This window comes from Oncorhynchus keta, chromosome 21, assembly GCF_023373465.1.
Source record: "Oncorhynchus keta strain PuntledgeMale-10-30-2019 chromosome 21, Oket_V2, whole genome shotgun sequence".
NCBI classification, from domain to species: Eukaryota; Metazoa; Chordata; class Actinopteri; order Salmoniformes; family Salmonidae; genus Oncorhynchus; species Oncorhynchus keta.
In genome coordinates, this window is record NC_068441.1 from 10,499,341 (window position 1) to 10,643,519 (window position 144,179).

The window sequence follows — 144,179 nt, forward strand, 5'->3', positions numbered from 1 at the left end:
CACAGCATTCTGCAGTGATATACCATCTCATCTGGTTTGCGCTTAGTGGGACTATCATTTATTTTTCAACAGGACAATGACTCAAAACACCTCCAGGCTGTGTAAAGCCTATTTGACCAAGAAGGAAAGTGATGGAGTGCTGCCTCAGATGACTTGGCCTCCACAATCACCGGACCAATTGAGATGGTTTGAGTTGGACCACAGGGTGAAAGAAAAGCAGCCAAGAAGTGCTCAGCATATGTGGGAACTCCTTCAAGACTGTTGGAAAAGCATTTCAGGTGAAGCTGGTTGAGAGAATGCCAAGAGAGTGCAAAGCTGTCATCAAGGCAAAGGGTGGCTTCTTTGAAGAATTGAAATATAAAATATTTTTTGATTAACACTTTGGTTACTACATGATTCCATATGTGTTATTTTATAGTTGTGATGTTTTCACTATTATTCTACAATGTAGAAAATAGTAAAAAATAAAGAAAAACCCTTGAATGAGCAGGTGTGTCCAAACTTTTGACTGTTTATGTATATATACAGCATATATGTTCTCGTAGGTGTCAGAGACACACATAAGCAATAGACTGGGGAGCAATAACTTTGATCTCTGATCAACAAAAAATGAAGTAGCAAATTTGATTTGACTTCCTGCCTTTCATTGAAAATAATTGCTCAAACTTTTCTTTAATACATACTTCCATAGAACGTGCAGGTGAACACAGAAGCATAGTCCCTTGACAACAAATGCATTAATACACTGTATAATTAAAGTGTGTATAATAGCTACTGTTTGCTGACAATAACATCACTGTCTTGCTGGATCAAGGAAGGAGCCACCCTCTGCACAGATGGCTGGTACTAATATGATCTAGGCTCTGCCTTGTTGACCCTGGCCATGTGTTATTTGACTGTCTGGACAGGGTATTGACTGTTGTCAAAGTCTATAGGCTTTTAACTTACAGGTACGCACATGCACTTTATAGAGGACACCAAGCGAAGAATCACAGTTTCGGCAGCAAGTAGAATATTGCTCAACTTACGGTGATTACAGAGAACTCTTGCAGTACCTCGTTATTGACTACTGAAAAGGACAAAAAGACCGACTACTATTATGTTTTTGTTATTGTTATGAATATCTTGAGAATAATTAAACGTATGAATAAATAGATAAATAAACATATACATACAGTATGTTTGCAAAAATATGAAAGATGTTTTTAACACAATTGCACAAAAAAAGCTGGAGGGGGGAAAAAATGGCTTTTACAGGTGGTGCTTTACACAGTCACAATCTAATGTTATACAACTGTGAAAAGAATATCATGATTGATCCTTGTAGGCTAAATTATATTTATTTACAAATGGATCTACGTACTTTAGGATGTATAAGAATAAATAAGCCAGAAGAACTGTTAAACCAGAAACGGAATTTAAAAAAAAAAGAGGACATTTTATAGAAGTTGATCTAATCGCATAGGATGGATGAAGATATGTTATGACTGAGGCCTGCCGTGAAATTCATAAAGATGAGCTACAAAATGAATTCTAGATGCATAGAAACTACTGTGTAACAAACACAACTCATTTAATATATCGTACATTTACAGTAGTGGCACTTGATGTATGATATGAATAGTTAGTTTATTTGAACAATAAATTAGCATCAAAAGTGCCCTCCACTTAGCCTCAGCCTAACAAACAGAAAGACCTTAATGTTTTGCAGGATTACCACGTTCTTTCCACCAAGTGCTTATCATTTTGAAATTAACAGCAAAAGTTAAGAATGCATGCCATTTTGACTACTTCTACAAAGGTCTCTATATACAGAATCTTTACACTGACAGCCACGTGGTGCCTTCCTAAGCAGAAAGCTGGCGAGGGAAAGGGATTGGGGGATACCTAGTCAGTTGGTAAACTGAATGCATTCAACTGAAATATGTCTTTCGCATTTAACCCAGCATGTTGTGGATGCTGCCTTTCACTTACACTGGGCCTGCTGCATCCCCCAGTAAACATAATTGCTGCAGCACAGACAAAACTACTGATGTTTGTATACAACATATAACAAAGAGAGCAATGTTCACCCCCGAAAAAGAGATCAAACAGGATCTTTCCATGTGTAGAGAGGGGTGTAAAGGAGGAATGCTACAGATCATTATGTAAAATCAACAATACAAGAGCAAAGCCAAGCTGTTCATTACCTTATTGTATGCCATGATAATGCATTGGAATACTGTGAGAGTAGGACTGGGTAAAAATGTTCCCAAAGCAGGTTTGGTACAATTACATATTTCCATATGCTTTAAAGGGGAGAGTTCAGAGGAAAATATGTAGTTGTTAGCTGCGCTGTATTAGACACAAAAAGCCCCTGTAAGGCCAGAGGGATGTTTCAAAAACACAGAATACATGTAGCCAGATCAATTCAACACTCAGGAAAGATAGGACAAAGGCTCTGTGAGATGTTACTCATGCTGCAAGTGAGAGAGATAAGTCAGTGTCACCATGCTAGTGTGAAGGAGGTCATAGGAGGGAGTTCACCGTCTAAACCTGCCCATCGTCAACTTCAGTTGCTGGTTGGAGGGGAGTCGGGGACTCTCCGTTACACAGTGACAACGGATCAACCTCCTCCGGGGCTTCAACTGGGGCCTCCACTGGGCTGGCCTCCTCAGGGGCCAGGGGTGGAGCTGTGACCTCTGCTGCACCATGGGGAGTGGCATCACACGCCACGGCCTCCATGCCAGCAGGGGGCTCTATGACAGCAGCAGGTTCCCCCTCGGGGGCTGCAGCAGCGGGAGCTGTAGAGGGGTCACTGAGAGCCTGGGGGTCTGCTGGAGCTGGGGAGGATTCTCCTGCTGCAGAGCTGGTTACTACTGCTGGGATGGTTGCCCCCGAGTCAGCACTCTGTTCTGGAGCTCTCAGTCGCTTCATGATGGTCGTAACCCGCACCGCTTTCTGTGGGAGGCAGTCGCAGAACACACTCAACTCAAGGCACCTAGTTACCATACATTTTAAAGCTATTACAGAACATGTAGCCAATTCTAAAGCCTCATACTTGCACTGTCGCCAATCATTTATCCCATTTCAAATCCTCAAGACCCATAAAACATATATAGCAAATGTGTGATCGATAGTGTAATGAAACAGGCAGGGAGCAGGCCTCGAACCCTCGACCGTCTAGCCCGAAGTCCAGCGCTCTATCGACTGTGAAGGTAAAGCATGCTCGAGCGGCAGAGTCGATACCCGCGCTTATAAACCCGGGGTCGTAACAATGGTTCCCTCCCATCTCTCCTTTAGTGATGAAGAACTGGAACAGATAAAAAGAGAGGCTTTACCTTCCACTTAGCTTTAGCAAAGTTCTTCTCTATCTGTGCGCAGACATTATCCTTAATATTCTTATTTGAGGCTGCATTTCCAGAGATCCTGAGGAGATAAAGGGGGAAAGGGAACTTCACTATAATGGGCCTTTGTAATCTTCTCTTGACGTACAGTATAAGTGACAGCTCAGCAGATGGGGGTGAATAATACTAATAAAACAACATCAGCGGCAACCTGTTTAAATGTACGTATTTATAAGAACACTCAGACACATCATACTTACCACGGACACATCATACTTACCACGGACACATCATACGGACTCCTCAATCAACTAGATTAAATCGGGTTCATTTTCACTTCACATCTGGTATATCTCCTTAGTACTGCGGCCTTGTGGTATATCCCTATAGTAGGCTACTGTGTTAATGTGTATTTCCATACCACTCATGGTTGATGGCCTCCTGAGCAGTCAGCCTCTGATCCTGGTCTACCTCCATCATACGGGCGACCAGGCCTTTTGCTGCAACACAATAAAAGCAATATCTCAACAAACAGCAGTTACAGTTGAACTCGGAAGTTTACATACACTTAGGTTGGAGTCATTAAAACTTGTTTTTCAACAACTTCACAAACTTCATGTTAACAAAGTATAGTTTTGTCAAGTGGGTTAGGACATCTACTACATGACACAAGTAATTTTTCCAACAATTGTTTACAGACAGATTATTTCACATATAATTCACTGTATCACAATTCCAGTGGGTCAGAAGTTTACATACACTAAGTTAACTGTGCCTTTAAACAGCTTGGAAAATTCCAGAAAATGATGTCATGGCTTTAGAAGTTTCTGATATGATAATTGGCATCATTTGAATCAATTAGAGGTGTACCTGTGGATGTATTTCAAGGCCTACCTTCAAACGCAGTGCCTCTTTGCTTGACATCATGGGAAAATTAAAAGAAATCAGCCAAGACCTCAGAAAAAAAATGTAGACCTCCACAAGTCTGGTTCATCCTTGGGAGCAATTTCCAAATGCCAGAAGGTACCGTGTTCATTTGTACAAACAATAGTACGCAAGTATAACACCATGGGACCACGCACCCATCATACCGCTCAGGAAGGAGACGCGTTCTGTCTCCTAGATTTGGGCATTTTGTAATGAGCCTCCTCAGCCCAGAGGAGAGGCCTCAGCCCAGAGGACCAGAGCCCGTGGTCTGTCCAGATTTTCCATGGTACTCTTTCCAGTGGGGTCGTTCTGTCTCCTAGATTTGAACTGTCAAACATAGACTGCCCACCTACTCACGCCCTGGAATACTAACTAAATACAAAAACACAGAAAATGGTTTGAAAAGTGCAAATCAATCCCAGAACAACAGCAAAGGATCTTGTGAAGATGCTGTAGGAAACAGGTACAAAAGTACCTATATCCACAGTAAAACGAGTCCTCTATCGACATAACCTGAAAGGCCACTCAGCAAGGAAGAAGCCACTGTTCCAAAACCGCCATAAAATAAACAGACTACGGTTTGCAACTGCACATGGGGACAAAGATCGTACTTTTTGGAGAAATGTCCTCTGGTCTGATAAAACAAAAATAGAACTGTTTGGCCATAATGACCATCGTTATGTTTGGAGGAAAAAGGGGGAGGCTTGCAAGCTGAAGAACCCAATCCCAACCGTGAAGCACGGAGGTGGCAGCATCATGTTGTGGGGGTGGGTGCTTGACTCAGTTACCTGACTCAGTTACACCAGCTCTGTCAGGAGGAATGGGCCAAAATTCACCCAACTTATTGTGGGAAGCTTCTGGAAGGCTACCCAAAATGTTTGACCCAAGTTAAACAATTTAAAGGCAATGCTACCAAATACTAATTGAGTGTATGTAAACTTCTGACCCACTGGGAATGTGATGAAAGAAATAAAAGCTGAAATAAATAATTCTCTCAACTATTATTTTGACATTTCACATTCTTTAAGTAAAGTGGTGATCCTAACTGACCTAAGACAGGGAATTTTTACTAGGATTAAATGTCAGGAATTTCAATGTATTTGGCTAAGGTGCATGTAAACTTCTGACTTCAACTGTAATACTCCTGATGGAATCAGAAAACAAACAGGATATGCTTTTGAACGTGAAAAAGTGAACAGATAAAATCCTCCCTTTTTGAATTTCTATTTACCCAGTAAGCTGTTGTTTATAGTCTCCTGTGTCTCTACTTCATCTTAAAAGTACCTGACTCTGAGATGTCGTCCCAGTACGGAGAATCAAACTCATAGTCCCCCGCCAAGATCTTCCTGAACAGGTTCTTGTCGTGGTTTTCATAATCATCATCATCGGTTTCCTCATAGAAAGGAGGGTTGCCTGAAAGCCTGAGGGCCACAAAACAAAAGGAGCTCTTTATCAGCTTGTATTGTAATACCATGTGCACAAATGTCATGTAAAGATTTGATGTATTGCAGTAGGTAATACCCTATAAATAAATAAGATATCCGTACTGCTTTTGAGCATACCATGTGGAGTAGAGTGAAGATGGTCTCTTTCAGTAAAGTACAGGCACCATTCATGTTGTCCATCTGTATAATTCCAAATCTCCCATCCTATAAGTAGACTATCAACCCACCCCTCTTGCAGTAGTATACAGTGGTTCTTCCTTTAAAAGTTGCGTCATACTGCAGCACACCTTTTGGGCTACTGCAGAATTCTATGGCACATTATTTAATTGTCAGCCATTGTTACCATTAATACTAGTTAGTGCTAGTTTGACTACCAGAGGGCATCTTTCAGAAGCATTTGATAGCCTTCAATATTGGCTGTACTAGAGAATTTAAAACCTTTTTTTGTAAGAACATAGTATATGGGATTGATTTTAATAAATTAAACTTAATTCATTTGATTAATATTATGGTGTTTCTATTCCAAGAAAACCCCTCAGGGTTTCCCTTAGGAAGGACCGGAAAATATGGTGATGTACAACGTGACAGTAGGCTACAGTACTAAGAGCATAACATGTATGTAGGTGCTGAGGCTATATGACTGCGCCATCAAATTGATTATTTAGCAGACATCACTTGCTTATATTCAGTCAACACATATCTTAAGAATATCATGGGATATAAATGAACATTTTCATTTCTCTTAGAATAAAAACCTTAGTGTAAGAAGTTTTATACTGTTGCAAAAAAAGTATTGTATTTTTCAGGGTGTGCATGTGCAGCACAGAGGAATAGCAATTCTTACAATATTGTTCTAAATCAATCATCTTCTTCATCTTCATCATTCAGTTAATTGAAATTCAATTTTGAAGTCGTGCACAATTATCAGTTTCTATTTGGTTTATGTCACCCATTCATTGTCAGTTTAGCGCCTTGGGACCCAAAAGCATAATCAGTGCTCTAACTCCCCCTTGTGCTGGTCTGGAGCAATGAAGCAGTGACGCAGGGTACCGTACCAAACCACAAATTACCTCTAAATCCTGCAGCGTAATCTCAAAACTTTTAATTGAGCAACCGCTGTATATGGGCCCATGGCTTCCTATGCTGATAATCAAACCACTCACAGTATGTACATGATGACACCCAGGGCCCAGCAGTCCACTGGCCTGCCATATCTCTGTCTCCCAACCACTTCTGGTGCTGCAGGGACACAAACACAGTTAAAGATTATCTCTTTATATCAGTAACAAAACAATACAATATACAGAAAGCTCTCTATTGAATGTTTTGTTGATGTTCTTCTCACATATGCTTTCCTGCGCTCCCATAAACTGCTTCCCAAAACCAACTCTCGAAGATACCCACTGCTCCCTCTCCCAGGCAGCCCGTGCTCACCCTTAACCGGGTACTAATCCCTCCCCCGCTCCTTCCCCAGTCCTTACCAAGGTACTCTGGGGTTCCACAGGGGTCTTTGATGAGCCCGGTCTCCAGCTTTGCCAGGTGGAAGTCACTGATCACTATTTTAGAGTGCTTCAGGCGGTTGAAGTACACCAAATTCTCCAGCTGAGAAAAGGAACAGGGCGATAGCCGACGTTTGCCCAAGTTTTGAGTAATCTCATTCAGTAATCTCATTCAAAACTTACACAGACTTAGAGCAGACTTCATAATTGTTAAATATTGAAGCAGTCAAACTCTTACTTTAGCATCACACAAGTGTCTAAAAAGGACAGTCCAATTTTCTTTGTTCAAACAAAGCAAGACCAGTGTGGTGTCAATCTGATCAAGGACATTTGCATATACATTTGCATTATAAATGTGCCTTTTCAGAAAAGTTTGCCTAAAAACACAGTCCAAGTCAAAAGTTTGGACACACCTGCTCATTCAAGGGTTTTTCTTTATTTTTACTATTTTCCACATTGTATAACAATAGTGAAGACATCAAAACTATGAAATAACACATATGGAAAAATGTAGTAACCAAAAATGTGTAAAACAATCTAAATATATTTTATATTTGACATTCTCATTTTTGGTCAAATAGCCCTTACACAGTCTGGAGGTGTGTTGAGTCAATGTCCTGTTGAAAAATAAATGATAGTCGCACGAAGTGTAAACCAGATGGGATGGTATATCGCTGCAGAATGCTGTGGTAGCCATGTAGGTTAAGTCTGCCTTGAATTCTAAATAAATCACTGACAGTGTCACCAGCAAAGTACACCCACACCATCACACCTCCTCCTCTTCCATACTTCACAGTGGGAACCACACATGCGGAGATCATCTGTTCACCTTCTCTGCGTCTCACAAAGACACAGCGGTTGGAACCAAAAATCTCATATTTGGACACATCAGACCAAAGGACAGATTTCCACCTGCCTAATGTCCATTGCTCATGTTTTTTACCCCAAGCAAGTCTCTTCTTATTATTGGTGTCCTTTAGTAGGGGTTTCTTTGCAGCAATTCCACTATGAAGGTCTGATTCTGTCTAATCCTGATCCGTTTCACCTGTCTTTGTGTTTGTCTCCACCCCCCTCCAGGTGTAGCCCATCTTCCTGATTATCCACAGTGTATTTACAGTGGCTTGCAAAAATATTCACCCCCTTGGTATTTTTCCTATTTTGTTGCCTTACAACCTGGAATTCCCCTTAAACCACTAGAGTGTTGTTTTAGCAGTATGCTTATGGTCATTGTCCTGCTGGAAGGTGAACCTCCGTCCCAGTCTCAAATCTCTGGAAGACTGAAACAGGTTTCCCTCAAGAATTTCCCTGCATTTAGCGCCATCCATCATTCCTTCAAATTCTTACCAGTTTCCCAGTCCCTGCCGATGAAAAACATGGTGTTCTCAGGGTGATGAGAGGGGTTGGGTTTGCGCCAGACATAGCGTTTTCCTTGATGGCCAAAAAGTTACATTTTAGTCTCATCTGACCAGAGTACCTTCTTCCATATGTTTGGGGAGTCTCCCACATGCCTTTCTTTAAGCAATGGATTTTTCTGGCCACTCTTCTGTAAAGCCCAGCTCTGTGGAGTGTACAGCTTAAGGTGGTCCTATGGACAGATACTCCAATCTCCACTGTGGAGCTTTGCAGCTCCTTCAGGGCTATTTTTGGTCTCTTTGTTGCCTCTCTGATTAATGCCCTCCTTGCCTGGTCCATGGGTTTTGGTGGGTGGCCCTCTCTTGGAAGGTTTGTTGTGGTGCCATATTCTTAACATTTTTAATAATGGATTTAATGGTGCTCCATGGGATGTTCAAAGTTTTTGATATTTTTTTATAACCAACCCTGATCTGTATTTCTCCACAACTTTGTCCCTGGACTGTTTGGAGAGCTCCTTGGTCTTCATGGTGCCCCTTGATTAGTGGTGTTGCAGACTCTGGGGCCTTTCAGAACAGGTATAGATGTACTGAGATCATGTGAGACTTAAATTGCACACAGGTGGACTTGATTTAACTAATTGTGACTTCTGAAGGTAATTGGTTGCACCAGATCTTATTTAGGGGCTTCGTAGCAAAGGGGTTGAATACATATACACGCACCACTTTTCCATTTTGTATTATTAAGAATTGAAGTTATTTTTTAAATTTCACTTCACCAATTTAGACTATTTTGTGTATGTCCATTACAAGGAATACAAATACATTTAAATTACAGGTTGTAATGCAACAAAATTGGAAAAACGACAAGGGGGATGAATACATTTGCAAGGCACTGTATACCTGTGTTCTCTGTTTGTCTATTGTCAGTTCGTCTTGTCTTGTCAGGTCTTACCACAGTGTTTTCCCATCTCGTTGCTTTCTCAAGTTCTGTTTCCTAGTTTCCCCAGTTCTGACCATTCTGCCTGCCCTGACACCGAGCCTGCCTGCCCTTCTGTACCTGTCTGACTCTGACCTGTTTACAAACCTCTGCCTGTCCTGACTCCGAGCCTGGTTGCATTTATTTGGGCTGCAATCTGAGGTGCAGTTAATTGCTGGTAACTCTAATGAACTTATCCTCTGCAGCAGAGGTAACTCTGTGTCTTCCTTTCCTGTGGCGGTCCTCATGAGACCCAGTTTCATCATAGTGCTTGATGGTTTTTGTGGCTGCAATTGAAAAAACGTTCAAAGTTCTTGAAATTTTCCTGGATTGACTGACTGCTTATTGCTTATTTGAGCTGTTCTTGCCATAATATGAACTTGGTATTTTACCAAATAGGGCTATATTCTGTATACCACCCCTACCTTGTCACAATACAACTGATTGGCTCAAAAGCATAAGAAGGAAAGACATTCCACAAATTCTATTTTAACAAGGCACACCTGTTAATAATTTAAATGCATTCCAGAGAATGCCAAGCATGTAAAAGCTGTCATCAAGGCAAAGGGTGACTACTTTGAAGATTTTCAAATATAAAATATTTTGATTTGTTTAACACTTTTTGGTTACTACATAATTCCATATGTGTCATTTCATAGTTTTGATGTCTTCACTATTGTGTTACAATGTAGAAAATTGTAAAAAAAAATAATAATCTGTGCCACACCTCAGTCCAGGATTTTTATATATATACTTCGACCCAATTAAACAAGTCAAAAATGTATTTAAAATAACCAGTGGCGTTTAAAATAAGCAGTGGGCTTAGTACCTTGAGGTTCCTGTGGACAATGTGCAGGGAGTGAAGATAGGCCACGGCCTCCAACACCTGACGGACCACATTACTGGTGTCGCGCTCTGAATAGTAGCCCTGGTCCAGGATCCAATCAAATACCTCTCTGCCAGTAGCACTGTGGGGAGAAAGTGAGTGGCATGAAGCAGAAGCATGGTGCTGACCTACAGTAGATGCTTTCAGCCTGACTGTCTCTGGTTCAAATAATTCACAGATCCTTTTTAACAATACAACTTTATTTGATGTCTCTGACACGGAGACACATTGGGGAAAAATATGTTTGCATTACTATGCAATTACCATAGAAATGACACCTTGCCAAGGGCGAAGACATCAACATTTGACAAAATTACAGAGTCACCAAACATGCTTAATGTGATGATGTCTGATGGTTTACCTCATTATCAGAATAAAAGACCCACAAATCAATGCAATCATGGAGGATATGAGTACCGTATATTTTGTGAATCAGTCATATAGACCCCAAAACAGATTTAGAGTTTTATACACTGCTGGAAAGAGATGATTAGCTTCAAAACAATGTAGAACGTGTGTACCAACTGTTCAAATTGAGCACAGCATAGCTACAACAGAGATCAGCTGTTTAGAGAAAATCACCCCCAAAGTTTGTTGTTGGTTTTCCAATTGCAATCTGCACATCACAATGCAAGTCCCACTGTATAAAACATATGATTTGGCATCACTTGTAGCTGGTTTGCTACTCATTTAACAGTTTGACAAGATAGTGTATTACTAGCTAGATAATATGTTTAAAAATGAGTTTGTGGTTGTATTTGCCAGCTAAACAGCTAGTCAGCTAGCTTGTCAGTTGTCTGTTAGCTAGCCATTGACTCATTTTCAAAGGTGGATCTTCTTCTCCTCTGAGGCTTTCAAAGTGTACTGAAACTATGATTTCAACATTCAAATTCATTGGGTTGGCTCGAAAACATGTTGTTCTATTGAATTCTGTTTTAATCCAACAACAGGCTATGCCAATATTTACGAAATGTGCAAGTTTTATGCTAATGCTCTAGCACGACTGATTATGATAGAGCATGTCACATTTAATGTTTCTATGGTAATGTGTCAAATCCCCAAGAACACAGTCTAATGAAAAAAATGGAGCATGCAGAAATGAATCATATCTGAATACCAAATGAAGGCTGCAGAAGGGTAGTTCAGAGCTGTGCTCATATTTACAGGGCCTTAGGCTACCACAGCTCATTCCCTATAAGTGCATAATCAACACATAGACCCCTGCTGCCACAAAAACAGGGGCGCAATCTCAACCAATCAGATGACTCAACTCACAGTTCAAGAAAGAGGAAGTACTCTTTTCTGGTCTTATAGAAATCCACCAGCTGAAGAATATTGGGGTGCTTCACCCTGGAGAGAGCAGGCCACAGGGGGAGAGAGGAGAGTTAGAAGGAGTGTACAGATGGAGAGAAATGGGAGTGCCTTCATTGAGATACACATTACGGTATAATAATGCTCATGAATAAAACACAATAACAGTCAACCATGCCAAGAGGAACAGCAACCATGTGCAGGAAAAAAAATGCAGCAATAAACATAATCAATTTAATTCAAAAAGGACTGAGACCTGCATGCTTAAACATCTGAATTGATTAGGACATTTATGTGCAATCACGACCACGCGGCAGAACAGCATGGCATGTTTGACCGTGACCACGATAACGACTGCACCGGCTAAGAAACTTCATGGTGAGTTTTGTCAGCGAGGCTAAGAGCAATGAAGAGTTTAACGCTTCACATAATGTGTTAGACAACATGGAAACAATTGGCCGTATGTAGTCTGTGTGCTGCTGGCTTTCAATGGTGCTTCAGGGGATTGGACTGATGGAATGGTATCTTTTCCAGTCACTGAAAGTAATGGCTGCCAACCACAAGAAGATTGATCAAATCCTTCAGTTCCAGAGCTTGAAGAAACCAATTGAAATAGCGAACCCTATGAAGGTCATGCTTTTGTGTATCGGGAGAAAATACTATTACTAGTATTAGATAACCCTTCAAGAAATGACACTTTCATCTTCTATTAAGTGCATTGGCTTTTTCATCTGTATTCTTTGAGTTCCCTACTGCCTGCAACAAATTGTTTGATAAGGCTCAGGTTATGCTAATGTTTACTGGAGAGGGAGGCAATGAAAGGGAGTCTGCCACAACCTGATGATGAATAAGAAGCCTAATGTGAGAAGAATATTTGAGGATTAACAAAGTTGGAGTAAATATTGCTACCCAGTGTGATCATTCAGTGGAATGTAGTTTGCTTTACTTTTCATCAAAATGCTGCAGACATATTTTGTTTTCTTTGTTATTCGCTCTAATGGATGTCTGCAAATTCACATAGGCCACTAGAATAATACACCATCTCGTATGAAACAAAAATAATTTACAAAGAATAGTTTTGTGAACGCAGATGCAAAATGACAGAAAGCAGAGTTTAAAGTTCATAACAAAAACTCACATCTTTAAAATAAGGATCTCGTTTTTTGCAGCCTTCCGAACTTTCCTTCCATCCTTTTTCAGGAACTTTTTACAAGTAAACATTTTCAGTGTATTTTTGTCCTTGGCCCTGAAGATCTCACAGAACTCCTCTCTGAAAAGGAAATGCACAAACCCACACATTTATAAAGATCAACAGTACAGTTAATGGATTTCTAAATTAATTTTGTAAAGCCATTTATTACAATTTCATAATTATTGGCCATGGTAACAGCATCCCAAGGTGGACTTGAATAAAGCATTTGTCTGTATTTAAGTCTTTTTTTTAAAGTGAGCTAATTTTCTAATTATCTGGTTCCATATTGCTCAAAGAAAAACACAGACTAGAGGGCTGATATTGGGTTAACTATATTTCCTGTTTGTTCAGACAGGTGGACTACTAAGAACATACTTACGATTTAACAATCTGTCCCAGGTCATATTTATCTGTCACCTCTGAGGGATTGTTGTAATCCTTCTTTTCCCCGAGCGTCAAACAGCCAAATGGCATGGCCAATCCTGCCCTGAGGGAGAGCGAGAGAACGACCTGGTATCATGTAATGTCACACACTATTAGCCATTAGTGTACATTATTACACACCACATCAAACAGAATCCCTCAATAACGAAACATTGCACTGCACTGGTGGCGAGAAAGTCTTTCCAGAGTAAAGGGACTAATAAACAGCCAACGCCAGCTGATGCTATCACTGTTGAGCCGATTGTTTCACTTGACTACCGTAACAAGCCTTTGATAATCCTGTATTAACAAACACCCCTTTGATGGGCTGCAGAGCGTGATGTGAGGAGCTGCTAGGGGACTTAACTTTAAAAACAGATCTCATTTACAGCATGCAACTGTGTCAGTCAGCACCAGGGTTCTTTTGAGCAGTCTGAACAGGGGATCCGGATGCTAATGGAGGCAGAGCAGGAGAAGAGAAACACTAATGCAATTGTGCTCACTCAGTGAGGCTGCCAGTGTGCCACAGCAACAAGTGAAGCATTTCCAATTAGGAAAGAGGAGCGAGCGATTATGAGCAGAGCATCCGAAAACACAAATTAAAGCACTTTATGAGCTCCGCATCACACTTACGGATCTAATTTCAGTGCTGCTTTTCTCTCTCTCTAACCACACTGAGTGAAACTGAAGAAAACCTAACTAAGTTTACTGCTGAGAATCAAGATTTTATGGCAAGCTTAATTGGCATGCTATTTTTATGTTTGTTGGGTAGTTTGTATACTTTCTGAAAGACAGGACCATAGAGTCTAAAGACCAGATGGTAACACAACTTTTTCAGGACGCTGTCTTTCAAAGATAATTTGTAAAAATCCAAATAACTTACCAGATCTTCATTGTAAAGGGTTTAAACACTGTTTCTCATGCTTGTTCAATGAACCACAAACAATTAATGAACATGCACCTGTGGAACGGTCGTTAAGACACTAACAGCTTACAGACAGCAGGCAATTAAGGTCACAGTTTGAAACCAAAGAGGCCATTCTTCTGACTCTGAAAAACACCAAAAGAAAGATGCCCAGGGTCCCTGCTCATCTGCGTGAACGTGCCTTAGGCATGCTGCAAGGAGGCATGAGGACTGCAGATGTGGCCAGGGCAATAAATTGCAATGTCCGTACTGTGAGACGCCTAAGACAGCGCTACAGGGAGACAGGACAGACAGCTGAACGTCCTCGCAGTGGCAGACCACGTGTAACAACACCTGCACAGGATTGGTACATCCGAACATCACATCTGCGGGACAGGTACAGGATGGCAACAACAACTGCCCGAGTTACATCAAGAACGCATAATCCCTCCATCAGTGCTCAGACTGTCCTCAATAGGCTGAGAGAGGCTGGACTGAGGACTTGTAGGCCTGTTGTCTGGTGAGGACCCGCCTTACATCACCAGCAATAACGTCGCCTAAGGGCACAAACCCACCGTAGCTGGACCAGACGGGACTAGCAAAAAGTGCTCTTCACTGATGAGTCACGGTTTTGTCTCACCAGGGGTGATGGTCGGATTCGCGTTTATCATCGAAGGAATGAGAGTTACACCGAGGCCTGTACTCTGGAGCGGGATCGATTTGGAGGTGGAGGGTCCATCATGGTCTGGGGCAGTGTGTCACAGCATCATCGAACTGAGCTTGTTGTCATTGCAGGCAATCTCAATGCTATGCGCTACAGGGAAGACATCCTCCTCCCTCATGTGATACCTTCCTGCAGACTCATCCTGACATAAACCTCCAGCATGACAATGCCACAAGCCATACTGCTCGTTCTGTGCGTGATTTCCTGTAAGACAGGAATGTCAGTGTTCTGCCATGGCCAGCGAAGAGCCCGGATCTCAATCCCATTGAGCACGTCTAGGACCTGTTGGATCGGAGGGTGAGGGCAGGGGCCATTCCCCCCAGAAATGTCCGGGAACTTGCAGGTGCCTTGGTGGAAGAGTGGGGTAACATCTCACTGCAAGAACTGACAAATATGGTGCAGTCCATGAGGAGGAGATGCACTGCAGTACTTAATGCAGCTGGTGGCCACACCAGATACTGACTGTTACTTTTGATTTTGACACCCCTTTGTTCAGGGACTTGTTCAATTGATGTCTCAGTTGTTGAATCTTGTTATGTTCATACAAATATTTACACATGTTAAATTTTCTGAAAATAAACGCTGTTGATAGTGAGAGGACGTTTATTTTTTTGCTGAGTTTAGTTGTTTTAAGAGTCTGCAATAATGGGACGTTCATTCTTTCCTCTAATAGTGATCCTACAGTATGCAGTCATGAAAAGAAAGGAGTGTATGGACACATTTTGACATAGTTCCAATGCAGCAACTTTTCGACCAATGTGACTCTTCTCCGCAGCCTCTGCAGTCATCCCAGCTTTGAAGTGGTCAGTTTGGAGAGAATCTGGATAAGTGAATGACTTAATAGCTCTATTTATAGTCTCTCCCATTGTCTGAAATATATTACATTGTGTTCGATGTTAGAAGGCCCAATAGATAACATCTCATACCTTTGAATATGGAAAATTTGAATACAATTACCTTGGATAATCTATCCCTATATTTCCCTGATCTGTCTGACATGGTTGTATGGTACACCAGGAGTGAATGTCTCTATGCACACATATTTTCTGTGAGAGAGAGAGAGAGAGAGAGAGAGAGAGAGAGAGAGAGAGAGAGAGAGAGAGAGAGAGAGAGAGAGAGAGAGAGAGAGAGAGAGAGAGAGAGAGAGAGAGAGAGAGAGAGAGAGAGAGAGAGAGAGAGAGAGAGAGAGAGAGAGAGAGAGAGAGAGAGAGAGAGAGAGAGAGAGAGAGAGAGAGAGAGAGAGAGAGAGAGAGCTGTTCAAAAGAACCCTGTGAACCCTCTGACTGGAAAGTCCATCAGAGACATCTAAAATGCAGAGAGGAAACAGTGCTCTCTCTGAGATATGTTTTTCATTTGAGGAGAGAGCCTGTGTTGTGTAGTGCAGGTGAGGCAAAGCGTTGACCTTTCTCAGCTCAATCTCTCACTCCGTTAGAGAAAGAGACTCCAACAGGAGCATCATTTAAATGAGAGCAGAACTGGTCTGGCAGGCCACGCCATTAACAAATGCATCAGGAAAAAATATATTCTACTAATGCACATACAAGACAATAAAAGGAACATGTTCATTCCCCAAGTGGCAATAACAGCCAGAGACAAAAAAAATTATAGAGAAAGAATGAGACAGACAGAGAGAGAAAGAAGAGTGAGATTAAATAAAAGCCTGTCTGTTACGGTTCTATTTTTTTATAGCTCTGATTAGTTCTATTGGATGCTGCCAAGGTCAAATTCAGGTCCATTAAAGTAACACATCTAATCAAACATGAATAATAAAAATGGAAGTGATTTCAGATAAGATTTTTACTCTCAGTCACTCTGAAGTCACTCAACACACAGGTTCTTCTTTCATATCTAACTGCAAACGCAAAACTATTTCCATTAGAGAAAAAAATACATAGTACTTATTCTTAGAATCTCTGAAAAAAGGCTAAGAATGAACCTAAAGCACCCAAAGCTGCTTCCTTTTTATATTGATTAATTCACATAGAAGCCAGAGGCACAAAGCAGAGGTATGAAATATGCAATGACGCAATGTAATAGCACATTTGGATTGACCACCATCAGCATTATCAGCATTATCTTCCTGTGTTCCTACCTTAATCTTCCAACGGGGAGAAGCGATCGATTGCCTGAGACACTTTACAGCACTCTGCAGTGTGACCCTCACCCAGACAGCAGCCCTGCAAGGGGGGCTTTCTATATCTCTGATGTTTTTCTGCAGACACAGCAAAGAATTATGGGAAGGAAAATTGATAACGATAAAGAACAAGGGTTGTTAGAAACAGCATGCCTTTTCCAATGAGGCAAGATGATGAGCAAATTAGAATTTTTCTCCTGCCCATTGAAATCAATGTGAAACTCTCTTACTTCATGTTTCGGGATAAAGCTGAATTAAGTTTAACACACGGTACTGCAGTAGGGGATTGCTTTACAACCCAGACAAGTGGTATCTGTCTGGGTAGGTAAACTTTTACTTACAGGAGAGAACAGCCTTCCTGCCTAATCCAACCATGACATTTTCAGTTTTTTTCCAGTATTTTATTAGGATCCCTATTAGCTGCTGCAAAAGCAGCAAAGTGTGTGAAATTGGTGCAGTGTTGTCTGTGCTCTCTCTCTCTCTTTCCTCCCTCTTTCTTGCAACACATTCCCGCCATTCTAAGACGAACATTCTTGACATTAATTTCTTTCATCCGTCCTAAACCCTGGGGATTGCTGTAGGGTCAGGACGACTCAGATATTGCTTTCCCTCCCTGGAATTGAGTGACTATGATTCGGTCAATATGGAGGGGCAGGACAACAACCGTATGGACTAAAGAAAGACTGCTGTCAGAAGGTCGCTGATGTTCTAATATTTGCCATTTACTGTCTCGCACTCTGATGAGAGAGAGGGTCACCGAAAATAAAGACTATGAGGACATGTTATTACTCCACTTCAACCTAACATGGAACCCAAACCGGCTGCACGCGTGCGCGCCATCGTGCGCCATCGTGCATACATTTATTTTGTCCCCTACACCAAACGCGATCACGACATGCAGGTTAAAATATTAAAACAAACTCTGAACCAATTACATTAATTTGGGGACAGGTCGAAAAGCATTAAACATTTATGGCAATTTAGCTAGTTAGCATCCACTTGCTAGCTAATTTGTCCTATTTAGCTAGCTTGCTGTTGCTAGCTAATTTGTCCTGGGATATAAACATTGAGTTGTTATTTTACCTGAAATTTACCTGAAAGGTTATCTGCTCCGACAATTAATCCACACATAGAATGGTCAACCGAATCTTTCCTAGTCATCTCTCCTTTTTGGCTTTTTCTTCTCTTGACTTTATATTGCGATTGGCAACTTTCATAAATTAGGTGCATTACCGCCACTTACCTCATTTGTCTTTCAGTCACCCACGTGGGTATAACCAATGAGGAGATGGCACGTGGGTGCCTGCTTCTATAAACCAATGAGGAGATGGGAGAGGCAGGACTTGCAGTGCAATTTGCGTCACAAATAGAACTGACTTCTATTTTAGCCCTTGGCAACGCAGATGCTCGTTGGTACGCGAGCAGTGTGGGTGCAATAATTTAATAATATAGATTTCTAAATATATTTTGCAATGCTCGCGTGTAGTCAGCCTGTAAACATGACATTGAAATACATGCTCTGATGGTGTGAGTGACTTTGAAAAGTATTTGCAAAACTGATGTGATTGTTCTAGTATTAGCAACTTGAAATACTATGAAGATGGCAGAAAATAACCAATCAAGCATTAAGTGGAGTGGAGTATAGCGCAAATTGAAGAGAGCCTACTGTATTCTCTTGAATTGGCCTTTTAGATTAACGAGTAACGTGATAATTGCAGGAAAATTGCCACTGTGGAGACAGGTTAGAGAATAGTGTTTTGCTTTCTTAGTGTGAGGCTTGAGAGTGTGATGGAGTGGAGAGGGGAGGGGAACCAGGCTAGGGGCTGGCTGGCTTGCTGGCTGGTTAAGTGTGGGCTGAATGTCAGTGCTGTCAGAGGCAATGCAGGCCCAGCCAAAGATCACCCCTGGCAAACAAATTAAATGCTGCATCTAGCCATAAAGAAGTAAACCAAAAGGGCACCATATCTTCTGATTCACATCTACGACATCTTCCGGATGGCTCTTTATGCTCCCTGAGATGTTTTGTGTGTTAGTCATAATCCTTGTGGCCTGAATAAGTGCACTGCTAGCAATAGAGTATGGCAACAAAACAATCAATTACAGAACTTTAACGGTACACATCGTGGACAATATCCATAAAGTACAATCTTTCCATACAGTAGTACATTTTTTCCAAAGCCTATTTCTCTAGCCATGTATACCATATGAGGTAGGGGCCTCGCCCACCTTCCCTGCAACCTTACTGGAGACAGAAAAGATGCAAGCGTTTCTTAAACACCTTCTAATTCCTATCACAATGTCTAAACGAAATGAAAGTTGCCCATCCAATTCAGTGAAATCAAATGTATTTTAACCAAAGGCAATACAAAAGTGAATTATTGCATTTGCAACCATTACACTGTGAAAGGTAAAGCTGCCTTGCATGCAGATATGCTAATGAACGTTATCCATCCTGGATGTATAACAGAAAAAAGTCCTAAAAAGGTCAAGGATGTCTCCAATTCAAGGTGAACATTGAATCAGCATTGAACAGCTTCAATGTGCCTTGCCATACATTCTGTAACTCTATTGGAGGAATGCAACACAATTCTTCCACGAGAAATTCCATAATTTAGTGTTTTGTTGATGGTGGTGGAAAAAACACTGTCTCAGGCGCCGCTCTAGAATCTCCCATAAGTGTTCAATTGGGTTGAGATCTGGTGACTGATACACATACACACACACATTCACACACACACACACACACACACACACACACACACACACACACACACACACACACACACACACACACACTCACACACATTCACACTCATACACATTCACACACATTCACACACACACACACACACACACACACACACACACACACACACACACACACACACACACACACACACACACACACACACACACACACACACACACACACCTGAGTTTCCGTTAGGAAAATGTGGGGCCGGACATTTGACCGGCAGCATTTTAATTCACAAGACATTTAAGAAATTTACCGGAACCATATCCATTGGTTGTGTAACCTGATTAGGGAATCCACCCACGGTTCTCAGAATGACAGAAATCACATTTCGTTTATGGTAATTCATCTTAAAAGAACATGCAACTCGGATGCAACGGCGTGCATCATTTTTACTGAATTAAGATGAGCAATTTGAAGACGGTAGAGTACAGCCTTCCTGCCTAATCCCACCATTACATTTTTAGGTATTTTATTAGGATCCCCATTAGATGTTGCAAAAGCAGCAGCTGCACTTCCTGGTGGTTAACACAAAACATGAGATAATACAGAACATGAATAGAAAATAACAGCTCGAGGACAGAACTACATACATTTCTTAAGTTTCATATCAACGCATAAACACAAACTAACTAGGTCACATAGGGGAGAGGTGCTGTGCAGTCAGGTGTTGCATTGTCTGTTTTTTGAAACCAGGTTTTCTGATTATTTGAGCAATATGAGATGGAACCAAGTTCAATGCAATAATGGCTCTATATAATACTGTACGCTTTCTTGACTTTTATCTGTATTGGGGACTGTGAAAAGACCCCTGGTGGCATGTCTGGTGGGGTAAGTGTGTGTGTCAGAGCTGTGTGTAAGTAGACTATGCAGACATTTTGGAATTTTCAACACATTAACGTTTCTTATAAAAAGAAGTGATGCTGTCAGTCTCTCCTTAACTACTAACCAAGAGAGACTGGCATGCATAGTATTTATATCATCCCTCTGATTACAATGAAGAGCAAGACGTGCTGCTCTGTTCTGGGCCAGCTGCAGCTTAACTAGGTCTTTCCTTGTAGCACTGGGCCACACGACTAGATAATAATCAAGATTAGACTAAACTAGAGCCTGCAGAACTTGCTTTTTGGAGTGTGGTGTCAAAAAAGCAAAGCATCTCTTTATTACGGACAGACCTCTCCCCATCTTTACAATGCGCCACGCGTCCCTAAGGATAGGGGAAGCTTTCCTGCAAGTAAAATGAATTAAATTGCCAAAATGACATAGCCTAACTAGCTAACTCCTGTCTATAGAGAAACAAATATATCATTCACAATAGGCTACTACACCAGAAAGCATGATTTGGCCACAGAGGATTGATCATTAGCTTCTTTAAAAAAAGTGGATTGTCTTAAATTGCATAGTTTGGCAGAGCACGCTGCAAATACCAAATAGATGATTGTTGAGTTGCGAGTGTCAGTGAAAAGCAGAGCAACCCATAACTGCAATATTTAAAAATACAATGGCTGAAAAACAGTTTGGTAAACAAATGGCAATTGCTGTAAAAAGAAGACAATGAAAAGACTCCAATCTGTCTTTTAGTTATCAAGATTCTCAACAGTGGAGAACATCGGTCATATCCCCAGTAAGTGTGCATATTCACTGTCTTTATCATTGGGTCAGTGACACTTGTTTGTTTTTGGACAATTTCCTCCTCCAGGTTAGATGGACATCATATTGTATTTGTGTCTCCCTTTTTTGTAGGCCGATTATATGGATCAGATAACGTTGTTTTAATTTATCTGTTTGTCAGTGTCAGCAGAGTAACCTACCCTGTCATTTTTGTCATATTAAAAAAGATTCTGCTAATGTCCCCAGTCATATAACATTATGATTATCCAATCTAATCATCACATTAGGAACAGTAGGTTATTTTACATAAGTCTGCAAATGCAAGGATGCATGGAATACGTTATTATAAAGGTGCATTTTCATGGTTCTAAATGAGCTTCCCTGAACTTGAAACCCACGCGCCGCCGATGTAAGAATAATTGCCCACATTTGCAATCCTCCATAGTAGACAGTTGAAAGTTGTAGGATGATGTAGGATGATAGATCCCAAAATCATACAACCAGTAGGCTGAGACTACATGTCAAAAACATAAAAATGCAATGAGGCAGTAGGCTTCGAGCTAATGTTAGTTCCATAATGCAAATAGCGGGAAAACACCATTGTGAGCGGTTTCCTGTGAGAGATTAAAATATCCATTACAAATATGCAACAACTAGCATGAGTTGCTGATATGACTAGGATTGTGCCTGTGGCTACTCAACAATGAAAGAAAGTTGATATGAAAACCAATAGAACATAAAATAAAAATGCTACTGTTTTCAATGGCATATGATTTTGGTTAGGCTACTTTGAAGCAAAGACATGCCTCATAATATGCAGTAAGACATTCAGATTTCAAAAAATCTAAATGCATTCTGCCTCCAGCTCATTTCAAAGTGGTGTGTGAATGGCGAATGGGAAGCACGCTTCAATTACCAGTTAAGAAATAAAAATAGTAGCTATTTTTAAACGTAGCCATTGTTTTAAAAAATATTGAATTGAATTGTTACGCAATGATTGGGCTTATTAAAGCACATGTTTCATCCTGCAGCAACAAACAGCTGTTTGAGCTGTATCAGCAGCCCTCACAGTACATCGACTGGTATTTCAATCAATTAATAGGCTAAAATGCATTATTTTGCAATTGGATTAATTTTCTCCTCCTTGACAATTGGCCAGCGTCAATTTTATTTTCCGGCTTTTCATATTTTTTGGGGGGCCAAAAGCCGGCTATTACCAGCTAACGGAAACCCTGACACACACACACTTTAAACACCCTATGCTCCTTTGAGACCCACTCTAACATCCCTCAAAGTCACTGAGATCTCTTCTTCGAGCCATGGTAGCCAAAATAATGGCCAATTGGGAATTTTCATACATGACCTTAAGCATGATAGGATGTTAATTGCTTCATTAACTCAGGAACCACACCTGTGTGGAAGCACCTGCTTTCAATATACTATCTATCCCTCATTTTCTCAAATGTTTTTGGCACTTAACTCCATCCCATCATTGTTTTCTGAATAATTGTTTTGAACGAAAGTGAACATAACTATAAAACAAAGCAAGTAAAGTGGTAAACATTGAAGCCTTTATATGGGTTACGGGGGAAAACGAGCCCTTATACATTGGTTAAGGGTTATTTCCTAGTGTGTACAAATCATTACTTCAGTCAAGTAGTGAATACTGAGACATTGCTTCCTTGAAAAAGCTCGCTGGGAAAGAACAACATTCTGCATATGAACTAACTCAGTACAATCTTTGACATTTTTGCATGTTGCATTGATATTTTTGTTCAGTATATTTTGAAGAAAAAAAACTTTTACTGCACAGTTCCGCTGGCTCTTAGCCTACTAATGAAAGTTGCAATGCAGCATATTAGAATTGCTGTTTCAACCATTGCATTCCAGGGAGGGATGTTGAGTTGAGAGAGAAGAAAGAGTATAACAAGGAAAAAGGAGCAGGATAACAACCCCGGATTGGGAATAAACGGGTTGAAGGGAATAGGCATCAATCACCAGGGTAAAGGAAGGAGGATTAGAATGAAGACTGAGGGAGAGATGGAGGGAGAGGAGAGAGGGACAGTCAGATGAATTATTGATGTCTGCCGGTCTGGGCCTGTAGTGGTTGACGTCTCTTGTATATGAGAATCGATGTGTCCCGCGGCATTTGCTCAACAGTCGGCTCAAGAAGGCAGGCAGTTCTCTCCCTCTCTCTCTCTTTGTGTCATAATTACCATCCCTCGCTCTGTCTCTCTCTATCCACTCCTAGCTCAGATTGTGCGTCTTTCTGCCCACTGTCTGTCTGTCTGCACCTCACACAGACGACCTCTCCGATGAATACATTACATCTTCATTTGCTCACCAGACAGTGCCTGTCAAGGACCATTGGTGACTGACGGTTTTGCAAAGCAGCCAAATATACTTTAATTCCTGGAGCTGATTCAAAAGCCATGACCCAATGTTAAGCTTTTCCCCGTACAGCTGCTTTGTATCCGGTCAGACAAACATGTCACAGCTACGCTGTAGTCATATATTTTCACAGATTCTTCCAATTCATAGACTTCTATATCTGTGTGACTAGTTTTCTTTTCAGTGAATCTCCAATTTCATTAATAGAAGATATCTCCTGCAGCCATTCCTCCTATGTACACCCTCTTCACTCACCCTGTGTCACCTCTATTACCGTAACTTTAGTCCTGCTAGGAGTCCATGACTATTCATCTACATTGAACTGAAGACTACAGATGGGGTCCCCAACTGGCGGCCTGCATTGGTCTGTGGGTGATTTTATTTGCCCCCCCCCCCCAAGATTTCTGAGCAAAAGAAATACAACCTTGTTTGTATCCTTTTTTAAATGTTAGACATACAAGACTGTAATAACACCAGCAAATCAGCTCCAAGTGATATTAATTTTGGAGATCTGTTACAAAATATTCCCACGCATAATAGAGAGATATACGTGATCGGAAATAAATGAAAGCAAGGTTTTAAATTACTATGTTTTAGTCAAAAAATAAATCTGTTTGGGCATCTTGCAGTCAATTTACACTCTACAAGTGATTTGTATTTATGTTCCGGCCCCATGACCATCTGGGTCTGACCAATAGATTACATGAAGAGGCTACTACAGCAATGCAAGGGCTTCATCTTTTTATGTGGAATACAGTTGAAGTCGGCAGTTTACATACACTACGGGCGACCAGGCCGTTTGCTGCAACACAATAAAAGCAATATCTCAACAAACAGCAGTTACAGTTGAAGTCGGAAGTTTACATACACTTAGGTTGGAGTCATTAAAACTCGTTTTTCAACCACTCCACAAATTTCTTGTAAACAAACTATAGTTTTGGCAAGTCGGGTAGGACATCTACTTTGTGCATGACACAAGTAATTTTTCCAACAATTATTTACAGACATTTAGTTCACTTATAATTCAATGTATCACAATTCCAGTGGGTCAGAAGTTTACATACACTAAGTTTACTGTGCCTTTAAACAGTTTGGAAAATTCCAGAAAATTATGTCATGGCTTTAGAAGCTTCTGATAGGCTAATTGACATCATTTGAGTCAATTGGAGGTGTACCTGTGGATATATTTCAAGGCCTACCTTCAACCTCAGTGCCTCTTTGCTTGACATCATGGGAAAATCAAAAGAAATCAGCCTAGAGCTCAGAAAAACATTTGTAGACCTCCACAAGTCTGGTTCATCCTTGGGAGCAATTTCCAAACGCCTGAAGGTACCACGTATATCTGTACAAAAAATTGTACGCAAGTATAAACACCATGGGACCACGCAGCCATCATACCACTCAGGAAGGAGAAGCGTTCTGTCTCCTAGGGATGAACGTACTTTGTTGCGAAAAGTGCAAATCAATCCCAGAACAATAACCAAAGACCTTGTGAAGATGCTGGAGGAAACAGGTACAAAAGTATCTATATCCATAGTAAAACAAGTCCTATCTCGACATAACCTGAAAGGACGCTCAGCAAGGAAAAAGACACTGCTCCGAAACCGCCATAAAAAAGCCAGACTACGGTTTGCAACTGCACATGGGGACAAAGATCATGCATTTTGGAGAAATGTCCTCTGAAACAAAAATAGAACTATTTGGCCATAATGACCATCGTTATGTTTGGAGGAAAAAGGGGGAGGCTTGCAAGCCGAAGAACACCATCCCAACCGTGAAGCACAGGGATGGCAGCATCATGTTGTGGCGGTGCTTTGCTGCAGGAGGGACTGGTGCACTTCACACTTCATCATGAGGTAGGAAGATTATGTGGATATATTGAGGCAGTATCTCAAGACATCAGTCAGGTAGTTAAAGCTTGCTCGCAAATGGGTCTTCCAAATGGACAATGACCCCAAGCACACTTCCAAAGTTGTGGCAAAATGGCTGAAGGACAACAAAGTCAATGTATTGAAGTGGCCATCACAAAGCCCTGACCTCAATCCTACAGAAATAAAAAATTGAAATAAAAAATTCTCTCTACTATTATTCTGACATTTCACATTCTTAAAATAAAGTGGTGATCCTAACTGACCTAAAACAGAGAATTTGTGCTAGGATTAAATGTCAGGAATTGTGAAAAACTGAGTTTAAATGTTAAGTTGTATGTAAACTTTCGACTTCAACCGTAGCCCTGTCCACTTTGCTAGTGCTACAGTGTCTGAATGACATCGAAGCCCATCATGACGTATGTTCTAAACCACGTCAAACCTTCTCAGGTCTGAGAGACTGCCACTGATGCTGATGCTCCTCTGTGCCTTTGCATGTCAGGGGGAAGACAGAGACACAGAGAGAACAAAATTAGAGGGTAAAATAAGAGGGCTTCTCTATCAATTATTCCCGTTTCTCTCAAATGCAGCTTGCTGACTAGTTATGAGCAGGTCGTGAACGATTCTTTCTTTTTGAACAACTCTTTTTACTGACTGGAGAGTCATCATTTGTTTTTCTGAGAGAATCGTTAATTTTAGTCGCTAGTTTGACCTGCTGGCTGGCTGCCATAATTCTACAGCAGCGTTAATACGCTCAGAGCGGCTCCGGAGACGTGCTCCGACCACACGTGCTCCGTGTCATATATGCACGCAGAAAAAAATGGATCATGCTGGAGGCAGCATAAAGAAGAGAAATACATGTTTAGAACTGATAATTGATCGCATGGTGCAAGAATGAATGTAATTAACTGATTATTGAATATTAAGATGTACACAGCTTTGTAGAACCAAAAGATCCACACAAATAGGGATGCACATTTTGGGGAATATTCAGACGTGGAAACTTTGTGGGAATTAACAGGAATATATGGGAATTAACGGGAATATATGGGAATTAACGGGAATATGTGCAAATGAATATTAATACCATTTAAATGTAGATGTTTTTTGCATTGGATATACAGTGTATTTACCATATCATATGGAGACAGAAACATAAACTTTTTACATAAACCTTTTAAGTAGACATAATTGCAAATGATTAAATCCTTCCAATAGAAATAAAACAAATATTTAGTTACGAATTTAACTTTAATTAAATGAGTTGCCACTTCACATGGGATGATTTCACTAAACAATAAACGGGAATATTGAATGATCCATCGCATCTCCCCAAAACGTTTCAACATAGATCAGTAAAATGAATGTAGAAACTAAAGCTTGGTTGTCTTCCTCTCAAGCTTCCATGTCTTCTCCCTGGACCTCCTCAATGTCCACCTCTGGAACATCAAACTCTGAGGCCTCATCTTCACTGTCACTTTCCAACCTGGTTGAGGATGGCTCGTTGTTAGGCTCAAAAAGCCTCTAATTTGCCCGGATGGCCATACATTTTTCAACCTTTGCACTGGTCAGCCTGTTGCGTGCTGTGCTGTGTGTGTTCTCAAACAAGGACGAGTTGCACTCTGAGATGGCTGATGTTGGTGGGATTTGGAGGATGATGGAGGCAACAGGGGAAAGAGCCTCAGATCTACCAGTTGGCTGATGAGATATGTTAGCACGACTGGCATATTGAATCTCCATCTCAAAGCCCTTGCTTGGAAGTGTACTTCGCCGGACTGCCAAGAACCTTGCCCTCATCCAGACCAAGGTGGCAAGACACAGTAGTGATGACACCATAGGCGGTGTTGATCAAAATCAAATCAAATCAAATCAAATGTTATTTGTCACATACACATGGTTAGCAGATGTTAATGCGAGTGTAGCGAAATGCTTGTGCTTCTAGTTCCGACAATGCAGTGATAACCAACAAGTAATCTAACTAACAATTTCAAAACTACTGTCTTATACACAGTGCACCAGACAAGATCCTCATGCCAGCATAGTTGGGGATCAGCATGTACACTTCGGCGTGTATGGGCTTCAGGCAGAAGTCTTCACGCTTTTTGATGTATTTCAGAATGGAAGTTTCCTCTGCTTGGAGCAACAGTGAAGTGGGCAGGGCAGTACAGATTTATTCTCTTACATCTGCAAGCAGAGTCTGAACATCAGACAGGATGGCATTGTCTCCCTCAATCTGTGCAATGGCTACTGCTATAGGTTTCAGGAGTGTCAGGCTGCTTACCACTCTCTCCCAAAAAACATCATCCAGGTGCATCCTCTTGATGGGGCTGTCCATGTCGGCAGACTGTGATATGGCCATTTGTTGGAGAGACTCCTTTCCCTCCAGGAGACTGTACAACATGATAAAAACACCACCCAAACGGGTGTTGCTGGGCAGCTTCAATGTGGCGCTCTTATTCTTCTCACTTTGCTTCGTAAGGTAGATTGCTACTATAACTTGATGACCCTTCACATACCTACCATTTCCTTGGCTCTCTTGTAGAGTGTATCCATTGTTTTCAGTGCCATGATGTCCTTGAGGAGAAGATGCAATGCATGAGCAGCACAGCCAATGGGCGTGATGTGAGGGTAGGATTCCTCCACTTTAGACCAAGCAGCCTTCATGTTCGTAGCATTGCCTGTCACCAGTGCAAATACCTTCTTTGGTCCAAGGTCATGGATGAATGCCTTCAGCTCATCTGCAATGTAGAGACTGTTGTGTCTGTTGTCCCTTGTGTCTGTGCTCTTGTAAAATACTGGTTGAGAGGTGGAGATGATGTAGTTAATTATTACTTGCCCAAGAATCCTTCTAGACCTATCGGCTGCCTTCGATACTGTGAACCATCAGATCCTCCTCTCCACCCTCTCCGAGTTGGGCATCTCCGGCGCGGCCCACGCTTGGATTGTGTCCTACCTGACAGGTCGCTCCTACCAGGTGGCGTGGCGAGAATCTGTCTCCTCACCACGCGCTCTCACCACTGGTGTCCCCCAGGGCTCTGTTCTAGGCCCTCTCCTATTCTCGCTATACACCAAGTCACTTGGCTCTGTCATAACCTCACATGGTCTCTCCTATCATTGCTATGCAGACGACACACAATTAATCTTCTCCTTTCCTCCTTCTGATGACCAGGTGGTGAATCGCATCTCTGCATGTCTGGCAGACATATCAGTGTGGATGACGGATCACCACCTCAAGCTGAACCTCGGCAAGACGGAGCTGCTCTTCCTCCCGGGGAAGGACTGCCCGTTCCATGATCTCGCCATCACGGTTGACAACTCCATTGTGTCCTCCTCCCAGAGCGCTAAGAACCTTGGCGTGATCCTGGACAACACCCTGTCGTTCTCAACTAACATCAAGGCGGTGGCCCGTTCCTGTAGGTTCATGCTCTACAACATCCGCAGAGTACGACCCTGCCTCACACAGGAAGCGGCGCAGGTCCTAATCCAGGCACTTGTCATCTCCCGTCTGGATTACTGCAACTCGCTGTTGGCTGGGCTCCTGCCTGTGCCATTAAACCCCTACAACTCATCCAGAACGCCGCAGCCCATCTGGTGTTCAACCTTCCCAAGTTCTCTCACGTCACCCCGCTCCTCCGCTCTCTCCACTGGCTTCCAGTTGAAGCTCGCATCCGCTACAAGACCATGGTGCTTGCCTACGGAGCTGTGAGGGGAACGGCACCTCAGTACCTCCAGGCTCTGATCAGGCCCTACACCCAAACAAGGGCACTGCGTTCATCCACCTCTGGCCTGCTCGCCTCCCTACCACTGAGGAAGTACAGTTCCCGCTCAGCCCAGTCAAAACTGTTCGCTGCTCTGGCCCCCAATGGTGGAACAAACTCCCTCACGACGCCAGGACAGCGGAGTCAATCACCACCTTCCGGAGACACCTGAAACCCCACCTCTTTAAGGAATACCTAGGATAGGATAAAGTAATCCTTCTCACCCCCCCCCCTTAAAAGATTTAGATGCACTATTGTAAAGTGGCTGTTCCACTGGATGTCATAAGGTGAATGCACCAATTTGTAAGTCGCTCTGGATAAGAGCGTCTGCTAAATGAGTTAAATGTAAATGTAAATGTAAGAACATTCGACCACCCATCAGAAATTATTGCAATACAGACTGCTTTCTCTATGATTTGCTTGACCTTCACTTGAACTCTACATCGAGCAAATGAGTAGATATAGCATGTCTGGTTGGAGGGGTGTATGCTGGGCGAAGAACATTCAGAAATCTCTTCCAATACACATTGCTTGTGAGCATCAGAGGTGAATCAGTTGCATACACAGGATTGAGCAAGACATTCATCAGCATTTCTCTGACTACGTTCCTCCATTGAGTCAAAAAAACTTCTGATTCCAGGAGGACCATGAGCTGTTGCTATCGATAAGGTGTCTGATTCATAATTTTCACCTCGAATAGAAGTAAAGGGACTTTGGTCAGAGGTTGCTTGTCGTGAACGCTGAGAGAACTTTAAGCACTTGGCTAGATGATTCTGCATCTTTGTTGCATTCTTCATATATGATTTGGCACAGTATTTGCAAATGTACACAGCTTTTCCTTCTACATTACCTGCAGTGAAATGTCTCCACACATCAGATAGTGTCCGTTGACATTGAGTCAAAATATTTGTTATTTTCACTGAACAAGTAGAAAAGATCAGATTCAGTAAAAAGAGACGAAAAAAAGAGACAACTTCCCTTCACTATCACTGACAGCTCCTCGAAGCCTGTGTGCAATATACTGCTGCTTCTTACAGTTTCCTCAATGCAGTTTTGCCACAGCAGCATTGTCAGTCATTCCCTCTGAGCTGTGCTGCCTTCTCAACCCTCCCAACTGTCCAGGCTGGTCTCATAGACTAGACGTAACATACAAAAATCCAGGACACTCAAATTAGTATGATATGTTGTGTTTGATATGGTTACATAAGACAGAACATTATTTAAGGCTAAACTAAAGGAAGGAGGGTGGGTGGGTGGACCTAAAATGTGAATGTCTAGCGACAGAAAGGTTGCATGTTATACTCTCATCACGGACAAATTGAGCATTTTAGTTAATTAGCAACTTTGCAACTACTTATAATTGTTTTGCTACGTAGAATGTCAGCTAACACTTTGGGGGGGCAGGTAGCCTAGTGGTTAGAGTGTTGGGCCAGTAACCATAACTAACTAATGTTAGCCACCTAGCTAATGTTAGCCCCCACCCCCCAAAAACATTGAATTTGTAACATATCATATGACTTGTCATTTGTTACAGTCAAAGCCAGAGGCATTAATCTGACTATTCTTGTTTCATAACAGAGATAACCAGAGATCTATGTATGCCAGCAGCTCCTCTCTGCATCCTGTAAGCTGCCAGGGTGAACAGAAGAAATCCCTTTTTGCCACCCTCTCCTTTTTAACCATGGCAGAGCCCTGGTAATACAGTCACAGAGAGACAGTGAATGTGAGACACTACGGGAGTGTTATATTCAGTGTTGGTAGCTGATCCATCAATATGTTTTAACCTATATATTCACTACATTACCAAAGGTATGTGGACACCTGCCTGTCTAACATCTCAATCCAAAATCATGGGCATTAATATGGAATTGGTCCCCCCTTTGCTGCTATAACAGCATCCACTCTTCTGGAAAGGCTTTCCATAAGATGTTGGGACATTGCTGCGGGGACTTGCTTCCTTTCATTTGGGCAGGTAGCGTTCTCCTGGAATCCACCAAACCCAGATTTGTCTGTAGGACTGCCATTCATCACTCCAGAGAACTTGTTTCCACTGCTAGAGTCCAATGGTGGCGAGCTTGACACCACTCCAGCCGATGCTTGGCATTGCGCATGGTCAGCATGTTAGTTAGGCTTGTGTGTGGCTGCTTGGCCATGGTAACCCATTTCATGGAATTCCTGACAAACAGTTATTGTGCTGGCATTGTTTCCTGAGGAAGTTTCAAAATCAGTGGTGAGTGTTGCAACCGAGGACAGATGATTTGTACGTTCTGCATGCATCAAGACACACAGCTGTCCCGTTCTGCGAGCTTGTTTGGCCTACCACTTCGCGGCTGAGCCATTGTTGCTCTTAAACGTTTCTATTTTATAATAACAGCACTTACTGTTAACTATGTCACCTCTAACAGGGCAGAAATATGACAAACTGAGTTGTTGGAAAGGTGCAATGTTGAAAGTCACTGAGCTCTTCAGTAAGGCCATTCTACTGCCAATGTTTGTTTATGGAGATTGAATGGCTGTGTGCTCGGTTTTATACCCCTGTCAAAAATTAGTGTGGCTGCAGTAGCCAAATTCACTAATTTGAAGGGGTGTCCACATACTTTTGTATATATAATCTATATATGATTCAAACTCACAATGATCTTGATATCAGAAATGTAAAATGTACATGTGTAACAGTATAACTTTAGACCGTTCCCTCGCCCATACCCGGGCGCGAACCAGGGACCCTCTGCACACATCAACAACAGTCACCCACGAAGCATCGTTACCACAAAAACCGCGGCCCTTGCAGAGCAAGGGGAACTACTACTTCAAGGTTACAGAGCAAGTGACGTCACCGATTGAAACGCTATTTAGCACGCACCGCTAACTAAGCTAGCTGTTTCACATCCGTTACACATGCAAGTTAATTCCTGCAAAACATGTACAGATTAGGGATGCACGATATATCGGTGAACATATCGGAATCGGCCAATATTAGCTAAAAATGCCAACATCAGCATCGCCCGATATCTAGCTTAACTCCGATGTTAAAAACCGATGTCAAAGCTACCGTGCATACCTATATAACGTAGATACATGACGTAATGACGGCACGTAAAATGTTGCGCTAGATGCGCAACACAGCATTCCTCTCCTAGCCCACACAATGTCTGCTGTGTGGATCGTGCAGTCAACAAGTCATTTGAAAGAGAAAGAACATTTCAGCGAGACAACTCAAAGGCAAGATAATGGAATTCATTGCCCTTGACACTAAACCGTTCTCTGTCGTGGGTGATGTTGGCTTTCGCCGACTGGTCAAGCACACTACCAAGTGCGCTATTTTTCAGATGTTGCCCTACCGGAGTTACACAGTAATAGCGTCACTGCTATTAGCTTCATGACATACATACTATGGAACGCCATTTGGGTCTTTGCATGTCACAAAAGATACAGTAGCACTGTGAAAGTTGTACAAAAAAGTCTGCAAACAAGCAAACTTGGGCCACAAACAATGTGTTTACAATACCGCGTTGGTAATAAAGCATCATTTGTTTGACTGCAACTTCTGGGGTAGCTAGCTTTAGCTTGGTACCTAGCTAGCACCAATACAACCAGCCTGAAAACAATGACCAGTAGAAACTGCAGTCATTTTCATTATTCTTAGCAATGATTTAGGAATCCTTGTGAGTAAGTAAGTATTAGCTAGGTTGCCATTTGTTGTTCGCCCATTGAAATTGAACTTCAGTTCATGAAAAGAAATAGCTAGTCAGCAACTTAACCCTGTTGCCCAAAGCTAACGTTATAAGGAGCCAGCTAGCTTCCTCTGGCTATTGAGGCTCGACCGGACCGGGTTATGTGTTGTGAAGCTAGCCACAATAAGGATTAGGCAATAGTGGACTTTGCGGTTTGCCTTCAAAATAAAAGTATGTCATCGACAGTGATGCAAATGAATACAAATAATAGAATTATGCCATACTTTTATTTTGAAGGCTAACCGCAAAGGCCACTATTGTGGTTAATCCTTATTGAGGCTAGCTTCACATAGATGGGTCTGACTACCGTTAATCAAATAAGAACTGTCTTATAAATTAGGGTTATTTTAGATGATGTCACCTAGTGACGCCTCTTGCACTGAGATGCAGTGCCTTAGACCGCTGCGTCCATGTGCGTGTGTTAACTATTTAACTGTACTAGAATGCTTAAAAGGCTGCTAAAATTTTAAATATTGGTTATCGGTATCGTTTTTCTGGTAAGGAAAATATCGGATATCGGTATCGGCCAAAAATGCCATATCGGTACATCACTAGTATAGATCATTGTATTAGTTGGTAGCAAAGGTTGTAGGTTATACCTCAGGTAATCTAGACTGTACTCAGCCCATGTCACGATGAGAGATGCTAGACAATATTCTACATTATAAACTGGGTGGTATATCAGATCGTACACCACGGGCATGACAGATTTTTTTTTTTACTGCTACGTTGGTAACCAGTTTATAACAGCAATAAGGCACCTCGGAGGTTTGTGGTATATGGCCAATATACCACGGCTAAGGACTGTATCCAGGCAGTCTGTGTTGCGCCATATACCACACCCTCGTGCCTTATTGCTTAATTATAAACTGAGTGGTTTGTGCCCTGAATGCTGATTGTCTGAAAGCCGTGATATATCAGACCGCATACCACAGGTACAGTATGACAAAACATTCATTTTTACTGCTCTAATTACATTGGTAACCAGTTTATAATAGCAATAAGGCACCTCGGGAGTTTGTTGTATTTTGGCATTATATCAATATACAGGCACTCCGCATAGCATCGTGCTTAAGAACAGCCCTTAGCTGTGGTATATTGGCCATATACCACACCCCCCTGTGTATTATTAATTAAATAGAGCATGTTAGAGTACAATGTAGATCTGTTTTTGTCTGTAGAGACAATACTTCCTACGGAACAGTGTGTGTGTGTGGCAATACTATGAGTGAGCGCATGCATGCACATGTGCATTTAAGTGTGAAGTGTATCCTGCACGTGCACGTGTATGTGTCTTTTCAGATCTGCATAGGAAACTAATACCTTGTCTAAATTTAGCTGCATATGTGTGGCTGTCCGAGGTTATTTAGTAGTACTGTGTCAACTCTACAGTGCAGTGGAAGATGAAAGGGTGTGGGTGTGTGTACATATCAATGTGAGGTGATGGTAGTGCATTTTGGACACCTAATTACATTAAAAATCACAGTTCTCTTCTGAAGGAGCTCAATATCACACCAAATTATTCATGATGAAGGGTGGCCCGTGGAGGCTGAGCGATTAACGAGCATGACTGGTATAACTCAGGCCCTCGACAGAGATATCTGACTCTCCAGCAAAAAAAACAGATATACTGCTCTCCTGTGGCTACGCTTTTACTACGCTTGACAAACTTGGAGGAAGTGTACATTCACACGTATGCACACACATGCACATTGTATGCACACACACACACATCTTCACACACACACCCACACAAAAGCTTTTTGCTTGCTAACTTGTAACTGTTTCTTCTTTCTGAAACATAATCAAATTAATTTACACAGGATGTTAGCAGTAATGTAGTGGCTTCTGGGGAGACATTCTGAAATGGCAGCAATATACACTACACTACAATATACACTATACAAAAGTATGTGGACTTCCCCTTCAAACTTGTGGGTTCGGCTATTTCAGCCACACCCGTTAGTGACAGGTGTATAAAATCAAACACAGCCATGCAATCTCCATAAACAAAAAACATCGGCAGTAGAATGGTCAGTACTGATGAGCTCGGTGAATTTCAACAACTCAGTTCATCAAATTGCTTTCCTGCTAGAACTACCCCTATAAGTGGAAACGTCAGGACAAGAACTGTTCGTTGGGAGCTTCATAAATTGGGTTTCCTTGACCGAGCAGCCGCACACATGCCTAAGATGACCATTTTCAATGCAAAGCGTCAACTGGAGTGGTGTAAAGCTCGCCGCCATTGGTCTCTGAAGCATTGGAAACGCGTTCTGTGGAGTGATGAATCACGCTTCACCATTTGGCAGTCTGACGGACTTAATACGGGTTTTGGCGGGTGCCAGGAGAACGCTACCTGCCCCAATGCATAGTGCCAACTGTAAAGTTTAGAGGAGGAATAACGATCTGGGATTGTTTTTCATGGTTCGGGCTAGGCCCCTTAGTTCCAGTGAAGGGAAATGTTAACGCAACAGCATTCAATGACATTGTAGACCAGCGTCTCTTAAAGTCGCGACCCAAAGACGTACATTTATAATCAATTACTGGAATTGATTTGGCCCAAGTACAACTGCTAACTCGGTTCAGTGCGCTCTCTGCTTTGCAGCGGTCCCTGCTCAAGTTTGGCAGCTGCGCGAGTGGGAGAGGTAGAGATGCCTATGTGCATCGCCGTTTATCGGATCTATTTTCTGCAGTTTTCTTGAAGATCACTCCGCGACCCACACACTGCAGCGATGTCGTTCAAACCGCTGTCATGAAATGGACTCTTACCAGCCACTAGTTCTGACTGAGCTCAATCGTCATGAAACGCAAATACAGCGATGACTTCTTTGTCTCTTACAAACTTTGAGAAATAATGAGGAGCGCCCACAATGTGTTTTGTGGGGGGAAGCGCTTAGTAATGAGCCTCTCAAAACGAACAAATTAATAAAACGACACGTCCTGATCAAACATCCAGGCACAACATGACGGTAAACACAGGGAGTCCTTTCAGAACAGGGCAGAATGCTTCAGGAAACAGTGCTTCAGTAAACAGTGCTTCAACAGTGGAACAGTATGTCAACCAGCAAGGCATTGTCATTTTATAACAGATGATAAGCAGAAGTCAGGGTGTACTATTTCATTGGAGTAGATGTGAGTTTCTCTTTCAAACAATCCCCTGGCCTTGTAACGTTAGCCCAAGCAACCTAACTGGCTACTGATAGTGCAACCCTAAGAAACAGTACAGATGAAGATGAAAAATTCAGGTCTACTGTACATTTTACTGTAGAAATTATTGTTGAAAACAAGTCTAGGTTAGAACTGTTGCTGTTACAAGACATATTTTTTATTCTGAACTGGAATAAACTGATTGAAGCAAGATGCTTTTTGAGGCAAACACTTTAACAGTTCTGGGTTGCTCATCTGCAGCAGGAAGCGGTCTCCTGCCTGACTGAGAAAGCAGTAGATGTTCTGATCCAGTTTGGCACCATATACCTATGCAAGTTAGGGTTCTCAAGTACAGGAACAGTGTTAGTGCTGAGCACGGTTAAAAACTGAGCCCAGAATAGACATGCTTGTTGAAAACTTCAACCAGCCTCACTCCTCATTAGGGCTGTGTGTATGTGTGTGTTTTCTGTTATACATCAGTATGATGTGATCAATCCGTTTATTCCAGTTCATAATGAAATTATTTATTGTATTTTAACAGCAACAGTTGCTGTTTTTAATGGGGAAAAATAAATATGAAAATATATTTATGGGTATTCCACTGTCGAATTGTTTTTGTCTATATTGCTTTTTTTTAGGCATAAGGGCAATGAAATGTATCGATATTTACGTATAGTTGCATATTTTCCTAAGCTTGGGTCCCAGGAAAACACAGAATTTCTCATTTGGGTCCCAGGCTGAAAAAGTTTAGGAGCACCTGTTGTAGACAATTCTGTGCTTCCAACTTCGTGGCAACAGTTTGGGGAAGGCCCTTTCAAGTTTCAGCATGACAATGCCCCTGTGCAAAAAGCGAGGCCCGTACAGAAATGGTTTGTCGGGATCGTGTGGAAGAACTTGACTGGCCTGCACAGAGCCCTGACCTCAACCCCATCGAAAACCTTTGGGATGAATTGGAAGGTTGCTGAGGGGAAGAAGGCTCATAATAATGGCCGGAAGGGAGTAAATGGAATGGTATTAAAAATGTTTTTCATTTGTTTGATAGCATTCCATTCACTCTATTCCAGCCATTCTACTCCATTCCAGCCATTATTATGAGCCATACTCCCCTCAGCAGCCTCCACTGATTGGAACGCTGATTGCGTTCATCAGTGCCAGAACTCACTAGCCCAACATCAGTGCCCGAACTCACTAATGCTCTTGTGGCTGACTCTAAACATTCCAACATCTAGTGGAAAGCCTTCCCAGAAGAGTGGAGGCTGTTATAGCGGCGAAGGGAGGACCAACTCCATATTAATACTTTTGGCCATGTAGTGTATGTCTCTAGTTTTTGGGAGACGAGTGCATTCATTGGTTGGACCCCCTCCTCTCTCCCCCTCCAAACAGAGCCACTTGCACATCTAAACTCATGAGATTGCTATTCCTCAATGCTGCTTCAGCTACACACTTTAATTGTCTCACATAAATTTGACATTACATGTCTCGTGCCACGGATAAATAATAGCAGACTCAGTTTAAATGTGGGCTCCACACTAATTGAAGGTCCTTCAAAGTGCTGACTACAGTGGTGAGAGTGCAAAATAGAGACACATTTAGTGCAGTCAATTCAAGAAAGCACATTATGAAAAAAAGATGCCAAGCGAGGAAGGATGCTTCCCATTGAAGTGGTAGGGATGAACCACTATTGCTGAACTGATGGTAATAGGCGGCAGGGTAGCCTAGTGGTTAGAGTGTTGGACTAGTAACTGGAAGGTTGTAAGTTCAAAGCCCTGAGCTGACAAGGTACAAATCTGTTGTTCTGCCCCTGAACAGTAATTGAAAATAAGAATTTGTTCTTAACTGACTTGCCTGGTAAAATAAATACTGTACTGTTGTTGAACCTACTGGAATCGCAGTTTTTGAATTTACTAAAATGTGGCCCTAAATACATATTTTTCCATTTACAAAGCAGTGCATTGAGTTAGTCATACTATGCCTTGATTCTTTTAATTTCACCTTTATTTAACCAGTTAGGCTAGTTGAGAACAAGTTCTCATTTGCAACTGCGACCTGGCCAAGATAAAGCATAGCAGTGTAAACAGACTACACAGAGTTACACATGGAGTAAAACAATAAACAAGTCAATAACACAGTAGAAAAAAAGAGAGTCTATATACATTGTGTGCAAAAAGCATGAGGAGGTAGGCAAATAATTACAATTTTGCAGATTAACATTGGAGTGATAAAGGATCAGATGGTCATGTACAGGTAGAGATATTGGTGTGCAAAAGAGCAGAAAAGTACATAAATATAAACAGTATGGGGATGAGGTAGACTATGTACAGCTGCAGCGATCGGTTAGCTGCTCAGATAGCAGATGTTTGAAGTTGGTGAGGGAGATAAAAGTCTCCAACTTCGTTCCAGTCACAGGCAGCAGAGAACTGGAATGAAAGGCGGCCAAATGAGGTGTTGGCTTTAGGGATGATCAGTGAGATACACCTGCTGGAGCGTGTGCTACGGGTGGGTGTTGCCATCGTGACCAGTGAACTGAGATAAGGCGGAGTTTTACCTAGCATGGACTTGTAGATGACCTGGAGCCAGTGGGTCTGGCGACGAATATGTAGCGAGGGCCAACCGACTAGAGCATACAGGTCGCAGTGGTGGGTGGTATAAGGTGCTTTAGTAACAAAACGGATGGCACTGTGATAAACTGCATCCAGTTTGCTGAGTAGAGTATTGGAAGCTATTTTGTAGATGACATCGCCGAAGTCGAGGATCGGTAGGATAGTCAGTTTTACTAGGGTAAGTTTGGCGGCGTGAGTGAAGGAGGCTTTGTTGCGGAATAGAAAGCCGACTCTAGATTTGATTTTAGATTGGAGATGTTTGATATGAGTCTGGAAGGAGAGTTTACAGTCTAGCCAGACACCTAGGTACTTATAGATGTCCACATATTCTAAGTCGGAACCATCCAGGGTGGTGATGCTAGTCGGGCGTGTGGGTGCAGGCAGCGAACGGTTGAAAAGCATGCATTTGGTTTTACTAGCTTTTAAGAGCAGTTGGAGGCCACGGAAGGAGTGTTGTATGGCATTGAAGCTCGTTTGGAGGTTAGATAGCACAGTGTCCAAGGACGGGCCGGAAGCAAGAGCAACATCATTGGTATATACAGAGAAAAGAGTCGGCCCGAGAATTGAACCCTGTGGCACCCTCATAGAGACTGCCAGAGGACCGGACTGCATGCCCTCCGATTTGACACTGAACTCTGTCTGCAAAGTAGTTGGTGAACCAGGCAAGGTAGTCATTAGAAAAACCGAGGCTACTGAGTCTGCCGATAAGAATATGGTGATTGACAGAGTCGAAAGCCTTGGCAAGGTCGATGAAGACGGCTGCACAGTACTGTCTTTTATCGATGGCGGTTATGATATCGTTTAGTACCTTGAGCGTGGTTGAGGTGCACCCGTGACCGGCTCGGAAACCAGATTGCACAGCGGAGAAGGTACCGTGGGATTCGAGATGGTCAGTGACCTGTTTGTTGACTTGGCTTTCGAAGACCTTAGATAGGCAGGGCAGGATGGATATAGGTCTGTAACAGTTTGGGTCCAGGGTGTCTCCCCTTTGAAGAGGGGGATGACTGCGGCAGCTTTCCAATCCTTGGGGATCTCAGACGATATGAAAGAGAGGTTGAACAGGCTGGTAATAGGGGTTGCAACAATGGCGGCGGATAGTTTCAGAAATAGAGGGTCCAGATTGTCAAGCCCAGCTGATTTGTTTACGGGTCCAGGTTTTGCAGCTCTTTCAGAACATCTGCTATCTGGATTTGGGTAAAGGAGAACCTGGAGAGGCTTGGGCGAGTAGCTGCGGGGGGCGGAGCTGTTGGCCGAGGTTGGAGTAGCCGGAGGAAGGCATGGCCAGCCGTTGAGAAATGCTTGTTGAAGTTTACGATAATCATGGATTTATCGGTTGGTCAGGATGACGTCTATGAGGGTGCCCTTGTTTACAGATTTAGGGTTGTACCTGGTGGGTTCCTTGATGATTTGTGTGAGATTGAGGGCATCTAGCTTAGATTGTAGGACCGCCGGGGTGTTAAGCATATCCCAGTTTAGGTCAGCTAACAGAAGAAACTCTGAAGCTAGATGGGGGGCGATCAATTCACAAATGGTGTCCAGGGCACAGCTGGGAGCTGAGGGGGGTCGGTAGCAGGCGGCAACAGTGAGAGACTTATTTCTGGAGAGAGTAATTTTTAAAATTAGTAGTTCGAACTGTTTGGGTATGGACCTGGAAAGTATGACATTACTTTGCAGGCTATCTCTGCAGTAGACTGCAACTCCTCCCCCTTTGGCAGTTCTATCTTGACGGAAAATGTTATAGTTGTGTATGGAAATCTCAGAATTTTTGGTGGCCTTCCTGAACCAGGATTCAGACACGGCAAGGACATCAGGGTTAGCAGAGTGTGCTAAAGCAGTGAGTAAAACAAACTTAGGGAAGAGGCTTCTGATGTTGGCATGCATGAAACCAAGGCTTTTTCGATCACAGAAGTGAACAAATGAGGGTGCCTGGGGACATGCAGGGCCTGGGTTTACCTCCACATCACCCGCGGAACAGAGGAGGAGTAGTATGAGGGTGCAGCTAAAGGCTATCAAAACTGATCGCCTAGAGCGTTGGGGACAATGAATAAAATTAGCAGATTTCTGGGCATGGTAGAATATATTCAGGGCATAATGCGCAGACAGGGTATGGTGGGGTGCGGGTACAGCGGAGGTAAGCCCAGGCACTGGGTGATGATAAGAGAGGTTGTATCTCTGGACATGCTGGTTGTAATGGGTGAGGTCACCGCATGTGTGGGAGGTGGGACAAAGGAGGTACCAGGGGTATGAAGAGTGGAACTAGGGTAAACTAAAACATTGTAAACTAAAACAATGATAACTAACCTGAACAACAAGGCATATTGACATTTGAGAGAGACATACAGCGAGGCATACAGTAATCGCAGGTTTTGTTTGGGAGAGCTAGCTAAAACAGTAGGCGAGACAACAACAGCTAATCAGCTAGTACAACAACAGCAGGTAAAATGGCATTGACTCGGCAGAGAGGGTCGGATTAACTACACACAGAGCCTGAGTGCGGCTGGGGCCGACAGATAAAAACATAAACAAACAGAATGGAGTACCGTGATTAAGGGACAGTCCAGCAGGCATCAGTTATGTAGCCAAGTGATCAGTGTCCAGCAGGCATCAGCTATGTAGCCAAGTGATCACAGTGTCCAGGGGGCAGCGGTAGATGGGAAAGGGAAGCTAGATTGGCGAGTATTATCCAGGCTAAAAACAAACTGGCTGGCTGCGCAGAAGGTAAAAGCCGCTAGCACTGGCTAACAATGACTAAATAGCTTGTAGCTAGTTCGCTGGTTAGCTTCTGGAGGTTCCTGAATGTGTTCTAATAATTTAAAATAATAGCGATTCCGTATCACATTGGGTGAGGCAGGTTACCGGAAGGTATAATTGAATTAAAAATCGAAAAGAGATTGAAAATAAATATGGGTCCAGTGAGTGGTTGGGCTGGCTGGGGACATGGCGATTCATACAGTTAGCAGGCCTGTGCTAACAAGCTAACAGTTAGTAGGCCGGGGCTAAACAAGCTAGCAGTTAGCAGACCGGGGCTAAACAAGCTAGCAGATAGCACAAAAGTCACTGTAACATACAGCTAGCTATTAATGCTATTAGGCATTCTAAGTGAGTGTGGCCATAGGACAAAAGAACTGGCTCTATGGATACAAAGAACAAAGAGATTTAAAACTTCAACAATGTTATGAAAACACTGTAACCATCTGTACTGTTCAGATAACTTTACATACATAGTCTTACACACTCTCCCTCCCTCCCACACCTACTTTCTCTCACTTACTCCCGCTCTCACACACATCCTCTCTCACACACACACACACACACACACACACACACACACACACACACACACACACACACACACACACACACACACACACACACACACACACACACACACACACACACACACACACACACACACACACACACACACACATCACATTCTTGCATATATACATGCTACCTTTGACACAGCTCTTTGCGAAGCCTATTCCTTTCCAGTTCTTCTTGTGCCATCCAAATTTGTGCATAGCCTAGTCAGTGGTCAAGTTATTAGGTACCCCATTCATAGATGCTATCTGCTTTAGCGCCTATTGACGATAGTATCTTCCGACTGGGGGAGTTTTGTTCAGCGCCCCGATGCTTGTTCTAACATTAACACGCATCGCTTGTGGTACAGTTTTGGAAACATAAGAAACGTAACTTTCAAATCAGCGAGACATTATTTTCAAAAACAAAAGGTTAAATTACTACACACCTTCATATGGTTCGGGTTAGTGTTCCCATGGTGCCATATCTCTATGTTACATTAACGGAAGACAGAAGGTTGCCACCTGTGCTAATTAGCTATCTAGCGTGCTCCGAACACCTGTGTTTTTTTGTGTTTTTTAAATTTCACCTTTATTTAACCAGGTAGGCTAGTTGAGAACAAGTTCTCATTTGCAACTGCGACCTGGCCAAGATAAAGCATAGCAGTTCGACACATACAAACACAGAGTTACACATGGAATGAACAAAACATACAGTCAATAATACAGTAGAAAAAAATAAAAAAGGTCTATATACAGTGAGTGCAAATAAGGTCAAATAAGGGAGTTAAGGCAATAAATAGGCCATGGTGGCGCAGTAATTACAATATGGGAATTAAACACTGGAATGGTAGATGTGAAAAATATGGATGTGCAAGTAGAGATACTGTGGTGCAAAAGTTACAAAATAAATAAATACAGTATGGGAATGAGGTATATAGATGGGCTGTATACAGATGGACTATGAACAGGTGCAGTGATCTGTGAGCTGCTCTGACAGCTGGTTCTTAAAGCTAGTGAGGGAGATGGGAATCTCTAGCTTCAATGATTTATGCAGTTCGGAAGGAAAGGCGACCAAAGGAGGAATTGGCTTTGGGGGTGACCAGTGAGATATACCTGCTGGAGCGTGTGCTACGTGTGGGTGCTGCTATGGTGACCAGCGAGCTGAGATAGGATGGGGCTTTACCTAGCAGTGTCATCGTAACTAGGAAGTAAGTGTAGTTCGTCAACTGGAGGCACGCTGCTTGTGGATCTGTGCAAAACTGTTACAGTGGCTTAAGTGTATCTTTTTTATTTTAAATATTCTTTCTCGCCGATATGAAAGATAGGATTTTGGCTAGAGGCACACGGTCTTCAGAGATGTTAAGGAGCAAGCATTGACTGTAGCTTTGTTCCGTGTTGTGCCCTGCGGTTAAAAATGGCTGTGCGGAAACACGTGTGCTTATAAGGTTCTGTGCGTTGAAGAAATGGAGATGCAATTAAGGGCATCACATTTTTTTCACTAGACACATGTTACGTGTTAACGTGTTAGTAACGCATTCACTTTGACAGCCCTACTACATAATCAATTTAATATGTACAGTTTTCCCCACAGTTTCCCCCATGTTTCACACTTCAACAGGATTTGCAAGTAAGGTAGTCCTCCTTCAGCACCTATTTAGTTCTGGGGCAGTGTTACATCAGAGCACAGTAAGTGTGAACCCAACAGACACCCAGTCTTTTCTCTGACACGTAGCTCACTTCACAGCCTGTTGCTCTGCATCTAAAGATGATTCTGGGAACAGATAACATATAGCTGAGCTCTTAAGACAACTGTCACAAAACACAGTCCTGTCACTGCTACCCATCTTATACCACGGGGAAAAGAGTAACATTACTAGAAATAGTTCTGCAATACAATTACGATTCAATTCTAGAATTCATTGATATTTCAATGTGTTGGAAGATGTGTCGATGTTGTGCAAAACAATTAGCCAAAGCAGTCAGACTGGCACCCAGACTGGCACTCGTCTATGCCTATTTAGTTCAGATGTTACAGGTGCCTATTTAGTCCAGATGTTACAGGTTCAATCCAGTCTCCATCTTGTATCTCAAGGTTCCATAATTAAATATATAACCTCCCCCTTTCAAGAATGTTATGCTGGAAACAAATTATTTGAACCAAGTAAAAAAAAGTGTTTCTGCTGTCCATCTGCTCACTACACTGTCACTGTTTTGGATCAAAGAGAAATTGCAGTCGAAACTTTAGCCAAGGTCTCATTACTGTAATTTCTCTGGGTGAGCGAAACAGTGCCCCTCTGTCTCTCTACGTGTAGACCATTTATCTGATGCTATCTGGTCCAAACAAGTATGACTTTGTTGTCGTCCGTAGCATTGAAGACAAGTGAAGCCTGCGAGCATCTGTCCTCCCTTGACAAAACGTTTTTAAAAATTGCCAATCAGTGTTGAGCTGTGATTGGTCCTGGCACACCAAATAAAAGTGTCAAGGGAAATCAGCTTGGATATGGCATCACTCCTATCAAATACCATTGAGAGCATACATCATTGACAGAAAAACTTGAATTGTTGCGTCGCGTTGTTTTGTTGTCCTCCGGTGGCTGGTTAACCAGCTAGCTAAAATGGTCCTTTTTCTAAATTAGCCATGGATGGAGATAGTGATTTGGACTTGTAGTTTGACTTAATTATCCTTATTGGCCAATGATTTTAACAGCGATTCTGATCCAACCATTAATTCATACACTGTTATGAACCTGGCCTGAGAGGATGGAAGCTCAATACGTAGCTAAATGTAGAAGGCTAATGTTAACTAGCTCACGTTGCCCATGAATGAAAGTTAGGCTAACGAGGAAGCATTTTAGCCAGGTAGCCTAAGACAACAAAGACTAAAAGCGTGTGCTGTATGACTGAGTGATAGACTGTTTAATCAACATGAAAGAGAGGATGGCAGGGTGAGTCAACATGTTTTTCTACATGCACGAACACGCACACAGAAATCAAAACCATGGACAGTCACATCATATTTAGCTTAAAATTCTAAAAATAAAGAAAAAACCTGGTGTATACAAACGTTTGACTGGTACTGTACAGTGAGTGTCCATTTAACCCATCTGAACAGTAGGTTACAGTTCCCATGACCGTGCCATAGGCCTATTTGAAGTCCCTGTCCTCTGACTGTCAAATTTGTAAAGCGCCTCACAATCATCCCACATAACATAAACTATCAGATTATTTGACCACTTCACCAAATCTTTATTTTCAACTTTTCATTTCGCAGCTTTTCTCTTATTGAATTACAGTCAGATATTGTCCTTTTTTGCCTCAGTGGTTCAAAGTGAACTTTTTCTGCCCATTTCCAAAAGCTTTCGGTGATTTCCATGTAGGCTATTTGGCACGTGTAAAATTAGGCTCTAAAGCTAAGGCTTATGCACTAATAGCCTACAAATAACGGAAGAAAAATTCAATGTAGCCCATAGATATAAATTACACAATAATTATACATTTATGACTTTTTTAATGTATTGTTTCTCTTTATTCAACACAACCGGCCACCCTTCATCCACACAATATTTCATAACCTTAAATCCTAAACCCACCCACCCTGTGGATATAACCACAGGGACTGCGGGTTATGAGTCAACTACATCCCTCCACTGAACTGGAAAAGAGAAGTGCAGAGTGTGAAATATGCCAGAGGAGGTGGAAAAAAACAGAACTCTGCCCAAAGACTGATGTTTAATCAAGGAAAACCTGCAGGGTTTAGTCTAAACTTCAAGATGGCCAAGACATGAATTGAATATGATAAATAAATTGCTCAAAGCTATAGATGTGGCATGAATATAAATGATCATAGCATTATATTGTTTGGCTGTGATATCCTTATCCTGAATAACCCAAATTCCAAAAGGGAGGATACTTTTATGAATATGTTAAAAAGGCAACAGAGCTGTTGATTGCAAAGGTATGTTGTTTCTTATGCTGCGTACATAACAACGTGGGATAGTGGACATTTCCAGCTGTGAAGTCATATATACCAGTTGAACGCATTCAAGTGCATTGAACTCGTTGAGAAATGTTGATTGGCTAATGGCCAACAAGCTGTGTCAACCATAAACTAAAAGGACTGCTATCATGCTTGTAAACAAATTATATTGTTAAAAAAAATATGAATAGATTGCTTTTTATAAAGAATGTTTGGTTGTTGCTGAAATCAAGGTAGGTGACGTCAGAGGTCAGCATGTGGAAGAAGACGGAGCTAAGGCATGATATGCATGTTTCCCACTAGTAATTGACAGTTGGAGGAGTTTTCAAGTGGATTTTTCCCAGTCGTATGTGGGAAATACCACCTTCCCACCTGGTTATGAATGCAGGTTAACCCACTAAAGACCTAAATAAGCATTTCTGAGATTGCCTGATCAGGACACAACACTTCAGTGTTTAACTCATTGAACTTGCTTGGATCTCCTGTCATGCGGCTGCTGCCGTTCATGAGGAGCATATTAAAGTAGTGCAGAAGTGTTGTAGAGGATAAAGTGCATAGTAGTGAGCCAGCAAGAGGGAGTACTGTAGAATTACTGCAGTGGAATCAAACACACATGACCTGTACACGATAAGGCCTAGCATAAAGGCAAAAAGCGACTCCCCAACTATTGATGTGTGCATGAGTTGAACACAAAGTAACATATAAATCTATGTGAATTAAGATCGCTATAGCCCAATATTCATGAATAGTGTGTGTATGGCCAGCGGTCATTTGTTTTGATCAGCGGTGCCACCTATTGGTCAAACATTGTCGGAAGGCTAGTAAGGACTCATTTCCTGTGAATTATCCTAATTAAGTTTTTTTTTTGTCTTCTCCCGTTCAAAAAGAAAATCAAAGGGCCATCTGGTCCATTTCCACAGTTTAATCTTGAAAGCCTTGCAGTGTTCATTTGGATTCTCTTTCAATTGGCAAGATCAGTGCTCTTCTACACTACATGTGAGGACAGGGCAGGAGCACCTTGGAGAGACTCATTAAGAGTGCTGCACTGGATTTCAGGGGAGATAGACACTGGTGGATCCAAAGTGGCATGGAGCCACTGTTGTTTTGTAGGGGCCTCAACGTGAAATCAAAGTGAACATTCTTAACGTTGTTGAGTTCTTCTGAGAATGGACAAGCCACGAAAATGGAGCAACTCATTCCAATTCTGCCTCCCAGGTTTTCTCAGTGTATTTTTCTTCCAACAACTGGAATAACGATTCCAATGATTCCATGTAATGCATGATTCTGAACATACTCTGGATGAAACCCATAAGATTGGGACAATTGAGAATTACTACATCACTCTACAAGTAGCTCGACTCTCTATCCGACAGAGATGGCCGCCTCGCTTCGCGTTCCTAGGAAACTATGCAGTTTTTTTTTTTTTTTTACGTGTTATTTCTTACATTAATACCCCAGGTAATCTTAGGTTTCATTACATACAGTCGAGAAGAACTACTGAATATAAGATGAGCGTCAACTCACCATCAGTACGACCAAGAATATGATTTTCGCGACGCAGATCCTGTGTTCTGCCTTTCAACCAGGACAACGGAATGGATCCCATGCGGCGACCCAAAAAAACGACTCCGAAAAAGAGGGAAACGAGGCGGTCTTCTGGTCAGACTCCGGAGACGGGCACATCGTGCACCACTCCCTAGCATTCTTCTCGCCAATGTCCAGTTTCTTGACAACAAGGTTGATGAAATCCGAGCAAGGGTAGCATTCCAGAGGGACATCAGAGACTGTAACGTTCTTTGCTTCACGGAAACATGGCTCACTGGAGAGACGCTATCGGAGGCGGTGCAGCCAGCGGGTTTCTCCACGCATCGCGCCGACAGAAACAAACATCTTTCTGGTAAGAAGAGGGGCGGGGGCGTATGCCTTATGGCTAACAAGACGTGGTGTGATCAAAGAAACATACAGAAACTCAAATCCTTCTGTTCACCTGATTTAGAATTCCTCACAATCAAATGTCGACCGCATTATCTACCAAGAGAATTCTCTTCGATTATAATCACAGCCGTATATATTCCCGCCTAGCAGACACATCGATGGCTCTGAACGAACTTTATTTGACTCTTTGCAAACTGGAATCCATACATCCTGAGGCTGCATTCATTGTAGCTGTGGATTTTAACAAGGCTAATCTGAAAACAAGACTCCCTAAATTGTATCAGCATATCGATTGCGCAACCAGGGCCGGAAAAACCTTGGATCATTGTTACTCTAACTTCCGCGACGCCTATAAGGCCCTGCCCCGCCCTCCTTTCGGAAAAGCTGACCACGACTTCATTTTGTTGATCCCTGCCTACAGACAGAAACTAAAACGGGAGGCTCCCACGCTGAGGTCTGTCCAACGCTGGTCCGACCAAGCTGATTCCACACTCCAAGACTGCTTCCATCACGTGGACTGGGATATGTTTCGTATTGCGTCAGATAACAACATTGACGAATACGCTGATTCGGTGTACGAGTTCATTAGAACGTGCGTTGAAGATGTCGTTCCCATAGCAACTTTTAAAACATTCCCTAACCAGAAACCGTGGATTGATGGCAGCATCCGCGTGAAACTGAAAGCGCGAACCACTGCTTTTAATCAGGGCAAGGTGACTGGTAACATGACCGAATACAAACAGTGCAGCTATTCCCTCCGCAAGGCTATCAAACAAGCTAAGCGTCAGTATAGAGACAAAGTAGAATCTCAATTCAACGGCTCAGACACAAGAGGTATGTGGCAGGGTCTACAGTCAATCACGGACTACAAAAAGAAAACCAGCCCAGTCACGGACCAGGATGTCTTGCTCCCAGGCAGACTAAATACATTTTTTGCCCGCTTTGAGGACAATACAGTGCCACTGACACGGCCTGCAACTAAAACATGCGGACTCTCCTTCACTGCAGCCGAGGTGAGTAAAACATTTAAACGCAGCCACTAACATTGAGTGGCTGCTGCCAACACACTGACACTGACTCAACTCCAGCCACTTTAATAATGGGAATTGATGGGAAATTATGTAAAATATATCACTAGCCACTTTAAACAATGCTACCTAATATAATGTTTACATACCCTACATTATTAATCTCATATGCATACGTATATACTGTACTCTATCATCTACTGCATCCTTATGTAATACATGTATCACTAGCCACTTTAACTATGCCACTTTGTTTACATACTCATCTCATATGTATATACTGTACTCGATACCATCTACTGTATCTTGCCTATGCTGCTCTGTACCATCACTCATTCATATATCTTTATGTACATATTCTTTATCCCCTTACACTGTGTATAAGACAGTAGTTTTGGAAGTGTTAGTTAGATTACTTGTTGGTTATTACTGCATTGTCGGAACTAGAAGCACAAGCATTTCGCTACACTCGCATTAACATCTGCTAACCATGTGTATGTGACAAATACAATTTGATTTGATTTGATTTGAAGTTAGATAACTGGACATTATACTGGGAGTGACACTGCTTTCACTTGTTTACCCACCTCCTATGAAAAACAACAATCCCACGAATATGAAGAGATCTGACCCAGAGAGTAAGAGTTAAAGGTAACACTTTATTTGACACCCAGCGTCATAACACATTACGACACGGTCAAAACCATGTCATAACAGCTGTCATAACTTGTCTATTTATAATTAATGTAGGAGCAAATTTCAGGAGCAGGATAAGACACCGTCTTTTTGACTGATGACTGACAAAGGGGCATGTACAGTTGAAGTCGGGAAGTTTACATACACTTAGGTTGGAGTCATTAAAACTTGTTTTTCAACCACTCCACAAATATCTTGTTAACAAACTATAGTTTTGGCAAGTCGGTTAGGACATCTACTTTGTGCATAACACAAGTAATTTGTCAACAATTGTTTACGGACAGATTATTTCACTTACAATTCACTGTATCACAATTCCATTGGGTCAGAAGTTTACATACACTAAGTTTACTGTGCTTTTAAACAGCTTGGAAAATGATGTCATGGCTTTAGAAGCTTCTGATAGTATAATTAACATAATTTGAGTCAATTGGAGGAGTACCTGTGAATGTATTTCAAGGTCTTCCTTCAAACTCAGTGCCTCGTTGCTTGAAATCATGGGAAAATCTAAATAAAATCAGCCAAGACCTCAAGAAAAATAATTGTAGACCTCCACAAGTCTGGTTCATCCTTGGGAGCAATTTTCAAACGCCTGAAGGTACCACGTTCATCTGTACAAACAATAGTACGCAAGTATAAACACCATGGGGCCACGCAGCCGTCACACTTCCAAAGTTGTGACAAGATAGCTTAAGGACAACAAAGTCAAGGTATTGGAGTGGCCATCACAAAGCCCTGACCTCAACCCCATAGAACATTTGTGGGCAGAACTGAAAAAGCGTGTGCGAGCAAGGAGGCCTACAAAACTGACTCAGTGACATCAGCTCTGTCAGGAGGAATGGGCCAAAATTTACCCAACTTATTGTGGGAAGCTTGTGAAAGGCTTTATGACATGTTTAACCCAAGTTAAACAATTTAAAGGCCATACTACCAAATACTAATTGAGTGTATGTACATTTCTGACCCACTGGGAATGTGATGAAAGAAATAAAAGCTGAAATAATTCATTCTCTCTACTATTATTCTGACATTTCACATTCTTAAAATAACGTGGTGATCCTAACTGACCTAAGACATGGATTTTTTTCTAGGATTAAATGTCAGTAATTGTGAAAAACTGAGTTTAAATGTATTTGGCAAAGGTGTATGTAAACCTCCGATATCAACTGTACCTGATAGGCCTATCTGGTTTATATTATTCTGATGGTCATAATGCTTCTAGACAGTGTCATAGTGTATTTTCTTAGTCCAAGTAAAGTGACACAGGATGGTCATAATGCTTCATGACAGTGTCATAAAATAACACAATATACGTCACAAAAGGTGTAAATATATTGGTCATGACAGTGTTAGGACTATATTATGACAGGTTATGACAGCTTATGCTGCCCGAGATGGCATAGCAGTTCAGACGTCTTTTGTCCTCGTCTTGTCGTGTCCTGTATATATATATATATTTACAACTTTTTTTCACATACATTTTATTTTTATTTTCCATCCAGGGTCTGCTGTCCGGACCTCTGGCAGTCTCTATGGGGGTGCCACAGGGTTCAATTATTGGACCGACTCTCTTCTCTGTATACATCAATGAGGTCGCTCTTGCTGCTTGTGAGTCCCTGATCCACCTCTACGCAGACGACACCATTCTGTATACTTCCGGCCCTTCTTTGGACACTGTGTTAACAACCCTCCAGGCAAGCTTCAATGCCATTACAACTCTCCTTCCGTGGCCTCCAATTGCTCTTAAATACAAGTAAAACTAAATGCATGCTCTTCAACCGATCGCTACCTGCACCTACCCGCCTGTCCAACATCACTACTCTGGACGGCTCTGACTTAGAATACGTGGACAACTACAAATACTTAGGTGTCTGGTTAGACTGTAAACTCTCCTTCCAGATGTTTGATACATCTCCAATCCAAAGTTAAATCTAGAATTGGTTTCCTATTTCACAACAAAGCATCCTTCACTCATGCTGCCAAACATACCCTTGTAAAACTGACCATCCTACCAATCCTCGACTTTGGCGATGTCATTTACAAAATAGCCTCCAATACCCTACTCAACAAATTGGATGCAGTCTATCACAGTGCAATCCGTTTTGTCACCAAAGCCCCATATACTACCCACCATTGCGACCTCTGTACGCTCTCGTTGGCTGGCCCTCGCTTCATACTCGTCGCCAAACCCACTGGCTCCATGTCATCTACAAGACCCTGCTAGGTAAAGTCCCCCCTTATCTCAGCTCGCTGGTCACCATAGCATCTCCCACCTGTAGCACACGCTCCAGCAGGTATATCTCTCTAGTCACCCCCAAAACCAATTCTTTCTTTGGCCGCTCTGCTCTGGAACGAACTTCTGAAACTGGAGTTCTTCTCTGCTCTGGAACGAACCACAAAATCTCTGGAGAAACACTTATCTCCTCAAGGAGAGCATCTTACAGATTTACCTGTATTTTTAGCCTTTGCTTTCCCCTGTATTTATTTTTATTTTGCTCCTTTGCACTTTATTTTTATTTCATTCTTCCATTGCAAAACTACCATTCCAGTGTTTTACTTGCTATATTGTATTTACTTTGCCACCATGGCCTTTTTTGCCTTTACCTCCCTTCTCACCTAATTTGCTCACATTGTATATATTGTATATATTGTTTATACTGTATTATTGACTGTATGTTTGTTTTACTACATGTGTAACTCTGTGTCGTTGTATCTGTCGAACTGCTTTGCTTTATCTTGGCCAGGTCGCAATTGTAAATGAGAACTTGTTCTCAACTTGCCTACCTGGTTAAATAAAGGTGAAATAAATAAATAAAATAAATGACAAGTGATCTCAGCTGTTATGACATATTATGACATGGTTATGACCATGGCATAACGTGTTATGACCCAGGGTGTCAAAGTAAAGTGTTTACAAGATATACTTTAGATTACTACACATTAACACATGGACCACTGGGGGTTAATTACATTCATACTGCTCTACCTTTATCTCTTAAATATCTGCTCACTGAGCACTCCCGTTCACCCCACACATCAGTGGTAGCATTAGCTGGATGAGGAAAGCGTTTTTTCAGATACTCTTACGATAGGAGAGGAGTTTTTCTATCCAAAGCAAAAATAATAAAGAGACTTAGTGGGATGTTTTGTCAGCTTTGGGAGCTGAAAAAGCAATCTCCTTACAGCACAAGCTGAAATGCTGCATTGTAGTGTCCTTCATCCCTAAATCTAGGCTTCATAACTACAAGGTAAGCACAGAACCACAATATACTGCAACAGTCCAAGATACTCTCTGCTGCTGAATCTGTTGCTGCTGGTTGATAAGTAAGTAAAATAGCACCTTTAAATTACTAGTTTCCCTTAAAATGACCTGTTCCCTTAAATAGCCAAGCTATGTGCAAAGGATCCATTACTGAACTGGTGGAGACTTGTTCATTGGATTGGGCACAGCTTGGTGGATCATTGCCAAATGCTAAGAAAGCTAAACGGTATTAATATACATCCAGAGATTTTAAACATATTCCTCCCCTGATGATTTCAGGTGGCGTGGGGTTAATTTGGCCATTGTAACACGTTCCAAAATTCTAATTACGTTCATCTTTGTCCCTCTTAAATCTGTATCTAGGGCTGACAAACGACATAAAGCATTGAACAAAGGCAGGGACAATCCAAAGGGTGTATAAAACCAGATACAGGCATTAAAACATGAGGCAAAGTTATTGCACTGTAGGACTATAGTGTATGCTAATGGTACGTACATTATGGCCTGAACCATATTGATCAAAAGGGTGTATTGTATAAACACATCACTTAGTATTTATATGAAAAACACGTGATACCAAGGGAAGTAAGGCAACAGGGCTGGATGGTGGATGGTGTATGTGTTGAGCTCAGGGCCAGGGGACAGACACAAGAAGGGGTTGAGAGCTGCTCTGCATATGGCCCAGAGTCCTGGATAAATCATGTTACCCCCTGCCCACCAGTTTCCCTCCAGAGCCAACCAAACCCTGACCTCATGCTGAGCGAACTTTCTGACTAATACACTTAGGGACACACACACACAGTACGTCATTGTGTTTGACACACAACCCAAAATGTAAATCATTATGGGCACTGATGCATGTCTCACACACACAGTGAGATCACATTTGTTCTGTCCCTAGATATGCACCAAGGTCTAAGATGGTTTGGCCCAACCAACAGCCAGCCTCCCCCTCCTGCCTCTATGCTGCCTTTTTTTCTCCCCCTCAGACCAAGGCAGTTTATTGTGCACTCTACACTGGGATGGCTGCTGAAGTGTGTCTTCATCCCTGCACCAAGCTCAGGCTTTAATGTTTAACTTGAATGTTGCGGATGGGCCATCCTCCCCTGGGTGACAGTAGTTTAGAGCAGTGAAGACTAAATGTGTCTTTGTCGGCTATTTCCGAAAGGGTATGATCCTGTCAGTGATGCATATAAGATCCACACTGCAGCCAAAAATCCGCTATTACATAAACATTCAGCATGTTTACACTGTAACTTGAAGTAGACTACAACTGGCAAGGCAGGCACAATAGATTCAGCAGATTGAAAACTGAGTCAGGCTCATTTCAAAATTCAGCAGAAAAGGGGTACAGTACAAATGTGAGCTGAGAGAATTGGGGCCAGGGAAATGAAAGCCCATGAGGCAACAGGCTTGCCCTATACAGTGTATGTTAATGGTGCTGGGAGAGCAGCCTCACTGGCATTGCGCTACAAAACCTTCTATCCACCATAAAGCTGCAACTTTGCTTCCTTACTCCTACGTGGATGACAAAGCATATATCTGGGGCCCTTCTCCAGTCAATTGTAGCAGTCTGAATCTAAAAATATATCCTTTGTGATTTGTACAGTCTAGAGGCACTGATACAATTAATCCTCTCTGGGTACTGTAGCGCTGCTCAGTGCAGAGCAGCGAGTGTATGGTCGGCCCTAGCCTTTTGGGTTTTCATGCAAAACAAATTTCATGCAATTCCACTCATTTTGCCGAGGGGGAGAGAGAACATTATTGCAGATTTTTGCCATGCGGTGGAGTTAAAATTTTGTAGTTTAAAGCAAATTGCTTGCAATTCTATACACTTTGCCAAGACTTATACCATGTTAATAATAATTGAGTGAGAGTGACTAACAAAATCAATGGGGGTCCCATGGAGGTCAGGGCCCCTGGGCACCTGCCCTGTGTGCCCGGTCGGGCATGATTAACACAAGTTTAGATATGTGGCTCGACTAACTCACCAAACAAAAAATTGTTAGCTGACATGCTATATTGAGTGACTGTCAGTGACTGAAAAACTGCTAATGCACAAAAAAAAATGAAATTGCACCTTGTGTATTCTACTATTCTAACTCTAGTGTATTCTACTATTCTAAATCTAACAGTAAGTTGAGATCACGACTGAGTTCCTAAAAGGGCCAGGGGCCCTAAGCGTTTGAAGCCGGCGCTGAGAGAGAGGCTCACGTAACACGCAGGGAACAGGCAGTCAAGGCAGAGCAGAGGGAGGTGACTCATAGCATGTGACAGGGGTCAGGAGGATGTGGTGAGATGCAGGGTTGGGTAAGTTACTTTCTTCTCACTTATTTGTTGTTGTTGTGTATTTTACAAACATTTTCTCCATAATTTCGATCTTGTCTCATCGCTGCAACTTCCCAACGGGCTCGGGAGATGCGAATGTACGAGTCACCAAACCATGTTTCTTAACCCGGAAGCCAGCTGCACCAATGAGTCGGAGGAAACACCGTTCAACCGACGACTGGGGTCAGCCTGCAGGTGCCCGGCCCGCCACAAGGAGTTGCTAGAGCGCGATGAGCCAAGTAAAGCCCCCTCGGCCAAACCCTGCCCTAACCCGGATGATGCTGGGCCAATTGTGCGCCTCCCTATAGGACTCCCGGTTGTGACACAACTTGGGATCAAACCCAGGTCTGTAGTGACGCCACTAGGGAGGCCGGTAGGTTCCTTTCTAAATGTAATCGATTACAGTTACTAGTTACCTGTAAAAAAAAATAATCAGTAACCTAACATTTGGATTACTTTCCCCTTAAGAGGCATTAGAAGACAAAAATAAACATTATCAATTGAACAACATCTATTGAAGGATAAATCAATGTTAGAGTTTATATAGCTGGCCATACATGGATGATGCATTTTACTTTATGGGAGGGTTATGTTGGCTTCTTCTAACCCATTGCTTTCTACTACAGATAATAATATGATTAGGCTATATCTTTAAATAAAAAATCTGAATCATTCCAATTAATTCAATACCCCTTGATCATCAAGAATAGGACTTGTAAATAGGGATATGTACAGTACAGTGCTTTCAGAAAATATTCACACCCATTGACTTTGTCCTAATTTAGTTGTTACAGCCTGCATTTTAAATGGATTCAATTGAGATTGAGTGTCACTAGCCTACATACAATACCCCATAATGTCAAAGTGGAGTTATGTTTTTCTGAATTTTTACAAATGAATTAGAAATGAAAAGCAGAAATGTCTCGAGTCAGTAGGTATTCAACCCCTTTGTTATGGCAAGTCTAAATACGTTCATGGGTAAACATTTGCTTAACAAGTCACAGAACAAGTTGCATGGACTCACTATGTGTGCAGTAATAGTGTTTAGCATGATTTTTGAATGACTACCTCATCTCTATACCCTACACATACAATAATCTGTAAGGTCCCTCATTTGAGCAATGAATTTCAAACACAGATTCAACCACAAATACCAGGGAAAGTTTTCCAATGCCTCGCTAAGGCACCTATTGGTTGATAGGTGTCGAAAAAAGAAGCAGACATTGAATATCCCTTTAAACATGGTGAAGTTATTAACACTTTGGATGGTGTATCAGTAAAAAAATACAGGCGTCCATCCTAACTCAGTTGCCGGAGAGGAAGGAAACCGCTCAGGGATTTCACCATGACTCCAATGGTGACTTTGAAACTCTGTCAAAGATTTTTGGGGGGGGTCAAAATGCATTTTTTTTTAGCAGGAATGCCTTCTCGAACATGTGAACTTTCATGTGCCTTAATAACAAAATTTGTATGCCATCTGTAAATACGAATACATTTACATTTACATTACATTTAAGTCATTTAGCAGACGCTCTTATCCAGAGCGACTTACAAATTGGTGCATTCACCTTATGACATCCAGTGGAACAGCCACTTTACAATAGTGCATCTAAATCTTTTTTAAGGGGGGTGAGAAGGATTACTTTATCCTATCCTAGGTATTCCTTAAAGAGGTGGGGTTTCAGGTGTCTCCGGAAGGTGGTGATTGACTCCGCTGTCCTGGCGTCGTGAGGGAGTGTGTTCCACCATTGGGGAGCCAGAGCAGCGAACAGTTTTGACTGGGCTGAGCGGGAACTGTACTTCCTCAGTGGTAGGGAGGCGAGCAGGCCAGAGGTGGATGAACGCAGTGCCATTGTTTGGGTGTAGGGCCTGATCAGAGCCTGGAGGTACTGAGGTGCCGTTCCCCTCACAGCTCCGTAGGCAAGCACCATGGTCTTGTAGCGGATGCGAGCTTCAACTGGAAGCCAGTGGAGAGAGCGGAGGAGCGGGGTGACGTGAGAGAACTTGGGAAGGTTGAACACCAGACGGGCTGCGGCGTTCTGGATGAGTTGTAGGGGTTTAATGGCACAGGCAGGGAGCCCAGCCAACAGCGAGTTGCAGTAATCCAGACGGGAGATGACAAGTGCCTGGATTAGGACCTGCGCCGCTCCTGTGTGAGGCATGTGAACTTTCATGTGCCTGCTGTTGTAGAGCATCCTTGATGTTAGTTGAGAACGACAGGGTGTTGTCCAGGATCACGCCAAGGTTCTTAGCGCTCTGGGAGGAGGACACAATGGAGTTGTCAACCGTGATGGCGAGATCATGGAACGGGCAGTCCTTCCCCGGGAGGAAGAGCAGCTCCGTCTTGCCGAGGTTCAGCTTGAGGTGGTGATCCGTCATCCACACTGATATGTCTGCCAGACATGCAGAGATGCGATTCGCCACCTGGTCATCAGAAGGGGAAAGGAGAAGATTAATTGTGTGTCGTCTGCATAGCAATGATAGGAGAGACCATGTGAGGTTATGACAGAGCCAAGTGACTTGGTGTATAGCGAGAATAGGAGAGGGCCTAGAACAGAGCCCTGGGGGACACCAGTGGTGAGAGCGCGTGAGATAAGATTCTCGCCACGCCACCTGGTAGGAGCTGTCAGATAGGACGCAATCCAAGCGTGGGCCGCGCCGGAGATGCCCAACTCGGAGAGGGTGAGTTGATGGTTCAGATTGGTCTAGAAGGATGAGAGCAGAGGAGAGAGAGTTATTTGCGGAGCGCTCTCAGTTGAATGACTATCTTGAATACAATTGTTAAATTATGCTGGTTTAGCCATGGAAAAGGTTAGGAACCTTCCCACTAGCCATGATTGGCTGAGATGTAATCCATTGGTCTGCCATTTACGTGTCTATAACATGAGCTGGTCAGTATTTGTATGTAATCCATTCTAACGTGGCTTTTTTTAAAGATATCAAATAAAGATATCAAAGTGTTGCACTCCACTTTCTGGAGGACCGAGATTTGAAATCAGTGGAAAGCCTGGTAGAATTAGAGCGTGATAGTTATTGCTAGTTATAACCTAATGACAGCTAGCTAATATTGAACCTAGTTGGTTAGCTACCTGCAGATTCATGCAGCTTGGTAATGTTATGAGTTGGGATTATGGTTTATTGTTTAGCAATCTAGCTACAAGTCTAAACAAAAGACTCCACTATGCAAGTAACCATTTCAATAGAATGTTCATGATGTCACTGCGACTAATGTCAATAGACGTAGCTGGCAAATTCACTCTGGCTTTCTACTCCGATTTAAGAGCACTCTCATCTGAGGGTACCAGAGCGCCGAACAACTGACGAATTTACGAACACTCAATACCCGTTGAATATGGCCGGTGTCAGTAAACGTCGGCAACAAAGGGTAATTAAATTGTTGCCAGCAGCACAGTTACCTTCACCAATGCTCTGGAAACATAAAAACAGCATAACCAGCTCTGCTAAAGTGAGTAAAATGATCAGAGTGAGCTGTTATCTTATGTGTCTGGAAGTAGCTAACAAGCTAGCCAACATTAGCCAGTTAGCTTGGGAGCGTGACTGCTGTTAGGGCAGAACACTCAGATCAACCCTACTGCTCAGCCAGAGCTGCGCTCTGAACACTCCAAAAGTGAAACGCTCTGAATTTACAACCGAACAATCTGACAATGAACACCCAGGACACACTCTGGCACTCCAGATTGAATTTACGAATACACCTGTAGTATAAACCAGCCTTTAGTCTTGAAATCTTTGGTTGTTTAGTACATGGCCTCACATATGAATCTTTAAAGAGATGGGTGGGGCTAAGGCTTAAGAGGGTGTGAACAATGCTGAATGGGTGTAGACAAAGAAGAGCTCTCCAGTAGGTTTACCAAAATATTCAAGGGCCATTTTCTCAAAAGTGAGGTTACCAGTTGATTCACTTTCAAAGCACAATTCCTTTCCCATTGTTCCTCAACTGTAGTGTATGATATACAATTTTCTAGCTCTGAGTCACTATTTTTATCCAACGTAAAAAACACAATTTCCAATTTTGCCACATAAGACCGAAGCCAATCGGTCACATATTTTCAAGCATGGTGGTGGCTGCATCATGTTATCGGTATGCTTGTCACCGGCAAGGTCTTGGAAGTTTTTGGGATAAAAAGAAATGGAATATAGCTAAGCACAGTCAAAATCATGGAGGAAAACTTGGTTGTCTGCTTTCCAACAGACACTGGGAGAAAAATTAATCTTTCAGCAGGACAATAACCTAAAACACAAGACCAAATATACACTGGAGTTGCTATACCAAGACAACATTGAATGTTCATATGTCACTTAGTTATAGTTTTGACTTAAATCGGCTTGAAAATCTATGGCAAAATTTGAAAATGGAAGTCTAGAAATGATCAACAACCAACTTGACATGGCTTTAAGAATGTTAAAAAGAAAAATGTGCAAATGTTGTACAATCCAGCTGTGCAACGCTCTTAGAGACTTACCCAGAAAGACTCACAGCTGTAAACACTGCCAAAGGGGATTCTAACACGTATTTACTCAGAGGTGTGAATACGTATGTAAACTAGATATTTCTGTATTTCATCATCAATAAATTTGCTAACATTTCTAAAAACATGTACTCTGTTGTTTATTATTTTGTTGTCATGGAGGACTGATTGGGCTCATTGCTCTGAGTTGAAAAATGAATGCTGCTCTCATGGAATGGCATGCTTTATGGACTACCAACTAAAAAGTGCTATTTGCATGTGAAAATTATTGCTATATAATGCATTTGCTATAGGCCTATTGTTTACGTTTTTATTGGTGACACTTTGATATCTCGATAATTTCCTGCTGTTTAACTTTATCAAAAGTGCACGAGCTTGAGCATGTGTCCATTAGGCCCATGAAAAACAATTCATCAGCACAAATTAGATTGAGCAATAAAACCCCCACTTGTGTTTTTCTTCAATTAAACTAGTTTTGGCCAGTATGGAGAACAATACTATGGAGGAGTTTGGAGGAAATCCCAAAAACTATTATTCCATAGGCCGAAAACGCAAAATGCAGCAGTTGCAAGGGTATATTTGTCACTGGCTGAACACTGGTTGCAAAAACAACGGTTTTTTTTGCCACCAGGCAGCTTACAATTCTTCAATTGAACCATTATTGGGTTTAAATACACATATACATTTGTGAACAGCCAGCCGTAACAACCACAATCAGTAAGCTGCAAATACTGTAGCTAAATGAGATAGCAGCAGTGTGATACACATCAATACGCTATGTAATAATATAATAATAATATATGCCATTTAGCTGACGCTTTTATCCAAAGCGACTTACAGTCATGTGTGCATACATTCTACGTATGGGTGGTCCCAGGAATCGAACCCACTACCCTGGCGTTACAAGCGCCATGCTCTACCAACTGAGCCACAGAAGGACCACTGTAGATATCAATAATAAGTAATATCCGTATCACCCATAGGCTACCCCACTGCTGTCGTCCTTTCCACCATGTGTTGATTCAAGTTAGATAATCTGTGGATGCCGACAGCCTTCGCTCCATTGGAAGACATAGCTTGGACTGTAGCCTACAAAAGCCTATTCTGGCTCTTTACCCGGGATCCATCAAACGCATTTGGTGTATCAGCATAGTGGTTGGTCTCTGACCTACGGTCAGACTCGCTCAGGTGAAAAGAAATTAAACTTGTGCCTTTTTTCAATGCTGATTTGAATGTCATTGAGAAAACAGAAAAGTGCACAACATTTCTTTTCGCCAACATCCTTTCTGAATTTAAAGAGTAATCCTAAAAGCAATCATCTAGTTTTCAAAAGTATCTGTAATTAAATTACAAAATGTTTTCTGGTAATGTTACAGATTACTGTTACAATGGCTCTCTATTTCTGTCCGTCTCTGGCAATCTTCTCCGCCGTGTCCCAGCTCTGCTGACGTTGTTGGAGCACTGTCTTGAGTGTTCTTTGACACATTGTCTAGGGCCTCCCCCCTCTTACGTTTGCCCTCTGGATTCCAATGGACAGGTATTCTTGGGATGGTGTCTGTGCTCTTTCTCAGGTTGTGTCCAATCCAGCTCCAGCGACGTCTCTTGAGTATGGCATCCAGGAATTCCTCTTTCGTCAGTCTGAGGAAGTTGACGTTTGATATTATGTTAGGCCAGAAGATGTGCATTATTCTCTGGAGAAGTTTTGTGGAAGGTAGATCGTTTTTCAGGTAATTTTCCAGCATTCCGAACCATAAAGGAGAGCTGCCAGGACAGAGTGCTGGTTTTGTGTTTGTGCTATATTTTCCGTATTTCCAGATTTTGTGGAATTTCGTAAAGGTTGCTCTTGCTTTATTGATTCTGGTGCAGATTTTCTGGTGCCTCAATCATGGCATTTGGTGCAGGTCAACTCCAGGACCCAGTTGCAAAAAAACATCTTCAGTAAAAGATAAAGGGGAAAATTTACTTGAGATGTTTTTTTTGCAACTGGCCCTTTTTGCAAAGAGGCCCTTTATCTACTTCCCCAGAATCAGATGAACTCGTGGATAACATTTTTGTGTCTCTGTGTCCAGTATGCAGGAAGTTAAAGGTAGTTTTGTGAGCCAATGCTAACTAGTGATAGCGCAATGACTGGAAGTCTAAGGGTATCTACTAGCAAACTAGAAGGGTGCACATGAGGTCCCTTAAGTGCTTCATTCGGTATGGATAGCAATGTAAACAATATTTGTGGAGGTGAATGTTGCTTTCCTCTGCCCTGGTTTCAAAAGAAAAACATCCACTAGCTAGCTAGTTAGCTACTTAGATAAACAATGGAAAGTACACAATCCATGGCTATAAAGCTTGCTGGCTAGCTAGCTACCTACTATGTAAATTATATTGAAGTGCTGGAAAGTAATAGTTACTTTTTCTCAACTTGTTTCTATGTTGAATAAACATGTTGTATTATCTTCTGAATCAAAAATGTTTCTCCTGTCTTCAATGTAGATGTTTTATTTTGCGATCTCCCAAAATAAATGTGATCTCTTTGACGAGACGTTCATTCAGTGAATCAGGTCATCTCCATATTAGCCAGTGACTCTTTCTGCCATACATGCCTTCAGACTACCGTAATACCATTAAATTATTCCCTTACATAAGGAAATGTTTAAGTGGCTATATGCAACACCCTTAGGTAAGGGATAATTATTCCTTAAGGTAAACCCTTAAGTGAAACACTTGAGTTTTTATGAAACCAGGCCCAGCTCTTGTTCCTTGATTTTGACTGCTTTTGCTGTTGATGTAGATGGGCATGATCTTTGTTTTGCTGCAGTTGATTACCAGCCGACTTGCTGGCCAAAGGACTGGAGTCTGTCAGTTTTGTCTTTTAGATGATGGTGTGTGTGTGTGTGTGTGTGTGTGTGTGTGTGTGTGTGTGTGTGTGTGTGTGTGTGTGTGTGTGTGTGTGTGTGTGTGTGTGTGTGTGTGTGTGTGTGTGTGTGTGTGTGTGTGTGTGTGTGTGTGTGTAATAAAATAAGTCAAGGTTTTCTGGAATAGAATACAAGGTCCATCGTATTCCTCTTGACTGATCTTCTGTTGTTCACTGCATGACCCAGTCTATTGCCAGGTTGAAGAGTAAGGCTGACATCACACAACCTTGATGAACTCCAGACTTCACAGCAAAGTGTGTGTTGTTTGTTCTCAGAGTGCATGATAAGTTGCTGTAAAACTGTTTCTTGGTGTTAACAACATGGGTGGGGATTCTATGAATTCTTAAGAGTTTCCATGGGATTTTGCAGTGGATGCTGTCAAAAGCCTTCTAGAAGTCAATAAAGCTGATGTATAGCTGCCACACACTACATTGCTCTATGATGATCCTGAGGGCAAAGATCTGGTCTGTACAGCTCCTTCCTCCCTTAAAATCTACTAGTTCGTTCCTAAGCACTGTCTACAGCTGAAGACAGGAGGGGGTCCAGGTGAGGAGGAGGATTATTTAAGATACTGTATCAAAAGGTAGGGTTTCAGATTGGGATGCACGGTATGTCGGTGAACACATCAGAATTGGACGATATTAGCTAAAAATGCCAACATCAGTATTGGCCAATGTCTAGTTTCAATGCCCCCGATGCGCAAAACGGATGTCAAAGCTGACATGCATACCTATATAACATGACATACATGACATATTGACGCCACATAAAATTTGCGCTACACGTGCAACACAGCATTCCTAAACTAGCCCACAATGTCTGCTGTGTGGCTCGAGCAGTCATTTCATAGAGTAACAAAATTTCAGCGAGACAACTCAAAGGCAAAATCCATCAAAGCCAAGATAATGGAATTCATTGCCCTTGACAATCAACCGTTCTCTGTCGTGGGTGATGTTGGCTTTCGCCGACTAGCCGAGCATCAGTACACACTACCAAGTGCGCTATTTTTCAGATGTTGCCCTACTGGAGATACACAGTAATGGTGTCACTACTATTAGCTTCACGACATGCATACTATGGAATGCCGTTTGGGTCTTTGCATGTCAAAAAGATACAGTAGCACTCTAAATGCTGTACAAAAACGTAATTAAAACTTACGGTAGGTGTTGATTCAGGAGAAGACATATGACAGGCACTCATTTGCAATATAGCTTAAGTCATTAGCTTGGTTTTTATAATGTATAAAAAGAGGGGTGGGTTGGCGACGTGTGCAGTGATGTGGGCTGGAGTGGATGAAATGCCAGGGATGAATTCTTGTCCATGTCCGACCCTGATTGGGAAATAATTAGCTTTTTGAAAAATGTCATTTTTCATGCACAGTGGAAATAAGAATATGCAGCAGATCAAGAAGGCAGTAATGTCACCACTCCTCTTTGCATAAGTGACTCACTGGAAGATTAAAATGTCTACAGTGCCAGCATGAATCAATACCGAGGTGAAATATTAATCAATTTACATTTAAAATTCTCCTTTAAATTTGCTATTTGTGGATGCTAGCTGGGGTGGCTCTTTGAAACCACCTGGCGCCACAAGTAAACCTTTCAGTAAAGAAGAGCTCTGAGGGCAGAAAAAGCACTAGTCTGGTACTGTATCTTCCAATTCACTCTTCTCCTCTGCTCTCCCCTTTCTCTGTCCTCTCTCCAATTGATGGAATCCATCTCTATAAAGCAGAGGGAAACAGCCACACATTTTTGTAGGCTGTCATTGAAAATAACAAATTGTTCTTAACTGACTTGCCTAGTTAAATAAAGGTTAAATAAAATAAATAAATAATACTCCACTCCGTCTAACAATGAGAAATCAAATTAAATGTAAGTTGTCATATGCTTTGTAAACAACAGGTGTAGACTAACAGTGAAATGATTACATACCAGCCCTCCCTAACAATGCAGAGAGAAGGAAAATAGAGAAATAATAAGAGACGTAATAACACGTAATAATAAATAAATACACAATGAGTCGATGTGCAGGGGTACAAGGTAATTTCGGTAGATAAGTACATATAACTAGGAATAGAGTGACAGGTAACAGGATTTATATACTGAACAAAAATATAAGTGCAACATGCAACAATTTCAAAGATTTTGCTGAGTTACAGTTCATATAAGGAAATCAATCAATTGAAATACATTCATTAGGCCCCAGGGCACTTGGGAGCCAGGCCCACCCACTGGGGAGCCAGGCCCAGCTAATTATTACCGACAGAAAAACTCATTAGTGGCCTCCCGAGTGGCGCAGTGGTCTAAGGTGAGGTGTCACTACAGACCCGGGTTCGATCACAGGCTGTGTCATAACCAGCCTTGAATGGTAGTCCCATAGGACGGTGCACAATTGGCACAGCGTCTTCCGGGTTAGGGGAGAGTTGGAACAGGGGGCTTTCCTTGGCTCATCATGCTTTCTTTTTCACCTTTATTTAACCAGGTAGGCTAGTTGAGAACAAGTTCTCATTTGCAACTGCGACCTGGCCAAGATAAAGCGTAGCAATTCGACACATACAACAACACAGAGTTACACATGGAATAAACAAAACATTCAGTCAATAATACAGTAGAACAAAAGAAAACAAAAAGTCTATATACAGTGAGTGCAAATGAGGTAAGTTAAGGAAATAAATAGGCCATGGTGGCGAAGTAATTACAATATAGCAATTAAACACTGGAATGGTAGATCGGCAGAAGATGAATGTGCAGGTAGAGATACTGGGGTGCAAAGGAGCAAAATAAATACCAGTATGGGGATGAGGTAGGTAGATAGATGGGCTGTTTACAGATGGGCTAAGTACAGGTGCAGTGATCTGTAAATTGCTCTGATTCCGCCGACACATTGGTGCTTCTGGGTTAAGCGGGTGGGTGTTAAGGAGCGCAGTCTGGCGGGTCATGTTTCGCCTCTCCTGACCCTGTTAGGGAGTTGCAGCAAGGAGACAAGATCGCAATGGATTATCACGAAATTGGGGGGTAAAATACAACAAAAGAGAAAGGAAATGCTCCTCAGTAACCCCATTTTTAGAGTGCCTTTTATTGTCCCTAGCACAAGGAGCACCTGTGTAATGATAATGCTGCTTAATCAGCTTCTTGATATGCCACACCTGTCAGGTAGATGGATTATCTTGGCAATGGGGAAATGTTCACTAACAGGGATGTAAACAAATTTGTGCACAACATTTCAGAGAAATAAGCTTTTTGTGCCTATTGAACATTTCTGGGATCTGTTATTTGGTATTTGGTATTTTATTAGGATCTCCATTAGCTGTTGCAGAAGCAGCAGCTACTCTTCCTGGGATCCACACAAAACGTGAAACATGAAATAATACAGAATATTAATAGACAACAGCTCAAGGACAGATCTACATTTTTTTTAAATATTACAAAAGGCACACGTAGCCTACATATCAATACAAACTATCTAGGTCAAATAGTGGAGAGGCGTTGTGCCGTGAGGTGTTGCTTTATCTGTTTTTTGAAACCAGGTTTGCTGTTCACATGAATAATGTGAGATAGAACGGAGCAATAATGGCTCTATATAATACTGTATGCTTTCTTGAATTTGTTCTGGATTTGGGGACTGTGAAAAGACCCGAGGTGGCATGTCTGGTGGGGTAAGTGTGTGTGTCAGAGCTGTGTTTAAATTGACTATGCAAAGAATTTGGAATTATCAACACATTAATGTTTCTTATAAAAAGAAGTGATGCAGTCAATCTCTCCTCAACTCTTAGCCAAGAGAGACTAGGTCTTAACTAGGGCTTTCCTTGCAGCACTCGACCACACGACTTGACAATAATCAAGATAAGACAAAACTAGAGCCTGAGGGAATTGCTTTTTGGAGTGTGGTGTCAAAAAAGCAGAGCATCTCTTTATTACGGACAGGCCTCTCCCAAACTTTAGAACCATTTAATCTTTGTTTTGACCATGACAGTTTACAATCTAAGGTAACACCAAGTAATTTAGTCTCCTCAACTTGTTAAACAGTCTAGCATTTAGGGAATGATTTGTACCAAATCCAATGCTCTTCGTTTTAGAGACGTTTAGGACTAGTTTATTACTGGCCACCCATTCCAAAACATCTCATGAAACATGGGACCAACACTTTACATGTTGCATTTATATTTTTGTTCAATATAATAAACAATAGCAGCAGCAGCAAAATGTTAGTTAACTATTTAATTAACTATTTAACAATCTTATGTCTTGGGGATAGAAGCTGTTCAGGGTCTTGTTGGTTCCAGACTTGGTGCTCCGGTACCGCTTGCCGTGTGGTAGCAGAGAGAACAATCTATGACTCGAGTGGCTGGAGTCCTTGGCAAATTTTGGGGCCTTCCTCTGACACCGCCTGGTATAGAGGTCCTGGATGGACTACTGGACTACTCCAACTCGCTGTTGGCTGGACTCCTCACTTGTGCCATCAACTTATCCAGAACGCAGCAGCCGGCCTGGTTTTCAACCTTCCTTGTGGATGCTAGCTGGGGTGGCTCTTTGAAGCCACATGGCGCCACAAGTAAACCTTTCGATAAAGAAGAGCTCTGAGGGCAGAAAAGCACTAGTCTGGTACTGTATCTTCCAATCCACTCTTCTCCTCTGCTCACCCCTTTCTCTGTCCTCTGGAATCCATCTCTATAAAGCAGAGGGAAACCTTTCCAAGTTCTCCCATGTTGCCCCGCTCCTCCGCACACTCCACTGGCTTCCATTTCGAAACTCACATCCACTACAAGACCATGGGGCTTACCTACGGAACAGCAAGAGGACCTGCCCCTCCCTACCTTCAGGCTATGCTCAAACCCTACACCCCAACCTGAGCACTACGTTCTGCCACCTCAGGTCTCTTGGCCCTCCCACCCCAACAGGAGGGCAACTTCAGCTCAGCCCAGTCCAAGCTCTTCTCTTTCCTATCACCCCAATGGTGGAACCAGCTTTCCCCTGAAGCTACGACAACAGAGGCACTGCCCATCTTCCGAAAAAATCTAAAACCCTACCTCATTAAACAGTATCTTAAATAATCCTCATCCTCACTTGGTAGTGGTAAATTGACAGCTACACAAATATAGATAAACTCTCTAGGGAAATAGGATAGTCTACAGCTAATCATTAGTTATTCTATCTCAGGTGAGCAGAACCTCGAGACTTCCTAAATATTAGAGATCGAGCACCAGCTGTTGTTAACGAAGAGACACACACCTCCCCCTTAAGCTTAACCAATGCTGCTGTTTGATACTGCCAATGCATAGACAAACCAGCAAGAGGTACAGTGTATTATCTATGTCCTTGTTCAGCCAGGACTCCGAGAAATATATGATATTACAGTTCTTCCGGTCCCGATGATAGAATAGTCTCGAACGGAGCTCGTCCAGTTTGTTCTCCAGTGATTGTACTTTGCTAATAGAACAAAGGTTATTGGTGGATTATTTATTCGCCAGCGTAGTTTTGTCGGGGTTGTAACGTCGTTCTTCGTTTGTTGAAAGAGAGTCGGACCGAAATGCAGCGTGGTGGTTACTCATGTCTTTAATGAAGAGAATGATGATACATGAAATAACTTATACAAATACAAAAGAACAAACGGAACGTGAAACCTAATTACAGCCTATCTGGTGAAACTACACAGAGACAGGAACAATCACCCACGAAATACACAGTGAAACCCAGGCTACCTAAATACGGTTCCCTATCAGAGACAACAAGAATCACCTGACTCTGATTGAGAACCGCCTCAGGCATCCAAGCCTAAACTAAACACACCCCTAATCAACCACAATCCCAATGCGGACTCCCGGACGCACCTCACAGCCATAGGGAGGGTCCGGGTGGGCGTCTGTCCATGGTGGCGGTTCCGGCTCGGGACGTGGACCCCACTCCATTAATGTCATAGTTCCTCCCCTTCGCGTCCTGGGATAATCCACCCTCGCCGCCGACCATGGCCTAATAGTCCTCACCCAGAACCCCACTGAACTGAGGGGCAGCTCGGGACTGAGGGCTCGCAGGGGCAGCTCGGGACTGAGGGGCAGCTCGGGACTGAGGGGAAGCCAGCGGGACTGAGGGGAAGCCCGGGACTGAGGGGAAGCCTGGGACTGAGGGGAAGCCCAGTACTGAGAGGAAGCCCAGTACTGAGAGGAAGCCCAGTACTGAGAGGAAGCCCAGTACTGAGAGAAAGCCCAGTACTGAGATGAAGCTCAGGCAGGTAGTAGGCTCCGATAGATCCTGGCTGGCTGGCGGATCTGGAAGATTCTGGTTGACTTGCAGATCTGGAAGAATCTGGTTGACTGGCAGATCTAGAAGATCGTGGCTGACTGGCGGATCTAGCTGCTCTATGCAGACTGACAGCTCTGGCTGCTCCATGCAGGCTGGCAGCACCTTGCAGACTGGCAGCTCCCTGCAGACTGGCAGCTCCTTGCAGACTGACAGCTCTGGCTGCTCCATGCAGGCTGACAGCTCCTTGCAGACTGACAGCTCCTTGCAGACTGGCAGCTCCTTGTAGACTGACAGCTCTTTGCAGACTGGCAGCTCTTTGCAGACTGGTGGCTCTGGCTGCTTCATGCAGACTGACAGCTCTGGCTGCTTCATGCAGACTGACAGCTCTGGCTGCTTCATACAGACTGACAGCTCTGGCTGCTCCATGCAGGCTGGCAGCACCTTGCAGACTGGCAGCTCCTTGCAGACTGGCAGCTCCTTGCAGACTGACAGCTCCTTGCAGACTGACAGCTCTGGCTGCTCCATGCAGACTGACAGCTCTGGACTGGCAGCTTCAGACTGGCAGCTCCTTGCAGACTGGCAGCTCTGCAGACTGACAGCTCCAGACTGGCAGCTCTGGCTGCTTCACAGACTGACAGCTCTGGCTGCATGACTGACAGCTCCTTGCAGACTGACAGCTCCTTGCAGACTGGCAGCTCCCTTGCAGACTGGCAGCACCTTGCAGACTGGCAGCTCCCTGCAGACTGACAGCTCCTTGCAGACTGACAGCTCTGGCTGCTCCATGCAGGCTGACAGCTCCTTGCAGACTGACAGCTCCTTGCAGACTGGCAGCTCCTTGCAGACTGACAGCTCTTTGCAGACTGTCAGCTCTTTGCAGACTGGCGGCTCTGGCTGCTTCATGCAGACTGACAGCTCTGGCTGCTTCATGCAGACTGACAGCTCTGGCTGCTTCATACAGACTGACAGCTCTGGCTGCTCCATGCAGGCTGGCAGCACCTTGCAGACTGGCAGCTCCTTGCAGACTGGCAGCTCCTTGCAGACTGACAGCTCCTTGCAGACTGACAGCTCTGGCTGCTTCATGCAGACTGACAGCTCCTTGCAGACTGGCAGCTCCTTGCAGACTGGCAGCTCCTTGCAGACTGGCAGCTCCTTGCAGACTGACAGCTCTTTGCAGACTGGCAGCTCTTTGCAGACTGGCGGCTCTGGCTGCTTCATGCAGACTGACAGCTCTGGCTCTGACAGCTCTGGCTGCTTCATGCAGACTGACAGCTCTGGCTGCTTCATACATGCAGCTCTGGCTGCTGGCAGCACCTTGCAGACTGGCAGCTCCTTGCAGACTGGCAGCTCCTTGCAGACTCACAGCTCCTTGAGACTGACAGCTCTGGCTGCTCCATGCAGACTGAGCTCCTGCAGACTGGCAGCTCCTTGCAGACTGGCAGCTCCTTGCAGACTGGCAGCTCAGACTGACAGCTCAGACTGGCAGCTCTGGCTGCTTCATACAGACAGACAGCTCTGGCTGCTTCAGGACTGACAGCTCCTGGCAGGCAGGAGGCTGGCAGCGCTGTAGAGGAGGAAGGCTCTGATAGCGCTGAACAGGCGGGAGACTCCGACAGCGCAGGAGGGAAGGAAGGCTCTGGCTGTGCTGAACAGGCGAGGCGCACTGAAGGCCTGGTGTGTGGTGCTGGAACTGGTGATACTGGACCGAGGACACGCACAGGAAGCCTGGTGCGGGGAGCTGCTACCGGAGGACTGGTGTGTGAAGGTGGAACAGGATGGACTGGACAGTGAAGGTGTACTGGGGAGCCTGAGAGCAGGACTGGCACAGGACGTGCAAGGCTAGGTAGGTACACAGGAGGCCTAGTGCGTGAGGCTGGCACATTTTTCACCAGCCGACTAACACGCACCTCAGGACGAGTATGGAGCGCTAACCCAGGTGCCATCAAATCCCCGACACGCTCCGTCGGATGAATCTTGTACCTAACGCACCAAGCTATCAACTCCCTCATTACTCTCCACTCCACCTTCCCCATTAACTCCCTCACAGTCTCTGCTTCGCTCACCTCTAACACCGGCTCTGGTTCTGGTCTCCTCCTTGGCTCTTCATTACATTTACATTTACATTTAAGTCATTTAGCAGACGCTCTTATCCAGAGCGACTTACAAATTGGTGCATTCACCTTATGAGATCCAGTGGAACAGTCACTTTACAATAGTGCATCTAAATCTTAAAAGGGGGGTGAGAAGGATTACTTATCCTATCCTAGGTATTCCTTAAAGAGGTGGGGTTTCAGGTGTCTCCGGAAGGTGGTGATTGACTCCGCTGTCCTGGCGTCGTGAGGGAGTTTGTTCCACCATTGGGGGCCAGAGCAGCGAACAGTTTTGACTGGGCTGAGCGGGAACTGTACTTCCTCAGTGGTAGGGAGGCGAGCAGGCCAGAGGTGGATGAACGCAGTGCCCTTGTTTGGGTGTAGGGCCTGATCAGAGCCTGGAGGTACTGAGGTGCCGTTCCCCTCACAGCTCCGTAGGCAAGCACCATGGTCTTGTAGCGGATGCGAGCTTCAACTGGAAGCCAGTGGAGAGAGCGGAGGAGCGGGGTGACGTGAGAGAACTTGGTAAGGTTGAACACCAGACGGGCTGCGGCGTTCTGGATGAGTTGTAGGGGTTTAATGGCACAGGCAGGGAGCCCAGCCAACAGCGAGTTGCAGTAATCCAGACGGGAGATGACAAGTGCCTGGATTAGGACCTGCGCCGCTTCCTGTGTGAGGCAGGGTCGTACTCTGCGGATGTTGTAGAGCATGAACCTACAGGAACGGGCCACCGCCTTGATGTTAGTTGAGAACGACAGGGTGTTGTCCAGGATCATGCCAAGGTTCTTAGCGCTCTGGGAGGAGGACACAATGGAGTTGTCAACCGTGATGGCGAGATCATGGAACGGGCAGTCCTTCCCCGGGAGGAAGAGCAGCTCCGTCTTGCCGAGGTTCAGCTTGAGGTGGTGATCCGTCATCCACACTGATATGTCTGCCAGACATGCAGAGATGCGATTCGCCACCTGGTCATCAGAAGGGGGAAAGGAGAAGATTAATTGTGTGTCGTCTGCATAGCAATGATAGGAGAGACCATGTGAGGTTATGACAGAGCCAAGTGACTTGGTGTATAGCGAGAATAGGAGAGGGCCTAGAACAGAGCCCTGGGGACACCAGTGGTGAGAGCGCGTGGTGAGGAGACAGATTCTCGCCACGCCACCTGGTAGGAGCGACCTGTCAGGTAGGACGCAATCAAGCGTGGGCCGCGCCGGAGATGCCCAACTCGGAGAGGGTGGAGAGGAGGATCTGATGGTTCACAGTATCGAAGGCAGCCGATAGGTCTAGAAGGATGAGAGCAGAGGAGAGAGAGTTAGCTTTAGCGGTGCGGAGCGCCTCCGTGATACAGAGAAGAGCAGTCTCAGTTGAATGACTAGTCTTGAAACCTGACTGATTTGGATGAAGAAGGTCATTCTGAGAGAGATAGCGGGAGAGCTGGCCAAGGACGGCACGTTCAAGAGTTTTGGAGAGAAAAGAAAGAAGGGATACTGGTCTGTAGTTGTTGACATCGGAGGGATCGAGTGTAGGTTTTTTCAGAAGGGGTGCAACTCTCGCTCTCTTGAAGACGGAAGGGACGTAGCCAGCGGTCAGGGATGAGTTGATGAGCGAGGTGAGGTAAGGGAGAAGGTCTCCGGAAATGGTCTGGAGAAGAGAGGAGGGGATAGGGTCAAGCGGGCAGGTTGTTGGGCGGCCGGCCGTCACAAGACGCGAGATTTCATCTGGAGAGAGAGGGGAGAAAGAGGTCAGAGCACAGGGTAGGGCAGTGTGAGCAGAACCAGCGGTGTCGTTTGACTTAGCAAACGAGGATCGGATGTCGTCGACCTTCTTTTCAAAATGGTTGACGAAGTCATCTGCAGAGAGGGAGGAGGGGGAGGGGAGGAGGATTCAGGAGGGAGGAGAAAGTGGCAAAGAGCTTCCTAGGGTTAGAGGCAGAAGCTTGGAATTTAGAGTGGTAGAAAGTGGCTTTAGCAGCAGAGACAGAAGAGGAAAATGTAGAGAGGAGGGAGTGAAAGGATGCCAGGTCCGCAGGGAGGCGAGTTTTCCTCCATTTCCGCTCGGCTGCCCGGAGCCCTGTTCTGTGAGCTCGCAATGAGTCGTCGAGCCACGGAGCGGGAGGGGAGGACCGAGCCGGCCTGGAGGATAGGGGGCATAGAGAGTCAAAGGATGCAGAAAGGGAGGAGAGGAGGGTTGAGGAGGCAGAATCAGGAGATAGGTTGGAGAAGGTTTGAGCAGAGGGAAGAGATGATAGGATGGAAGAGGAGAGAGTAGCGGGGGAGAGAGAGCGAAGGTTGGGACGGCGCGATACCATCCGAGTAGGGGCCGTGTGGGAAGTGTTGGATGAGAGCGAGAGGGAAAAGGATACAAGGTAGTGGTCGGAGACTTGGAGGGGAGTTGCAATGAGGTTAGTGGAAGAACAGCATCTAGTAAAGATGAGGTCGAGCGTATTGCCTGCCTTGTGAGTAGGGGGAAGGTGAGAGGGTGAGGTCAAAAGAGGAGAGGAGTGGAAAGAAGGAGGCGGAGAGGAATGAGTCAAAGGTAGACGTGGGGAGGTTAAAGTCGCCCAGAACTGTGAGAGGTGAGCCGTCCTCAGGAAAGGAGCTTATCAAGGCATCAAGCTCATTGATGAACTCTCCGAGGAACCTGGAGGGCGATAAATGATAAGGATGTTAAGCTTGAAAGGGCTGGTAACTGTGACAGCATGGAATTCAAAGGAGGCGATAGACAGATGGGTAAGGGGAGAAAGAGAGAATGACCACTTGGGAGAGATGAGGATCCCGGTGCCACCACCCCGCTGACCAGAAGCTCTCGGGGTGTGCGAGAACACGTGGGCGGACGAAGAGAGAGCAGTAGGAGTGGCAGTGTTATCTGTGGTGATCCATGTTTCCGTCAGTGCCAAGAAGTCGAGGGACTGGAGGGAGGCATAGGCTGAGATGAACTCTGCCTTGTTGGCCGCAGATCGGCAGTTCCAGAGGCTACCGGAGACCTGGAACTCCACGTGGGTCGTGCGCGCTGGGACCACCAGATTAGGGTGGCGCGGCCACGCGGTGTGGAGCGTTTGTATGGTCTGTGCAGAGAGGAGAGAACAGGGATAGACAGACACATAGTTGACAGGCTACAGAAGAGGCTACGCTAATGCAAAGGAGATTGGAATGACAAGTGGACTACACGTCTCGAATGTTCAGAAAGTTAAGCTTACGTAGCAAGAATCTTATTGACTAAAATGATTAAAATGATACAGTACTGCTGAAGTAGGCTAGCTGGCAGTGGCTGCGTTGTTGACTTTGTAGGCTAGCTGGCAGTGGCTGCGTTGTTGACACTACACTAATCAAGTCGTTCCGTTGAGTGTAATAGTTTCTACAGTGCTGCTATTCGGGGCTAGCTGGCTAGCTAGCAGTGTTGATTACGTTACGTTGCGTTAAAGAACGACAATAGCTGGCTAGCTAACCTAGAAAAATCTTCATGATTAACAAGGAGAGTTGGCTCAGGTCTATCTCCTGACTCAGCCACTCTCCCTCTGAGCCCCCCACCAATACATTTTTGGGGCTGCTTTTCGGGCTTCCCTCTGCGCCGTCGTGATTGCCTCTCCAACTCCATTCTCCTATAGCCCTCTTCACACTGCTCCAGCTCCCAGGCTGGGGGTCGACCGCCCACCTGTCTATTTCATCCCACGTCGAATACTCCATACATCTGCTGTCCATAACGTCCTCATAACAGCGTCTCTCAGCTCTCGTAAGTGCCTCCTTTCGCTGCTCCTGCTGTCGCTGCCTGTAACCACGCCACTAGGTCCGTGTGTGGTGGGTGATTCTGTAACTTCGTTCTTCGTTTGTTGAAAGAGAGTCGGACCGAAATGCAGCGTGGTGGTTACTCATGTCTTTAATGAAGAGAATGACGATACATGAAATAACTTATACAAATACAAAACAACAAACGGAACGTGAAAACCTAATTACAGCCTATGTGGTGAAACTACACAGAGACAGGAACAATCACCCACGAAATACACAGTGAAACCCAGGCTACCTAAATACGGTTCCCTATCAGAGACAACAAGAATCACCTGACTCTGATTGAGAACCGCCTCAGGCATCCAAGCCTAAACTAGACACACCCCTAATCAACCACAATCCCAATGCCTACAAAACCCCCAATAAGACAACACAATAAACCCATGTCACACCCTGGCCTGAACAAATAATTAAGGAAAACACAAAATACTATGACCAAGGCGTGACAGGGGTGCCCGCACATCAGCCTCTTTTACGGCGTCTTTTCCTTTTCCGAATCTCGGCGATCATGGCCTGGTCTGGGGTGAGCGGTATGTTCTGCACCGCCGACTTGCTGAAGTAGAAATCTTCATCCAAGGTTAGTGATTGCTGTTCTGATGTACAGAAGCTCTTTTCGGTCATAGGAAACGATGGTGGAAACATTATGTACCAAAAAAGTTATGGTCAGTGCAAAATGCAAAAAAATACACAAAATAGCAGAATTGGTCAGGAGCCCCTAAAACGGCAGCTATCATTTCCTGCTACATTCTCTACCCAGAAGCTGAGAAAACGTATTGGCACATCATGTCAGCGGTGATCTATTATCCTAGCTTTTCTCCACATCAGTCTGAATCCATCCACAGCCTCTTGCCACTCTCTCCAAGCATTGTGAAATGCGACCGATGTGAACTATCACTGTGTTCCCCAGCCTTGTTCTGCTTGGCCTTGTGTGATTGATGCACCAACGCTGACAGACTTCAATATCAGATAGCAGGAAGCAGAGACAGAGAGTAAAGGAAGTTACTGTAACATAGACCAGTGAAAAGAGAACAGGAAAGGCATCAACGATGCAACACAGTAGCTGAGGACTCTCTCTGTTCCTCCAACACTGCAACCAATCCAATGTCATTGGTAGTTAGCCCCAAATACTGTAATAACTATAGTAATATCAATGTAAATTAAATCAATCCACATGCCTGGTATTGAAACAGTAATGACATAATGCAGCTCCATTTTCAGCCTTCCATCCTCCACTAACATAACTATCTTCATACAGATGCTGCCTGGATGATAGCTTATATGAGTGATGCTGTATGTGACCACTTAGAGCCAGTAACATTTACTGACACATATGGTAAATAATTAACTGGCAGACCGAGATTACATTCGTCACTATGTGCACTGATGGGCACTTAAAACCTAAAGCTCTCCCCATGATCATCTCTAGGACACACCTCATTAACAGTATGACAAACTGTGTAAAAGAAAATTGGCATCATAATTGCTAATAATAATATACAACATGGATTAATGTGTTTGGTAATGTATTGTATTGCCCGATGTGGTGTAGAATGTAGAATGCTGTGGATAGACCCTCTCACCTTGACTAATCAATAGGTTCTTATATTACATTTTTAAACAAATCTCCCATTGATAATAAAACATCTGAGTTATGTGTGCAGATCACAAATTAGAATTTGGCCCTAAAGGATTTTTCACTCAGATATATCATCTACAGCTTCCTTTTGGGGAGTTAAGGGTTAAGAGGGAAACAAGGCAAATATGTTGCTGCTCCAAACAGCCTATCGACTCCAATCAACGTAAGATAGAGGGAGGAGAAATTAACACTAATGATGAGAGTAATGGAATGTGACGCGTACCATGTATCCATCTCTAGGAGACAGTTACACATTCGACAGCGGAAATATAACCTTTCCTCCTATTCTATTTCCTGTTCATGAGTACAGCAGATACTTTACATTTGGTCAATCAATAACAGAAATGAAACACAGTACATTATGATGGGGGCCATTAACTAACAATATTACACATTGAGTTGGATAACATTAAAGGGGAGAACAGGGTGACATTAGAAAATTGTCCATACCTATCACTATGGCATGGGAAAAACATGCCCTTGTTGTGCTTAGCTGTTACATTTTTTAAAAAAAGATAGACACGTGTTTGCTATAATAGAATAGAACATACAGTGCATTCAGAAAGTATTAAGAACCCTTGACTTTTTCCACATTTTGTTAAATTACAGCCCTATTCTAAAATTGATTAAATTGGGTTTTCTTCCCTCATCAATCTACACACAAAATCCTATAATGGCAAAGGAAAAACAGATTTGTAGATATTTTTGCAAATGTATTAAAAACAAAAAACTGAAATATTACATTTACATAAGTATTCAGACCCTTTACTCAGTACTTTGTTCAAGCACCTTTGGCAGTGATTACAGCCTCTCAAGGCCACTCAAGGACATTCAGAAACTTGTCCCGAAGCCACTCCTACATTCTCTTGGCTGTGTGCTTAGGGTTGTTGTCCTGTTGGAAGATGAACCTTCACCCCAATCTGAAGTCCTGAGCGTTCTGGAGCAGGTTTTCATCAAGGGTCTCTCTGTACTTTACTCCGTTCATCTTTCCCTCTATCCTGACTAGTCTCCCAGTCCCTGCCGCTGAAAAACAACTCCACAGCATGATGTTGTCACCACCATGATTCACCGTAGGGATGGTGCCAGGTTTCCTCCAGACGTGACACTTGGCATTCAGGCCAAAGAGTTCAATCTTGGTTTCATCAGACCAGACCAGAGAACCTTTAGGTGCCTTTTGACAAACTCCAATCGGGCTGTCATGTGCCTTTACTGAGGAGTGGCTTCTGTCTGGCCACTCTACCATAAAGGCCTGATTGGTGGAGTGCTGCAAAGATGGTTGTCCTTCTGGAAGATTCTCCCATCTCCACAGAGAAACTCTGAAGCTCTTTCAGAGTGGTTGTCGGGTTCTTGCTCAGTTTGGCCGGGCAGCCAGCTCTAGGAAGAATATTGGTGGTTCCAAACTTCTTCCATTTAAGAATGATGAAGGCCACTGTGTTTTTGGGGACCTTCAATGCTCAACACAATCCTGCCTCGACACAATTCCTCAACATCATGGCTTGGTTTTGGCTCTGACATGCACTGTCAGCTGTGGGACCTTAAATAGACAGGTGTGTGCCTTTCCAAATCATGTCCAATCAACTGAATTTACCACAGGAGGATTCCAATCAAGTGGTAGAAACATCTCAAGCATGATACATGGAAACATGATGCACCTGAGCTCAATTTCGATTCTCAAAGCAAAGTGTCTGAATACTTATGTAAATAAGGTATTTTGGTTTTTCATTTTTAATACATTTGCAAAAATGTCTAAAAACCTGTTTTCACTTTGTCATTATGGGCTATTGTGAGTATATTGATGAGGAAAAATTATTTAATCCATTTTAGAATAAGGCTGTAACGTTAAAAAAAAGTGAGTACTTTCCGAATGTATTGTATGTATAAGATTAGATTGAGGCTAACGACATAAGTCAATATAACTGTGTCAGACTGTAGAAGTTGAATATCTTTGATTCTATACATCTAAGGACGAGACTATACTCTCAATACTGTTCTTGTGAAATAACTGTAGCCTTATCTTATTACTTGAATAGATCAAACACTTTTAAACTCTTTAGACGGCATCTCTGCCGTCAATCATTAAACACTCTGACTCTTATTTACAAATACACTCGTCTGTGGAAATATATACTGTACCTTTACTCCACCCAAAAGCGTGCTATACTCACTTACACAACAGTCCAATCAATCACACTTCAATCTAATGAAAGACTACAGGGAAATGTTTTGCTGCACTCTAATGCTGTTGCCATTGCCTCCCCACACTGTCAATGTCTAAGCTGTGGCAAGACGTAATTCATCTTCTTGAGTGGAGGAATGAATGACCTTGCTGCCATCAGACAGGAAGGCAGGCAGGGAGGTAGCCCACTGTGCAGCCTGCTGTGGAGAATGACACTCGTACTCCCAGTCTCAACTCCCGTCCATTTGGAATGAAGTAAATCCGAGAGCTGCACGCCGTACAACTACAACCACCACTAGAGTTGAGAGGACTACGTACAACCCATTACTTTTCTAGTCATCTTTCTTCTGTTGAATCTGTCAATATGGGTTTGACAATTTAGAGGTGTCCCCAAAAATGTCACTGGAAATGAAGATGAAGGAAGAAAACACCTCCTGCTAATATTTATGTGATCAACCTTTTAAGATTCCTCAAGAATTGTAATGAGGCAATCACATCATAACTTTTGTAGAACCACCATTACTTTAGCAACTGTTTGTTTTGACATTTCTCAAACATGCACATACACTGTGGACAGATGTGCACACACAAACACGTCACACATGAGGATGAGGAAACTCAAGGTTACTTTCGTAACCCCAGTTCTCTGATAATATAGGTGAGATAAAAGTTATGGGAAGTCCCTTAAGTGGATTCACTACAGGAAGAACCAATCACACAGCGTTTGTGTTGCACGGTATATAGTTTGGTACTAGAATTTTTGTTACGTCCGATACTTCTGTCAAATGTGTCTCACGTGATTGAGGATCAAGTCTGTCTATCAGCGCAGCCCCTTTATAGGGTGAAGAGCAAAAGTGCCTGTTCCACTTACTCAGTCATTGCTAGAGCTGTCTAGGCTGCATTAGCTCCCCACTCACGCTGCACGGAAGTTAACACACTTGAGTAATGCAACACGTCATGTAGAAATGTTACTGTTTGCTAAAATAATGTCCATTCAACACTTTTACAATGCAAGACGATACCGGTAGCTTGTAGATTTAATTGTAGGCTAACTTTCCTTGCTAGCTTACAGCTGAATTCACTACCCTAGTACTTTATTTGTGATAATATTAAATCATAACGCAAAATATGCTGATTTCCAAGCTGAGTTCCAAGTTAAGAAATCACTGTCTTCGTCGCCACCAAAAACAAATTTACTTCTTCATCTCCCTCGCCTCCTATCACTAGATTCCATAGCCACAAAGTCAGATTCCACAGCTGCATTATGCCTTGCAAATGGCACACACTTTCATAAAAGAAAATACGTCTTCTATGCAAATGTTGTTGATCAGTACAATGAAATTATATCTTCTCCTCACAGTTGCCAATAATTAACGGAAGTGATTGTTTGTCATCTCTAGGCCCTGAAATCAGCTAAAAGAAGCTCCATAACTCAATGCATGAGCACACTCCTATTGAATAATATGTGACTAGACCTAGGGTACATCTTGATTTACCCATATTATCAAGAGATTTACCTTTCAAATAAATGATTACCATTATGTTGTTCTACAGTTAGATTTGTAAAAACAAAGTCAAATTGATTGTATGATTATATACACAGAACAAAAATATAAATGCAACATGTAAAGTGTGCAGGAAAGCTGGGTACTCTGGCTCTGGAGCAGGGTATGGAACTTGCTGAGGGTGAGCTGGGTAGACTGGTACTGAGACCCGATGAGAGCTCACTGGTTGACCCAAAGCAAGTTACATACCCTGCTCCACTGCCTGACTACCCAGCTTACCCATTGCAAGGTCCACCCACCCTCCTGGGGTCCCGCTCAGCAGATGGGTTCAGCCTTCCATGTAAGTCACCCCCCTGAACCCACCTTACCTGATTTTACCACTGACGTTGAGAAGGACCGCTCACATAAAACTGCCACTGGACAATCTCCTTGACTCACTTACACAGCTGACTGAGAAAGTATCATGTCCTACTGGAAAATCTCAAGCTCCCTGAAGCACAGATGAAGAACCAGTCATGCCGTCATCACCCTACACAGCTACTATTCAGGCACTCCAGCTCCAGTATGGCCAATCTCATCAGCCACTCAGTGAGATTGGCACCATCCTCACTGCCCCAGAATTGAAAGTTGGTGACTTTCAGGGGTTTCAGAGCTGCTATCTACATGTCATTCTGCTGGTGAGCATGCTGCTATCCTTGGAAGGTGCTTATGGATATGAGTTGAAGGGAAAGGGGGATACCTAGTCAGTTGTACAACTGAATGACTTCAACTGAAATGTGTCTTCCGCATTTAACCCAACCCCTCTGAATCAGAGAGGTGCAGGGGGCTGCCTTAATCGACTTCCCCGTCTTCAGTGCCCGGGGAAACAGTGGGTTAACTGCCTTGCTCAGGGGCAGAACGACAGAGTTTTACCTTGTCAGCTCAGGGATTCTATCCAGCAACCTTTCGGTTATTGGCCCAACGCTCTAACCACTAGGCTATCTGCTACCTGCGGTTTCCCATGTCGACAGACAAGTATCTCAGAGACAGTTTCATAGAGTTTCAAGCAAGCCTCAATCCCTAAAATGTGCAAGATTTGTCAGGAGGGCTACAAGAAGAGGCTCAGCAACTGAGACTCTCAACTAGGCTAGTCCAGCGCTACCATCATTAACAATTGCAGAGCATCTGCAAAGAAAGGCAGACCCCCAGGTCCAAGAGTCAGACCCCCAACATCTACCATGGTGCGTTTCTTCCGAGTTCCCAGTTGTCTTGAACACACTGAAGTCGGAAGTCAGAGATTTCGGTGGCCCGCAAGGGTCGGTGGCCCAGAGAGCTGCGGGGATCTCTGTAGGGAACAGTCTACACAAGACCAGTGGCCCTCATGTGTCACGCGGCATGACGCTGGAGAGACGGAGCAGGTACGGGGAGTAAACATTTAATAATAACTGAAATAACACGAGACAGGAACAGCGTCAAGAACAAAAAGTAAAGACAAAAACAATCAATGCAGAAGCAGGGAACAGAGCAAGGGAACAGACAAATATAGGGGAGGAAATGAACATGGGAACAAGTGATTTCAGGTGAGTCCAATAACACTGATGCGAGTGACGAGGAAGGGCAGGTGTGAGTGATGGATGGCAGGAGCGTGTGATGCAGGGTAATCTGGTGCCCTCAAGCGCCAGGGGAAGGGAAGAGCGGGAGCAGACGTGACATCATGCTTTTGCCAACCATCCCAAAGGAGGATGCCTGAAGAGCAGTTAGGGCACACATTAGCTGCACTAATGTGGGGGTGGCTGTTGCAGATTATTTCATGTTTAAAACCGGAAATGTGTATTTTTGAACTGTGTGAAGCCAGGGTAATTGAAGCCTTTTCATTGTGCATTATGTTGATTATGATCAACTGCCACTTGTTTCCTTTTGCTCTCAGAAACATACATTCAACTATTGTCCTCAGATGATTGAACTGTAGTGCTGAGCGAATTACATACACTTTGCATTATGTGGGTTGAATGCTGTAACAACACAGAATTAAACAATTCATAAAAGTCCCATGATGGTGTGACTGCCCATTAATATTAACCATCATTTATTAACATAAATGTAATAAAATATTTCAGGCCTACATTTGTTTTATTTGATGACTTTATTACTTAATTCCAAGTCATCTAGTCTCTATAGAGCTGCTGTCTATGCTTTCTGAAAAAATATATATATTAGTTGTTCATCAAAGTAAATAAGGCATACTTTTATCACTGTTGACTATTAATCACTTTCAGTGGCTTGCGAAAGTACTCACCCCCCTTGGCATTTTTCCTATTTTGTTGTCGTACAACCTGGAATTAAAATAGATTTGGGGGGGTATTTACACAACATGCCTATCACTTTGAAGATGCAAAATATTTTGTATTGTGAAACAAACAAGAAATATGTTGTTTTTTTCAACAGAAAACTTTAGCATGCATTTTTGCCCATTCTTCAAGGCAAAACTGCTTTAGCTCCTTCAAGTTGCATGGATTCCGCTGGTGTACAGCAATCTTTAAGTCATACCACATATTCTCAACTGGATTGAGATCTGGGCTGTTATCCGGTGAGGAACAGGGGAACCCAAGAGCAGAATCAGACGAGGAGACTGGGATGAAGTAACCAAGGTATTTAATGACACACAGGGGAGAGATAGAGTGCAGGTCAGGGGAAGCTCGAGAGTTTTATTTGATTTAATTCACCTTTATTTAACCAGGTAGGCAAGTTGAGAACAAGTTCTCATTTACAACTGAGACCTGGCCAAGATAAAGCAAAGCAGTGTGACACAAACAACAACACAGAGTTACACATGGAATAAACAAACATACAGTCAATAACACAATAGAAAAAATGAGATGACCTGGAGCTAGTGGGTTTGGCGACGAATATGAAGCGAGGGCCAGCCAACAGGTCGCAGTGGTGGGTAGTATATGGGGCTTTGATGACAGTGCCATCAAAATTCTATCTAGAATCGGCTGAAGGAGGAGGCAACAAAGCCTCCTTCACTCATGCTGCCAAACATATCCTCGTAAAACTGACCATCCTACCGATCCTCGACGATGTCATCTATAAAATAGCCTCCAACACTCAACTCAACAAATTGGATGAATTCTATCACAGTGCCATCCGTTTTGTCACCGAAGCCCCATATACTACCCACCACTGCGACTTGTATGCTCTCGTTGGTTGGCCCTCGCTTCATACTCATCGCCAAACCCACTGGCTACAGGTTATGTACAAGTCTCTGCTAGGTAAAGCCCCGCCTTATCTCAGCTTACTCAGCTCAATTATTTTGGATTTATCGATGGTGACAGTATTTCCTAGCCTCAGTGCAGTGGGCAGCTGGGAGGAGGTGCTCTTATTCTCCATGGACTTTACAGTGTCCCAGAACTTTTTGGAGTTTGTACTACAGGATGCAGATTTCTATTTGAAAAAGCTAGCCTTTGATTTCCTAACTGCCTGTGTATATTGGTTCCTAACTTCCCTGAAAAGTTGCATATCGCGGGGGCTATTCGATGCTAATGCAGGGCGCCACAGGATGTTTTTGTGCTAGTCAAGGGCAGTCAGGTCTGGAGTGAACCAAGGGCTATATCTGTTCCTGGTTCAACATTTTTTGAATGGGGCATGCTTATTTAAGATGGTGAGGAAAGCACTTTTAAGGAATAACCAGGCATCCTCTACTGACGGAATGAGGTCAATATCCTTCCAGGATACCTGGGCCAGGTCGAGTAGAAAGACCTGCTCGCTGAAGTGTTTTAGGGAGCGTTTGACAGTGATGAGGGGTGGTCGTTTGACCGCAGACCCATTGTGGACGCAGGCAATGAGGCAATGATCACTGAGATCCTGGTTGAAGACAGCAGAGGTGTATTTAGAGGGCAGGTTGGTCAGGATGATATCTATGAGGGTGCCCGTATTTACGGATTTGGGGTTGTACATGATAGGTTCATTGATAATTTGTGTGAGATTGAGGGCATCTAGCATAGACTGTAGGACGGTCGGAACAGAGAGTAAAAGGAGCAGGTTTCTGGGCGCAGAAGACTAGATTCAAGGCATAATATACAGACAAAATGGCAAAATAGGTATTGTAGCCAAAGGAATGGCTGATGGACCTCTTCAGCTAGCCGGGAGATGGGCCAAGCACGAGGCTAGTTCCCGGCTCACTGGTGCTTGCCTCGGGACAGAGGCATTAACCAGGGGTAGCCACTTGGAGAGCAGCTAGCTAGCTGCGATGATCCAGGTGAAGGGGTTCAGAGCTTGCGGTAGGAATCCGGAGATGTGGAGAAAAAGCAGTACGGTATGCTCTGGGTTGAATCGCACTGTGCAGACTGGCAGGAGTTGACCAGGCTAAGGTTAGCTGATGGCCGTTAGCAGTGGCTAACTGACTACTAACTAGGAGCTAGTTAGCTGGCTAGCTTCTGTTGGAGGATCCGGTTCTAAAGTATAGAAAATAGCAGATCCATACCACTTTGGGTGAGGGGGGTTGCAGGAGAGTATGTTGAAACTGAGGTTAAAAATATACAAAATATAGACTAAATATATTCGTTGGAAAAAAAGATATATATACACCGGACAAGACAAAGACGTCTGAACTGCTACGCCATCTTGGAAACTGTGGAGAATCCAGGACAGAGTAGCAGGATGACGAGATGTGGGATTGGAGACAGGGACCAGAGTCAGAGTGGGCAAAACTGTAATGTGAGAGGGAAACAGCATCAGGCAAGGAAAACAGGCACAACAGGATGACAGGATCTGAATTGTAAGAAACGGCTAGAAATGTAGACTGACTGAGCAGCGCGGAAGTGTCAGGACTGAGTATTTGTAGAGGTCTTGATTATGGAAAAGGTTGAAGCTGGTGGGGATCTGCTCAGACTCCAGCACACACAATCACATACACAGACAGAGAGAGAGAGGGAGAGGGAGAGAGTACTGGGGGAGCGGCGGCAGGTCAAGGAGCAGATGTGACATGGGCTTTGACCAGGCCATTCCAAGACATGTAAATATTTCCCCTTAAACCACTAGTGTTGCGTTAACAATATGCTTATGGTCATTGTCCTACTGGAAGGTTAACCTCCGTCCCAGTCTCAAATTTCTGGAAGACTGAAACAGGTTTCCCTCACGAATTTCCCTGTTTTAGTGCCATCCATCATTCCTTCAATTCTGATCAGTTTCCCAGTCGCAGTTGATGAAAAATATCCTCACAGCATGATGCTGCCACCACCCTGCTTCACTGTGGGGCTGGTGTTCTCTGGGTGATAAGAGGTGTTGGGTTTGCACCAGACATAGCGTTATCCTTAATGGCCAAAAATAAACATTTTTGTCTCATCTGAGCAGAGTACCTTCTTCAATATGTTTGAAAAGTCTCCCACATGCCTTTTGGCGAACACCAAACGTATTCGCTTATTTTTTTCTTTAAGCAATGACTTTTTTCTGGACACTCTTCTGTAAAACCCATCTCTGTGGAGTGTACGGCTTGAAGTGGTCCAATGGACAGATACTCCAATCTCCGCTTTGGAACTTTGCAGCTCCTTCAGGGTTGTCTTTGGTCACTTTGTTACCTCTCTGATTAATGCACTCCTGCCTGGTCCGTGAGTTTTGGTGGGCGGCCCACTCTTGGCAGGTTTGTTGTGGTGCCATATTCTTTACATTTTTTAATAATGGATTTAATGGTGCTCCGTGCGATGTTCAAAATTTCAGATATTTTTTTATAAACCAACACTGATCTGTACCTCACCACAACTTTGTCCCTGACCTGTTTGGAGAGCTCTTTGGTCTTCGTGGTACCCATTGCTTAGTGGTGTTGCAGACTCTGGGGCCTATCAGAACAGGTGTTTATATACTGAGATCATGTGACAGATCATGAGACAGATCATGTGACACTTAGATTGCACACAGGTCGACTTTATTTAACTAATGATGTGACTTCTTATGTAGGGGCTTCATATCAAAGGTGTGAACACATATGCACACACCACTTTTCCATTTTTTAATTTTTTTTTAAACAAGTTATCTTTTCATTTCACTTCACCAATTTGGACAATGTTGTTTATGTCCATTACATGAAATCCAAATAAAAATCCATTTAAATTACAGGTTGTCATGCAACAAAATAGGAAAAATGCCAAGGGGAATTAATACTTTTGCAAGGCACAGTAGATCATGTATTTCCCGGTAGAAATACCTTGCAAAGCAACTACTCTCTATCCCTCTTCTGTCGCTTCTCTCATTCTCCACGTCTGCTCCACACATACTGGACAAGTAGGCGTGTAATAGATTATCGTCATTGTAGTTAATTACCACATTTTCTGCGCTAAACTATAAACTATAACTGTAAATATATTGAATATTGGCCTGTTGGAAACGACAACTCCCTACTACATCGCACAGTTCAGGCTTGATCTGATTTATCTAGAGAAACTGCACATTAAGTTCACAGAAAAAAAACAGACCTAAATGGAATTAAAATATTTGAACTGATGTTGGTCAATGACTTTTCTGTTTAATTATAAAGAATAACAGACAATTTGGTTAATCGCTAAGCACTATTGTACTGCCATAATAAAACCGATCAAAGAGAAGTCCTGAATCTGAGTCTCTCTGACAGGAGCACATTGGTGGATGGGGCTGAGCACTCCCCCATCCACATCAATGGGGCTGTAGTGGAGTGGGTCGAGAGCTTCAAGTTCATATGTATTCACATCACTAAGAAATTAACATGGTCCACTAACACCCACACAGTTGTGAAGAGGGCACGACAGCACCTCTTCCCACTCAGGAAGCTGAAAAGATTTGGCAACTGCAAGGCACCTGAACGCAAGGTGCTACAAGGCACCTTGCGGTCAAAGACTCCAGACACTCATGACATAGCAGGCAGTATCAGTGCACTAAGTCAGGAACAGCTTCTACCCCAAGCCATAAGACTGCTAAACAATACTGATAAATAGCTAAACAAATGGCTACCCGGACTACCTGCATTTACCTTTTTTTTTACAGTAACTCTCTTGCTCACACACTGGACTTACCCACACACTCACACATGCATACTGACGCCACACACACACACACACACACACACACACACACACACACACACGTGCCATTTACAAAACCAGCTATACAGTCCTTTCAAACCCAGGTCATTGTACACTGGTGTTAATGTGTCACGCCACAGTGTTTCACCAGCTGCAATAAAATAAAAAAACGAATCTATTCATTTTCTCACATCCTCATTAGCTACCTCACAAGATTGTAGCAATAGATTGTGGGGCTTATTAGGTTGACTATTGAGTTGGACATACATTAACGAGATTGAATGTGATATTAGGAACTTACAAATTCATAAACATTGTACGAATTTGAATTGATAACATGTCATACAATTGTTCACAATTTTCAAGACCGTTTTGGCTTGTAAACACTACTGGATGAAATTATACAAAACCCTTCACTTGCTTCTCTAAGAATATGATAATGTCATAGTGGTCATGGGATCTGTCAACAAACAAAAAAATAGATGAGGACAAAGAAAATGTGTCAATGTATGTTAGTCCATTACTATATTGATTTTTATTGTTGTTATTTTTATTGAAAAAAAAGTATTACTGATATATTACTATATCCACTGGCATGTGTGCCCAGAAATAGTCAAGCATTATACAATACAAGTAATACAAATTAATAGCATGACTGAGTGTAGGAGTTTACAATAAAACTAATCTGGCACTGTCATGGCGTTAAAAAAAAAAATGGGATGACTGCTTGAAACTGCACATCCTTTCCATCAGCTTCTCAGTTCTTCTCACCAGGGGTAAAACGTTCTCACTTGACTTTCCTATAGAAAATAGTCAAATATACTATATAAATATGCTATATATTACCAGTAAGTGGCTTAACAAACTTGAACGTGTTTATTAAACTGTTACAGGGGTGTTGAACGCTGCCCTATCGTTTGATTAGCATGTATCAGCATCACTGATTCCCTGTTTTATATTAAATAGCCAATGTCATGCAAAACATGCTGTTGCAGATGAGATTAATGAAAATATGAATGCAGAAAAACGGGTATGCGAATAGGTTACACGATTATTTAGGCTACTATCAACTTGTTGGCACGCACAGTCCAACATCACAAGTTGAGCAACTCAAAAGTCAATCTCTTAAAAAAATACTTGAATAGTTAAATTCTCACTCTAATGTTACATTTTTATTCAATTCGTCTTGGAAACCGGTTAGGTGCGATTGTGTTTGAAATATAGGCTATTATATAACTTTTTTTCAACAGAGATGTATCGACGAAATAACTGTACCCTTTAGATTTACCAAATTATAGGATACTACCTCAGGATATGCTTCACTAGGTTGTTCACGTGCAGTCTCGTGTGCTTCGTTTACAGTAGGCTTAATAGCGAGCATGGAAATGGGAAATCTATTTGACTACGAAGATTCGAACAGTCTAGTCTATCATAATGCGTAAATTCTGGTGCATCGTTCTCCATCACTTTATCGGCAAAATGTGCAAGCATTATATACTTGACTTTAAACGGCACAATTAACCTGATTATGATTATGTTATAAACATGTAATGCGTTTGAGAGAAAAAAAACATCGCTTAATTTAAGGGAAGAGCCTAAGTTTCCCAAACAAACCAAAGTGAAAATTAATTAGTGAGCTCAACTCTTTGTGATAGCCTAGACAACTCAAATTGCGAGAACTTACCTTATCAGCAAATGTCTCAATAAACGTTGAATCCACTGACTTTTTCCACTCGACCCTTCTCGTGATTGTTACTGCAAATAAAACGACCTTTCTACTTAGCTTTGAACGAAGTACTTATTTCAAAAACAATGCAAATAAATTCCAGCGCTCTTTTTTTACCATATGTTGTGCCTCTCGCGTCGAGTTCAGCACCGTGAGGGAACGAGGGGCGGAATAGGCTACATAGAGTAGGTTACGCACAATGAAGAGGATGGAACACACACGAGTGGTGGGGCATAGAGGAGCGAATTACGAGTTAATCTGATATGAACCTAATGGGTGTGGCAAATTAATGAACCCACGCAATTTGCATGTTTACAGTGCGTTCAGAAAGTATTAATTCCCTTGACTTTTTCCACATTTTGTTACGTTTAGATTTTTTTTGCCAATTTATTAAAAAACAGAAATACCTTATTCACCTAAGTATTCAGACCCTTTGATATGAGACTCGAAATTGAGCTCAGGTGCATCCTGTTACCGTTGATCATCCTTGAGATGTTTCTACAACTTGATTTATGTCCACCTGTGGTAAATTCAATTGATTGAACATTATTTGGAAAGGCACACACCTGTCTATATAAGGTCCCACAGTTGACAGTGCATGTCAAAGCAAAAACCAAGCCATCAGGTCGAAGGAATTGTCTGTAGAGCTCCAAGACAGGATTGTGTCGAGGCACAGATCTGGGGTAGAACTCTCAGACAATGAGCAACAATATTTTCTGGTCTGATGAAACCAAGATTGAACTCTTTGGCCTGAATGCCAAGCATCACATCTGGAGAAAACTTGGCAGCATCCCTATGATGAAGCATGGTGGTGGCAGCATCATGCTGTGGGGGTGTTTTTCAGTGGCAGGGACTGGGAGACTAGTCAGGATCGAGGAAAAGATGAATGGAGCAAAGTACAGAGAGATCCTGTATGAAAACCTGCTCCAGAGTGCTTAGGACCTCAGACTGGGGCGAAGCTTCACCTTCCAATATCTTCAGTAAAGAATGAGTGAAATTTCCCAAATACAGGTGTGCTTGTAGTGTCATACCCAAGAAGACTCAAGGCTGTAATCGTTGCTTGAACAAAATACTATGTAAATTGTCAGAATACTGATACTGATGATATTTCCGTTTTTTAAATTTATTAGCAAACATTTCTAAAAAACAGTTTCTGCTTTGTCATTATGGTGTATTGTGTGTAGGTTGATGGGGGATCTAAAAAAAAAACAATTTTAGAATAAGGCTGTAACATAATAAAATGTGGAAAAAGTCAAGGGGTCTGAATATTTTCCGAATGCACTATATATATGGAATCAATAGTTACTGCACGACTACAATAAGTGTCCTGTGCCACAAGCATTTAGTGTGGTGCCTCAAGGGTCATATTGGGTCGATATCTTAATTGATATTAAATGTAGGACTACCTCACTTTCAGTGTTATTCATGCTCTGTGCATGTATTATAGTTTATAATACAAGTACACAGAAAGTAAAACTCTATAATTACTTGACAATCAACATTTATGATTAATAATTTTAGCAGTCTGAAATCTTCAGGCATCTATTTAGAACAGTGGCGGCCGGTGCTGTTAAAGAGAGGGAGGATGATTTTTACAATTATTTCTATTACATCATATTGGATGACTGTCATTCATATTCTATTCAATGTAATATCGATGTAACCTCTCCAAGCCAAACCTTCATACCATAACTGCTAAATGAAATACAGTGTACATCATCATAGTCATCATAGCTACTAGAACCATGTATTGCATCTTGCTCATCCATATATTTATATGTACATATTATTATTCCACCCCTTTACATTTGTGTGTATAATGTAGTTGCTGTCAATTTGTTCGAATATTTGTTAGATATTACTGCACTATCGGAACTAGAAGCACAAGCATTTTGCTACACTCGCATTAACATCTGCTAACCATGTGTATGTGACAAATACAATTTGATTTGATTTGATTTTGAACTAACGTGCTAATAAACCCGCTACAATAACACAGTACAATGTACATCAAGCAGTTTTGCAGTTACTCTGGCTGGCCCCTGTGGCAATAAATTAATATAAGCGAAAGCTTAACGTAACTTGGAAGAGTTCCAGCACAGATAGAATGATAAGCCAGATATTTCACCGGATGTATAAGTGAAGCATCCGGTTGGCGTTTCCACTCACTAGCAAATATTGTGATGAGAGGACGCCCAGTTGAAGGCAGTGGGAGAAGATGGAGCGAGACATTTGGCCGACATTTTGCACATTTTCTCATCAATGAAACATTTGATTTCAGTACAGTTTTCTGTGCCCAAAACTAGAATCTGTTATGAACAGTGGACTAAGTTTTGTAGATTTTATCCTTTACCAAAAACATTTTAAAAGTGTTGTTTAGAAGGAGTTCAAGGGTGAATTGACTTAATGCAAACTCTCACTTCACAGAGTAGGCATTCCCTGACAGAAATATGCAAATACTTGCTAGAACGCTAGCTCTTAACTGGCTCCGCCCCTCTCCTTGCTTGTTCTGCCCACTATGACTAATTTGTTCCCATTGGAAATGACAGACTGTGGTCTATCTTGGGTTAGTTATAAAAATCTTTGGTTCCAGTGTTGGATAGCCTTAGCCAGCTAGCTAACATTATTCTCTGAGTAGTTAGCTAGCTGCATTAGCTAGCTAAGTAAGTGAAAGTTAAAAAAAAATATATGACAAAATATAGCTAGCTCTCTCTCTCTCGCTCACTCTCTCACTCTGCTGCTTCTCCTTATTTTTTGAATAAATTAATTTGTTGAAAACTGTTAAACTATTGTCTTTCTTTGTCTTTGAGTCAACTACTCCCCACATGTTATGCCCTGCCGTGCTAGCTATGGTTTCAGTACTAAATTCATCCTCTGATCCTTTGATTGGGTAGACAATATGTCAGTTCATTTTGCAAGAAATCTGATAGGACGTGGTCACAATTACTGTGTAAGTCTATGGAAGGGGGTGAGAATTATGAGGATCCTAGGTTATGTATTGAAGTCAATATCCCTAGAGGAGGATGGAAAATAGATGTCCTCCGGCTACACCATGGTGCTACCCAGAGAGTGCTGTTGAGGCTAATGTAGACCTTCACTATAAAACATTGGGTTTTAATCAGTTATTTGTTGACGTGATTATATTTAGTATTGGTTTTATGAAATTCACTGAGTAGGATGGTCGTTCCCTTCCTCCTCTGAGGAGCCTCCACTAACTCATACTCTCTACAGTACCAACCTCCAGCAATCACACAGGCATTCTTTTTACATGTGTCACCTCGCATGCAGCCAACTCAAAGCCAAATAACTAAGAGAAGTCGTGTTGAAAAGAGCTGTTAAAGGCAAATCAAAAACCCTGTAGGCTCTGGGCTGCTGATTAGAAGAGGCTCCCCTGTCGCTCATGTGTGCAAACTGGGACTGAGGGGATGTCAGTGGTGGTGTCAGGCTTAATCTTATTCCACTGTAGTGGAGATCCACATCAGAGGAGCACCTAGCTGGGTTAAAGGTCGAATACAGGTTACTGTGTTATATATAACTGTGTATATATATATAATATATATATATATATATATATATATATATATATATATATATATATATATATATGCATAGTTGGATCTTATAGTGTGATCGCCAGCCTTGTCTAAACTTCAATGCACAGAAAAAATACACTGTTTCCACAAGGCATTGGATTGTTGTTGGAAATTAAGTAAACCTCTAACATTTTGCTACTTAACCAAACCCCCTAGGGTCTCCATTTCCATGCTGATTACAGATGAAGCATAATAGAACATTTTTTATATAAGTGCGTTCCCATGTTGCAAGAGAAGGAAAGATGTTAATTCAACAAGACATCATAGTAGATCCAATGAAGACAACGAATCTCCCTTTTCATACACGAAAACTGTCATACTGCATGATGCATCTTTCTGGAACTTTCAACTCAGATGTCAGGGATGTTTAATTGATATTGGAGAAAACATCGAATTAACAAACGATAAGGCATTGAATGGCCCATTTTACCAGTGCACTAAAGCATACAATAAAAAAACAAGCCTGGCATATTTTTAAATCAATATCCAATTTATTCTTCACTTTCATGTATTCCAGAATCATTGCATAATATAGGCCTACAGTACAAATTCTGAAGGTCTGAGTTCTAATAGCATTTATTGCGCACCACACTGGAGCCCTCCTCCTGGTACTCCTGCCCCTTCACCCACATGGGCTGGAAGCTGCTGAGGCAGGTGATGATGGAGCCCCCCACCCAGGAGGCAAACTCCCTGTGGGCCCCAGATAGCATCCCGATCATGGAGTCCCTCGGGGCCAGTTTCTCCATCTCTGCCTGGAGCCGCTCCGGGAAACCGCTGAACATCGAGGAGCCGCCACACAGGGCCACGTTGGCCATCAAGGCCGTCTGCCACTCGGGGGCGCACTTCTGCAGGCTGTTCATGGCCAGGATGTGAACTCCGGGCTGCGACATTCCTGCGTCGGATGGACAGAATAGGATCTCAGGGCCACGGAAGCGCTCGTCACACAGGGTAATGGTGGTGCCATCGGGGAGTTGATAGTCCAGAGGTGTTCCTTTTTCCTCAGAACTCAGCTGGGAGACGTAGCAACTCTGCTTCTTCATCTCTTGCACAGAGGACTTTTGCTGGAGAGCACTCCCATGTCCAACGTCGGCCAGTAGTTTGCTCAGATAGTCAGACACACCCTTTCCAGCCAGGTCCATGTGAAATGTGGCATGTGGTAAGCAGTAGCCATTGCACACTGGAGAGACAGAGGTGCAGCCAGCCCCAGAGTCCACCACTAGACCTGTAACCAGTCCATAAGAATACATGGACAGCACAGGCTGGTAACCAACATACATCGCTGGGGCCCCAAACCCTTCAAACAGGAGTTCAGCTGTCTTCTCTCTGTTGGAGATGGGAGAGAAGGCTGGGTCAGTCATCAGGATGCCATGCTCTCCAGGGCAGACTTGGAGCTCCTCATAGAGCACATGGCTCCACAGCTTCTCCAGGGAATCCCAGTCACTTATCATTCCACTGGTGATGGGACTCTTGAGAATGAGATCATCTAAGTCCTTGCAGGGAATGTTGTTTCCAAAATAACATTTAGTTTGGTCCTTTTTGGACAATCCAACCACTGACCTCAGAACTTTATGGGGCTTCTCATCTCCAGAGAAGCCAGCTTTGATGGAGCCTGATCCTGGGTCGATTACAATAGCCACATTCTGCTTGAAGTCCTCACTGCTATCCACTGCAGTCATTCTTAGACAGTCTGTAATTTTTTTGAACAATGAAAGCAAATGTTGAAGTTATGTTTCTTTCTTTAGTTGTCCCCAAGCATGTCTGCAACAGTCAACTCATGAACAGAAACTAATGGTTTGAAAGATTGCTTTATTACTTGAAAAAACATGTTTGTCACAAAACCTGTGACATCACAATGGCATCAATGGCCTTGTAGCATCACCACAGTGCTCCAGTCTGGGTGACTATGGCAACGGATGATCACAGGGTTATTTCTCAGTATTTGTGAACATTAGCTGACAAGGATTTCACGCACACACACACACACACACACACACACACACACACACACACACACACACACACACACACACACACACACACACACACACACACACACACACACACACACACACACACACACACACACACACACACACACACACACACACACACACACACACACGCCTGCTAAATTATGTGATGTGAGTTGGGCAATCATTACCTACGCCTCTTCAACATCTATAATGGGAGAGAGGATGAATGTTCCCATCCAAACTCATCATAGCACTTACAGGACATTTGATGGCCTGTAGAATCATTGAACTGCTGTAAACCTTGAGGTGAAATGTTTCTGCATCCAGTACGCATCGTCCCTCACTATGTGATTAAGATAAGGATGAATAATAGAGGCTTCAAGCATTGTATGGACCAGTTTAAACTGGATTCCTCACATGCAATCAACAGGGAATGAAAGTGGTTCTAATTTTGAACATTATTCTGTATTACAGGAACAAGGAAAGTAGGAAACGCACAGACCAAGAGTTGTTACTGAAGGCAGATTTGACCACCAATAGCATCTTTTACACGACCAATCTGCATTGGGTTAACACACTACATTTTAGTGGAACAGGCTCCAGTCACCCTGATCTAATTACACACACACACACACACACACACACACACACACACACACACACACACACACACACACACACACACACACACACACACACACACACACACACACACACACACACACACACACACACACACACACACACACACACACACACACACACACACACACACACACACACACACACACACACACACACACACACACACACACACACACACACACACACACACACACACTTATGCATCCAATCCTTCCTAAGATGGAGTTAACCTACAAGTGTCACCCCTCCATGGCTACTGCAGTGGAAGAGTATAATTAGAAGCTGTTTGTTTCTGACCCTTGGGCAACAGAAATGTTGGCTGTCGGAGTCAACAGTTCACCGATGTAAGTCACTACTAGCCTGAGAGCAAGGGAAGGTATTCACTTTCCATTACACACAAGGGAGAGTGATACATGCTCTGGAGAGGGGCCACATGTACTGGACCCTATAAATACTGGACCCTGTTAGTGAATCCTATTCAATATAAGGTAAATCAATGAGAAACTCTCTGATTAAGACTATCTGTCAATGTAATACAGATATCGCTTCACAATACCCGGTCTCAGAATGGTTTAATCTAACAAAGTAGACACTACATCTGCCCCATTGATTCAATGACAACAACGCAGTACTTCATATCATATAAATGTCATTGTACAGGTATACATCACTAATTAATTCAACATTGATCAGGCCCAATAGCAGTCAAGTCTGCCCACAGTCTGTCATAAACGTCTAGGCTTTAGATGAGCTGTTTTATGGCCGGCTTACGCTCTACATTGAGTGGATGTTGAATTTAAGAAGTGGAATCAAAGTGGACAGTGCCATCCCTCAGCTCAGTAAAGCTGATTATGTTCAACCAGATAAGCATGTTTGTATCAAACAGAAAAATGATGGAGCTCACAGGCCTGCACAATGACAGGCATGCAGCCAAATGGCAGAGCTCTCACACTATTCATTTAAATCTCCCACAGTCTATTTACATATAGCAGGTACTGTATATTGTTATGCCAGGATCCTCTGGGCTATTTTTGTCTCCCGCTTTGACGGTTTTATATAGTATATGGTGATGAATATCCATTGTCAGTGTGTGCAACCAAGAGAAACTGATTGCATCCTAATGATGATAAGATTGATGACGAGGGTAATAATGAAACGGACAAATACACCAACCATGTCATAAACAAATTAATTGTAACTTTGTATATGGTCCATGCCTAAGGACACTCAGCAAAGCTTTCACCCATTGCTTTTAAGGATAATTGACCAAGGTAATAGCTTTCCAATCTGACTCCTATGGCTACAAACAGAGCTTTAAAAGCGTAATTATTAAGCGGCTCTAATTATAGCAAATAAAGAGATCCGTGCATAAAACAATGTCTAATTCCTTACTGACTGTCATCGTTTGGGAGATTTTCAAATAACTCCTGTGGGAAGAAACAAAAGACGTGGCGGAAAAGTCAGAGCACAACAATTGCAATCTGGCAGTTATATATATACTTCTGGCACTTCTAATCAGACATCAGCAAACTATTAGATTAGACATCCACCTGCCGGAGGCCCTTTTTATACATAAATTCAGTTGCACTTCAGGCTCTGCATTGTCCCACACATCCCATTCTTTGCAGACAGATTATGCAGTACAGGTTATGTTCCTGTAGTCCACAATCAGCTTCTTGGTTTTGCAGAGAGTTGAGAGAGGGGTAGTTGTCCTGGCACTACACTGCCAGGGCTCATTCCTCCTCCCTATAGGCTGTCATTGTTGTTGGTTTACAGGCCTACAACAGTGGTGTCCTCAGAAAGTTGATTGATCGAGTAGTAGTGCATTATGTTATTTGTCATATGCTTCATAAACAACAGGTGTAGACTAACAGTGAAATGCTTACGGGTCCTTTCCAACAATGCAAAGAGAATGAAAATAGAGAAATAATAGCAAAGTAAAACAAGTAATTATAAAGGTAATAATAAACACAATGAGAAATGATAACTTGGCTATATACACGGGGTACCAGTAAAGAGTACGAGGTAATTGAGGTAGATATGTACATATAACTATGAATACACTGACACATAATAAAGAGTAGCAGCAGCATATGTGATGAGTCAAAACGTTAGTGCAAAAAAGATCAATGCAAAATTAAAGCTGAAATGTCTTGAGTCATTAAGAATTCATCCCTTTGTTATGGCAAGCCTAAATCAGAAGAGGAGTAAAAATGTGCTTAATAAGTTGCTTGGACTCACTCTGTGTGCAATTGTAACAGTACAACTTTACGTCCGTCCCCTCGCCCATACCCGGGCGCGAACCAGGGACCTTCTGCACACAACGACAACAGTCACCACTACTACTTCAAGGTCTCAGAGCAAGTGACGTAACCGATTGAAACGCTATTTAGCGCACACCGCTAACTAAGCTAGCCGTTTCACATCCGTTACACTCACCCCCCTTTTGACCTTCCTCCTTTTTCCGCAGCAACCAGTAATCCGGGTCAACAGCATCAATGTAACAGTACAACTTTACGTCCGTCCCCTCGCCCATACCCGGGCGCGAACCAGGGACCTTCTGCACACAACAACAACAGTCACCCACGAAGCATCATTACCCATCGCTCCACAAAAGCCGCGGCCCTTGCAGAGCAAGGGGAACTACTACTTCAAGGTCTCAGAGCAAGTGACGTAACCGATTGAAACGCTATTTAGCGCACACCGCTAACTAAGCTAGCCGTTTCACATCCGTTACACAATAATAGTGTTTAACATGATTTTTGACTACCTCATCTCTGTACCCCACACATGCAATTATCTGTAAGGTCCCTCAGTCGATCAGTGAATTTCAAACAGATTCAACCACAAAGACCAGGGAGGTTTTCCAATGCCTCTTAAAGAAGGGCACCTATTGGTAAACCAGACATTGAATATCTGTGAAGTTATTCATTACACAGGCGTCCTTCCTAACTCAGTTGCTGGAGAGGAAGGAAAATGCTCAGGGAATTCACCATGAGGCTATTGGTGACTTTAAACAGTTACTGAGGTTAATGGCTGTTATAGGATAACAATGAGGATGGATCAACAACATTGTGTTTACTCCACAATACAAATATTTCAAAACATGCACCCTTTCTGCAATAAGGCATTAAAGTAAACTGGAGAGATTATAGCAAAAATATTTACTTTTATGTCAAATCCAACACAACACATCACTGAGTACCACTCTCCATATTTTCAAGCATAGTGGTGGCTGCATCATGTTATGGGTATGCTTGTAATCATTAAAGACTAGGGGGGGTTTTAGGATAAAAAATAACAAAATGGAGCTAAGCACAGGCAAAACCCTAGAGGGAAACCTGATTCAGTCTGCTTTCCAACAGACACTGGGAGACAAATTAATCTTTCCGCAGGACAATAACCTAAAATACAAGGCTGAATATACACTGAAGTTGCCAAGATGGCATTGAATATTCCTGAGTGGCCTAGTTACAGTTTTGACTTAATTTGGCTTGGAAAACTATAGCTAGACTTGCAAATAGCTCTTAGAGACTTACCCAGAAAGACTCACAGCTGTAATTCCTGCCAAAGGTGATTCTAACATTGACTCAGGGGTGTGATTACTTATGTAAATTAGATATGTCATTTTCATCTTCACTGAATGTGCAAAACATGATAAAAACATGTTTTTACTTGGTCATTATGCAGTATTGTGTGTAAGTGGGTGAGGAAAAAAATGTTTTAATCTATTTTGAATTCAGGCTGTAACACAAGAAAATGTTGAATAAATCAAGGGGTATGACTATTTTCTCAAGGCACTATATGTGAAAATGCTATTCATTGACTACAGTTCAGCATTCAACACTATTGTTCCATTACATTTACAATACATTTAAGTCATTTAGCAGACGCTCTTATCCAGAGCGACTTACAAATTGGTGCATACACCTTATGACATCCAGTGGAACAGCCACTTGCATCTAAATCTTATTGGGGGAGAAGGGGGGTGAGAAGGATTACTGTTCCCTGCAAGCTCGACACCAAGCTCAGAGCCCTGGGTCTGGAAACCAGATCCTAGACTTCCTGGCATGCAGACCACTGGCTATGAAAGCTATGAAGATTGGCAACAAAACCTCCTCCACACTGACTTAACACAGGGACCTCCAGAGGTGTGTCCTCAGTCCTCTGAGGTACTCTCTGTTCATCTACGTCTGCGTGGCTTTGCACGACACCAACTCCATCATCAAGTTTGCTGACGACACCACAGTTGTAGGCCTGATAACCAACAATGACGAGTTAGGCTATAGGGAGTAGGTAAGTTAACTGGCATTATGGTATCATGACAACAACCTCTCCCCTCAACGTCAGCAAAACAAAGGAGTTGATTGTTGGCTTCAGGAAGAAGAGGAGGGAACATGCCCCAATCCACATCAACGAGACTCCAGTAGAGAGAGTCACAAGTTTTAAGTTCCTCTACGTCTACCAACAACACCACCACTCTTGTCAAGAGGGCGCAAAAACATCTCTACTTCCTAAAGTGGCTGAAGAAATTTGGCATGCCGCCAAAGGTCCTCTCCAAATGCTACCGGTGCACCATTGAGAACGTCCTGACCGGTTGCATCACAGCCTGGTACAGAAATAGCTCCGTACATGACTCCAAGGCAATTCAGTGGGTGGTGAAGACGGCCCAGTATATCACTGGGACCATGCTCCCACCCATCCAGGATAAATGGTGCCTGAGGAAAGCCTGCAGCATCATCAAAGACCCCTCACACCCAGCCACGTGCTGTTCTCTCCCTTATCGTCGGGCTGACAGTATAGGAACTTGGAACTTGATACCAACAGCCTCAGAGACAATTTCTATCTACAAGTCACCAGACTGCAGAACATTTGAGCTGGACTGACCACTTGCTCTGTTTCTCCATCCCTGGGTGAAGATGGCTGACAAAACATTACGGTGGAACCAAATGTAAGTAGTTATAACGTCATAACGAGTCAAGCAAAACATTTACAATTGAGAGGAATATGTTAATTAATGTAGAGACAAACATTTGTGCATATTTCTTTGTCATAGAGTTAATTGACAAAAATCACTATTTAGCAAGTTATCTGACAAGCTAACATTAGCCAGCTAGCTAGTGTTGTGATATGGGAATTCATTTGTAGTTTGTGTTTTCGGGACTTCATGAGAAAACCAGCAAACCAGGCTGTCGCCTTGTGAAACAGTGAATGTAAAGAATCTAGCTAGCTATAGCATTTACTGCAAATTGAATGTAAAAATTGTATAAGCTTGCCTTGCAATGCAGCTGAAGTAACACAGCTAGGTAACTATTAACTTGCTTATTGTGTAGTGGAGGAGAAAAATAACTGTATGCCTATGGATGTGTAGCTAGCTACAGTATGTAGCCAATCTATGTAAGGACCCTAAAACATTAGGTTCTGAACTAATACTCATACCAATCTATGATCCTCAGCTATCATGGTTGTTATATATACTTCAAGTCTGAATGGCATTAATGAAGCCTATGGATAGAGTAGAATATAATAACTATATACTGTACTGTATGTAGTTATGTACTGTATGTACTGTAGTTATTACCACGCATGAGATCCCTACAATGTAGCCTGTACATTGAATATATAAATTGATCATGTACTCTTCCTTGGCAAATAAAGGTACGGTTCAGGTATGAGCCTCTGAGACATTCTTTTTCAGTAATTTCAAACTCCATTCTTTGAATGATGCTGTGTCTGCATGTATGTATGACAATTATACACTTCAAAAGTGTTTACCACTCCTGCTCCTGGGACATCAATGATTACACATTGTAACTATGCAATAGACTAGAAACATGACTTAAGTAAAGGCTGATTTGTAATTCATATATACAGAACACACATGTATACATTCATGCTACACACATCACAACTGCTGTTACCAGACTCTTATTATACTGCTAAATGTATATGCTTGGCCCCATCCCCCCCTTCCTCAACACAGTTGTAAATATTGGACTATAAATAGTTCCTTCCTGTATTATATTAAAATGTCATCCACACGCAATCTCAATCATACTCCACACGGCCCTTTCCCACCTGGACAAAAGGAACACCTACGTGAGACTGCTGTTCATTGACTACAGCTCAGCATTCAACAGCATAGTGCCCACAAAGCTCATCTCTAAGCTGAGAACCCTGGGACTAAACACCTCCCTCTTCAACTGGGTCTTGGACTTCCTGACGGCCCGCCCCCAGGTGGTGAGGGTAGGCAACAACACATCTGCCACGCTGATCCTCAACACTGGGGCCCCTCAGGGGTGTGTACGTAATCCCCTCCTGTACTCCCTGTTCACCCACGTCTGCGTTGCCAAACACGACTCCAAAACCATCATTAAGTTAGCTGATAACACAACAGTGGTAGGCCTGATCACCGACAAAGATGAGACAGCCTATAGGGAGGAGGTCAGAGACCTGGCATTGTGGTGCCAGGACAGCAACCTCCCTCTCAATGTGCAGATGCGCATAATGATGGTGACAGGTGTGCGCCATAACGAGCAGCCTGGCGAGCTAGAGGCCGGAGAGGGAGCACATGTGACATAAAGTAAGAATTAACGTGAAAATATAAAACTAAATAGCAAAGTTGATGAGGAGCTGGCAAAAATGGGCACCATCCACTTCACCTACTTTTAAAAATGCTTTCTAAAAGCCTTTCGAAGGCTTTAAAAAATGCATTTGCCGAAAGACGTGGCCTTTTGAGCAGTGAACCACTATAGCAGAGGTGAAGTTGTGTTCCTGCCAGGGGCACTCCCCCAGCGGAGTCCATCTCCACAGTACAGTCGATTGAGGTTAGCAGAGGCTGTTCCCACATCGGCCGACCCATCCCAAAATCAGTGTCCAGTCGACAGAACAAATGTTCCTGACAGTCAGGAATAGTAACCTGTGTCTCCCTCTGAGTGAGCTGGATCGTTAAGTGGTGTCTGATGCTTGGTGGCGACCGTCTGTGTACCCTTGGGCGAGGGGCAGGTCAGCCATGTGGTAATGAGTGCACCACCACCCGTCTGCCTTCCTGCCGCCATGACTCAGGGGAGATACACATCATGCTGTGGCACCACAAACTAGGCTCCTAGGTTTCCTACTGAGTACCCAAATGGTTTTCGTTTACTGCTAAATGTGAAAATGGATTAGTGGTGCAAGAGGTGTAAATTAAAGTTTTTTACATCAAGTATCTAAGCTATACATTTTGTAAGTTATTTATGTCTAATAAATCATTGTGTGTTTATTTCATGAAAATAACTCTAAATATATATTTTTTATCATTTATTTCCCTCAGCCTCCTTTTGCCATTGAAATGCTCCGTCTGATCATGTGGGTGTGTTGATACAAAATGTATATAATATATTTACATACACAGCCCTGATAGGATTGCCTAGACTTGAGCCAACCCGCCCGTTAAAAACGCTTACTCTAAAAGGGATCGCAATGCAAATAATTAGGGTAGCCATTTGATTACCTGTTCATGAGTCTTATGGCTTGGGGGTAAAAACTGTTGAGAAGACTTTTGGTCCTAGACTTGGCACTCTGGTACCGCTTGCCATGCGGTAGTAGAGAGAACAGTCTATGACAGGGGTGGCTGGGGTCTTTGACAATTTTTAGGGCCTTCCTCTGACACCGCCTGGTGTAGAGGTCCTGGATGGCAGGCAGCTTAGCCCCAGTGATGTACTGGGCCCTACGCACTACCCTTTGTAGTGCCTTGCGGTCAGAGGCCGACAAATTGCCGTAACAGGCAGTGATGCAACCAACGCTCTCGATGTTGCAGCTGTATAACCTTTTGAGGATCTCAGGACCCATGACAAATCTTTTTAGTATCCTGAGGGGGAATAGGCGTTGTCGTGCCCTCTTCACGACTGTCTTGGTGTGTTTGGACCATTCTAGTTTGTTGTTGATGTGGACACCAAGTAACTTGAAGCTCTCAACCTGTCCACAATCATCTCCTTAGTCTTGGTTACGTTGAGGGATATGTTGTTGTTCTGGCACCACCCGGCCAGGTCTCTGACCTCCTCCCAAAAAGCTGTCTCGTCTTTGGCAGTGATCAGGCCTATCACTGTTGTGTCGTCTGCAAACTTGATGGTGTTGGGGTCGTGACTGACCATGCAGTCGTGGGTGAACAGGGAGTACAGGAGTGGACTGAGCACGCACCCCTGGGGAGCTCCAGTGTTGAGGATCAGCGTGTTGCTACCTACCCTCACCACCAGGGGAGGCCCGTCAGGAAGTCCAGGATCCAGTTGCAGAGGGAGGTGTTTAGTCCCAGGATCCTTAGCTTAGTGATGAGCTTTGAGGGTACTATGGTGTTGAACGCTGAGCTGTAGTCAATGAATAGCATTCTCACGTAGGTGTTCCTTTTGTCCAGGTGGGAAAGGGCAGTGTGGAGTGCAATAGAGATTGCATCATCTGTGAATTTGTTTGGGCGGTATGCAAATTGGAGTGTGTCTAGGGTTTCTGGGATAGTGGTGTTGATGTGAGCTATTAACATCCTTTCAAAGCACTTCATGGCTACGGACGTGAGTGCTACGGGGCTGTAGTCATTTAGGCAGGTTGCCTTTGTGTTCATAGGCACAGGGACTATGGTGGTCTGCTTGAAACATGTTGGTATTACAGACTCAAACAGGGACATGTAGAAAATGTCAGTGAAGACACCTGCCAGTTGGTCAGCACATGCCCGGAGCACACGTCCTGGTAATCCGTCTGGCCCCGCATCCTTGTGTATGTTGACCTGTTTAAAGGTCTTACTCACGTCGGCTACAAAGAGCGTGATCACACAGTCGTCCGGAACAGCTGATGCTCTCATGCATGCCTCGGTGTTGCTTGCCTCAAAGCGAGCATATAAGTGATTTAGCTCGTCGGTAGGCTTGTGTCACTGGTCAGCTCGCGGCTATGCTTCCCTTTGTAGTCTGTAATAGTTTGCAAGCCCTGCCACATAAAACGAGCGTCGGAGCCAGTGTAGTATGATTCAATCTTAGCCCTGTATTGACGCTTTGCCTGTTTGATGGTTCGTCGCAGGGCATAGCAGGATTTCTTGTATGCTTCCGGGTTAGAGTCCAACATTTTGAAAGCGTCAGCTCTATCCTTTAGCTCAGTGCGAATGTTTCCTGTAATCCATGGCTTCTAGTTGGGATATGTACGTACAGTCACTGTGGGGACGACGTCCTCGATGCATTGCATAAGATTACTCATTTTAGGACATTTTGGATAGTTGACGTTTTACCATTTTGTCTCACTGTTGAAATTCCTTTGATGTTGGTGTTACATATCAAAGAGAATATCTCTTTCTTTCTCTCTCAATAACACCATTAAATACAGGTGGTACTCATAGCTGATTAATGTGGTCAAACTGAGAGAAAACGCTCAGGAATAGGCTAAAGATGCCACCCAACTAAATTAGATGTTACTGTTAGGTGACCTAAACTGGGACATGCTTAACACCCCAGCCGTCCTACAATCTAAGATAGATGCCCTCAATCTCACACAAATGATCAATGAACCTACCAGGTACAACCCCAAATCCGTAAACATGGGCACCCACATAGATATCATCCTGACCAACTTGCCCTCTAAAACTATACACCTCTGAACCAGGATCTCAGCGATCACTGACACCAAACGCTCCCGAAAACACTTCTGCGAGCAGGCCTTTCTAATCGACCTGGCCCGGGTATCCTAGTAGGATATTGACCTCTGCGCCCTGCACTAGCCTCGAATAGTCCCCTGCAACATGAAACTTTTCAGTGAAGTCAGGGACCAATTTACAGTCAGTTAGGAAAGCAAAGACTAGCTTTTTCAAACGGAAATTTGCATCCTGCAGCACTGTTTTCAACCAGGATCTCAGCGATCACTGACTCAGTGCCTGCGTCCATTATGGGTCCGCGGTCAAACGACCACCCCTCTTCACTGTCAAACGCTCCCTAAAACACTTCTGCGAGCAGGCCTTTCTAATCGACCTGGCCCGGGTATCCTAGTAGGATATTGACCTCATCCCATCAGTCGAGGATGCCTGGTTGTTCTTCAAAAGTACCTTCCTCACCATCTTAAATAAGCATGCCCCTTACTTCACCAATTTTGAGAATGTCCATTACATGAAATCCAAATAAAAATCAATTTAAATTACTGGTTGTAATGCAACAAAATAGTAAAAATGCCAAGGGGGATGAATACTTTTGTAAGGCACTGTACAGTCGTGGCCAAAAGTTTTGAGAATGACACAAATAGTAATTTTCACAAAGTTTGCTGCCTCAGTGTCTTTAGATATTTTGGTCAGATGCCTCTATGGAATACTGAAGTATAATTACAAGCATTTCATCGACCTGGCCAAGGCTTTGGTCAATCACCGTACTTAAGTTCCTCCCTTCGTATTTTAATGACTAACTTAGTTTTTTTAGGGTTCATTCTTAGTGACTTTGGCCTGCCCTTCTTTAGACACTGTGTTAACAAACCTCCAAACGAGCCTCTAACACCGAGTGTCAAAGGCGTTTATTGACAATTACATGAAGTTGATGCAAAGAGTCAATATTTGCAGTGTTGACCCTTCTTTTTCAAGACCTCTGCAATCCGCTCTGGCATGCTATCAATTAACTTCTGGGCTGTCTCCTGTCTGATGGCAGCTTATTCTTGCATAATCAATGCTTGGAGGTGTGTCAGAATTTGTGGGGTTTTGTTTGTCCACCCTCCTCTTGAGGATTGACCACAAGTTCTCAACGGGATTAAGGTCTGGGGAGTTTCCTGGCCATGGACCCAAAATATTGATGTTTTGTTCCCCGAGCCACTTAGTTATGACTTTTGCCTTATGGCAAGGTGCTCCATCATGCTGGAAAAGGCATTGTTCTTCACCAAACTGTTCCTGGATGGTTGGGAGAAGTTGCTCTTGGAGGATGTGGAAAAATTGTGAGTGAGCCCACTCCCTTGGCTGAGAAGCAACCCCACACATGAATGGTCTCAGGATGCTTTACTGCTTGCATGACACAGGACTGATGGTAGCGCTCACCTTGTCTTCTCTGGACAAGCTTTTTTCCAGATGCCCCAAACAATCGGAAAGGGGATTCATCAGAGAAAATGACTATACCCCAGTCCTCAGCAGCCCAATCTCTGTACCTTTTGCAGAATATCAGTCTGTACCTGATGTTTTTCCTGGAGAGAAGTGGAGATGCGTACAGATGCACTCACACCTGCCAGCTGCCATTCCTGAGCAAGCTAAGTACTGGTGGTGCCCCAATCCTGCAGCTGAATCAACTTTAGGAGACGGTCCTGGCGCTTGCTGGACTTTCTTGGGTGCCCTGAAGCTTTCTTCACAACAATTGAACCGCTTTCCTTGAAGTTCTTGATGATCCGATAAATGGATGATTTAGGTGCAATCTTACTTGCAGCAATATCCTTGCCTGTGAAGCCCTTTTTGTGCAAAGCAATGATGACGGCACGTGTTTCCTTGCAGGTAACAATGGTTGACAGAGGAAGAACAATGATTCCAAGCACCACCCTCCTTTTGAAGCTTCCAGTCTGTTATTCGAACTCAATCAGCATGACAGAGTGATCTCCAGCCTTATCCTTGTCAACACTCACACCTGTGTTAACGAGAGAATCACTGACATGATGTCAGCTGGTCGTTTTGTGGCAGGGCTGAATGCAGTGGAAATGTTTTTGGGGGATTCAGTTCATTTGCATGGCAAAGAGGGACTTTGCAATTAATTGCAATTCATCTGATCACACTCTTCATAACATTCTGGAGTATTTGCGAATTACCATCATACAATTTAAGGCAGCAGACTTAATATTTGTGTCATTCTCAAAACCTTTGGCCACAACTATATGCTGAGAACTTGTTGGCTGCTTTTCCTTCACTCTGTGGTCCAACTCATCCCAAAGGCAAAGGGTGGCTACTTTGAAGAATATAAATATAAAATATATTTTTATTCATTTGACACTTTTTTGGTTAGTACATGATTACATGTGTTATTTCATAGTTTTAATGTCTTCACTATTATTCTACAATGTAGAACATTTAAAAAAATAAGAAATACCCTTGAATGAGTACTATAGGTGAGTCCAATCTTTTGGCTGGTACTGTATGTAAATAGGGTATTTCTGTTTATTTTTAAATACTTTAATACACTTGCAAATATTTCTAAAAACCTGTTTTTGCTTCACCATTATGGGGTATTGTGTGTAGATTGATGAGGATTTTATTTGTATTTCGTTCATTTTAGAATAAGGCTGTAAGTAACATAACAAAGTGTGGAAAAAGTAAAATTCACTGTTAAAATTAAACCAATGGACACTACTGATGACGTTCCCTTTAAATGCACCTCTTAAAACTGCACCTCTTGAAATTGCTACACCTGCAGAGTGGTTGTTGCCATATGACTACCAGATATCGTTACCCCATTAATTTTTCCAAAAAGCTCGATCGGAAGAGCAAGCATGAGTCTCTTGTAGAAAGTGAAAGTCTGCAATAAACTGTTTGTAACACAGGAAAATAGCCTTACGTTTGAGTAAATCACAAATTTAACAAAGAGATAAAGACATAAACTTCAACCAATGACCTTCTTATACTAATATAGGCTTTTCCTAAGGATATGTAACTCAAAAGGATTTCCATACCATTATTATTGTCTTTCACCCCCGTCTCATTGAAGTAGAAGTCTTCATCCAAATTGAGGTTAGTGATAGCTGTTCTGATGTCCAGAATCTATTTTCAGGTCATAGGAAACGATGGCAGAATCATTCTGTACAAAAAAAGTTAAGATCAGCGCAATTTTTTTTAAATAGCACAACTGGTCAGGAGCCTGTAAAACGGCCGCCATGCCCCCCTACGGCGTTCTCATTTCACCCTCCTAGAATCAGATTGTCATTCTATTCTTTAGAAGAACTTAAGCACAAATGGAGCCCACTATAAATAATTGTAATATTGCACTTCATATGTTTAAGTTGTATTACCAGTTTCTTTGTATGGATATAAGATTTGGGGAAATTCTCCAGCTTTGTATGATTTGAAATACTGTGCTTTAGGCATAAATAGTGATGAATAACATTTTAGCAATTTAATCTGTATTCTACATCTGGCACCCTTAACATTCCTCGGACCCAACTTTTAATCACACTCTTTATGTTAATCTATCCCTATTACTCAGTCACGAGCACTTTTCACTGCCTATTTGCTGGCATTTCTGCTCCGCTATTGGTGGAACTGTAAAGTGTAACAACCAGGTTTCTATGCAGGATGCTATGGAAGTTGCAATTAAAAGCCTCCACTCCCATGGGTCTTTGAGATCCTCCACAACCCGGGGTGGGTGGGGGGTGGACAAGAGGTGGAGGGGAGAGGAACTGACCTCAGGAACGGCCTCCTTCTCTCCTGTTAATTAAAAGTGATTCCTGAGAGAAAAGGGATAATGTACTGTACGCCTTCGGCGCAGTCTCTCTCTCTCTCTCTCTCTCTCTCTCTCTCTCTCTCTCTCTCTCTCTCTCTCTCTCTCTCTCTTTGTCACCAGCTCTTTTAATGAAGCTGTGTTGAAAACTGGAACTTTCAGCTCTTCTAACTTCAAGGCAGGGCATAAATATTTCAGCATGGAGAGGTGATTACTGACATGGTAGGTTTCTCAGGAGCCTGGCTGGCCCAGCATATGTGTAACAGGAGCTGTAGAGAGGAGAAGCTGGATCAGCACTTTATCCTCATCACATACTCCTGGATCCATATGTGTTATGGCATCCAACCTCACTTCTCTGAGTCCTCACTTTCAACACACTCAGCGGTGGTGGGAAAAGGAAGGGATTATCTCCATATATACATGCTGGCAGTGATAGTGATTGGCACTATCATACAGCTGTAATTATGACACAGGTTTGCATTGACCTTCGATGGAGTTTGTTCTAATGGATCTTGCCTCAGAGGCTGAGAAACAACACTTGGTATGATGTAAAATCTGTGTACTAGAAAACATCCTATATGGGAATATGATTCTATTCAACTGTCAACCCAAATAAATTATGAATAAACCAATGTTGTACAAGGTGCAGATACTACCTCCACTATGAGGACCTTGTAATATAGCCCATATTCCACACTTTCAATACAAATTCAATACATCCATGAGTTGAATCAATGTGTGGGCAAATGGTATTGGAGACTGTGTATCAAATAACAGTCCAAATCCAATTTCACCAAGTGCAGAAACACATTCCCCTGAAATACTATTTTATTCAGATAGATAGATTTAGAGGCAACAAAATCCCTGCACACTCGCACACAGAGAAAAATAAGACAGTAGTGTAGTATACTGTATATAGGAAATGGAATCTTTAGTAAACTGGTGTCTTTCACTTTTTCACATTTCATTGGAAAATGGCAGAAAGAGGTGTATTTTCAATCTATAGTTGTTGTCTAGTGTAGTGTCAATCAGATGGTATGATAAGTACTACCTATAATATCAATGAACCTTTATTGACTGGCTAATCCAAATCTCATTGAGGTGGGATGCTACTGTGAGTGAAAGAGATTACATCCCACGGGTCTCCCAAGCCAGGGTGCTAGAGAGTCTTCAAACAGACGTGATAGGCCCCTCCCAGACAGTCACACCCACTCACACCCATCTGAACCACAGCACACAGTCCCAGAGGGAGCTACTGTATATTGTTCTAATGGAAAGGAGAGGATACTAGAGGGAGATTTATGCGTTTACACCCACCAGTATGCTTTTAGACTAGAACAAGACCGTTATCCTCATCAAACCTCTGTCTCAGAATGACATTTGGTCTCAATGAGCCACTCTTTAATTCAGGCAAGGCCTTACAGTCAATGGTTCCCTGACGCTCTGCTGCCTTGTACAGCTCCATGTCTACCACATCACTTTATCTATCACTGCCTCAGCTGCTCTACAGGAGTGGTGGAGATATTGGCATGACCTTTTCAGTGAGACACACCTTCAAAGCCCTCAGTCAAACACATTCGTCTGTCAGTGTATATTCAAACACTGTTCATTGGAGCCAGAGTTCATTGGGGCCAGTAGATACCGCCTTCAGCCAGTATAATTCCTCCAAGCACTTTTCAAGTCTGAAGTGCCTGAAGAGCTGCTGCTTGGTAAAGCAGCTAGCCTAGCTGCTAGCTATCAAACTAGCCAGATATTCTCAACAGTTTCTGATTTGTGTAAAGATGGTAAAATTATGGAACTGAATGAGCTACAAAATAGACCAGGTTTACCAACCATTTGAGAATAATTCAGATTGTATAGTCAGTCAAGTCAGCAGATAGAACAATTACATATAAACATGATTTTAATAGATAGGAAAGTTTCATAAAGGATATGCATTCCAAAAAACACCTGGCATCTAGGGTGTATAAATTCCTAAACTAAAAAACAAGGGGACTACGCCTTCCGTAAAGAGAGAAATGGGGTAAAGATTTGCATATGACTATACCAGAAATGTAAATGGTGTGGAAAAACTGTTTTAAAATGTGCAGAGAGTCTAGAACACAAATTGTTCAGTATTATATGATGAATAGAACTTACTGGACTCCCTCTAAAATGACAACCAATAGCAAATGTTGGATATGTAAATCAGATGATGCTGGGCTTGTGCATATGTTGGTCGAGTTCCCTAAGTTGGAAACATATTGGAAAATGATATTCTCTCTATTTCAAGGAGCAATAGAAAATGGAATACACACAAATGCTCGCCTTTATCTTGCTGGGAATTAGCCTCCCAGAAAATACACCAACTGCTTCCGTGCTCAGGTAACTCACTAACTCATTGCTAAAAGGGTCATGTTAGGGAATTGGAAAGAGGAACAATCATCCTCATTTGCAGAATGGCTCAAACTGTCAATGAACACTTTTACATTTGAGAAAACGATTGCAAATTTAAATGGAAAGTTAAAGGAATATGAAACAATATGTGCCAAGTTAGAAGTTGGAGTGAACAAAAACTGGAAAATATATGTTATTTCTAATATTTAATTAATACTAATCATGTGTATTGATGCAAAATTATTGATACAAAATCATTACACCAATCAATAACATGTAATCTTATACAAATAATGTACATAATTAGAAACTGCTGGCAATTTCATCATGGCTCCAACTTTACCATTATTCATAATATGAATTATCTATTTATTTTTTGTTCTTGAAATTTCGTTGCAGCCCTCCCATATATTCAACATTTAGATTTAGTGTTTGGATGAAATTAGGATATACAACGAAAGGAAAGTCAAAGTAGGATGACAGAGAACAATGTTATGATGTGTTTACATGTGGTGTTCTTTGGTTAGTGTGATATGTTGTATGTTGGTAGGAATGGTAGGAACAGAATGAAAAAACAAGCCAGAGTTCCCACCTAAGTTGTTGAATACACGGAACAGGCCTATCAATTTTGTGTTCACGGCCGACACGTCCCTACTGTCCTACGTGCCAAAGGCAAAAATGTGCTACTCATGAGTACGCTTCAAAGGGATGGGAGATTGTGTGGCCAGGAACATCAAAAAACAGAAATCATAATGGATTACAATGCCACAAAAGGAGAGGTGGACAAATTAGACAAGCTGGTGACTGGTTACAGCAGCAAAAGAAGAACCCTAAGCTGGCCACTTGTGATATTCTTCAACATCTTGGACATCTCGGCGTACAACGCATTTGTGATCTGGATGGCGTTAAACCCAGATTGGAACAGAGGGAAGCTCCAGAGGATACGGCTCTTTCTTGAGGAGCTGGGCAAAGCATTGGTAAGACTTCAAATCCAGAGGAGGCAACATATCCCAAGGACCCCAGCTTCTGCAGCCATCGTGAGGAGGATTCAGGAGGAGGATAGTGGTGCCCCATCCGCCTGACCCACAGAACCAACAACTCCAATACCGGAAGTAAGTGTGAGTGATGTTGTTGCATGTGTGTTTGTCTGACTCTCCTACCTTGGCCTGCTGTAACTATATATGTGACCCATTTCAGGAGGCTAGGTGTAAGTCACAACTTCACAGGAGAGCAATTTTAACCTTTGTTTTTAAATATCAAAATGCGTTTTTGGGCAGAAATGCCTTGGAACATGTGAACTTTCATGTGTCTTAATAACGAATGTGTATGCCATCTGTAAATTCTAATACAATTGTTAAATTACAAACCTTGTTGGTTAAGCCACAGAAAAAGTCAGCAGCCTTCCCACTAGCCATGATTGGCTGAGATAATGAGTGGGCTGGACATGCCGAGAGAGGAGTTTGGATTGGTCTGCTACATAGAGGATTCTGTCTATTTGAGATAGTCATTCTGTGTTGGTAATCCTGTTGAACGTGGCTTTAAAAAACATTTATTGTGTAATGGAGCTGCATAAGTGTTGGTCTCCACTTTCTGGAGGATCAAGTTTTGAAATTAGTGGAATTAGAATATGATAGATAAAGAAAACACCTGTCTCCGGATTACTTCTTCAAACTAAGGGCAACCGTGGCATGGCATTCATGGCAGGGAGAAGCATCCATCGTGCATGATGATGTATACAGGTAAGATAGTCTAGCATTAGCTAACTACATTTTCAAATATTACACGTTTCTAATTTTGACTAAGTAGTTTCATTTCAAGCTAAAGTATACTGCTAGCTAGCTAGCTAACGTTAGTTAGCTGGCTCCCTGGCGGACGTTATTATTCGTATCCCAGAGCCATTTGCTTTTCTAGTTAGAGCCTAATGTTAGCTAGCTAACATTGAACCTGGTTGGTTAGCTCCCAGCATATTCATGCAGGGTAGTAATGACATGATTTGGCACTACAGTGCTTTGCAAAAGTATTCATCCACCTTGGTTTTTTACCTATTTTGTTGCATTACAACCTGTAATTGAAATGTGTTTTTATTATACACAATTGTCCAAATTGTTGAAGTGAAATTTTAAAAATTACTTATTTCAAAAAATTTGAACAAATAAAAAACAGATAAGTGGTGCGTGCATATGTATTCACCCCCTTTGCTATGAAACCCCTAAATAAGATCTGGTGCAACCAAGAACATCCCACCATTAAATCCATTATTAAAAATGGAAAGAATATGACACCACAAAAACCTGCCAAAAGAGGGCAGCCCATCAAAACTCACAGACTAGGCAAGGAGGGCATTAATCAGAGGCAACAAAGAGACCAAAGATAAGCCTGAAGGAGCTGCAACGTTCCACAGCTGAGATTGGAGTAAGCCGTACACTCCACAGAGCTGGGCTTTACGGAAGAGTGGCCAGAAAAAGCCATTGCTTAAAGGAAAAAATAAGCAAACACATTTGGTGTTCTCCAAAAGGCATGTGGGCGACTCCCCAAACATATGGAAGAAGGTACTCTGGTTAGATGAGATTAAAATTGAGTATTTTGGCCATTAAGGAAAATGCTATGTCTGGCACAAACTAAACACCTCATCACCCACAGAACACCATCCCTACAGTGAAGCATGATGGTGGCAGCATCATGCTGTGTGGATGTATTTCCATCGGCAGGGACTGGGAAACTGGTCAGAATTAAATAAATTATGGAGGGATCTAAATACAGGGAAATTCTTGAGGGAAACCTTTTTCAGTCTTCCAGAGATTTGAGACTGGGACTTAGGTTCAACTTCCAGCAGGGCAATGACCCTAAGCATACTGCTAAAGCAACACTTGAGTGGTTTAAAGGGAAACATTTAAATGTCTTGGAACAGCCTGGTCAAAGCCTAGACCTCAATCCAATTGAGAATCTTTGGTATGACTTAAAGATTGCTGTACACCAGTGGAAGAGCTGGAGCAGTTTAGCCTTGAAGAATGGGCAAAAATCCCAGTGGCTAGATGTGCTAGCTTATAGAGATATACTCCAAGAGACTTGCAGCTGTAATTGCTGCAAAAGGTGGTGCTTCAAAGTATTGATTTTGGGGGGTTGAATAGTTATGCAAGTTTTTTTAGGTCTTATTTCTTGATCGTTTCACAAAAAATATATGTTTTGCTTCAAAGTGGTAGCCATGTTACGTAAATCAAATGATTACAAACACCCCAAAAAAAAAAATTTCATTCCAGCTTGTAAGGCAACAAAATGGGGAAAATGCCAAAGGGGTGAATACTTTCATAAGCCACTGTATGTTCATTGTTGTTTAACTAGTTAGGATTAGCTGGCTGAAGCTTAAGAGGGTGTGAACGATGCTGAATGGGTGTGGACAAAAAGCTCTTCACTAGATACCAAAACATTCAAAGGCCATTTTCTCAAAAGTGAGAAACAAGTTTATCAAAGCAGAATTACTTTCCCAATTGTTCCTCAAATATGCAGTGTATTATATACCATTTGTAGCTCTGAGCCTACTTTTATGTAAAAAACCATTTCAAATTTTGCTAAAAGACAGATTCCAGGGGGTGAGTGAGATGTTAGTAAAATTGCTGAACTAAGTGTTTATCATTCTAAATTTTAGCCAGCAGCAACAAGAACATCAAGTGCAACATCAACTGCAATAAATAAAATTGCAACATACGCAGTAAAACTCTGTCCCGCATGTGGTGTGTAGACAGGCCTTAATGTGTTCAATGGGGCTCATTTATCATTTCCAAAAAAAACGTATGTAAAATGTCCTTCCAATTTGTCCGGTTCAACACAACATCAATAGTATTGTTCAACATAAACGCCATATTTGTTCAAGATAAACATGATTCAGTCCACCAATGTCTTGACTATAATTGATTTGTTTACACAAATCACATTTTATTTTAAAAAAAAGTGCTTTAATTGATAAATGTGATCTAGCAGAGGTAAATGGCAAATATTAACCATGTATGCTGTATATAGGGCTTGTAATAGGTATAACTCATCATCTAATTGTTATGGCTGTATTGTTTTAAAAACTCAATGTTGTGGGTCCATCAGATCAGTGAATAACAAAAACACCACACAAGGGTTAAATCAATAAATGTATGTCTACAAGCCATCGTTACAGAAACAGTCAAATAGCTTCAAGAGCTTTCCAAATACTGGTGCTCAACAAAGAAAAGGACGCTGGTATAATGGATTTGGAGACAGGCGCAGGAATACACAATAGTTTTTTGTTAAACAAACATGTGTACAAAAACACTGGGCTGTACCCAATCAAAAGAGCGAGGGTAAACCTCGTTGAACAACACAGGGCGATACCTATACACAATACATAAAGCACTCAGCGTTATAGCTGCACCAACACAAGTACTCACACAACCAACTGACATGGGAACAATAACGAGGCAACAGAGGGCACATATATAACATACTAATCAGGGGAAATGGGAACCAGGTGTGTGTAATCAGACAAGACAGTCCGGGGTTGATGATAATGAATCCCGTTCAGTGAAGCCTAGAAATCCGTAGACGTAGACTGGAGAACAGAATTAGGAGCAGTACTAGGGGGATCCGTGACAGGACGATCTGACCAAAGAGGTCTAAGACATTAAGAACAGTTTGCATTTCTCCTGGGAGAGGAGGACGTCCTGAAAAAGACTTGAAGCAAAATTACAACAAACTGTAAGACTGGGAAAACAGTATATCTAGAGGGACAATCCAGGAAGAATAACACTGTTGTGGATGACATCATTGAGTCTCCATATGAGACCCAGACGGAGAAAGTAAGAAATTATTACCGTAAAACTGCAGATGTCCAAAGGTCTGGAAAACCTGTAACCAGCCCAGGTGACAGACCCAGGCCTAGAGTGGTTAAGTTCCTAAGGTTCAATGACAAGATGTCTGTTATGGAGAGAGCTAAGAACTTGAGAGGAACCACCCACTGGGCACACACTGGTTGAATAAACGTAGTCTCCACCTCATTTCAATGAAATTACTTTCAACCAACGCAGAATAGACGTTGAATTGATGTCTGTGCCCAATGGGCAACATCAATGAGGACTTCTTTGAAGCTGTGTGCCAAAGGCAGAAAGGATCTATCCCAGCTATGAAAGCTGCCAGAGAGTGTGGGGACATTGCTTACATCTGCTACGAAAAGCTCATTGTCCATCCTCCCTCCCAAAAGCCTGGGAGGAGTAAGAGAGCCAAGCTTCTGGGTCCATAGCTTCAGCCCAACATCACACACACACATACACCAACTAACACTGACAAGTGCCTGATTGACTGACTATTAGCCAAACAATGTTTTTATTTATTTTCTCTATATTATGTCTATCTCCGATGAGCTACCCAGGAAAGGACTAGAAAATAGCCCATATTAATATACTGTATGTAGCCTTAGAAATAAGGTTCATGAAATCAATAACTTGCTAACATCGGATAACATTCACACACTGGCCATCTCTGAAACCCACTTAGATAATTCCTTTCATTATACAGCAGTAGCAATATAAGGATACAACATCTACAGAAAATACATGCATGTCTATGGGGGAGGTGTTGCTGTATGTGTTCAGTGCCATATTCCTGTAAAGCTTAGAGAGGATCTCATGTCAAATGTTGTTGAAGTGCTGTGGTTGCAAGTTCACCTGCCTCATCTAAAGTCTCTTCTTTCGGGCCACCAAGTGTTAACAGTCAGTATTTGGATAATATGTGTGCAATGCTTGATAATGTGTGTGATGTTAAACAGAGGTCTATTTTCTGGTTGACCTGAATATTGACTGGTTAGCAACTAGCTGTCCTCTCAAGAGAAATCTTTCTGACTGTGACTAACGCCTGCAATATGACCCAGGTTATCACTCAAACAACTAGAATGCATATCAATAGTATTGGATCTGTGACATCCACTTGTATTGATCATATCTTCACTAATACTGCAAAGCTTTGCTTCACAGCAATATCATTTCCCATTTGATGTAGTGACCATAACATTGTGGCAATAACAAGGAATGTCAAAGTGCTAAAGGTTGTGCATAAAGTCACTTATAAAAGATCATACAACATGTAGCAGCCTTCACACCTAAACAGTAGTGATCTAACATGTTATATTGCATGGAAACGAGACTATTTTTTTAGCCTGATCAACTGTAGGCTACTAACAACAGCAGCTGCATAGTCTAACCTACTATAGTACGCACCCTGTCCCAAATTGTATTGGTCACATACACGTATTTATTAGATATTATTGCGGGTGTAGCGAAATGCTTGTGTTCCTACAGTAGCTCCAACAGTGCAGTGGAATCTAACAATTTACAACAATACGCACACAGCTAAAAGTTAAATAATGGAATTAAGAAATATATAAATATTAGATTGAGCAAAATAAAATAAAAAAATTTAAAAAATAAAGATTACACAAAGTATATTCACATGTAACCAAATATTTGATTAAAACACACTGTTTTGCAATAAAGGTCTACAGTAGCCTCAGCAGCTCTCTGTAGGGTAGCAACATGGTGTTGCTAGCTAGCTTCTGTCCTCATGGTTCTCACCCCCTTTCATAGACTTATAAAGTAATAAGGATAACTTCCGGAGGACATCCTCCAACCTATCAGAGCTCTTGTCCACCTAATCAATGAACAGAGAATGAATCTAGTACTGAAAGACAAAATTAAGGAGAAGCAAGAGATAGAGAGAGATTTGGTTGTATTTTTAAAAAAATCTTTCACTTAGCTAGCAAATGCAGCTAGCTAGTTCTACTCAAACACCCAGCTCAATCAGAGAGGCATGCTATGTTATCTAGCTGACTGTGGCTATCCAACACTGGAACTCTTCAAAGTCAAGGTAAGCTTTTGGTTTCATTAATTTATTGCCATCGGGGCCCACTGCTTTCTAACCGTACACTGTACTGCATGACAGTGACAACGACATTGTGTTTTGGTACACCAGAAGTTGATTAATTTCCAATGGAACACTGTGTTTACCTTGCAGCATTGCATTGCAGAGGGCGTTCTGTGTGGTGCAACTCTTGTTGCAAACATATCCAGATGATGCTGCATACCATTTTGCCCAATGATGCTTTCGGTATGATCGAGCCATAACACGTTAGTTCGAGTAGTTCTAGTTGACTATGAAGTGACAACGATGTAGGTTTGGCTTGGAAAAGTTTTCACCTGGCCAGAGACAGCTGATGTGTTGTGCACTGAAGTCCACAAGTGAAGGGAAAATGTGAGAGGAGGAGAACACAGATAATTGCAAGGAGGAATTATATATACAATGAGCAAAGTGATCATGCTGTTTTTATGTGGCTGCTAGTAAAGTTAACAGTTTGTGTGTGATCAAGGGTCCCGTTGAAAAACGTTTCTAAAACGGAAGCAAACAACATGAAACGGGGATAAACATACCTGAATCTGTCCAAAACAAACTCTCATCTGCAACTGTTGGACTAATGATTACACCCTAGATCAGCTAGATGCAGACTAGAGTGTGCAAGGTGGTATTGAATGTGTCACTGTCTGTCATCTTGATTACTCTAAATTCTCTCGACCTGTGCACAAACTTTAATTCATAGGCGAGGTTATAGCAACCTCATGATGGGTACAGGGAAATGTGAGTATCATATAGTAGCCTAAACCTATCGAAGTTACATTGAGCTGGGTGAATGGAATGTGAATGACAGTCATCCAATATGCTGTAATAGAAATAAGACCATGCTCATAAAATCTTCCACCCTCATCTTAAATTACACCGACCGCCACTGGTGTCTGTGTATAGGAAACCCCACTAGTTCTTCTTTAAAATTCAGCATAAGTAATATGAACAAGTACAAGTTGCTGCAGTTTGACAAGGTTTTCATCTTACCCAAGCCAATAGTTTTTCAAGGAGTTTATTTGAAAAACTCTGGTCCCATCGTAGCCCATATTAAACCTTTTTACAACAGCTCAATCACGCCATACCGTATAAGGTCCAGAGTTGTACCTGGTTAAGTTACCAGCTCAAGAAAAACTACCGGCCCAGATTTCTTTTTTATTCATGCCAATTGTTGACAAGCATTCACCTGTTAAGAACATGACAGAACTATTCAAAAGAGGTGGTAAACAAGTCCGGCTGCTCAGCTGATTGGTTGACATACTGTAAATTGAGACATTTGGGGACTAAACTTAAAAGACAGACTCAGTATATCCAGTTTAATATGTATCAAAATGTATAGATTAATTTTCCATTTGGATCACTTCAAAGTTATTTAAAATGAAGGTTTTACTAATTATAAGCACAGCTTATAATCCAACCACAACTACGGAAACACATCAACAATACATACAGTTGAAGTCACAAGTTTACATACACTTTGGTTGGAGTCATTAAAACTCATTTTTCAACCACTCCACAAATTTCTTGTTAACAAACTATAGTTTTAGCAAGTCGGTTAGGACATCTATTTTGTGCAGTACACAAGTAATTTTTTCCAACAATTGTTTACAGACAGATTATTTCACTTATATTTCACCGTATCACAATTCCAGTGGGTCAGCAGTTTACATACACTAAGTTGACTGTATCTTTAAACAGCTTGGAAAATTCCAGAAAATGATGTCATGGCTTTAGAAGCTTCTGATAGGCTAATTGACATGATTTGAGTCAACTGGAGGTGTACCTGTGGATGTATTTCAAGGCCTACATTCAACCTCAGTGCCTCTTTGCTTGACATCATGGGAAAATCAAAAGAAATCAGCCAAGACCTCAGAAAACAATTGTAGACCTTCACAAGTCTGGTTCATCCTTGGGAGCAATTTCCAAACGCCTGAAGGTACCACGTTCATCTGTACAAACAATAGTACGCAAGTGTAAACACCATGGGACCACGCAGCCGTCATACCGCTCAGGAAGGAGACGCAATTCTGTCTCCTAGAGATGAATGTACTTTGGTGCGAAAAGTGCAAATCAAAACCCTGACGTCAATCCCATAGACAATGTGTGGGCAGAACTGAAAAAGCGTGTGAGAGCAAGGAGGCCTAAACACCTGATTCAGTTACACAAGCTCTGTCATGAGCAATGGGCCAAAATTCACCCAACTTATTGTGGAAAGCTTGTGGAAGGCTACCTGAAACGTTTGACCCGAGTTAAACAATTTAAAAGCAATGCTACCAAATACTAATTGAGTGTATGTAAAAACTTCTGACCCACTGGGAATGTGATGAAAGAAATATATAAGATGAAATAAATCATCCTCTCTACTATTATTCTGACATTTCACATTCTTAAAATAAAGTGGTGATCCTACCTGACCTAAGACAGAGAAGTTTTTCTACGATTAAACGTCAGGAATTGTGAAAACTGAGTTTAAATGTATTTGGCTAAGGTGTATGTACACTTCTGATTTCAACTGTAGCTACAGTGCCTTGCGAAAGTATTCGGCCCCCTTGAACTTTGCGACCTTTTGCCACATTTCAGGCTTCAAACATAAAGATATAACACTGTATTTTTTTGTGAAGAATCAACAACAAGTGGGACACAATCATGAAGTGGAACGACATTTATTGGATATTTCAAACTTTTTTAACAAATCAAAAACTGAAAAATTGGGCTTGCAAAATTATTCAGCCCCTTTACTTTCAGTGCAGCAAGCTCTCTCCAGAAGTTCAGTGAGGATCTCTGAATGATCCAATGTTGACCTAAATGACTAATGATGATAAATACAATCCACCTGTGTGTAATCAAGTTTCCGTATAAATGCACCTGCACTGTGAGTTCTGCAGAGTTCTGTCATGATATCCAGGTCTGTGCCCAAACAGTTTGAGCTTCTACTTTTAAAAATCCACCTTTCCAGAAACAAGTCTCTCACTGTTGCCACTTGTTACAGACCCCCCTCAGCCTCCAGCTGTGCCCTGGACAACATATGTGAATTCATTGCCCCCCATTTATTTTCAGAGCTCGTACTGTTAGGTGACCTAAACTGGCATATGCTTAACACCCTGGCCGTCATACAATCTAAGCTAAATACCTTCAATCTCACCCAAATTATCATGGAACCTACCATATATAACCCCAAATCCGTAAACACAGACACCCTCATAGATATCATCCTGACCAACCTGCCATCTAAATACACTGCTGTCTTCAACGAGGATCTCAGCGATCACTGCTTCATTGCCTGCGTCCATAATATGTATGCGGTCAAATGACAACCCCTCATCACCGTCAAACGCTCCCTAAAACGCTTCAGCGAGCAGGCCAATCTAATCGACCTGGCCCGTGTGTCCTGGAAGGATATTGACCTCATTCCGTCATTAGAGGATGCCTGGTTATTTTTTTAAATGCTTTCCTTGCCATCTTAAATAAGCATGCCACGTTCAAATTTTTTTGATATAGCAGATATAGCACCTGGTTCACTCCAGACCTGACTGCCCTTGACCAGCACAAAAACATTCTGTGGCATATTGCATTAGCATTGAATAACCCCCGCGATATGCAACTTTTCAGGGAAGTTAGGAACCAATATACACAGGCAGTTAGGAAAGCAAAGGCTGGCTTTTTCAAACTGAAATGTGCATCCTGTAGCACACACTCCAAAAGGTTCTGGGACACTGTCAAATCAAATAAAATAAAATGTTATTTGTCACATACACATGGTTAGCAGATGTTAATGCGAGTGTAGCGAAATGCTTGTGCTTCTAGTTCCGACAATGCAGTGATAACCAACAAGTAATCTAACTAACAATTCCAAAACTACTGTCTTATACACAGTGTAAGGGGATAAAGAATATGTACATAAGGATATATGAATGAGTGATGGTACAGAGCAGCATACAGTAGATGGTATCGAGTACAGTATATACATATGAGATGAGTATGTAGACAAAGTAAACAAAGTGGCATAGTTAAAGTGGCTAGTGATACATGTATTACATAAGGATGCAGTCGATGATGTAGAGTACAGTATATACGTATGCATATGAGATGAATAATGTAGGGTAAGTAACATTATATAAGGTAGCATTGTTTAAAGTGGCTAGTGATATATTTACATCATTTCCCATCAATTCCCATTATTAAAGTGGCTGGAGTTGGGTCAGTGTCAATGACAGTGTGTTGGCAGCAGCCACTCAATGTTAGTGGTGGCTGTTTAACAGTCTGATGGCCTTGAGATAGAAGCTGTTTTTCAGTCTCTCGGTCCCAGCTTTGATGCACCTGTACTGACCTCGCCTTCTGGATGATAGCGGGGTGAACAGGCAGTGGCTGATGTCCTTGATGATCTTTATGGCCTTCCTGTAACATCGGGTGGTGTAGGTGTCCTGGAGGGCAGGTAGTTTGCCCCCGGTGATGCGTTGTGCAGACCTCACTACCCTCTGGAGAGCCTTACGGTTGAGGGCGGAGCAGTTGCCATACCAGGCGGTGATACAGCCCGCCAGGATGCTCTCGATTGTGCATCTGTAGAAGTTTGTGAGTGCTTTTGGTGACAAGCCGAATTTCTTCAGCCTCCTGAGGTTGAAGAGGCGCTGCTGCGCCTTCTTCACGACGCTGTCAGTGTGAGTGGACCAATTCAGTTTGTCTGTGATATGTATGCCGAGGAACTTAAAACTTGCTACCCTCTCCACTACTGTTCCATCGATGTGGATAGGGGGTGTTCCCTCTGCTGTTTCCTGAAGTCCACAATCATCTCCTTAGTTTTGTTGACGTTGAGTGTGAGGTTATTTTCCTGACACCACACTCCGAGGGCCCTCACCTCCTCCCTGTAGGCCGTCTCGTCGTTGTTGGTAATCAAGCCTACCACTGTTGTGTCGTCCGCAAACTTGATGATTGAGTTGGAGCGTGCGTGGCCACGCAGTCGTGGGTGAACAGGGAGTACAGGAGAGGGCTCAGAACGCACCCTTGTGGGGCCCCGTGTTGAGGATCAGCGGGGAGGAGATGTCGTTGCCTACCCTCACCACCTGGGGGCGGCCCGTCAGGAAGTCCAGTACCCAGTTGCACAGGGCGGGGTCGAGACCCAGGGTCTCGAGCTTGATGACGAGCTTGGAGGGTACTATGGTGTTGAATGCCGAGCTGTAGTCGATGAACAGCATTCTCACATAGGTATTCCTCTTGTCCAGGTGGGTTAGGGCAGTGTGCAGTGTGGTTGAGATTGCATCGTCTGTGGACCTATTTGGGCGGTAAGCAAATTGGAGTGGGTCTAGGGTGTCAGGTAGGGTGGAGGTGATATGGTCCTTGACTAGTCTCTCAAAGCACTTCATGATGACGGAAGTGAGTGCTACGGGGCGGTAGTCGTTTAGCTCAGTTACCTTAGCTTTCTTGGGAACAAGTCCATGGAGAATAAGAGCACCTCCTCCCAGCTGCCCACTGCACTAAGGCTAGGAAACACTGTCACCACCGATAAATCCACAATGATTGAGAATTTCAATCAGCATTTTTCTACGGCTGGCCATGCTTTCCACCTGGCTACCCCAACCCCGGTCAATAGCTCTTCATCCCCCACAGCAACTTGCCCAAGCCTCCCCCATTTCTCCTTCACCCAAGTTCAGATAGCTTATGTTCTGAAAGAGCTGCAAAATCTGGACCCCTACAAATCCGCTGGGCTAGACAATCTGGACCCCCTCTTTCTAAAATTTCCGCCGCAATTGTTGCAACCCCTGTTGCTATCCTGTTCAACCTCCCTTTTGTATCATCTGAGTTCCCCAAAGATTGGAAAGCTGCCTTGGTCATCCCCCTCTTCAAACGGGGGGACACTCTAGACCCAAACTGTTACAGACCTATATCTATCCTACCCTGCATTTCTAAGGTCTTCGAAAGTCAAGTTAACAAACAGATCACCAACCATTTAGAATCCCACCATACCTTCTCCGCCATGCAATCTGGTTTCCGAGCTGGTCATGGGTGCACCTCAGCCACGCTCAGGGTCCTAAACGATATCATAACCGCCATCGATAAAAGACAATACTGTGCAGCCATATTCATTGACAGAGTTGAAAGCCTTGGCCAGGTCAATCACTGCATTCTTATCGGCAGACTCAAACAGCCTTGGTTTCTCAAATGACTGCCTCGCCTGGTTCACCAACTACTTCTCAGACAGAGCTCAGTGTGTCAAATCGGAGGGTCTGTTGTCCGGACCTCTGGCAGTCTCTATCGGGGTGCCACAGGGTGCAATCTCGGGCTGACTCTTTTCTCTTTATACATCAATGATGTCGCTCTTGCTGTTGGTGATTCTCTGATTCACCTCTACGCAGACGACACGCAGAAGATACTTCTGGCCCTTCTTTGGACACTGTTTTAACTAACCTCCAGACAAGCTTCAATGCCATACAACTTTCCTTCCGTGGCCTCCAACTGCTCTTAAATGCTAGTAAAACTAAAGGTATGCTTTTCAACCGAGCACTGCCTGCACCTGCCCGCCCGTCTAGCGTCACTACGGTTCTGACTTAGAATATGTGGACAACTACAAATACCTAGGTGTCTGGCTAGGTGTCTGACTGTACACTCTCCTTCTAGACTCACATTAAGCATCTCCAATCCAAAATGTAATCTTGAATCAGCTATTTCGCAACAACTCATCTTTCACTCATGCTGCCAAAAATAACCTCGTAAAACTGACTATCCTACGATGTCATTTACAAAATAGCCTCCAACGCTCTACTCAGCAAATTGGATAGTCTATCACAGTGCCATCCATTTAGTCACCAAAGCCCAATATACTACCCACCACTGCGACCTGTATGCTCTCGTTGGCTGGTCCTTGCTTCATATTCGTCGCCAAACCCACTGGCTCCAGGTCATCTATAAGTCTTTGCTAGGTAAAGCCCCACCTTATCTCAGTTCACTGGTCACCATAGCAGCAACCACCCATAGCCAGCACTCCTGCAGGTATATTTCACTCGACACCCCCAAAGCCAATTCCTCCTTTGGCCGCCCTTCCTTCCAATTCTCTGCTGCCAGTGACTGGAATATATTGCAAAAATCACTGAAGCTGGAGACTCATATCTCCTTCACTAACTTTAAGCATCAGTTTTCAAAGCAGTGTACAGATCATTGCACCTGTACATAGCCCATCTGTAAATAGCCCACCCAACTACCTCATCCCCATACTGTTATTCCCACCCCCCAGTATCTCTACTTGCACATTGATCCTCTGCACATCTATCACTCCAGTGTTTAATTGTTAAATAGTCATTATTTTGCCACTATGGCCTATTCAATGCCTTACCTCCCTAATCTTTCTTCATTTGCAAACACTGTATATATACTTTTCTATTGTGTTATTGGACTGTATGTTTGTTTATTCCATGTGTAACTCTGTGTTGCTGTTTGTGTCGCACTGCTTTGCTTTATCTTTGCCAGGTCGCAGTTGTAAATGAGAACTTGTTCTCAACTGGCCTACCTGGTTAAATAAAGGTGAAATAAAAAAATAAAAGAATCTCTGCAAACATCAAAGCAATGACACGCTCCTGCAAATTCATGCTTCGTAGAGTATGACCTTACCTCACACTTTAAGAAGAACCTAATCCAGGCACTTATCATCTCCAGTCTGGACTACTGCAACTCGCTGTTGGCTGGGCTCCCCACTTCTGCCATCAAACCACTGCAATTTATAGAGAATGCTGCAGCCCGCCTGGTGTTCATTATTCCCACGTTCTCCCATGTCACCCTGCTCCTCCACATATTCTACTGGCCTCCTGTCAAAGCTCCCATCCACTACAAGACAGTGATACTTGGCTACGGAGCAACAAGAGGAACTGCCCCTCCCTACCTTCAGGCTATGCTCAAATACTACACCCCAACCCGAACACTCCACCTCAGGTCTCTTGCCCTCCAACTCCAACGGGAGGCCAGCTCCCACTCAGCCCAGTCCAAGTTCTTCTCTGTCCTGGCACCCCAATGGTGGAGCCAGCTTTCCTCTGAAGCTAGGACCACATAGTCCCTGCCCATCTTCCAAAAACATCAACCCTACCTCTTCAAAGAGTATCTTAACTAATCCTACAGCACTGCCCCAATACACCCACTCCTCAGTTATACCTTACGCCATCTTTACAAAACGTTGTCAATATGACTGGACCATGATAACTGACCATCCATAGTTACTTATAGGAGTTTTCAACTTGTTCAATGGTCACCCCATGTATGCACAACTCCAGTTGAGGTTTTGAACCAAATACAATGCTTTTGGTTTTAGATGTATTTAAGACCTGTTTATTGTTAATGACCTATTCTGACTCTAACTATAAGACCCATTCTGGCACACTTTGCTAAGCGTCTCAGTGAGCTCACAGGCTGTTGGTGCTTATGTGTGCAATCATCAGCATACAATTTAGCTTGTCAAACAAGTGGAAAATAATTTGTAAAATAGAGAAGAGTAGCGGTCGCACTGTACATATCTGATGTTAAAGAATTTCCATTAAAGAATCATCTGAGTTCTATTGGTAAGTAACTCTCCAACCATGTGATGGCAGGTGATGTAAAGCCATAACAGGTGAGTATTTTTTTATAACAAATTATGATCAATAACATCAAAGGCTACACTGAAATCTAAAAGTACTGCTCTCCAACTATCATCTTACTATCCATTTAGTTTAGCCAATCATCAGTCATCTGAGTCAGTGAGGTACAAGTTGAGTGACCTTCCCTATATGCATGCTGAAAGTCAGTAGTTAACTTGCTCTTTGAAAAATCTCAGTAAGCTCAGTGTGTGGAGACTACAGCGCTGCCAGGGCGTAAGCCTGGGTATATAGCGGATAATGCAATAAGCATCTTTTGGCCTTTGTGTAAAAGGTGGCAAGAAATGGAATCAACTACAGCAACAGACCTCTCTCAGAGCTGAATTCAGCATATTTTTAAATAATGTACAATGAGGGGTTTCATGTGCAACATTAATTATATTGAAAAAGACCCAGTCTGTAATCTTGACAAATTAAATTAATAATGCTCAAGACTGCATTCTTGTTCTAACATAAAGTTGTCCGTGTGAATTGATGACCCATGATTACATAATATCCAATCCTGTATATGACATTGTGACATTCTTTGTTCCTAAATCATAGGCAGACTACTGTATATGTGAATAGCATGACTCTTTCCTTTGCATTGATTATGCAGGAGCTGATCCCTTTTAGTCTGTCAACTCAGGCATTGTCCCTCTACTGTATGTGCACACACACTATGCCTCCTGCCATGCAAGTATCACTATTGATTTGAGCAATAAAGCATTGAGAGCAGAGTCACAGATCCTGTTTGCCTGAGGGGCAGGAAGTGATGGTGGCACAGGCACAGCCCTGGGGGAGGAGTGACAGTCAGTAGCACCCTGCAGGGACCTGCTGGACCACAACACACTTCCCACTGGCACGCACCATTAGACAACCAGGCCTTCTGGCTATAACACACTCACTCTCTCCTCTCCTCCTCTCTGGTTAAGAGGATGCAGAGAAGAAAACAGGATGAAAGTTTGTTGAGTGCTGCCTGAAACAGTTCCAAGCTGGGGACTCAACGGGTGAGATGCTGTTAGATCGAGATTTGAATTTCGGGAAGAGGCACAAAATAATAATCCCGCCTCATTTCAGATTCGTGGGTGCACCTAATTAGATTGTCTAAAATAAAAAAGTATCTATGATTCCAAATTAATCATTGGAGTTCTGCTAAAAATATACATTAATTAATCCTCACACTTGTCAAAGGGTTAAGAAGTGTATCTTCTTTGGGCCACAGCAGAGTGCAGTCATGAATGAAAGACTGCCTGTCTCCAAGATTCTGGATTGGGTGCAGTTAGAGATGCTCAGGATGTTCAGATGAAGGAATTACATTTGCGCTGCACAAAACCATTCATAATGCATGCTGTTTAGACCATGGAGAGGATGTTATCTCACACACTCAAGTGTAACATCATCCATCATTCCAGATTTCTTTTCCCCTTCTCTCTTTCTTCCCAAGGACTGTATTAAAGGACTGTATAGATCAAGGCTAGATAAAAATAAATATCATGAACTATTACCAACAGTAAATAGTAGGGCTGTCACAGTTAACGTGTTAATGCGGGCTATTAATTTAAAATGCACAACAGCATACTTTTTGGGGACGCCATTAATGCATTTTCATATTTTTTACCCTTTGAACCTAAACAGTTCGATTACAAGCCCACACGCTCACGCTAGTTTGCTTTGTCACCCATTTGCTATGACTGAGTGATGGAGAAAGCTGCAAAAGGTCTCAGGTAGCATTTACAAGCAAAACACACCACTGAGGCCGTCAATACTAGTAACCTTAGTAGTGAGAGGGCCGGCAGTAGAGGATATCCTCGGGAGGCTACTCTAGACAAGAGTGCGATTGGGAGGCCTATGTACAAGTCAAGGAGCAGCAAGTTAACAAAAGCTGCAAAGTGGATAGCTACATCTTGCAATCAAATTCACATTGTGGAGGATGAAGTCTTGAGGGATATCATTTGGATCGCATCGAAGAATTTCAACAGATCATTTACCTCCTAGATCCACCGTAGTTGAATTCACAAGCTGTATGAAAACGAGAGGACTACATGCAATGGCTATTGCTCTCACAGGCGACTACTGGACGCCGGTGAGTAACCACAACTACCTCGGGGTTCCAGCGCACCTTGCTGAGAGGCACTATGCTGAAATGTCCGCTGAACCATTCATGGATGTAGCAAAACAGTGGAACATTGAACAGAAAGTCACCACACTTGGCACAGACCGTGCACAGACCGTGATTGCAGCTGCGAGACACCTGCCTTTTGAACACATGCCCTGCACTGCGCACAAATCAAGTCCAATTTTATTTGTCACATGCGCCGAATACAACAGGTGCGGACTGCCCTACAAAGGCAAAACACAGTCAAAAATCTTTGATCTGTTGTAATAGCCAAGGTATATTATCTGATTAATGTGGTATTTAGTTTCCTGACACAAGAACAAGCCAGTTGATCAGAATATATCATGGAGTATTGGAAATTGCTGTCTGTCTAGACAGAACTACTTTGAAGTTAGATTTTCTTTTAAATAGTTACCGCGTTTTGCCTTTGTTGGGCAGTAGACTTTACCGGGTAATGCTTACTTACGAGCCCTTTCTCAACAATGCAGAGATAGAAAGTAAGAAAAAATCAAAGGAAATAGTCAAACAATAAACTAATAATAACAGGGCTATATACAAGGAGTACCGGTACCGAGTCATTGTGCAGGGGTGTGGGGCAATATATACATGTACTGTAGGTAGGGGTAAAAGTGACTAGGCAATCAGGATAGATAATAAAGAGTAGCAGCAGCTTATGTGAAGACTGTGAACAGTGGGTTTGACAATGCCCTGGCCTAATGCTGAAAAGTTGTTGGGAATTTCAAACACAGCCCACCAAAAGCTGCAGTCCTAAGACAACAGCAAGATGCAAATGGGCAACAGAAGGAGATGGAATTCCACTCTGGAAATGGTCAAGCTTTGGCACAGAAACCAAAAACCACTGAGAGATGCTCTGGCCCAACAGAAAACGAACATTACCATGCCAACTACAGCTGAACTGGAGAAACTGCAGAAGCTGGAGACACTACTGGAGCCCTGCAGGTAATAATCTCCTTTATCACACTAACCAGGATGTTAGTGGACACTTCCACAGTCCATCCCCAGGTGGCAGAAACCAGGTCTAGGTTCTGAGCCAAGTGCTTGAGAAGCACATCAGGTGCTGCCAATTAAAGGGAATTGTCAGAGTGCCAACTTGGGGAGTCAGCTGGTTTTGCTTGTTTTTGAGTATTTTGTTTGGGCATGCCTTTGTATTTTTGTACATATTGGTGTTTCGTCACCATCTGAACAAATAATAATCTGTTTGGACTAGCCAATCAAAAAGAGACAGAGCTGGCCCTGGACCAATGTAAGGTTGCTGTCTCCTTAGGCACATACACTGATTTCTCACATAAATGCACACTTTCATTCAGGTTACAGACCATGTGACTATGCTTATGATCCCTTGTGATTGCATCAATATTAGGAGGCTAGTTTTGGGGTTCGTAACATATTGGGGCTCGTCCAGGATAATTGTTAACATGTTAGCTAGCATGTGTGGTTGTAGTCCGGTTGGTTGTAACCCAGTGTGGTTGGGTATTGGTTGACAAAGTTTGTAGCAGGTGTTTGTGTTGAGTGAGTTTGCATGTTTGCAAGATTGCTGTTGGCTTTGATCAACAGACATGTGTGGTGTGGCAAGCCCACAATGGTAGTCAATTGCTTTCAGCTGGTAATTATTATTATTTTTGCTACTGTAGGATTGTTAGCTAGATTACTTGTTGGTTATTACTGCATTGTCGGAACTAGAAGCACAAGCATTTCGCTACACTCACACTAACATCTGCTAACCATGTGTATGTGACAAATAACATTTGGTTTGATGAGGTATTTTGCTAGGGGGCCAAAATATTTTATGTTGACTACTCTGGCTATGGTTTTGTTAGTGCTGTGTGCAGGATTAGATTTCCCAGTTTGGAGTCTGGAGGACTCTGTGGCACATATGTTAGTACTAGGCTGACTGTGGCTGTAGATTTTAGCATTTGTGCATGGCATTCTTCGTGCATGATTGAGTCTTTTAAATGAAGAGATGGAGATTAAACTGTCCAGTTTGAGTGTTTTTTTGCAGCTCGGTCCAGTCGCAAGTTTCAGCCAACTTAAAAGAGAAGCGACCCAGGGATGTATGTTTTGGGGACCTTTAACAGAATTTGACTGGCAGAACGGGTGTTGTGTGGAGTATGAGGGCTGTGTGGAGTATGAGGGCTGCAGTAGGTATCTCAGATGGGGTGTGAGGCCTAAGAGGGTTTTATAAATAAGAATCAACCATTGGGTCTTGTGACAGGTATACAGAGTTGACCAGCTTACGGAGGAGTATAGAGTGCAGTGATGGCATAAAAATGTGTCCTATAAGGAGCATTGGTGGCAAATCTGATGGCCAAATGTTAAAGAACATCTAGACGCTCGAGAGCACACTTACATGCCGATCTATAAATTATGTCTCCGTAATCTAGCATGGGTAGGATGGTCATCTGAATCAGGGTTAGTTTGGCAGCAGAGGTGTAAGAGGAGCGACTACGATAGAGGAAACCAAGTCTAGATTTAACCTTAGCCTGCAGCTTTGATATGTTTTAGAGGACAGTGTACCGTCTTGCTTTACTCCCAAGGACTTGTATGAGGTGACTACCTCAAGCTTTAAACCGTCAGAGGTAGTAATAACACTGGTGGGGAGAGTGGCATTCTCCCCCATTAAATAAAGGATGCACTGCGGCTGCCTTCCAAGCAATGGGAACCTCCCCAGAGAGGAGAGACAGGCTTGGCGATGATAGGGGCTGCAACCTTAAAATAAAGGGTCTAAATCATCTGACACGGATGGTTTTTTTGAGTCAAGTTTAAGGAGCTCCTTTAGCACCTCAGACTCAGTCACCACCTGCAGGGAGAAACTTTGTAGCGGGGCAGGGGGGAAAGAGGGAGGAGCATCAGGGCTAGTCGCATTAGAACAGGTGGGAGATGAGGAAGTGTTGGATGGGCAAGGAGGCATGACTGAGTCAAATGGTAATTAATGAAGTGGTGATTAGAGCTCAGCCATGTGTTCCTTGTCAGTGTCAACCACATTAAGGAACATGGGCAGCTGTGAGGAGTAGGGTTTATTCTCCAGGTCTTTAACCGACAGAGAGAGAATTGCTCAAAGTTACTAACTTTGGTCTTCCAGATAGCCTGAGAGCACTTATTTCTCATTTGCCTGAATGAGAGCTAGTCAGCCTGAGTATGCGTGTACCAAGCCTTTCGCGAAATTAAATTCTTGAGGGGCAGAGTAACTCTGCCAGATCATGGTTGAAACAGGAACCTGTTTTTAAATCAAATTGTCTTTATGGGGGTTTGGAAAAAAAGTCCAAGCTTCTTCGACAAAAGGGGATCAAGCTTATTCCATACCAATTTAGAGGCCTTCCTTCATGAAACGCTTTTAGCAAGCGTCTACAACAAATCAGGACAGGTCATTTCACTGAGCAGCCATTACAAACACAGGCTGTAAAACAGTGCTCACTCACTAAAGTCATTACAGGAAACACCAGACTGGTATCTATCAGGATTATTTTGGAGGAAAACATCAAGTGAAGTAGCCTTTTCTAGGTGTTTGGAGTCATACCTTGTGGGATTGGTAATAATCCGAGGAATATTTAGGGAGGCCTATTGCTTTAGGACTTGGTCAGGTAGTGTAAGCATGTCCCAGTTTAGGTGGGTAAGGGGACAGGAGAGAGCTTAGGGCACAGGCCGGTGCTGATGGTGGATGGTAACAATCAGCAACGGTCAACAAAAAGCTATTTTTAAAGTAATGTGAAAACCAACAGATGAAATTGTTTGGGGACAGACTTTGTTGGAGACAACCGAGCACTGAAGATGTCCATTGGTTAAGTTGCCACTCCACCACCTTTGGAAGATCTGTCTTGCTGAGAAAGGTTATCAGTGTTCAAAACCACGTCTCAGTAATGACCAACACATCTGGATTGGAGCTGTGAACTCACTTTCAATCGATCAATTTTAGGAAATACGCTTCTAGTGTTAATGTGCTGAAATCCCAGGCTTTAACGAGAGCAGAAATCAGTGAACCAGATATCAGAGAATAAGTCAGTATTGGAGCTAGCAACAGTAGATTGGCCAGGGTGTACGTGCACATTTCCAGATGCCATCAGCAGTAACACAATCAGGGCATGGCAGAGGACAAGGAGAGCTCTGCAGTGTTTTTCTTTTTGACATGTGCATCAGATGGCAACACGATCATGTTGTACAGCAATTTCATCAGGCAACATGAAAACAAAGCTGGCGAGAGGTAGTTAGAATAGGATGCGATGCCAAGAGTCTGTGTAATCAATAGTCAGAGTCCCGAGTGTGTGTGGGGGGGTGAGTCTGTCCCACGGGTCGGGTAAACAAGCAAGTTCATAGTCAACAAAGCATGCAGTAGTGATAAAGCACAAGAAAAACAACTTGGGGCTACCATTGTACAGGGGTGTCAAACTTGGGGCTAGCCATTTCGTAAGTTTTGAAAGTGGAAAAAATGTCATGGAATTAATATTTTAATTCGCTGCAATTCATGGATTATCCGCTACCTCTTTCCAACAGTGTCACTGAGACAGACTGAAAACACTGGAGCTGCTTGACGCGTTGTTAATATCATTAGCCAAAATGTGTAAAACGAGAAAAGTAGATAAGGAGTGTAGAATTTTCAAAGGGGATTTATTTACAGAGATGTGTGCTTGGTGTGTTTGCAACAAGTTTCGGTAGGGACAACTGAGAAGAGATAAGATACCTGTACCAGATGGAGAGAGATTTGAAGAAATTTGCCTCTGTAGGTCTGGACAGATTTTAACTAAATTACATGTTTGGGACCCAAACAAATTTTCTCAGTGATGCCCTGGCTGCAAAAAATGACATTCTGAAAAGTGACATGGTTTGGGTACACAAAGATACCTTTGGTGAACAAAGTCAGACTAGACTAACACCTTTAAAATGCACTGGATACTGTTTTGCATGAATATCAATAAGCTCTGTGAAGATGAATCCTTACTGTGGTGATTTAAAAAAATGTGCAGACAGGCCAGGGCTGATGGTGAACAGATCGCCAGGTGGCTGCTGTATTGCTGCTTGGTCCCGATTCCAATGGGAGGAGGTGTCCCAGCCCAATTGAGAAGCTTTTTCAGGAGATAGATTCCTTGGACAATATCCCAGCTAGGTAACATAGCTAGCAAATCTCTGATACTGCCACCATTTTTTCCACGTGGAAAGGGTAGGTTGTTCGCAGATTTAGCTATATCTCCTCAGTTTGTAAGGTGTACGGGGATTACGAATGGTCCTTTACGACAAAGTCCAAACAAAGTTGTCCTGTGGCTGTTGTATTTTTGAGATTGTGAGAAGTATCTTAAATTTCTTTTTCCTAATGTTCTTGATCAAAGCAACAATATTGTTTCTTATTGAGGTAATTAACAATTGAAGCATCCTGGCTGCATATCAGTTTAAAATGGAGATGAATACAGGGGTACTGCTAGGTTGTAAAATGACCCACTGTTCACAGCTATATCTCCTCAGTTTCGAGGGGTTGTCCTGTGGCTGTTGTAAAGGCCATTATTGTTTCTTGGTTGAAATCCTGGGCATATCAGTTTAAAATGACACCTCTGCACAATTGGAGGGGGGCCAAAGGCATCTGGGTGGGGGAGGCTCATTGTGCTAACTGAAGTGCTGCAGCCAGATCTGTTGTGTCCTAGCAAGCTTGGTAGCCTTAACTTAGCATTCCATCCGTATAAAGTAAAATATATCATTGTAATGTATTTTTTTTTGCTTTAAAAGTTGCTTCAGTCTAATCATTACTCACGCACTTCCAGGTTGGGTGTTTTCATGCACTGCTGTAAGTTGCTCTGGATAACAATTAATAATAATCAGAGCTACCGAAGAAGAAAGTGGCCCTATTGTTGGGTTCTGAGTCTGAAGTTTTATTTATGGAGTTGTGAAATGTGTGGTCAGTGAGTCTTTTGTCCTACAAAGCTGATCCCAGCATCAACATGGAGGACTCCACTTAATAATAATCAGTGATGGTCACACCATGCCCAGGCTGGCCACCATGTAGGCTGGCCCGCATTGCACCCAGGTATCTGGCAACACCTGCCACCTCAGTACCTTGTGAGAGGTTGTCTTCACTCTCTGGGCATATTGTGCAGAAGGAAAAAAGCAGATTTATCTTCTGAAAATGTCAAAAGGCTTGTTTTTTTATAAACTGGCTCAGTGGAAAGATAGGACTAATGTGATTGGTAGCAGGTTTATGTTCTGTTGAAAATGCTATTAAAAACATTCTGCTACAGAGTGTTTTTCAGTCCCTTGCAATCAAAGCATGGGTTGCCTATAACTCAATGCACTGCTTTTTAATCCTTGGACACGTATGGACACACTGGTGATCATTCTACAGCGGTCCCCGTACCGGATGCTCAAACCGGTGTGGTTAGAACACTTCATTAGAACGTCTAGTTACGATTGATGCAACAGTCAGTGTTTGAGCTGGCCAGCTTTCTCAAACATTTTGCACAGTCTTTACAACGTTCTGTCCTCAATGTGAGCTATTTATTTTTGAATGCAATATTCAGACATTCACAGAAGTAGCGACAGCATGACACAATTTACATCCAAATGGAAAAATAGTCTACATTAGTCCTAGCACTGACTGAGTAAAAAGTGAGCTAACAAACGGTCATATTTGGCAAGCTCTCGGCTGATGGAAACCATACTATGAATTAGCTAATACCAATTGCTATTTACAATTCATCACATCACGGGTGAGCTCAACAGTGATCGAAAACACTTTCTAAAAGGCAAAAGTAATCCCATGTTAATATGTGCGTGCCGCCATGTTTGTTTTCGGCATCGACCAGATGAGTTGGGTCTGTTTACAGTATGCATGTTTAAGGCAAAGGGGTTGTGTCGTCTACCATCATTCACTTCCGGAAGTTTACTTGAAAGACGAGTGAACCATCTATTCACCTCGTTTTGCTATAACATCTTTGGTCTGAACAGATGTTTACGTGACACCTAGAATGCATTGAATTTCAACAAACATGGCTGGCAAATAGCTTAGCATTAGCTCATAGGGACAAACGTCAAAGTATTTTACACGTGTCCATTACAATCTACGCAATAATTGGAATGCATTTGTCACCAGCACTTAAACGTGAATAAAATGCTAAATAAAGAATTATGACTGTGAAGATTCTGTCAGTGATTCTGTCAGTGACTGAAGAGCTGCTTCCCAACTTTGTGGCCATTGAGAACCTTGAATCTGAGGACCCCTTGCCCACCGACAAATTCCCAGGTCACTCTGAAGACACTGGTGGTGATGGAGGCACACCAACAGCGGGTGTAGTACGAAAGGTCTGCGATACCTGGAAGGCCACCAGCCAGTTCAGCTCTCTTGGCTCTGCTGTTTGGCTTGTAGTCCCAGACTGGAGTTCAAAGGCCTTTGCCATCTCCCTCTGAGGCAGAGTGCCTCAAGCTGTTTCTGACAGAGGAGCTGGTGAGAGACATAGTGGAGGAGACCAATCGCTATGCCTTGGAGCTACAGGAGAAGAGGGAGCCACAGAAATGGTGGACCACTTGACTATAATCACATAATGGGGGCAGTGGATAAGGCGGACATGATGTGACACGCGGACATGACATGACGTGACACGCGCTCGGAAAACCAAGTGGTATAAGACATTTTTCCATCTGATCAACACTGCGGTCCTCAATGGCCACATACTGTAGTTCACTGCCAGCTAATAAGTGAGATAATTACTGAACAAGATTTTTGTAATTGAACATACAGTTCCATTATGCAATTGTGTATATTGACAATCTCACCCACCTCCCCACTCCCTCATCACCTCCACTCCCCCATCCTCCTTACTGCCTCTCCAAAGATTATGTTGCTAGCATGCAGAAGCTGTTAATCTTTGTAACGAAATATGTACAGTTTCAGTTATGTTCAATAATGTGTGTGGTTTCTGAAAATGCAGAATAAAGAGGAATTATTAGTAATTATACAAAAATTATAAGGGATATAGCAAAACAATATTACAAGTAACATAACTGAATAGCTTCACATGGGGTCAGGGCAGAACTATGCTGGCCAAATGTATACACAGGCTAATGCAATGGTCATAAGGCCAGGGCAGCTTCCAAGGATACAAAACAAGCTAATACTTATTTGACGCTATGAGCATTGTTCTACAGAACTAATAGAATTTTTTTTACTATATAAACACAATTGAGTATAACACCATAAAGGTTATGAAATTAGTACCTTGTGTGTTTGCGGTTATAAAGGAATACACACACAATACTTTGTACTCCATACATAAATACGGTGTGCTACAGTAGAACTGACACCAGGATAAACTAACTATTATAAGGTAATAAGGCCCTTACTTTGATAGGAGCGCACACAGTAATTATTAGTAAGGAGAACAACTGAAGGCAATGCGGGAACCAGCTGGAAAATTTGCAAGGGGGAAGAAGTTCAGCCATGTTCTGTTCTGACTGGAGATGTGCAAATGTCTGCATACTTGACCTGAGGAAACACATTTTCAAACGATCAAAGATTTCATGGACACCAAAGGGACATGGCAAATTGTGTAGTCTCCAGAGTAGTCTTCTAAAATGCCCAGATGCAGCTGCCTTAAAGGGGATAACAGGTCATTTAATTAACTCGTCATTATCGCCCTTTATTGGTGGACATTCAAAAAGGTCCCACATGTTATGTGGATAGGACATGATCAGAACATTTGTACTACCAAGAGATTTTTGAAATGTAGAACTGTCCTCCAATTATGCTGGCCTTTGTGACTGTGCAGTTTCTCCCAGTCCCCCGGCCATGTTATACTGTTTATCCCCCAGGCTGTCCAACTGCTCAGTAGCTATGTTTCCATTAACTTGTCCAGTGAGTTTCTTTTCGAAATTTAGAAGGATCACATAGAAAATATATTAGAAAATAGATGACAATTGCCTGCTACGGTGCATTTCCATTGAACTGTCTTGTGTCAATGAAAAGAGCTGGATATAATTCAATAATTTACTAATATTTGACAACCGTTATTCTAATAATACTCATGTGCCAACGTATCGCCACTGTCCGTGCTATGGTAACCTGACATAGCAGGCATAAAATAAATGGTGTCATGGTAAAACTTGCATCCAGCCAAAAAGAGAAGCAAGACGAAGCAATTCAGTCATTCTTGAAATTCTGGACAAAATTCCTGCAAAATAATATTAGTGCCAATAGTGGCAAACCGTTGAACAGAAGCTTCTACTTGTGAACACGACTTCCAAGACCAGTAACCGTTGATGACCAATCAGGGGGATTAGAAAAATATTTTGGAAAATGGAAACCAAGCTATAGTTTGTTGATACCAGTTTCAATCTAGCGGCGTGTACCTAGCTAACATTAGCTGTCATATTTTTCAACATTTTTGTGAACCCTTGGGGTTGGAAGATGCTTTATTGGGAGGAGGATGGAAATATGTTTGTGGTGGACTCATTCATAACACTTCTTTTGAGTGATACACTCATTTACCTTCAATATTGAGATGGTAAGCAAATACAGGTCTTATTCTCATAAATAGCCCATACATTCATTATTTGTAACAATTAGGTCTTTCATTGGATGGATTATCTTGGCAAAGGAGAAATGCTCACTAACATGGATGTAAAGACATTTCTGCACAAATCTTTTTGAGAAATAAGATTTTTGTGTGTTTTTCTATGTGATATTTTATTTCAGCTCATGTAACATGGGACTAACACTTTACATGTTGAGATTCTATTTTTGGCAGGCTTCTCATGCTTGCATGGTGATTGAGTTAGCTGGCGTCACTGTAGCTACTGGTTTTCAATGGTTTCTGAGAGTGGCAGCTTTAATGACGACTCAGGATATGACCCAGATGCAGACACTGGTGGCGGATAGTACAGTTCTCAGATAATTTATTATAAACAGGGGGCAGGCAAAGGGAAGTTCGAGGACAGGCAGAGGTTCGTAATCAGTTCAGAGTCAGGCAGGTACAGGACGGCAGGCAGAATGATCAGAACCGGAAAAAAATAGGAATCAAAACTTGAGGAACAGGAAGACAGGAAAGCACACTGGTAAGACCTGACAAGACAAACTGGCAACAAACAGAGAACACAGGTATAAATACATAGGGGATAATGGGGCAGACATTTGGAGGGGGGTGGAGACGAGCTCAAAGACAGGTCTTTAGTCGGACTTGTGAAGTTGAGAAGGATGGATGCAAATTCTGTTAGCTAGCTAACGTTAGTTTAACTTAAATTTGATGTAGTAAAGTTAGAATAGTTAGCAAGCTCTGTTTCTAACATTTCTTTATTTTGTACTTAAAACCTGTTATGTCTACCCCCTACTTTTTCGAACATTCTGTTAAAAATTGCGCAACATTTCAGCGTCCTGCTACTCATGCCAGGAATATAGTATATGCATATGATTAGTATGTGTGGATAGAAAACACTGACGTTTCTAAAACTGGTTAAGTCACGGCTGTGACTATAACATAACATGTGTTTCATCGAAAAGAGGAAGAAAAACTGATCACCAAAATCTGAAAAATATATCAATGCGCCACTTGCATTTATTGTCTATTGGAAAGCAAATTAGATGGGGCTGAGATTGCAAGTCCTACAGCTTCCACACGATGTCGCCAGTCTTGTCAATTGTCTGCGCTTTGTTTCTTGGTCAAACGAGTAAGAGAGAGCCCATTCCTTCCGGTCTCCGACAGGATGTTTTGGAGTAGAAATTTCTGAACATGATTTCAAGATGTGGAGCTATTGAATACACATCGCCCCGTGATCAATTTGATAGATTATTAACGTTTACTAATACCTAAAGTTGGATTACAAAAGTATTTAGAAGTGTTTTGTGAAAGTTTATCGTCTACTTTTTTCATTTAAAAAAATGACGTTGCGTTTTAAAACAGTGTTTTTTCCTTGATCACACACTCTTCATAGATCGATATTTAGGGTATAGACCCAATAGTGATGTTTATGGGACATCTAGGAGTGCCAACAAAGAAGATCGTCAAAGGTAATGAATGTTTTATATTTTATTTCTTCGTTTTGTGTAGCGCCGGCTATGCTAATTATTTTGTTTACGTCCCCTTCGGGTATTTCGGGGTGTTGCATGCTATCAGATAATAGCTTCTCATGCTTTCGCCGAAAAGCATTTTAAAAATCTGACTTGTTGGCTGGATTCACAACGAGTGTAGCTTTAATTCAGTACCCTGCATGTGTGTTTTAATGAACGTTTGAGTTTTAACGAGTGCTATTAGCATTTAGCGTAGCGCATTTGCATTTCCAGATGGCTAGATGGGACGCATGCGTGTCGGGTCGACATAAGAGGTTAAATGCAGAGGTCAAGGCCAATGGACATCTTTGTAAAGGATATCCTGAATGAGTGTAACTTGGCCTCTTTGAGTCCAAAGTTTGAGGGTAAGTAAAACTGAGAAATTCCTTTTTGAGGGTGAGGGGACAGATCTTTGGGGGGGTGCACTGATTTAAATTGACCCCGTGTATTAACAGCATCTACGTCTTCCACATTGTCTTCGATATCCAATAGTACAACCTTAATGGAAACTTGAAAGACTTAACTTTACCAGAGCCTCTTGAGGATAGGGGAGACGCTAGCGTCTCAACTGGCCAATTTCCAGGGGAAATGCAGAGTGCCAGATTCAAATAAAATGCTATAAAATTCTAACTTTCATTAAATCACACATGTAAGATACTCAATTAAAGCTACACTCGTTGTGAATCCAGCCAACATGTCAGATTTAAAAAATGCTTTTCAGCGAAAGCATATGAAGCTATTATCTGATAGCCTGCAGCCATCCTCCCCAGCAGTAAACAAAGGGGCTAGCATCGCAGGCGCTACACAAAATGCTGAAATAAAATATAAAATATGCATTACCTTTGACGAGCTTGATTTGTTGGCACTCCAATATGTCCCATGAACATCACAATTCGTCCTTTTGTACGATTAATTCCGTCCATATATATCGAAAATGTCCATTTATAAAGCATGTTTGATCCATAAAAAAAACAGCTTAGAAAAACGCAACGTCACTAGAAAATATTTCAAAAGTTGCCTATAAACTTTGCCAAAATATTTCAAACTACTTTTGTAATACAACGTTAGGTATTTTTAAACGTTAATAATCGATCAAATTGTAGACGGGGCAATCTGTATTCAATAAATGAACGAAAAGAAAAAAGCTCTGCTCTTCACGTCTTGTGCAACTCACAAATGTGTCCCCTGTTCCGAGTTGGCCTACTTCCTGTTAAGACAAAGAAATAACCTCAGCCATATTCCAAACATCGTGTGGAAGCGGTAGGAACTGAAAGTATGTTCCTATTAAACTTCCAATGGCAAAGACAAAATAGGGAAGAGAGATGGGAGAAGAAAAAAAGTTAGTTAGTCCTCAGGGTTTTGCCTGCTACATAAGTTCTGTTAAAAACACAGACATGATTCAAACAGTTTTAGAAACTTCAGAGCGTTTTCTATCCAAATATATGAATAACATGCATATCTTATATTCTTGGCATGAGTAGCAGGAAGTTGAAATTGGGCACGCTATTTATCCAAAAGTGAAAATTCTGCCCCCTATTTTTAAGAGGTTTAACCATGCAGCCACTAGATAATTACATGCAGAGGAGGCTGGTGGGAGGAGCTATAGGAGGATAGGCTCATTGAAATGTAATAAATATAACAGTATTTAACACATCAAACATAGAAACCATGTTTGACTCTGTTCCATTATTCCATTCCTGCCATTACAATGAGCCCTTCCTCCTATAGCTCATCCTCATGCACAGTTAGTCTAGCCTTAATTTTTACCATACTTGCTTTATTGTTCATTTGCACAGATTCTGTCACAGTGACCAACATGACACCCTAGGTGGTCACTGTTCTAGAAACTTGAGCAGTAGCTGCGTCTTGCCAGGTACATGTTGAAAGATTTGTGTATTTTGAAAAGTACTTTCTGCTCACAAGACTCCCTTATTCCACATTTTGTTGTATTACAGCCTGAATTCAATTTTTATTTATCTTAGCCATCTACACACAATACCCCATAATGACAAAGTGAAACGTTTTCATTGCTAGATAGCCATTTTCAAGCCTTGCCATAGATTTTCAAGCCATTTTAAAGTCAATTGTAACTAGGCAACTCAAGAACATTCAATGTCCTGTTGGTAAGCAACTCTGTTCTGTGTTTTGCCTTGTGTTTTAGTTTATTGTCCTACTGGAAGGTGAATTTGTCTCTGTCTGTTGGAAGGCAGACGGAACCAGGTTTTTCTCTAGGATTCCGCCTGTGCTTAGTTCTATTCCATTTCTTTTATCCTCAAAAACGACCTACTTTTTGCCCGATGACAAGCATACTTATCACCGGAGGCTGCAGCTCATAATAATGGTCGGAATGGAGCACATGGAAAGGCATCAAATGCAAAGCGTTATGTTTGGGGCAAACACTACGTCACTGAGTACCACACTTCATATTTTCAAGCATGGTGGCGGCTACGTCATGTTATGGGTCGCACAGGAGGTGCTAATTGGGATGAACGGGCTTGTTCTAATGACTGGAGTGGAATCCGTAGAATGGTAACAAATACATCAAAGTTCATTTCTTTGCCATATGTTTTGAAGTTTTACTTTAGTGCCTTTTTTGCAAACAGGATGCATGTTTTGTAATGTTTTTATTCTGTACAGGCTTCCTTTTCACTCTGTCATTTAGGTTAGTATTGTGGAGTAACTACAATGTTGTTGATCCATCCTCAGTTTTCTCATATCACAGCCATTAAACTCTGTAAACTGTTTTAAAGTCACCGTTGGCCTCATGGTGGAATCTCTGAGCGGTTTCTTTCCTCTCCGGCAACTGAGTTAGGAAGGACGCCTGTATCTTTGTAGTGATTGGGTGTATTGATACACTAAAGTGTTATAACTTCACCATGCTCAAAAGGATATTCAAGGTCTGCTTTTTCTTTACCCATCTACAAATACATGCCCTTTGTGAGGCATTGGAAAACCTCGCTGGTCTTTGTGGTTGAATCTGTTTGAAATTCACTGCTCGACTGAGAGACCTGACAGATAATTGTAGGTATGAGGTGTTCATTCAAAAATCTTGTTAAACACTAGCATTGCACACAAAGGGAGTTCATGTAACTTATTGTTTACCACGGATTGTAGTTAGGCTTGCCATAACTAAGGGGTTGAAGATGTTTCAGTTTTACATTTAAAAAAAATAAATAATAATAATAATTATGTGGATATTATGGGGTATTGTGTGTAGGCCAGTGACACAATATCAACTGAAGCAATTTTACATGTAGGTTGTACACAACAAAATGTGAAAAACGTTAAGGGGTGTGAATAATTTCTGGAGACACTAATATGTTGTACCTGTATTTGACAGTGTTTAGTTCTGAGGCAGCGCAGTAGTGTAGCCCGCTTTCTGAGTTTCAGGCCATGCTTACCTTGTTGCATTTATCACAAGCAGGTAATTCTCTAATGTTTTGAACCATGTAAAAAATGGTAAATGGCTCTCCCGGGCAGGTAGGTAAGCAGGTGGGAGAGGAGAAAGCCCAGCCATCTCGTCGCCAGTTGTTGTGTAGTAGTAACTGAAGAATTTACTCAGTAACAGAGGTCCAAGCGTAGAGGTACGTTTTAACGTGGCTTTCCGTATCCCTTGTTTCACATCTTTAGCCTTACAAGTATTTAACCTTGACCTTTCAAACAGTGACACCTTGTGGTGAACATGGTAAGTGAACACAACAGTCAAAATGGATATTCTTGCATATGTTGTCTTGACAGTGTTTGCAATATGTGTACCAAATTGTTACAATATGAATATCTGTGAATGATTTATATGCATTTATGTGCCAGACCATGCCTACATGAATGTTTATTGGTCATTTTGTTTTAGGTACTAGTCTGGAAAATATTGCTTTGAGACCTTTGTCCATAGATGCCACACATCAAGTTTCATGCAGATCGGTCATGAGGTGCCAGAGGACTAGCGTTTTTCGCAAAATACTAAATGGCGGACATGACATGACAGATATGGTTCCATGAGGCAAATTAGTTCCTTGTGAGGAGAGGGACCTAGGTATTGAATTTCATGACTTTAGGTCAGAGGGTGCGACCTTTGAAAGTTAGCATTTTCAATCACTTGTTGTTGCGCCACCATCTGGCCAATCCAAAGTCCCCTTCCCGATTTCATTAAGCGGGACAACAAAGCTTTCAGAGGTAACAGAAACAAAGCTGAAGCTAAGCAGGGTTGGTTCTGGTCAGTCCCTAGATGGGTGACCCGATGCTGCTGGAAGTGGTGTTGGAGCGCCAATAAGGAGGCACTCTTTCCTCAGGTCTAAAAAAATAAAAAATAATATCCCAATGCCCCAGGGTTGGGTGCTGTCTTTCGGATGGGACGTTAAACAGGTGTCCTGACTCTCTGTGGTTATTAAAGATCCCATGGCACTTATCGTAAGAGTAGGGGTGTTAACCCCGGTGGCCTTGGCTAAATTCCCAAGCTGTCCATCACAGTCACCTAATCATCCCCAGCTTACAAATGGC

General features: G+C 42.6%; 2 protein-coding genes across 6 annotated transcripts; both read right to left on the minus strand.

The window, feature by feature from the left end:
* Positions 1–491: 491 nt before the first annotated feature.
* LOC118400087 (caM kinase-like vesicle-associated protein) lies at positions 492–89,235 on the minus strand. 5 transcript variants are annotated; one of them, XM_035796538.2, is made up of 12 exons: positions 89,018–89,235; positions 17,058–17,177; positions 13,294–13,401; positions 12,861–12,992; positions 11,687–11,761; positions 10,355–10,493; positions 7,180–7,300; positions 6,862–6,937; positions 5,538–5,674; positions 3,748–3,826; positions 3,321–3,408; positions 492–2,940 (listed from the first exon to the last, which is right to left on the minus strand). In XM_035796538.2, exons 3-12 carry the CDS (start codon positions 13,386–13,388, stop codon positions 2,530–2,532), a joined length of 1,353 nt encoding a protein of 450 aa, XP_035652431.1. In that variant the 5' UTR covers positions 13,389–13,401; positions 17,058–17,177; positions 89,018–89,235; the 3' UTR covers positions 492–2,529. The 5 variants fall into 5 exon arrangements, with proteins under 5 accessions (XP_035652431.1, XP_052329265.1, XP_035652432.1 ...); XM_052473305.1 differs by lacking the exons at positions 17,058–17,177; positions 89,018–89,235 and adding exons at positions 13,705–13,790; positions 13,971–14,183; XM_035796539.2 differs by lacking the exon at positions 17,058–17,177.
* Positions 89,236–93,218: 3,983 nt separating this feature from the next.
* LOC118399748 (actin-3-like) lies at positions 93,219–94,328 on the minus strand. Its single transcript, XM_035796001.2, has one exon. The coding sequence runs from the start codon at positions 94,326–94,328 to the stop codon at positions 93,219–93,221; it is 1,110 nt and encodes a 369-aa protein (XP_035651894.1).
* Between the last annotated feature and the right edge of the window lie 49,851 nt (positions 94,329–144,179).

Coding starts and splice junctions, on each gene's coding strand:
- LOC118400087 (XM_035796536.2), bottom strand. Junction 12,993..13,293: donor CTGGGACAGATTGTTAAATC/GTAAGTATGTTC, acceptor TTTCCTTTTCAG/AGAGGAGTTCTGTGAGATCT. Junction 10,494..11,686: donor TACTTCCTCTTTCTTGAACT/GTGAGTTGAGTC, acceptor TTCTCCCCACAG/TGCTACTGGCAGAGAGGTAT.
- LOC118399748 (XM_035796001.2), bottom strand. CDS start 94,328: ATGACTGCAGTGGATAGCAGTGAGGACTTCAAGCAGAATGTGGCTATT.